General features: G+C 37.9%; 3 protein-coding genes across 11 annotated transcripts in view; all 3 read left to right on the top strand.

Moving 5' to 3' along the window:
- The window catches only part of LOC103697385 (Pyridoxal-5'-phosphate-dependent enzyme family protein), an 18,892-nt gene extending 731 nt beyond the window's left edge, over positions 1-18,161 (top strand). For 4 of the 5 annotated variants that reach the window (XM_088708466.2, XM_088708465.2, XM_088708469.2 and 1 more), the window contains exons 3-6: positions 1-306; positions 4,156-4,285; positions 8,984-9,160; positions 17,627-18,161. The exon at positions 1-306 is cut by the window's left edge and continues 60 nt beyond it. In XM_088708466.2, the coding sequence (XP_088564592.2) occupies positions 1-306; positions 4,156-4,285; positions 8,984-9,160; positions 17,627-17,879 (866 nt within the window). In that variant the 3' untranslated portion in view covers positions 17,880-18,161. The remainder of the gene's footprint in view (positions 307-4,155; positions 4,286-8,983; positions 9,161-17,626) is intronic. The other variant, XM_088708467.2, reaches the window with a different exon arrangement.
- Positions 18,162-26,790: 8,629 nt separating this feature from the next.
- Positions 26,791-85,099, top strand: LOC103697299 (uncharacterized). Of its 5 annotated transcripts, XM_089926706.1 has the most exons (8): positions 26,791-26,999; positions 27,463-27,825; positions 30,200-30,266; positions 70,628-70,674; positions 83,231-83,318; positions 84,073-84,206; positions 84,291-84,389; positions 84,704-85,099. In XM_089926706.1, exons 2-8 carry the CDS (start codon positions 27,604-27,606, stop codon positions 84,785-84,787), a joined length of 741 nt encoding a protein of 246 aa, XP_089782832.1. In that variant the 5' UTR covers positions 26,791-26,999; positions 27,463-27,603; the 3' UTR covers positions 84,788-85,099. The 5 variants fall into 5 exon arrangements, with proteins under 5 accessions (XP_089782832.1, XP_088564585.2, XP_089782833.1 ...); XM_088708459.2 differs by lacking the exon at positions 30,200-30,266; XM_088708460.2 differs by lacking the exon at positions 26,791-26,999 and having other exon boundaries at positions 27,430-27,825; positions 30,194-30,266.
- A 26,351-nt stretch (positions 85,100-111,450) lies between these two features.
- On the top strand, positions 111,451-116,783 carry LOC103697298 (putative beta-1,4-xylosyltransferase IRX10L). Its single transcript, XM_008779131.5, has 4 exons — positions 111,451-111,973; positions 114,827-115,215; positions 115,726-115,967; positions 116,064-116,783. Exons 1-4 carry the CDS (start codon positions 111,868-111,870, stop codon positions 116,575-116,577), a joined length of 1,251 nt encoding a protein of 416 aa, XP_008777353.1. The 5' UTR covers positions 111,451-111,867; the 3' UTR covers positions 116,578-116,783.
- The last annotated feature ends 27,396 nt before the right edge of the window (positions 116,784-144,179 follow it).

Raw genomic sequence — 144,179 nt, 5'->3', positions numbered from 1 at the left:
AGGTACCAACTGGCTACAACCTGATATCTTTGATGTATGGTCGCACGACCTACATAGCGCGGCCGGTCTATGCGCAGAGGAAAGAGATGCTTCTTCAGCATGCCGGTCAAGTAGCAGGAAGCAGGGGTTCTGTTGTGTGGGTTGATGAAATTCTTGGAAAGGACTGTTATAATTCAAACCTGGAGGGTGCACATGTTGGGCATTTGGATGATTTTAGGGGTAGTCTTGATCAGGCTGAGGTTGAAGAGGGTTCGAGAAGAGTGGTGATTGTCAATGAAGGTGCAGATAGTGTGGCAGCATTATTAGGTGAGACCATGTATCTAACCTGCTAAACTACCCAAATTTGTTTGTTATCTTATTTATCTATGGTCATGCTTGACTTAGTTTTTGATTGCCCTTGGTTGTTTTGTATATGCATGTGTATATGACCTTATCTTGGTAGCTATACTTTTCCACCTAGGGGTGCTACATTATGTCAACTTCTCTATACAAATCTTGCTTGAGCACCTGCTTCGCTTAGGCATGATATTTCTTTTAAAATATCTTCTTCTCTGCTCCCTATTTACTCGGCAATCATGCAATTAAACACTTCTTTATTTAACAAATAATGAACTCGATTTCATATACAATGCATTTTTTACTTGGGTTTGTAAACGCTAATTTCTTCTGTTGATTACTAGGAAAAGGTCAAAGATTCAACCTAATTTTCTCCAGGTATAGAAGTCTAAGACCCATCAAAATGTTTCTAAAAGACTAAGAATTAGGCTGACTTGGCCTCTCAAGGCAGCATTACCATCCCAAGGCAGCAATTTGCTGCATAAAACACCTAGGATGACAATTTCGTTTCCATTGATTTTTTTGGTTAGCAAACTTGGCATTTTGAATTTTGTGGATGATATTAGAGGCTCTGAAAGCAGAAAACAAAATGAGATGATTATTTTGAAAATCTAGAGTTGCAAGGTGGAACTTTAGGACTATCTCCAATTGTTGTCTAGGTAACTTGATAGTCTATCTGGTGGTTCTTGCAAGATGCAACAAGGGGCTGTTTAGTTGCTTGCAATTAGAAATACATTGCAGTAGAAGTTGCATGCAAGTGAAACTGTAGCTTAGCTGCATATGACAAAATTTTATTTGCTTGGACGTTTGCAATTGTAGTTTCTATATTGCAACTTTTTTTGTTGGGGAAGCTATAAATGGAATATATACATACATTCCACAAGATCATAATCCTCTTAGGTGTTTGTTCAAATAGTTTGGGTGTAGCGGCCATGTGGACTGCGAGATGGTCATGGGTTCCACAAGATCATAATCCTCTTAGGCTTTTATTCCGAGGATCACTACCTAGGATGGGTTGGCCCCTAGGGTCCTTTATTAAATGCTTCCTGTTTCCCTGCTCCCCACCATCAAGTCCTTGACAATCTTTGCATTGTTAGTTCCTCATGCTTTTGCATGTTGTGTGCATCGCAACTTATGGAGTGTATTTGGGTTTGTATGGGGTTCCCATGGCCCCATATTATTTTGGGTGCTCTTGGAGGGTATGTTGCATTTGTATGGAGTTCCTATGGCCGCATATGGGTTAAGCTATTGAGTTACTTCCTTGTATTCCTATTGTAGGCATTACTGTGGCTGTCCTTGTACAAATACTCTACTACTATCAATATAAACACCTTACTTAGCCAAAAAAAATATTGAAGGATTAGGGGAGGTTATGTATTAACATGGAATGATATCAAGATTTGAGTATCGGACTAACTGGGCATGCCATACTAAACTAGTAGGGAATCAGTAGTCAATGAGCCCCTGTACTGACACTAGATACCTTGCGATGAACTACTAACTTTCCTTAATAATTAGGTCCCAATTTTTATTGGAGATAGGATATTGTTGACTTTTAATGATTACATATGGAAGAGTTATGAGCTGTTCATGCAAGTTGGGGTGGATGAAAATGACAATCTGATGGCGGCAAGATATAATGATTGGCTTTGGTTGTGATATAATATGTCAGGTTTCAACTTTTATTCCATAAAGAAACCTACCAAATTATGCTAGAAATTAAGGAGAAGCATAAAATTGGAAGTTCATTTTGAGTCTTTTAGTTCCATTTTGAAAGCTATGAACTATATTAATTAATAAGCAATTCAATAGCAAAATAGAACAAATAAGACCAAAAAGCCTATATTTCAAATCACTTCTTTATCTTGGTGCATCCATTGACTTACGTTGTACATGCCCAAATTATCTAAGTCATTTTTCTCTCAACTTGTCCTTAATTGGTGCCTTTTTATGAATGATTTCATTTCTTTTTCTATTTTTCTTATAATACCACACATCCATCGCAACATTCTTATTTCAGCCACATTCATCTTATCCATATTTTCTAACTGCACAAGATTTTATACTATAAAGCAAGGTCCGCTGTACCGAAGCCGACACCTATGTCAGTAGGCCGATAATACACAATGGTATGGTACTGTATCGTGAAAACAACGAGAAAGAGGGAGAGGGAGAAGGAGAGAGAGGAAAAGAGAGAGAGAAAGGAAGGGAGAGGACAACAGACAGAGAGAGAGGCAGAGAAAGGGGAGAGAGGGCTTTCGAAGCCCCCTTTACTCCACATCGCCATAAGAAGGGTGCTTTGCCCTCATTTTTTTTTTGAAATTTTTTTAAGTGAAGTTGGCAGCCCCTATTTTGAAATATTTATGGCGAAACAAGGATGCGGAAGAGAGGGGGCTTTAAAAGCCCTCTCTTCTCCTTCCTCTGCCTCTCTCTGTGCCACCCTCTCCCTCTCTCTTCCTCCCTCTTCTTTTTCCTCCCCCCTCTCTCTCTTTTTCTCTCTTCTCCCTCTTTTCCTCCCTTGCCGGTTTCTCGAATTGAGGGACGCGACTGTGCCGGTTCGCCCCTGGTATAGCTCGGTGCATTTTGAATCGGGCAGTTTGGGATGCTACAGCCTTTCTTGCTATAAAGCCGGTCATATGGTTGTCCTATAAAATTTTTTCTTCAACTTGGCAGGTATGCTATGACTATATAATATCTCAGTTGTACTTCTCCATTTTATCAAAGTTACTTTAATCCTATGGATAACATCCTCTTTAGTCTTTCCTTTCTTATAAACAATAATCCTAAATATAAAAAATGATTAGTCTTAGAAACTTCATGATCCTCAATTTTCGTTCTACCTCATCTCTATTTCTAATTGTCCTTGAACTACATTCCATCCATGTATCCTATCTTCATCTTACTTAGTCTAAAATTCTTAGATTCTAGTGTACTCTTCCATAGTTCCAACTTACAATTAACCTTGATCTTAGTTTCTTCCACTAAGACTATATTATCTATAAATAACATACATCAAGAAATATCGTTTTGAATATGCCTAATAAGCTCATTTATAATGAGAAGAAAAACATAAGGACTTAAAACCAAGGTTCACTGTACCGGTCGGTATCGTACCATACTGGTCAGTATTCTATCGTACTAGTACTGAACCAATATGCAGTCTCGTACCGTATCGATACTCGGTTTGCCTCACCATCTCGTACTATACCGTGTATTGACACTGTAATAGAATAGTTGTTATGGGGTCTGGTACCGAGACGACAAGTCTTGCTTAAAACAAATCCTCCTTGGTGTAAATCTACTGCGATTGGAAACCTAGCTTTTGTAGTTCTAGTACTATGTTTCCAACTTCCTTTTGAGTTAACCTAGTACATATCAGCACTGATGATCATAACTGAAAGTTTTCGACACAGTTATATGTAACCTACACTTGAATATGTGCAACTTTTTAGGAGCTAGAATTCTATTGGATTCTGGGCTACGACATTAGAACCAACATAACCATCCTTAAAATAATGTTTGTTTCCTGTCTATTGGATGCAAGTTTCATAATGCTCAATTATTTAATTCTATATCTAGCTCAATTCCATTACGATGTATTATCTAAATAAATCTCCATCAGTTCATACTTGTCTACATGATTATTTATTTCTTCTCTGATTTGTCACAAGCCCCATTCTTAGATACGGATAACATTCGATTGAATGTTCCTCATACTCTCAAGGAATCACTTTTTATGTTATGTCTTGAGTGACAGTTTACTCATCTGTAAGTTATATTATTTAAATTACTGGCATCTGTTCTAATTTTTGTCTTCAGGTGTTATCCGGCTTGTGAGATACCTTTCTCAAACACATTTATTTGGAACAAAGCAGCAAATTAGAATTGTTGTAGATGCTGGCACTGGAACAACAGCTGTTGGTTTAGCCTTGGGAGTCATATTGTTAGGGTGTGTCTCAAAATCTAGTGAGCATTCTTTTTCGTGAGCAACTCCTTTGTTTGAAATCTTATAGTGCAAAGTACATGATAGACTATTTAAAATGAGAATCTCTGTTACCAGTTATGATGTAGAAAACTGAAAACAAATGGTATATGATTTTCAGATTTCATATCTATGCATCAAGTGGCCACAAAATTGATAATTTTCAATATCAAGAGTAATGACTTGATCTAATTTATGATTTGTATATATTGAACCTGCTGCATTTGGTCTGTACATGTTTTCAGATGGGATGGTCATAGTGATATAGATTCTTGATTCTCATGACTGGTATTACCCATTTTGTCTATTCGAAAGCATAAGAGGAGAACCTTCCAAAACATTTAATTTTTGGTTTTAAGGTATTTGAAATGCTTTAGATCATTATCTTCATTTCAAAACCATTATATTGGGGAAATTTTAGCTTAACTCTTTTGACCCCTCCCCCCCCCCAACCCAACCCAGACACACACACACACACACACACATTCACATAACCGTACGACGATGAAGTGTCAAAAATGCTGGAGCATTTTTGGAAAATGCTTTTGGCATCTATGAATATTTAGCTGCACATACTGCCTCATTTTATCAGTCAAAATCTACAGGTTATCAAAGCTTGCATGCAAGTTTCAGAGATTTCATAATTAGGATTGTACTGCTCTACAGGGTTGTGTCTGGTTGTGCAATTTTAATTGATGTTGTTTTGCCTTACTCTTTTTCCTTCACACAACAGGAAGTCTTAGGGAAGAACCGATCTACTGTAGTTTTGATACAACAACAGGTGATAACTTCGCCAATTTTGTGTGTTTAACCTTAAAGAAAGCTAAGATTAGAATTGTATTGTCGACTACAATGTTTCTTAGGTTCTCTATTGTCCCTATTACCCCCATTGTCCCTCATAGTGGCCTAGTGGCTCTAATGAATCTTGGTGCCAGTTCTATAATCTTGATAGAGTAAGCTGTGAAACCTAGCCTGTGCTTGAAAGAGTGAGAGAGTGAGAGAGAGAGAGAGAGAGAAGGTAAATGATGAGATGAGCTCTCTCACAAAACCCTTCCTAAGCACGTTGAACTAAAACCCTTCCTAAGAAATGAAAGCAGGGAAAGAGAGATTTCCATTGTATCCAACATGGATTCTAGGAGCTGAACATGAGTTTCCAGGTCACATGGAGGATTTCAACTGTCTAGAGCTAAGGCTTCAAGGAGGACGGGTTAAAATTGAACTTTGGCACAATCCAGACCTAATCAATACCTAAATTAAGTATCTTTAGAGAATTAATGGAGGCTCAATCTACTCACTCATGAGGCTAGGCCAAATTTTAAGTTTGATGGAGTGATGTGGACTTGGATGGTTCTTATCATAGTCTACTGTGTTGGTACCGGGCACCAGACCGGTTGCCGGACGGCACGGGTCGGTACAGGGCCGTGTTGTGCCATGTCAGGACTGTACCGATATAGTAGAGAAGGCATAAAAGAGGGTGAACGAGAGAGAGAAAAGGAGAGAGAGAGCCTCCTGTTGAAGACACTTGCATACTTGGTATCCATGATAAGTATCTAGGTAACTCTACTATTGATTGACCTATGACACATAAAAGATCATTCTAAAACTTAAACTGTGTGTCAAGGAATACAAGAGTCCAAGAAAATTCATTCAATATTGCCTGCAATATGTATCGACCAGGATAAGCTAAATTGTGCTGAACCGGCCAGTTTGGAGTATACCGAACTAGATCGGTTGGTTACCACTTACCAGTATGGTTCAGCCGGTTGGAGCAGATTATAAAAGGCCTCGTTAGACGCCCTTGATCTTGTTCGTAGCCTTCTATCCCTGTCGAAGCCCTTGGTCCCCGTCGAGCTGGTTCAAAGCCCTCAGTCTCCGTCGACGATAACAATATATGACAAAGACAACCTAGGTGAGCCTCTCTCTCTCTCCCCCTCTCTCTCAGCCCCCTCTTTCCTATCCATCTCTGTCGCCAGATTTGGAGCTTTTGAAGCTCTCAAATTCTTCGCTTCCCCTCTCTCCTCTCCCACCTCTTTCGGCCTCTATCCCCTTGCGAAGCCATCATCGGATGCTTTGGCCTTAGTCTCTCTCTCACGTAATGTACGCCGAACTAGTACCGGTGGCAATCTGGACCGGTTCGGTACTAGTTCGGGCCGTATCGAACCGGTTTGGCTGGTTCGGCTGGGTTTTGGCTACGACGCCATTTTTTTTTGGCTGCGGCAAACACGAGCGCGCACAGAAAAAGCCACAACATAGTTACAGTGGCATTAAATGCCACTATAATGATATTGTATCTGCATTGTAGATACAGTGACATTAATGCCACTGTAGCCGAGTTACAGTGGCATTAAATGCTACTGTAATGATACTGTAGCCGTACTGTAGTGATACTGCAGCTGTACTGTAGCAGCTACAGTGCATTAAATGCCACATTGGATCGAACTTGGTACTAGTTCGCACCGAGTCCTCGGTCTAGTTCGGCTTTGTATCGGTGCGAATCGGTCCGGTTCGCACCAGTACCCCTTCGTACCGTCCGAAACTATTTTCCACCACTGTACCGGATCGGTTAGGGACCGGTCTAGTCCAATACGGGCTGAACCGGCCAGTACGGACTGGTTCAACATACCATACTCTCATGTGAGACCTGACCGATCCGGTCCGATTTGGGTTGAATCGGCCAGTACGGGCCGATTCAGCATACCATACTGGGCCTCGACCTCTCTCTCCCCCTCCCTCCCCCTCTCTCTTCGTCCCTCTCCTTCTCCCTGACCCCCCACCCTCTCCCTATTTTGGTATGCTTTGGTATGGTGTCGATTCGTACCATAGCGAACCGGTTGCTAGCCGATACGAGCTTCAATACCGGTCTATAGATCTTGATCAACTCATTTCCTACTTCAAATGATTGAACCCCCAAATTTTTAAGTGATAATTTGCAAAAGGTCCTTTGTTTGGCTTGCCATTTGATGTCTAGTCCCTGTTGACTGAAAAAATTATTCCCAGTCCATTATTTTAGTGTTGTTTAATATTTAATGCCTGACCTTATATGCACTTAGGCAAAATATTATCCAAAATAGATATAAGTATGTACAGAAACAACTGCAAGCATGCACAGAGTAAGTCTAAGTGTGCGGAGACCACTATTACAAGTTTACATAGGGCTAGACATTAAATGCTAAGTGTGTGAGGACCAGTGTAAAATGCTACTAAACTTAAAGGCCAGGTGTTTGTAAATCTTAAACTGATGCATATCTTCACCTTTGAAACCTTTTGAGGGATTTTCTTGTAGATTCTTAGGTCAAAATCGCTTTTGACTGGTTGTTTTTTCTTGAAACCTTAAAAGCGCTATTTCCCTCTTTATCTCTTTTGAATGATGAATCACTCTTCTCTCTCTCTTTAATACCACAATAAATTACCAATCATATAGGGTCTTTCTCCACCAACAAATTTGTCCATGGATTCAAGCTTTAGGCCTTCTTAAAACTAACCCTTTAAGACCGCCAAACCAAGAATTCACAATTGTTCCAACTTCAAATGACCATATCTCACTCATTTCTAAGCTTTGGAAGTCTACTTTTAGATGGAATTGGTTTGATTCAAAAATCCATAGCAGTTTTTAGGATATTGCTTTTTTGAAGGATGAACCAGTCATTATTAACGCATGTTTTGCCAAGTTCTTAAACTCTAATAAGCACAACAAGAGGAACACACACACAGAAATATATAAACATGGTATAAATAAAAATGAAATTAAACTTAGGGATGTGCGTTTCTTGACAACCCTAGCAAACACAATATAAAGCACACATATAGGTAGCAATTTATACACAGCATAAATGAAAAGTGAAATTAAAGTTAGTGATGTCCCGAGTGTTGCATATCATCTTTAAGCCTCTTGTCTCCCTCCTTTGCCAATCCCTTTATTTGTCCCCTCTTTGCTGATTGCCTCTCTCCTCCATTCCCCTCTTCCGCCAACCTCCTTTGCCAATCCCCTTCTATGTGACCTTCACCTTCACCATGGCCTTCCTCCTTCCTCTTCTCTCTTATCACTGCTCTCCTGTATCTATGCCCCAGCTTTACCTCCCATCCTTGCTCCATTTTTTTCTGTACTGATATTCTGCATCTGTTTCATGGCTAGAGGGGGTGAGAGGAACAAGTTGTGGAGTGGGAGAAGGCAATAGGAGATGAGGGATGGAGTGGGAGGCAGGAAGGGAGGGCTAAGATGTATTCTTTTTCCTCCATTGACCTATTTCTTTGACTTAAACTAGAGGTCAGGACATAAGTTGAGAGGATTTCTCCTAAGAAGAGCACTGTAAATGTTTCGTTTTTGTAAAAAGATATAGAAGGATAACTAAATCATTGGCATCATTTTATATGCTAATGTGGGAATATGGTCAAAATTTTGCTAATTTGATTATCCAAAGTCATTATGGTTATCTAGATAAATTACTTGATACCCATGTGCATTTCTGCACTCGTACCCCATCTTGTGCAGTGCAGGAACCTTTACAATGAGAATCTATTTGTTGGCTAAAGCAGACTTGCATTTATACCAATCTTACTTTATCTACATGATTTCCATGGAAGGTAACATCTTGTGCAGTGTAGGAAGCTTTATAATGATTTGTTGCTGAAAGCAGACTTGAATTTATACCAATCTTTATCTAACAGACTTCCATGGAAAGTAACTGCAGTCATGCTTGCTGATCCCATTGAAAGGTATAAGGAAAGGGAAAAATGCCTAACATCCAATTTCAAGAGGTTTGGTCCTGTGAAATTTTCCGAGATATCAGTAGGTGGAATTGGTGATGGTACTCTGCAATGGGTCGAACGTTCTCATCCAAGAAAGTAAGCTGAATCTCTAAATCTTCACAATATTCTGTATATATCTTTTTTCATGTAGGTTCTTTTGGTTCCAAATAAGTCTGCAGCATATGTATATCTGTCATTGAAATTGTGATTTGCATCTCCTAATGGATTCTTGATGCATTTTATTGCTTATATAAAATTTAAATAATGAGTCTTGAAACTTACACTTAATGATGGATATCATACCCCACAGAGGCCTAGCTGTTGCGGTAGGCATGTGGGTAACGACTTTCTAATGGGGCAGGGATCCACAGCTTGATCTTTTTCCAATCAAAGAAGTTTTATCACAATGAGTGCTGAACCACAGGAACCACTCATCAGCTGAATTGGTGCATATAACCAAATCGTAGTGTTAGATGTCAGTGTATTTGATATTGTTGAAGTTATGTGGTCTGAGTTTTAACTCCCAATGACAAATCAGGATGGTTCAGGATAGGCATATACCCCTCAAAACACTGCAATGATACATGAACACAGTGCTCCTGGTTGTTTATTCTCACCACTCTGATTCCTTTACATTTTGCTATACTTCTATATGGCTAGGAATGTAGGTGGATGGAATACTACTTCTTTAAGACCAGGAGCTAGATGTAGTTGATGAAAGGAGAATATTTAGTGTACTAACCTGGAGAAGAAATCTGCAGATATGTTAGATAGCAGTAACAGCAACTACATAGAATCATGGTGGAAACTCATGAGTACTGCAGGCATGTGAGAGAATGGGAATTAGGACGATGGTGGGGCTCTGAAACCCATCTAGACGAGAAAAGAAGAAGAAAAAGGAAAGAAAGGAAGGAGAAAAAGAAAAGGAAAGAAAGAAATGAAGGAAAGAAAGAAATGAAGCATTAGGAAAAGGAAAGGAAGGAAGGGAGGAAAAATGAGAAAGGAAAGAAAGAAGAAAAAAGGAAAGAAAGAAAGGAAGGGGGAAGGAAAAAAGGAAGGAAAGAAAGAAAACGGGAAAGAAGAAGCAAAGGAAAGAAGAAAGGAGGGAAGAATAAAAAGAGAGGAAGGAAAGAAGGAAGAAAAGAAAGAAAGAAAGAAGAAAAAGAAACAAATAGAGAAAGAATGAAATAAAGGAAAGAAGAGGAGAGAGGCAAAGGGTACCTAACAAGATGCTTGATCAGTAAGATCGCCGGGATGGGACAAGATAGTGGTGCATCCCATTCTACGGAGATACTGGGACACCTCCATCCCACGGGATTTAAACCTTTGATGGAAAGGTTGGGCCTTGAGCTTCATGGCCAATCATATGGCTTTCCTTAATTGGAAGTCATTTTTTGAGTTTCCACGAAACCATCATCTAACATAATAACAAAATAATCCTTTATGATCAAGACACATGGCTGTGGGCGGGCATCTGCATCCCCAAAATTGATACATTAGTAGCTTCATAGCTTCTTCTATTTTTAACAAAAACACTCCATTCAATTGAGATCGTGCTCTAAAGGGAAGAAGAAATAGAAATGCACTAGCTAAAAATGGGGATGCATTTATCAAGGTACATATGTGGTAGAAAAAATCTTTAATCAGACAGGATTGATCACAGCCATCATGTTTCCTCTCATGTGCATTGCGTGTGCCTAGATCTAGTTTGATTAATGTCATCGCTTGACGATTCAAGCTATAGTCAAGTTTGTCTTTGTCACCAGCTATAGATGAGCCTATCCAAATGATAGATCATGAGGATTCAGTCATATATAGTAGCTGCGAGTCCAAGGATTCAGAACCTAGAGTCAGCCATAACAATGAACAAGATGAAAAAAAATGAAATTAGTAGAGAAGAAGCAAATCTAAGCTAAGAATAAATATATTCAAAAAGGTGTATTAAAGGGACTAAGCAATGAAAATGTAAAAGATGGTAATGTCATGATAGGTGGTTTCTCATGTGTCATAGAACTCGGATAGAGTATTCTTGGATAGAGCTTCAGTTTTACACATCAATATTCTATAAATAGTTGCTGCATATAATATCATATTTAGTTTTAATCAAGGTATACAATACTCTACTATACTGTCGAGTCAGTATTGTAACATACCCTTATGAACCTTGATGATTCATGGGCTTGGTATAGTATTTTGCCCGAATTGGTGTGAAGCCGTCCTTATTAGGCAAACCACCTGGAATCATTTATTTGCAAGGGGTTGACCTAGTGAGGGACCTATGTCGGTTCAGGGCCTTAATAGTTGAGTGAGAAGGAGCCCGAGACCCTTTTCTCCCTCAGTTTCATGGTAAGAGAGGAGAAGGGGAAAGAGAGGAGAAATAAATGGAGAGAGTGGAAGGGTAAGCAAGAGGTCTAATCTAGGTATTTCTCTTTTCCTTTTTCTTTTTCTATTACATCCCATAAATGGGCAGGAACTGAAAAATATGTTAATGCAAAGTTTTGTATGTTGGCAAGATTTGGAGATGTATCATAGATCTTACCTAGATCAACGCAATGGTGTAACTTTTTTATTTTATTAAAAATATTGTTAGATAAGAAATTAATAGATAAAATTAAAGTAAATGTCAGATTCCAAAATTAGTATCTTTCATGATCCAGACATGTATGGGGGGCATCAACACTCTAATTGGAATTGAATAGATACATGTTTGTTGCATTTCCAATTTTGTCAACATTATACTTAATTAGTTTAACATATTTAGTTAGTTTAACATGTATTATATAGGCACACCATTCTTTAGGCATGTATATAAAAAATTAAAATATATTATATTTATATATATATATATATATAAATAAATAAATAAATTTATAAATATTTAATAGATGAATTATATTATATTATACATTGTACACTATTTTCCACTCAAAACCATATAAATGAAGCTTAAAGACCTTGAAAGCAAAAACAGCATAAAAATATATTTTCTGGTGTACTGGTACAATTTGCTATGGTATGGTACAATATTGTTACCGTGCCATACTAAAATCTCCTACCGGTACATAGTCTAGCGTCGGGACTGTGAACCTTGGTTTTAATGTTTAGCCTAGCTAGACCTCCCTTAGAACCAAATACTTCATTTAAGACAATGTAGACTTTGTTTTTTCTCCCTCTAAAAGGCATTTTATGCTAATAAATTCTCAGATTTTTTATTTAATTTTAACCAATGTCGTAGAGTAGAATAATCCATGAATGAGAAAATATTTGTATTGATCCATTTGTTTTGTTAGGTGATTTCAATATTCTATGACTATTATTTGCATGTTCTTGTTGATGAATTATTATAGATGGGAAAATTAGTTTCTCTGATATAGTACTATATTACATTCTTGATTACCTATGAATTTATTACTAACATATCTAGCGTTATGTTGGTGAGAATTTTTTCAATTAATATTGAACATGAAATTATTTACTTATTAAGAACATAAGTTGTTTAACTTGGATATTTAATTATATTTACTTGATTACCTGTTTATGGTTTAGTCTTTCATTAATTTGATGTCTATTTTGATTTGTAAGGATTATAGTACCTACTTTAACATCATATAACGATATTCATAGGGTTTGATAGTCCTAAACATCAGATAAACCAATTCTTGTAGTTAGTTTCTTGTTAGTGATGCTTTGTGCCGTAGACTTCACTTATTGCATAAGTTTTGTATCCATCGGTGATCTTAGATTTGCACATAATTATGTAGATATGCAACATGACATTTAAGAGAGATGAGAATCTAGTAGGTTTTTGTCTCCACTACTACCTGGGAACAAGGGTGAAAGCAAGATAGATTATCGAGTTTGCACTGTCCTATCCTACTATTTTTCATGTCATATGAATTGCAGCAAGAAGTATATATGATTTTACAAATGTAGAGATGTTTATTGGAGTAGGGTGCTCCAATGTTTGCACTTTGCACTCTTGGTATTGGACCCTATATAGGTAACCGACTAGTATGCCTGATATTGAATGTCAGTATGACACATAACTTGACACCAACACTCTGTTCAAGGGGCATAGGGAGTCTCACTACCCTACTGGTACAGAATAATATGCCCCATAAGGGGCAATATAATCTGGTACTTCAAATGATGCTTTGGATCATATAGTTAGTACAATACCAAAGACAAGATAGCTTGCAAGCCGTTCAATGGAATGCAAATAATTGTAGGTGATGGAGAGAGGACTTTTAAGAGAGATGAGATGAAGATGTCATAATAGATCAATGACTTTTTGTACCATATGTGGACAAGATTAAGAGCATGGTGGATTATGTCTCCAACAGTTAATGCTCTGGTTTTCATATCATACTGTTAGCAACCAAAGTTCTTAAATGATTTAAGAATCATGTGTATGTTTGTGTGACACCATTGAAGTTCATTGGCTTGTTGACATCATCTGATATGTATGCATTAAAAAATTGTACTATGTATAGCTGAAACCTTATGCAGGTTTCATGTTAGGACCCTTGAAAGCTATAATTGTTATTAAATATGAAAAGAAAATAACTAAATTATATTGTATATTTAAGACTTCATCCATCTTTAAACTGTAACTAATTTTAAGCTGCATCAGTTCTATATGTAGTAGACATATGTAACTCCACCTTAACTATTTTCCACACTCTTGAGTTTCAAGGAGTTATTAAAGTTTGCAACATACAGTATGCTCTTTATTTTTCCATGGGTGTCACAGCTCCAGTCCTAAAATTGGAATGAAAGAACCTCTTTGATCTGTTCTGTCAAGAATGTGTGCCTATTAAGTGGATGAAAACACTGGCTGAGTTCCAACTATTTATTTAGCATTTACTAAGTAACTTGATACACCCGATTTTCAAAATATTGACAACTAAAGCCCACACAATATATGATATTTCTTATTCAATAGTTTTTGCATTTGTTGGTTCTTGTTTATTTTTATTTTGTTTTGTCATGTTTTAAGATCCAATAACAAATTGCTAATCAAGATGAAAATAATCCAAAAAATCAAATAAGTAGACTTTTGCTTATTTGTAATCTTATATGTTCCAAGATGCTCCTCCTTCATCAATTTTTTTGTAGGATCGGATCCCTGATCTTACAACAGCTCTGAATTCATTCTTGAGTAATATTGAGAGACTTGAACCCATGTATAGTGAAAATAAGCCTTCATTTAATTTTAGTTTATTTAATTTCTTATATAAAATACATGCATTAGTGGATTATATTAAAAAGGCCCCATGATACATGCAATTTTAGAGGACATGGCCTTAAATGTTAATGCTCATGAGTATAAGTACAACTTTACTGGAAATGTAGTGGTGCACAACATGCAATTAGCACTGTGGAACATGAGATTACTTTATTTTATATTAGCATTGAATGTAAAGTAAGTAAACCTTATTGAAGTTTGCTTGGACAAAGTTCAAGCTTTGATTTGTCTTCAAGGTTGGTGGTGTGTACTAGAAAATATGTGTAATTTTCATTTTTTAAGTTACATTTCCTTTTTATGTTCAATATGCAAACAATTTTATTCATTTGAATTTGCTGTAGGAAATCCTAGCACATTGAGAAGTATTGATGATTCACTTGTTCCACATGAAGATAATTCTTCTTGTACCAAGGATTATGGCGCATAATAGATAAATTTGATTCATTGAATCTAGTGTCCAGGAAAAGCTAAGGACCAAGATGAAAAGAGATGTATAGGACTGGGATATTTTAATTATTGGTGTATTTTGGGCATAAGTTTCACATGACATAAAATTAAGCTTTTATGCAGTGTTATGCACACACAAATATTTAAATTGAGAGGATTGAGACCTCAATTCTTTCATGCAGTTTTCTTGATGCATCATTTAAATATAGAAATTAAAATTCCTAAAGACAATCAAATGTGTTGAAGATCTCATACCTATAGGTTGTACAGTTTTAGAACGAACATAAGCTTCTGTGCCTGGTTAAGAAAGTGAACTTCTGGGGAATAGGTACTAAGAATCCACACTGTTGATCATGATCAACATTTTTAAGCACATGCAAACCAAATATACAATGTGAATGGTCGATTCTAAGCTATAAACTCTGTCCATATTTGCATTTTGATATGGAAACCATCAAGTTAGATGGCACATTATGTAGACAGCAGTGTAGGATTAAAGATTTTAATCACTGTACTATATCTTCACTCTCTCAAACACATGGGTAATACTTGGTGGGTTTGTAGATTTGCTCTAGTAAATATACTTGATCCTTAATTTTTTTCCTATGACATTTGATTTGGGAGATGGGCAAGGAAAATACTGCATCTAGGTGAGTTTATTAATTGTAGTGATAATTGTTTTTTTTTGTGCCTGCCAAGTCATTTTTTTGGGCTTTCACTGCATTAGTTGGGAGTAGGAACATGAGGCATGAGGATTTTGAGTGATTGATTTGGAGTCTGTAATATATGTTTTAAGATTTAATTTTCTTGAACTTTAGAGAAAAGCTAGGGATCAAGAGCAAAGGAGACATTTAGGAAAGGGTTCATTTTAGTTATATGTAAGGTCGGCGGAACCATCCTGAACTGAGCGGTTCGGATAGCACCGAGCCGTACTGATAGCGGACTAGGACGGTTCCAGCAACTGAAACGACAAGCATCCAACGGAGGGGGAGAAGGAGAAGGAAAGAGAGGAAGAGAGAGAGCGAGCGGGGTAGGGAGATGGAGAGGAAGAGCGGAGGCCCGCAAGTGCGCGGAGGGGGAGAAGAAGGAAAGAGGAAAAGAGAGAGTAAGCGGAGGAGGGAGGGAGAGGGAAGGGGAGAGGAAGGAAGAGCAGAGACTGGCGAGCGCGCCGAGGGGGAGAAGGAGAAGGAAAGAGAGGAAAAGAGAGAGCGAGCGGGAGAGGGAGAGGAAGGAAGAGCGAAGGTCGGCGAGCACATGGAGGCCCTCCTCTGCAGCCCTCCACGCACTTGCCGACTTCCGCCGGCCCTTCATTGGCCACCACCATCCTCTTTCTCTCTCCCTCTCTCTCCCCCTTCTCTCTTTCTCTCTTTTCCTCTCTCCCGTTCTCCCTCTTTCCCGCCTCCTTTATTGAACGACATGGAATGGTACATGGGCATACCGACCTGTGCCGTTGGGCAACCGGTCCGGGCTCTGGTTCCAGCACAATAAACCTTGGTCATATGGCATAAGATGCGAAAGTTTTTATATGACACTACGACTAAAATATTTAAGCATTTTTATAGTGTTCCATTCATATGGACACACATATTTTAAGTTAAATTCTACCAAGAGGATTGAAGCCTCAATCTTAATAGGGCAAGTTACATGATGTATCATTATAATTTAGAATATATTCCATTGGTTATATCTTGAACATCTAAAGTTCCTGAAATAATTCAAATAATTTGAGGTTTGTTATCTATAGGTCATACGGTTATGCAACAACAATAGCAGTTGTTCTAGGTTAAAAGAAGTGAAAGATAGGGCACATTAAGAAGCCACATCATTTATCATGGTCTTAATATCGAAGCTCACTTAGAAACCAAAATTCATTGTTGTTGAGTGCTTCCTAAGCCATAAATAAATTCCAAATGTTGTATCTTGGTATTTAAACAGTTTATTCATGACCACCTAAGGAAGCTAAAAATCTCCAAAAGATACATGTTTTCCATTTTTGGGCATTTTATTTGATAAAGATCATATTAGAGATTTGGATTTTATTTAAGACGACACAATATGTATAGAACGCTGATTGTGTTGAGGCTTTGACCTTCTTCTCTCTCTCTCTATCTTCCTCTCTCTCTCTCTCTCTCTCTCTCATTCTTCGACACACACAATACAAGCATGCATATGGAGACACATTCCTACATGCAAGGCTCGCCGTACTGTACTGAATCGGATGAGGCAAGCTATACCATATTGTACCGGTTCGGTATTGGTACATGGTACGAGGGGCGTAGTGTGTGTCGGTACGCCGAACCGGCCCTATATCGTACTGTACTAACATAGTGAAAGTGTGACGCCAGTAGGAGGCTCGATACTGAGACCGTATACCTTGCCTACATGGATACTATTTTGTAGACTTGCTCAAGATTCTGTTTATTTTTTCCAGAAAACTCATGAATATGTAATTAATCTATAATCAATCTTTAACATTTTTGTTAAGTTTTTCGCTTACAAGACTGGTGAGAAAAATGAAGCATATAGATAGTAGATTAATTGTGATAATAATTGGGTTAATATATAACCGACAAGTTGATTTGTTTAGGCTTTCACTACATTAAGATTAATGCTTCCTGGTCCCATGATTTTGAGTATGCTGATAAAGGGTCTAATATTTGATTCTTACTTTGATGGCACTTTCTTTATATAGGTTACTATTCAGCTAATTCAGTATCATTGGAACCTTCACAAACATTGTTTGATGAAATTCGTTATATATTCAGTCAAATAATCTGTTAGTCATATTTAGGAGGCAACAATGAGGATCATAATTCTGTCTCTTTCTAGTCTTCCCAATCTTGACTAAATGCTCTGCATGTCTCCAGATTTGGAAAGGTTTTGAAAGGGGAAATTGAGGTATGCCGACAAATTGCACAGCAAACTGGCATACTTGTGGATCCTGTCTATACCTTGGCTGCTTGGGAGCAGGCTATTCTTCATCCACTTGAAGAACTTGAGAAGGATGCCAAAGTGGTGATGCTCCATACTGGTGGCACCCTTGGCATGTTTGGATTGGCTCAAAGATACAAACCTTACTTCACTACTTTGAAACAACTTACTGTGCATTCCTTACCTTAAGCAATTAAAGATCCATTTTGCAAATGCGTAAAAGCATTATAGGATGACAGTACTTGCAGGTATATCATCTTGGTAAGATGTGGCAAAATTCTTGACACAAGCATGTCATGTGATTGTAAGCAATTTGTTAGGGGATGCAATGTATAAAGCATAAATAAAATACTGGCAGACCACAAGGAAAGAGGAAGTAGGCCACATTTAGCTTGTGTACCTTTTTATTCTGTTTAGTACAGCATAAGTTAAGAAGCTTCAATCAAGATGCAGGAGTTATTCTTTATTGAATTATGACATGGTTACTTTCTTTAGCACAGATTTATATGGTGAAGCTGAAAGTGTAGCACTTTAGAGTGCTGATGAACAACTATTTTTCATGTGCATCAAATATACTGATGGTCCAGGGAAATCAGGATATGGTTGCATAACCTGTTAAGCAACATTTAATGAATTCACAGTAGAGACAAATGAAGCTTTTGATGTATCAATGTTTTATTAGTAAAGCTGGGACCAGAAGTGATGACAGGTGCATGGAGTACCCTTTCAGAGCTCATCAGCTAATCCTCTCATTACTGATACAACCCAAATGTTCTGGAGTATATTTTCAGCACGCTTGTGTTGCTGATCTAATTTCTAGCATACAGATTTCCATAAGACAGTCCAAGAGAAAGTAGAATGTTCCAAGGTATAAAGTATGATAAAAGCCCTATATTATGCAGTTCTGAGGAAAAACATCCGCCAATTACCGGTACTGCAAGACCTTCCAAAAGCAACAGTAACAGGTCAAGATGAAGCACATTATCAGTGATAATTGCTGGCATAAAATGTAATAGGATTGGTGTACTGCATGGAGTATTTAATGGATCATACTTTCTTTTTTTACTGGAGCATTTTAGCCCAATTTCTTACTCGAAGAAAAATCCTATTTTAAAATCGCATGTCATGGCATCGCAGAAATTCCCTATGAATTTGCAGGGTCAAATCATTACTTCCCCTAGAGGAGAATCACTGCAGATTTGTGGTCTTAGATTGTGTCAATTTAATTCAGTTACATTCCAAAGCTAATGCTAGAAGGTGTTAATGCATGCAATAAGTTTGATTAGTTATGAAGCTCATGATTGTGTACACTAGTTCTGGGCATTTGTGATGACAAGGAGTTAAAGAAAAAGTGGTTGGGCAATTCAAAAATAAATTAAAAATGGTGTTGATGTTGGGGTTTGGAGCTGCATGTCTAAGCGTTCGGTTTGTAAATAGTAGAAATCTTTGCAGGATCTCGTTCGGTATAATATTTTATAGGGTTTAAAGATATATCCCATTTTATAACTTACAGCCCTTCTGACCCTCTGAAATGCTACTTAAGGGAGGAGAAGAAATGGAATATGTTTCACAGAACAGAAGTTTTGTCAGTTGTTATTATCATCCCAATCCAGGGCGGGTGGTAAGCTCATTTATTGGTGTATGTTCAAGAGGAGTGCTTGCAAAGCATTACCTTCTCTCCCAAAGCAATAAATTGAAGCTTTCCTACTCTCCCAAAGTAAACAACCTCATCTCTCTCTCGGAAAAAAAATATATGTTGGTAGAAGGAAACTGGCACGTTCTCTCTCCTCAACAAAAACTGTCACCAAACAACCTAATCTCTTGATAAGTCTATTCAACTATAAGCCTCCAGCTCCATGACTTGTTCTCCTCCCTGAAAAAATTCCTCTTTCAGTATAACATCATATACAAATTCAATGGTTTAATGTATAATATAATTCAAAATAAGTTTATTGAGTGCTTGTCCATTCTAATTTTTCCTCTTCTTTCTTTCATGGTACATGAAATCAGTGACCCCTTAAAATTTTGTCTAAATATATGCCTTTTTCATGTATGTCCATCAACTCCATATAAGATTTCTTGGTCAGTTCATCTTGTTCTTCAGTTAACCAGTCACTATAAAAGAGTTAAAAAGTTCTTTATCCTTTCTTATTCCCATCGTCTTGTGCTTGTCATGTCCAATATCCAATAGCTTGTGTCTGCGTTGTCGCAACTCATTCTAGGCATTTTAGGCAAAAAGCCTTTTACTGATGAAGGATCAATAAACCTCTCCATTTTTATCGACATTTTAATTTTACACTATATTTGGCATTTGTACAACTTGATATGTAAATTCATATATCTATCCTTTATTATTCTTATTGACATCTGCTCATAGGATTTTTATTAAGCCTTTTGTTTTTTCACTCAACAAGGTTTCTCTTATTTTCCATGGAATCCATCAAGAAGTACCTTCTAAATGACCAAAATCGGTAAGCACATATTTTCACGATTTATAAAATTGTTATGTTCTCAAAGAATGGAAAGGGTTTTGCCAAAGGGATGAATAGGAAATTGATGGATGTTTCCATAATGGTTTATGCTTTTAAGAAACTAAAATAGGAATCTAAATTAGTTGAAGTTAATGGACCAAAAAAATTTCAAGTTCAATTAGATTGCTTAATCCCCTATCAAATAATACTCTACAATTATCCAATTCAAGTATGGTTGATTATTTGACTGCATGACTATGTACACAATTGATGATTAATATTAAAAATTATTATGCAGATTAAAAGATTTTAGAAACCAATATGTATGTTATAAAAGTTTTTTGGAAAAATTACATGGACAACTACTCAACTTTAGGCCACTCTCACTCGCACTCCCACTGCTTTATAAAGTGCCAGACTAACCCTTCAAGTTTTTTAAAATATTCCAAAGTGGTCCTATGGCTTCTTGACCAGTGGATGGTGTTAGCTTGTCGTTTCAATTGACAAAAATGCCCCTCCATCATTTAGATGATTTGAAATGGATTTCGGTTACCCCTTTCCAATTCTGAGGGTTATTCCATTCGAATACCCTGCTCCCATCCTCCATCCTCTGGCGATTTTTCGGTGAGCACCAACAATCCCACCCTCCACTCAAGTCCGACTGTCCCTCCTTGCGCACCACTATAGCAAATATCTAAAGAGTATGAGAACTCTCTATCGAGCCGTGAAGGGAGCTTTACCTCTTTTTGGCCGATAATGCTTTTTTTTTTTCTCAATTTTTTTCTTGAAAAATATTGATTTAGTACACATTATGTGGTGTGATGTCTATTAGGCCGACGTCAATTTAGCCATCATGACCCTAGATTCAGAGGCAAAAGTTTAGTTTGTTTGTGCACAATATATATTCGTGCATGCAGTTGATTGTTCTATATGGTTTCGTGGTTTAATGTTGTTTACATAAATGCAATGTTCATTAGTATATGTTGTGTCATGGTCCCTCTTACCTGGATCCAATGATTGGTATTCAATAGTCTCTTGTTAAAGAATTTTTTTTGACTTTGTACCCATGTGTTGTGGTTCTTATGTGTTGTGTGTGCATTCCCTTTTTAGTATAACTATGCTATAGTGGAAGCATAAAACAAATCCTTTTTTATTGCAATACCCATTGTGGGAGCCAAACTATGTTTTTGACTGCAGTAGCCATTGTGGAAGGCTTAAGAACACATGGTTTTTGTTTGATGCGGTGGCTTTTTGAATGCATAGTGAAAGTATAAAAAAAGACTTAACTACTATTGTGATTTTTTGTGCTAAAGTCGTTGACAAAAGGCCAGTTGACTTGAGCACTCTGTTTTAATTTTTTGACCTCTGAAATAGGAGTCAAGGCATGCATGCAATAATTTTCAATTGAGTCCAAGGCACTTATAACTATCTCTTGTAATGGAACCATAGTTCCTTTTGTATTATGGTTGCACCTGTCACTAATTTCATGTAAGTTATAATGTGCCATTTTATGTAGTTGTCTATGTTCATATATAGTTGTTTACGTTCATGTAAGAAGATCATGGAGTTACCTATTTCTTGTTAAGCACAACTATTCTCATTTCATGTAAGTTTTCTATTTTCATGTAAGTTCATATTAAGTTTATGTATTTTGCTTGTCCATATTTAGGGATGGAAAGTGATTTATTCACTGTCCAGATCTACTACTGTAGATCCATTAAGTATCTTCCTCATTGTCATTATGGTGGTGGATCCATTAGTCACTTAAATAACTATGACCCAGATTGGTATAATATCATAGAGCTTGAAGATATGCTAGGCTAGTTAGGGTACCAAACTTGTATTTATTTCTACTACCTCATGCTCTGATGCAGCTTTTAGAATTGTTTGAGAGAACTTAAGTGTGACAAAGATATTTTAGAAATCTTAGTATACGATAGGGAGGGATGTTGTTAAAGTGTATGTAGAGCACTAGGTGGATGAAGTTATTGGTGCCATGACAGTAGCTAGTGGAAAGATGCCTCTTCAATGGGATAATAAAGCTGACGTAGTAGGTTATGTAGCCACTGTTAAGGAAGCAACTACATTCAAGCCCAAGACTAGGATTAAGAGCATAATAATCAAAAGGGTTGGTGGAAGGAGATCAGTTGCGGTTGGAAAGAAAAAAAGTTGTTGATGATAAGGGGAAGGGAGTTGCAGCCACATGTAGAAGAGATAGCTACTGCAAAGGGGATGAAAAGTATTCTCATTTCATGTAAGTTATCTATTTCATGTAAGTTCATATTAAGTTTATGTATTTTGCTTGTTCATTTTTCTAGGAATGAAAAGTGATTTATTCAGTGTCCAAATCTACTATGGTGGATCCATCAAGTATCTTCTCCACAATCATTATGGTGGCGGATCCATTAGCTACTTCAATAACTGACCTAGATTGGTTTAATATCACAGAGCTTGAAGATATGATGGGCTAGTTAGGGTACCAGGCTTGTACTTATTTCTACTACCTCATGCTAAGACACACCTTTTTGAATGGCTTGAGGGAACTTAGGTGTGACAAAGATATTTTAGAAATCTTGGAGTGTATAAGAGGGAGGGATGTTGTTAAATGTATATGAGGCACTAGGTGGATGAAGCTATTGGTGCCATGGTAGTAGCTAGTGGAAAGATGTCTCTTCACGGTGGTAATGAGGCTGAGGTAGTAGCTACTATCAAGGAAGCAATTGCATTCAAGCCCAAGATTAGGATTAAGAGCATAGCAATCAAAAGGGTTGGTGGAAGGAGATTAGTTGTGGTTGGAAAGGGGAAAGCTGTTGATGATAAGGGGAAGGGAGTTGCAGCCACACATTTGGAAGAGATAAGTACTAGGAAGGGGAAGAAGAGAGGAGGTGCTACCTACAGATGCTTGTGGCACCAGCAGTGACCTAAATGCATTCCTTAGTGAGCTAAGGGAGTTAGACGATGAGAATTATAATTTATTTGATGAGTATGTTAATAAAGATCTTATTGAAAAAAACATGAGATCCTGGATAGAGCATCTAGGCTCAATGGAGATGCATATTTTTTTTGGAGAGGAGCAATCTATAGGAAGAGAACCAGAGAGTGGTCACAACTCTTAGCTTCATAGCTTGGCTAGTGTCAGTAATTTAGATGATGGGGTTCAGAGTTCAGATTATCCCCAATTCAATGAAACTTCAGATATTAATTGGACAATCAAGCTTGCAGTTGGCATGAGGTTCAGCTCCGCCACTATGTTTAGAAAGGTGTTGCAGCTTAATTCAATTCAGAGAGAATTTGATTTTATGTACAAGAAGAATGAGAGAATCCAAGTTATGGCAATATGAAAGAAAGATTGTGGGTGGATGATATACGCTTTAGAGCCAAGACAAGAGCACTGGAGATCATTTAGGGGAGCCACAAAGAGCAGTATGCCCACTTATGAGAGTACGGAAAAGATCATCAGGAAAACTAATCCTAGGAGCATGAAGTTGTAGGATGTCAGGAGGCCAGATGAGGCTAGCCAGTCTATTTTTAAGAGGTTGTATTGCTATCTTGCAACATGTAAGTATGGGCTTATAAGAGGTTACAGACCTATCATTGGACTCGATAAGTGCCACCTAAAGGGATCCTTTGGGGGCAGCTGCTAGTTGTAGTGGGATAAGATGAAGGATAGCTAGAGCTAGTTTTTTACATGCCTGTTACGAGACATTAGGCATATGGAGGAATATGGATGGACCCTCATGTCTGATAGATAGAAAGTACGTATTAGTTGTTCAATATATCTAGTTTTCAGTACTAACTTATGCTTAATTTTTTCTAACTTGTTCGCTTGTTCAACACTTGTGCAGGGTCTTGTTGACACATTTTAAACCATTGTTCCTAATGCCGATCATAGATTTTGTGTGTGACACTTGCATATAAATTTACAAAGTGTTGGATTCAAGCGCAAAAATTTTAGAGATGTACTTTGGAAATGTGCTAGGACAATCACATTACATGACTTTCAAGCTACCATATAAGAGATTCAATAGTTTGACAAAAAGGCAGTGGCTTGCACAACAATCACCTGAATTGAGGTCATGGCGCGTCTTCAGCTCAAAAAGCAAGTTGAGCATACTGTTGAATAACATATGGGGGTCCTTCAACAAGTATATAATTGATGCTTGAGACAAGCCTATAATCATCTTGTTGGAGACTATAAAAAGATTGTTGATGCAGCGATTCTAAGCTAAGAGAGATGGCTTAGATAAAATTGCAGATCTTCTGTGTTCCAGGATATAGAACAAGTTGGAGAGAGAGCTAAGTTAAAGGCCATGGACTGCCATTGTCAATACCTGATGTAAGATAAGGCTCTGATTCCAAAGTGTTTACAAGTTTAAAGAAAAAATTGTTTACAAACTCAATCTTCCTTCCGGATTTAAAACTCCGATTTACTCCTTGATCTAAAGTCCACAATCCCAACAAATTCTAGTGGGGAGGAGGGCAGAAATTTGAAGTTGAGCATCATAATGAGTGATATGTCATAGATTTGGAGGAGAGTGCCTAGGGATGTAGGACATGGAATCTATTAGGCACCCATGTTGCCATGCTGTGGAAGCAATTATGTTCATCAGAAAGGAGACAGAGCACTTTGTCAGTGCCTGATACAACAAAGATACACTTGCCAGAGTTTACGAGTCTTGGCCAAGGATAGAGTACCCGACTATTTCTCCTCCTCTCCTAAGGGCTCCTCCAGAAAGACTCAAAAGGGCAAGAAGAAAAGAAAAGGATGAGCTAAAAGATTCTGCTAGAATAAGGAGAAAGAGCAGCTCTCTAAGATGTGGCAATTGCAAATAATAGGGCTACTCTAGGACATGCAAAGGCCCTAGGAAGGAGAAGGCCATAAAAAGGATCAAGGCACTAGATCCAATCAAACTAGTAGCTAAGGTCACAGCAAAAAGGAGAGAGGACGGGTATTATATATTTATGTTTTATTACTCAGCCACTATATCTCATATGTACTTATGTTTCATCTTCTATCTATTTTTTAGGTTCAGCATAATTGGAGACCATTGAAGAAAAAAGCTGCAAGCTCTCAGCTTGCATCCTCACGACCATTAGCCTCACAGCCTGCCTCCTCACAACTTGCCTTCTTAGCTATTAGCCTCCTTGCCCACCTCCTCACAGTCTGCAATCTTCTAGCCTGCCTCCTCACAGCCTGCATCCTCCTAGTCTGCCTCTCTACAGCCTGCATTCTCTTCATAGCATGCAAAAACACTCTTACAGCTATGATGTTCTTCATCCATTTTCAGCACACTTTTGGTTATGTATGCGTTAGTGAACATTAAGATTGTTATGTATGTGTTATTGAACATTAAGATTCTTTTGGTTCTTTACACTTTTGGTATGATACCTTTGGTTTATCACTTTTGGTGTGATACTTTTAGTTTTAACTATGACACTTATGGTGTTTATTGTGAAATACTATGATCCATTATGATATATTATGGTACACTCTATTGTTAGAAAGTATGTGCCAATATAAGCATTCTTCTCTTTTGATTATGTGTTATTTGTGTTTTGACTATGTGTTATTTATATTTTGATTTTGATTTGATTTTTTTGTATTGAATTGTTTGTGAAATAGTATGTATAAGTGGATGATGTGCCAAGTATTTTATCTAATGATTCTTCTCTTCTGATTCTTTTCTGTTTTGAATTATTAGGTATCAGTGGATGATGTGGCAAGCATCCAAATGTAATTATGCAGATATGTACATGCAGTCTGTATCGGCTAGAGCACCAATTTGTCAAATATAGATTTGATTTTTTTTCTTTGATTTATTTGTGAAATAACAGGTATCACTGGGTGATGTATCAAGTGTTTTAATTTATTTTGTTTTTTCTCTTATAATTTTGTTCTAAATTGTTAGACATCAATGGATGATGTAGTAGGTATCTAGGTTATAGGTCCTTAGAGTCTGGATTTGTTAGGATACCTCTATTCATCATTTTCAAATTACAGGGGTGTGCCTGCAACACATTAAATGTAGAGGGAGTGTAACAGGAACATAAGTAAAATAGAGGGGGTGTTAGAGGAACTGCTAGAAAGGTATGAGGGTGTAGCTGGAAAAATGTAAAAATTTAGGTGTATCTTTAGTGAATATTTGTTTACGCATTTCGGCTTCAAATGTGCAAGGCATTTATTTGTAAGATGCTTGGGATCAAAAACCTTTAGAATGCTGTTAGTGCAAAAATTGGTCTTAGTAGGTCAGATAAAGCCGTTTATTTAAGGCAAGAATATTATTCTAATTATATAAATAGCTTAGAGATTATAACACAAGTTGGAATAGCCCCCAAAGTAAAACATTCAACATAGGACAAACCCCAAAACATCCACCCTAGAACACTTCCCAAATCTCAAATATTCAATCTGGGATCCCTAACACATTTAAAATTGAGACACCATAAAATCCCAAGACATAACAACCTAGGATGCGAGCATACATAACCAGGTCCATTTGATCCTTCTTTTGTAGCTCAAAAGCTGGGCTCGAGCTTCCTATTCCATTACGAGAGCTTGTTAATAATGTCCTTGTTCCATCTGGACTCTGGAGGCGGATCATGCCAATGAAAATAACTACAACCTCCATTTACCTGGAACACCAAGTTGAGGCTGGTGAGTCAACCCAAAAATCGGAGAATAAATACGAAAACAAGAAAATAACAACATAGCTTATACATCCTGGCCGAGGTTTCCAACGGTCCATGAGATCTTCAAAGGCGACGACCTTATTCCACAATTACAAACGTCGATAGGCCGAGAGAACAAGGAAGCGAAAGAATTTGATTGAGATGCTTGGTCTCCCTCTCCCTTCCTACACCCTCTTTCTCCTTCTTGTTTGATTTAGGGTTTATTAGGCGTAGGAACAACAGTTATTGGAAAGGAATCACTTGGGGTTGTATGATACCTCGCATGTGTTGAGGCATTTTGGCACCAAAACTTACACCCTGCTAGTAACCGATGCAAAGGATAGTTTGATCATTAGATAATGTTATATTACTATGTGATGGTCACGTGATATAATTTTGTAATGCAGATTTATGATAGAATTATTTTGAAATATTTTGAAAATTTGAAGAATTGATTTGGTACTTTTGAAAGCTGAAGTGTAAGTGAAATTGGTCTAAAGTTGAAGATGTTGCTATAATTTTTTTTTTTTTTTTTCGGTTGTCTTCTTAGACTCCAAATTAATGCCTTCTCAAGCTCTGGGAGATGAGTATGACGTGCAGGTGAATCTTCATTTTTTTTTTTTTGGTGGCAGGTGTTTTAGTTTCCCTTATTTCAGAAGCGATCACGCTTTTGTGGCTGCTGAGTCGCGGTAAAGAGGTCCAAACAGCGGTACTCTTTCGTCGAACCTCCGCGCGGGACAGGGCCCGAGATTCACCTCGGGGAATTGGACGCAATGGCTGCTCCGCTCATGGAAGGCGCCGCGGTGACGGCCCTGCGCTCCGTCCTCCTCCGGGTGCAGCGCGCCGCCGAGAGGTCCGGCCGGCGTCCGGAACAGGTCCGGGTGGTGGCTGTCGGCAAGACCAAGCCCACCTCCCTCATCCGCCACGTCTACGACGCTGGCCACCGCTGCTTCGGCGAGAACTACGTCCAGGAATTCATCGAGAAGGCCCCTCAGGTACTCCTTATCCGTCACCCCTTTGGTTCCCTTAATTCAATGAAAATTTGAGAATTCTTGACGCGAGATCTACGTATTCTTACATAGATGGAATTCAAACTTTCTGGTTATCTAATGATTTTTTTTTGAGAGAAAATCTTTTACTTATGTGCATTTTGTGGAGAGGCATAAGCATGTAAAAGTAGAAGTTTCAAGACATTTCGTGTCCATGAAAATGGTTGTGGGAAATCTTTCTAAAAAAAACCAGTAGAAAATGATTATATCAAAAAATAAAAATAAAGGGTATAAAATGGTATAGGCAAGGTTACTTCAATTGTAATTCGGAAGGTTGCTTCAATTTCCAAGTCCTGTGAACTTCATTTAATTAGAAAAATGGATTGTTGAAATTTTAAGGATTTTGAAACTCCCGTTGTGAGTTATGGGACAAACTCGCACGGGTACTATTCTATTACAGTGTCGATATGCAATAAGGTATGAAATAGCGAGGTGCACTAGATGTCAGTACAGTACAAGGTTGCGTACTGGTTCAGTATCAGTATAGTATAGTTTATCCGGTACAGTATGGTATCGATCGATATGATAAATGTTGTGTGGGGTCGTTATATTTTATTCTCAGAGTTGCTGCCTGCAAGCAAGCTTAGGTGGTGTATTACTTGTTCCATGAGAAGAACAACATGGTTGGTCCTATGCAGCAATAGAATATAATTTTGAGTCCAAAATATTTATGTTAGAGAAGCTGCCAAGAAAGATTTGATCTTACAACCTCTGATAATTTCAGGATTTTAGTTCCTTGTTACACAGCTGTTCTTAATTTTTTGGAGATGGAAGGAAATCTTTGTGATTTTTAAGGCACTTTTGGAAGGCTAGGCTTCCATTTTATCTTAAATAAGCATGATGGATTTCTGGATTTCTGAATATCTGGAATATTTCCTTGATCGATTCACAGATAGTAGATGCATAAACTTTATAGTGTTAACTTGAAATAGTTGGCTCACAATTAATCTTATGTAAGCATACTGTCTTTCTGGATTTCTTTCCATTTCTAATAGATTGCATGAACTTTATTATGTTACCTTGAGTTTGTTGGCTCTCAATATGTTAAGCTAATTGACTAGTATAGCTGCTAGGAAACTTAGGCCCTATTTGGGAGAGCTGTTAGTAGTAGAGCTTTTGGAAGTAGAGCTGTTGGAAGTAGAGCTGTCTGAAGCAGAGCGTTTATAAAAAACTGTTTGCTGTTTGGTAACTATATTTCTAAAATGCTGTGGCATTTTAACATGTGTTTGGTAAACAAACTAAGAAAGTACTTTTGTGTGACAAAATGAGCATAAAGGATATTACCAGTATTATACAACAGAGCATAATAAAATATAATATCTATTAATACATAAATATATGATATAGTATAATATTAATGTAATGTAATATAATATTATTATAATATAGTACTATAACATTATGTATTATAGAATAATAATTTAATATAATATTAAATTATTTAACATAACATATCAATGTATTATGATATAATGTAATATAATATTATATTTATAGTATAATATAATAATAAATATATAAAATATTATAATTATTAGTGTAAATTAATTTTTCATCCTTCTAATGACTATTTATCTCTCTAACAAATTTTCTAGCTAGGTGATAAAATTGGTTAAATAATTACTAATATTTTTATTTATTTATTTATTTAGATCAGATTATTTGCCACTCACTCTTATTTTTCTTTTTATTTATTTATTTATTTTATTTATTTATTTATTATTTTATTTCATTGAAATATAGAGGGGTCGCCGGCCCTGGGTGGTGGTCGGCATGGTGGCTGTCACCGTGGGCAGCCACGAGCTCCCAAAACAAAAAAAAAAGAAAAAAAAAAAAGAAGAGGAAGAAGGAACAGAGGCGGTGGCGTTAAGAGGAAGAAGAAGATAGAGAGGGAGAGGGAGAGGATGGGTGAGAGAGGAAGAGGCGGGATGAAAATTTTGGGAAAAAAAAGTGTGATTTAAATGGGGGTATTTTAGTCCAAAAAACAGCTTCCCGACAAAGCTGAAAACAGCGTTTTCGGAAAGCTCCAAATTGGAGCTTCTTCCTAAAAGCTGTTTTCAGCATCCCGCAAAAGCTGAAACAGCTTTCCAAAAATTTTACCAAACACCATTTTTTATCTAAAAGTACTTTTGGAGGGTCAGAAAGTGCTTTTTGGCTCTCCAAAAACTCCCCCAAACAGGGCTTTAGTGAACCTTAAGCATTGAAATGCAATTGTATGCAAAGTTGCAAACGACATGTTAATAGGATTTTAATAAACTTCTATTCTTGCAATGTTTCATTTATGAGAAAGAATGCAAAATTAATTACTCTGCAGTTGCAGCTTCCAGCAGATATTGAATGGCATTTTATTGGTCATCTCCAGAGCAACAAAGTCAAATCCCTCCTAGGTATTTTACTACTTTCCACTTAAGGCAAAGTTGATTTGTCTTTTCTTCTATACTTAGGGATTGTAGTTGTTGGCATATGGGCATTCGCTTTTGAATAAAGTAAATTTTCATACTAGAAGGACTAAGTTAGCATAATTACATTTTGAATAAGCATTATATCAAGGTAAACATGCTAGGAAAATTAAAGTTCGAAAAAGTTGCATAGTATTTTCTTTTTTATCATGGTAAACTTGCTTTAAACGTAAGTTTTTAAGTTTCCAATTTCAATGTTTTGTAATATGGCATAGATATTAGGCCTATTGGCTGCAAATAGCTCAGGTAAACTTGTGACTTGACCTATTCCTTTTTCATTTAGACCTGGCTTGATGTCATCATTTAGACACATGGTGGTGGTCCAAGTTGAAAAAGACCTGTTTCAAAGACCAGGTCTGGTCTGTCATATTTTTCCTATCATCCCAGTCTGACCCAACCCATGTACTAACAAGGACTAAAATAGGTGAAACATTAGATCTAGCCCTACCTTATCTGACCTGATTGGACCCAGCCTAGTCTTATCCATCTCAACCTCAGTCTTACAACTTTGAAATTCCTAACCCCTCTATCACTCATTGTAGCTTGGAAACTAAGACTACTAATTGTAGGTTGAAGGCTTGATAATGGTTGAACTGTCTCCTTATCAATGACATTAGTGGTAGCATTCTGCAACAACACCCATTTTTAGTTTTCTGCTTTTTCAGTTTTCCTTCCAGATATAGAACGAAAGAGTACTTATCATTCTTGACTTAGCCTGGCCTGATGACCCAATGAATCTAAAAGTTTTCACGAAAAACTGACCTGATCAGCTAGTGGGTCAGGTCCACGATGCAGTTTAGGTCTAAATCAGGTTTAGTTAGTTTACTAGTTTTATTAAAGAGTAGGTTAAGTACTTTTTTAATTTCTTACAATTTTCATACTAATTTTTGAAGCTATTTTTCTTGTGGGTTTTGAGCCTTGTTATGAGTAGGATTTTCATCTAAAGATCCTATTAGGTTTGTGATTTGGAAATATTTTAATGGTTTTTTATGTAGGATCCTGTAAGATTACATTTTTTTTAAGATTAGACAGTCTTTAGTTATCTTTCTCTTTTGATATGGACTATGGAGTCGTACATTGATTAGGAGTTCTATTTGGAGTCAAATAATGCCAGTTAGAATCTCAGGTCAATTATAGGTAAGTTGAGAGTCCTATGATTAGGATACATCATCTTAGGGTTGTTTGAATGTCTATCAATATAGATCCATGATGAGTGATTAGTTATGCATGATTTATTGATTCTATTAAATGAAATGACTTTTTTGTGAAGGATTTACACTTGGTTGCTATCATGGCTCCAACCCAAAATCAAGAGGCAGGTTTATGGCAACCGATGCATACTCATAGAGCAATTTCTCCACAAACTTGCAAGGCTTCCATAATGATATCATAACAATCATGGCAGAATAAAATCAAGCAACTAAAATCAAATTTCCAAATTCCAATATTTAATAAATCCAAGCTATTAAGAAATGTCCAGAATTTTTTTTCACAATAGTCTTACATCAACTATTCTTGAGACACTAATCAAAATAAGGAACCGATAACATGTTTCCAATAATAAACTATGAAAATAATACTAATTTTAGGCTATATCAGTACAATCTGCTCTTGCTTCTAATCAGGTCCATAGCACTACCCCATCATCATCTAATTCTCGAAATATGTAATAAAAGAAAAGTTTAAATACTGAGTTCAACAACCCAGTAAGTAATAAATATTTTAATTAGATAATTCAAGTAATAAATTAGACAAGTTTTATTATTGATACTAAGCATATAAGCAAAGTCCATATGTTTAAATAAGGAAAATTTAGAATATCCATAATTCCTTAAATTTTTAGTTCATATTCATAAATACAATTTAGACTATCATGTCCATACTCATACAATTAAAAAATATCGTAATTCAACTTAACAACCTTTACAACTATGAGCACACTTGTACCCTGTGGCCAGGCTTAAATGGTAAGCTCAGAAAATAAAAAATAGTCAAAGTGCCAATGCAAATTCCTAATTGTTGCCCAAGGTGACAACCCAAGAGGGGGGGGGGGGGGTGAATTGGGTCTTTTAAAAACTTTTAAACTACTTCTAATCTTTTAGATTAATTATGCTAAGTTGTATGGATGCTTAGTGAAGCTTAACCTTAGCAAGAGTATGATTCTAATCTAATCAACTATTAAGCAGCGGGTTCAATAAAAGATTAGTCTAATTTTTCCCTAGTATGCTATTCAATTTAATGATTGAGTAAATTGATTATGCTTGCAACTAAAGGATGCACGAAGAAGAGTTAAGCAGGCTTAATATCTAAGTAAGTGAGTGAGAAGGTCAGTCAACAAAGAGCATCACAAACACAACAAAAATATAGTGGTTCGGTGCATCCCAGCACCTACATCCACTCCCCAAGACCTCTTGGGAATTTCACTATAATCCTACAGATTACAGCCGGTTGTTTTACAAGCTCACAACCCAACTTGTTGTTTTACGAGGTCACAACGAACTCGGTCGGTTTTCCCAGGCTCACCGACTAGAACCTCCCCGATTGTTTTCCCGGGATTACAATCAAACCCTTACACCGTTGGTTTTGACCTAGGCTCACCAACAAACCTCTCACCGTTGGTTTTCCCTTTGGCTCACCAACAAACCTTAACCTCTTGATTCAATCCCTTGATTGAATCAAGTTACAAGATATTAAAAACAAAGTTTAAAACAAATCAAAGCTTCTTAAACAAGCAAATATAGCAATATAAACAAATAGAGTAAAGAGAAGCCCTCAAACGAGTTTTGAAGATGGAGGAGCTCGACTTCTTCTTTACTTGACCCTCTTCTGATTTGGCACGAAGTAGAGGATCACCGCGGCAGCACACGGATGGAGAGGAAGCTTTGGGATACACTTGGAAGCTCTTCTTCTCTCTATTTCACTTTGAATGGCCCTTCTTGTGCTTATGGGAGATTTCCCTTAGAATCTCTTCCCTAAATGTTTTCTCCCACTTCCATAAGTTCTCTCCTAGCTCTCTTCTTGTTTTTATAGCTTTTGATAACGTGGAAACAAGAATATAGCCGTTAGAGACAAAAATAGAGCCGTTGGAACCAGTCTGCACCTCCTGACAATATGACCGTTGGTGGGTTGGAGTCGACTCGCGCGATCAGGAGTCGACTCGGCTGTAGCGGGAGTCGACTCATGCTTTTCCCGAGTCGACTCGGCAACTGTTCCAAATTTGAATTAAAGTTGCCGTCTTGACTGGGAGTCGACTCGTCTTGACCTGGAGTCGACTCGCCAACTTCTGGAGTTGACCTGGCAATTTTTGGAGTCGGCTCATCCACTGAAGTCCGTGGATCCAAATTTGAATTTTGTCCACTCGAGTCGACTCGACTGTCCTGGGAGTCGACTCGAATCTCAGAGCCCGAACTCTCGATTCTCTGTCTTTTGGCTCATCCAGTCTTGGAGTCGACTCGAACTTCCTTGGAGTCGACTCGAATCTCAGAGACAGTAACTTGGTTTTCTGTCTGTTGATGGTCGCGGAGTCTCGGAGTCGACTCGTGCAATGCGGGAGTCGACTCGAATCTTAGAGTCCCAAAAATGCTCTCTGACTTTTTTTCTTGTGTTCCGCTGAGAGTCGACTCTTGCTTTCTTTGGAGTCGACCTACCAACCATCGGAGTCGACTCGCGTTCCACTGGAGTCGACTCGAATCTCAGACCCGAAAACTGCTCTCTGACTTTTCTGCCTGTGACTCCTAGGAGTCGACTCAAACTTCTCCGGAGTCGACTCGGTAAACATTGGAGTCGACTCGAATTCCTCAGGAGTCGACTCGAAGACTATTCTTTCGAATTTTTCCTTTGATTTTACTCCTCCAATTTGAACCTTTTGAACTTTAAACTTGGGCCAATGAATTGTAGCTTTCTTCTAACTTTTCTTGAGAGCTTTTGGAGGCCTTCTTGTGTTCTTCCAACTTGCTATGTTCCTTGCAAGATAAATATCTTTCTCCTTGCAACATAAACATTAGTATCTATACTTCAAGGTTTTGTGATCATCAAAATCAATCTATGAATCAATCTTTGGGTCATCAATCTCCCCCTTTTTGATGATGACAAAACTTGGAGTATATGCAATATAAAAGATATTGATTTCTAGAAGTAATACATAGCTAAGTTGCATGAAGTAGAAAACATATATATTTAAAAAGCATACTTCATGATAATGCTTTAGATTTAATCAGCTTAACACAATCAACATATTTAAAACTTTAAGCTGATTTGTATTCAATTCAAAGTAATAAAGCATTATGAGCATATACTTAGATATTTGCATATACTTAGATATTTCTCCCCCTTTTTGACAACATCAAAAAGATAGGGAAACATTAAGCACAAAGATAAGAACACTCAAATATTTCTTTCCCTTATTGTACTCTGATTGGAATGTTAAATTATTGCAAGGATATGAATCATATAACTTAAGGCAATAATATTGAAATCAGATTAGTGAGCACAGATCAGAGCCAATTAAGATAGTTTTCAAGAAGTTTTTCTAAGTTGATACCACAGATAGTTTTCTAATCAAGTGTAGGTGGGATCTTCCTTAGGTTAATTCAAGAAGTGGAAATCTAACCTCTCTTCAATAATAAGTGTGAAAGCTTGTTCATTTAAGATCTTGTGCCCAATCTATTAAGTATTTTATCAACATGAGAGCAATTTAACTAATTTTCTGAGTATAAGAACAATATATTAAGTATGATTGCAAAGTTCTTTTATGGTGTAAAAATATTGTGGCATAAATACCAAAATATGAATTCATGCAATTTATAATATATCTTAGAGTATACATAAAGTTCAAGGCTTTGAAGGTTCTTTTAAAGCTCTTTTAAAGACTTTATTCTTCTATTCCAAAAAAAATTTGATACATAAAAATATGAATTGGCACAAAATAGAAGTTCTAAAGAGCAAGTCAATTAAAACTCATTAGTGAGGTTCAAAATAGATTTTCTAAAAGATACTCAAGAAAATTTAATACATTGTTCTCCTCCTGTTTTATTTAAATTAGAGGCTCTTAAGATTTGTAATTTGGTTCATGAGTGATGCATAAGATATACTAACCAAATAACACGCCTCAAGGTGTATCATAAAGATTTTCAGATTTAAATTTCAGATGATACATATTGGAGAGTATTAGGATCACTTTTCATTTAGTATTCTTTCCCTCTCCTATAGATTTATGTAATTAAGTTCCATGAGACCTCTCCTTCTGAAATTTTCTTTCTCCCCCTCAATTGATCATTCCATTTAAGAGGTTAGAATCCTAAGATAATGTTCAATAAGATTGTCAATCTCGAAAATATATTTCAGCTTATTTTCATAAGACTCAAGGTTTGAGAAAAGACAACCTTTATAGAACTCATCTCAAGGAAATTAAAGCATGTCTTGCAATATAAGGAGGTTCATCAAAATCAATCCATAAAATTCAAAGTATGCATCAAAATAAAGTGTCTTTGGGATAGGATATTGAATATCTAAAGCTCCCCCTCAAAAGATGCATTCTTCTTTAATCATTTTAATTGTTGAATTTCAGATTTTAGTGATAAACGTGAATAACACTGAAATTCTGTAATATCAAGAATGTAGAGTGATCTAGAATTATTCAGAATTTATAGTAATCACTCTTTCTAATCCTTTAAGAATAAGTTATGCTTTCTCCTAATCTTAGAGAGAATATATAGTAATTTTAATCAGAAAATGATTCATTTGAAGCTCAGTTTCTTTCAAAGGCATTTACATTTTCTTTCTTTTAGAATCATTTGAGTGAGATGAAATATTTCTAGCTTTAAGATCATTCACTCTATTGATGGAAGTCTTTAATAATATAGGAGAGAAAAACCTATAGATGATCATTGAGGTATATATATTTATAGAACTCAATTTCTTAATCTCAGTTTTTCAGCAATGTATACATGAAGCTCAATAAATTTTTAAATATTAAAATAAAGTCATATATTTTAAAAATATTCACTTGCAATCAAGATCATCGTAAGACACATCATTTGAATCAATATTAGTATACTTTGAAGATAAGAAATGATATGTTTCGGATGCGTATCGGAGCAATCACCAAAGGTATCAAAATTAATTCTGTTTTTCTTAAAGTAAGACTTTATTTTAAAAATCACATTTAGTTTAAGCTTTTATACAAAATCAGATTCTGAATTACATAGGATTTTCAATAAAGGCTTTCAAAATCATACTTTGAGATATGTATCTTCTACATTATAGCTCATCTTGAATGATTACGATTGAAAATACATATTTCAAAAACATTAAAGCACTTTCAGAATCTTTGTGTTTGATTTTGAGTTTCGATACAAAATAAAGGATATTTTAACAAGTATTAGGACATTATGTATCAAAGTTAGGCAAGTAGAAAGATAGATCAATATCAATTTATTTTTCCTAAATAGAGATATTCTTCTCCTCTCCTTTCTACAATTTTATTTAGCTTTCAGATTTTAACAATGATTGTGAATGACAAATCTGAAATTTCTTTTCAATAGGATCAAACAAAAGATGTTATGTAGCAATTCAAACATTCAATCAAATTGTCCAAGTATGAAGCATTACAAAATATTGAGAACCCATAAATCAAGACATCATACCATATGCAAAACATCTCATGTGTTAAATCATGCATTAAAATATTAAGAACAAGCATGTCAAGGATCCAAATCAATACTTTTCAAATAAACTCCCCCTATTTAAATATAATCTTGCAATGATTTCATCCTTAAAGTGTGTTTTCAAGTGATTAAGAAATTTGACTTAATTCTACTTTCATTTTCTTTGTTTTTTTTTTTCATTTATAACTTACTTATGCTCTATACTCTATTTGCTCCCTATCCGGTGGAGTTGGGAAGGGGCACGAGGTACTACCACTAGCCTCCCTCTTGTGCCGTCCCTAATATGCCCTACACCGAATAGTTGGGTCAAATAGTGCCGGGTACTACCACTAGCCTCCCCATTGGCACCATCCCTATGATGAGCAATATAGAAAGGTTAAAATGTTTACTTCAAAACTCTCTCTGTTTAAGTGTAATTAATTACGGATTTTATCCCTTCCAAATGTGCCGAATATATTATACTTGTTTTGCTTTTTCTTAAGATTGGAGTACTTGCCTTTGCTTAGATTTTTCATCTCTTGAATAATATCCAATTTCTTTTCTTTATCTCTCTCTCTTTTTGTTATTCTCAAGTAATTTACATGAAAGAGCAGAATAAAGAACTAATCTTATGTATCATTTAGATGTATATCATGCAAACAACCTTTTCATTGTGCTCAAGGATTCATAATTTTTTCACAAGTTATTTTAAATCAAAATTTTAAGCATAAACTTGTGTATTTCATGGTTATGATATCGGCTAAGAAATCATTTAGTTTGGTCAAACCATGAAATAATTTCTAAAAGTATAAGTCAGTCAATACACATATAGACATGATATCAAAAATTAATAATTAAAGAATTTAATCATGCCATAATAGGATTTAAGTTATTGACTTTGCTCAATTAATTTGTGAGAAAGGTATCTAAAATTACCTATTCATTATATGTTCTTCAAGCCAAACTAGATTTCTTATGTGTGAACTTTTGACTGAAGAAGATCCTCTCTCTTGTTTGCATGTGAATGTTTAGTGTATCTTACATGAAGATATCCTTCAAGTTGAAATTTCTCATTTTTCTTTCTTGAAGGAATGTCATTAGTTTCTTTAAGATACAAAGCATTCATCCAACACATATATATTTTTTAATTAGATGACTCAATATGAGATATGACAATAGTTGCATGTTGAGTCACTTTACTCAAGAGATTCCCTAAATATAAGCAAGCACATATCACTTGAACTAAAGAGATAGTTTCATTAAATTAGATGGTTCAAGGACAAGCATGTGAGGCAGTAGGAAGATTTATCAAGGTCAAATTAATTTCTTATTTCCAAGATCAATTTAGTTTAGATTCTACTTGCTTAAGATAATTATCAATAAGATATGTTGTCTAAGTTTTAATCAACTTATCTTAAGCGGTTGTTTCTATCAAAATTCAGATTATGATTTATTTGTTATCAATATGATTCATTAAAGTTGGATTGAAGTTTTGCATAAGGGCACATAATAAGCATACATTCTGGTCTACTAGCTGTATGATAAAATGATCATGCTTCAATACAGCTTTAAACAATAGATCTACTTTGCTCATCCCTTTTCAAATTCTACAAGATGGGGTCATAGATATACCTTCTTCATGCCAATTTTCTATAAGAGTTTTCTTGTGGTCTAACGTTGGTCAAAGAAGATCCCCTTTCCTGTTTGTCTTAATTTGGAGTTTGAGAGAAGATGTTAATTCATTCATCATACATATTTCAAACTCACCTTGTATGAGCTTTAGTAAAAATCTACATATAAATCTTCATTAGCAGAACCAAAAATGATGTCACAAATTCTTCCTTTTGATACATAGATTTATCATTATTACCTTCTATCAAAAAGGTTATTTAAGCTCTTATATCATGCTCTTGATGCTTGTATCAAACCATATATTGCTTTATCATATTTGTAATGAGTGTTTTCAAATATGGTGGTTATTTAACATAGATCTACTTTTTAATGAAATAACCACATAGGAGTGCATTCTACACATTCATTTGATAGAAAATAAAGCTCATGAAGTAAACAAATGATAATGGTGATTTTTACTTTTAATTATGCAAGAATCTTATCAAGATCTATTTCATCTTTTCTTGATTTAGTCTTTTAATAGTCATCACTTTTTCTTCATTAAGAGCATATCTGAAAAATCCAAGTTGGTTCTAATTATTAACAAGTTTTTCAGATTGTTATATGTAAAAGATTAACCATATACATACATAATTTAATTTTAGTATCTTGATAATAAATCATTAATCTCATACGGAAGAAAATAAATTGATATTTCTACAACTCGAATCTTTTCATTGAATGTTCTATATGCATTGCTTGATGAATTATATCCAAAGATAGAAGTATCTTTATCAGATTTGGCATTATTTTCAAAAGAACATATCAAGTATAACGTGTATGACTGAAAAATATGAAAGATATGCACTGGTTCATTTTTCATTTTTTCAGAAGATCAAAATTTTCATCAGAAATAGATCTAATAGAAATCATATGTATGACAAGCAGTGATGATAGTCTTTTTTTTTTAAAAAATTATTCAAGTAGATGACTATCATACATAATTGTCTTTTTCATTTCTTCAAGAATTCTATTAATCCTATTTTACTTATGATGTCCTTGGAGCTGAAATAATTGAATTTAATATTATTTTCTGTATAACCTTAATCAGGATATTGGTTTTCAACACTGTGCCATGATACTCTTTATCTTCACAGTTTGGAAACCTTTATCATTTGAAACACTTTTACAAGATTTAGCAAATACAGAAAATATTTCAATTTTAATTTGCCAAGAACACATCCAATGTAAGCTTTTGAAAACTTGGTGATGGAAACAACAGTTCAGATTTAGAAATTGATTTTCGTTTGTTTCCTTAGTTAGCATGCATAGTAAACTTTGACCTTACAGAAGATAATCTAAGTAAACCGATGACAAGGTCTTTTGAAATTAGGTCCATACTAGCATAAGGTAAGTTTACATGCCAAAAAGGATCCTTTGATCTTAGTATTTAAATACATGTATTCAAAGATATACTAAGTACACATTATCATATCTATGATCAATAAATAATAATGCCATGGATAAAAACTCTCAATCAAGCATATAGAGAATTCATAGAGTTATTCTTAATAAATTAATCATTTTGCAACTTATCCAATAGTGAGTACAGTATACTATAAAATGAAGTGATTTGATTATATTTCAAAAAGTATTTTTCACAAAATTGATCAATACATGCACTTCATATTTTAATCGAATACAAAAATAATGATGAGATGCAAAGATTACTGATTTCATTCATTTAAAATTACTTTTTATAAGTATATTTTAAGTTTCCTTTTGACGTGTGTCTAGATCACCCATTTGTATGAAAGTTCTATTTGTTCCATGGGTATCTTGGCACATCTATGTCTACCTCCTCATATTTTCATTTTGGGTACCCAAGCTTGCTTGGGTCCTTGAGAGTTAGGACATATGGTTCCTTTTGGAACCCAAATCTGTTTAATAGTAATAACTTTACCATTTGATTTAATTGTGTTAGAATGATAGGTAAAGTTGTTATGTCCATCTTTTCATGTTTGAAATAAGTTATCTTATTTAATGGTTTGCTTGGTGGATTGATAACCTTTTTCTCTAGAGATTTATGGCTAAGTGAAGGAGTCAAGCTAAGTTTTGATTTATCAAAATCAGCATGTTGGCTTTCAAACATTATCTTTAATCTTTCTGAACTTACGGTGAATTTGTTAATAAAAGATCTTAATTGGTTAATTTCTTCGCTTAAGTTTTGATTTTCTTTAATTAAATTCTGATTTTTCTTGATTAATTGTTCTGAATTTGACCTTAAGCTTTCATTTTCAGAGTTTAGTTTATCTTGTATTTTATCATTAGAATTTCTTTCTTTTGATATTTTTAGATTTAGTTTCTTAAGATTTTTATTCTTCACAGCTAATTTTCTACATTCACTATACAAATCATGAAAAGCATTTAATAGTTCATCATAAAAGAATTCTTCTTGAAAATCATTTGAGGTAAGAGTAGATTCAGATTTTAACTTGTCTTCTTGTGCCATAAAGCATAAGTCAGTTACCTCTTGTAGTTTCTTGGAGCTAATATCATCATTGTTCCTCCTAACCTTTATTTTCTGGCTTGACTCTTTCTTGGTCAAGGCTTTCTTCCTTTTTATCTCTTTCTTCCTTTCTTCTTGCTTCCTCTTTTTCCTTGTCTTTAGGAAGCTGATTTGCCTCGGAGTCGACTCGGACCTTATTGGAGTCGACTCGGCTAGCTTGGGAGTCGACTCGGAACTACTTGGAGTCGACTCGTTCACAGGGTCTTCAAGACTGTGTCTCTGCCTTTCAGACTGTTCTTCTCTAGGAGTCGACTCGGACAAACTGGAAGTCGACTCGGCTACTGTGGAGGATTCTGCAATCTCATTGTTAGTACGCAATTGAAGCACATGTGAGCTAATCTGAGATTTATCATAAATAGTTTCTAAAGTATCCCAGATCTCCTTAGCAGATAAGCATGCAGAAATTTCATTAAACTTCGTTTCACGAATAGCACAATATAATATGTTCATAGCATTAGCATTCAATTGTGCTAAGTCCTTTTCATTAATAGTTTGAGAGAGTGTATGAAGGTCATTTATTAGGATTTTCCATAAATAATAGTTTTGTGATTGAATAAAAATGCGCATGCGTGCTTTCCAATATGTGTAGTCTATGCCATCAAATAGTGGAGGTGTATCAATTGATTGTCCTTCTCCTAGAAAACTATCTATTTGAGTTGTCATGATCTTTGGCTCTTGATCGTGAGATCAATAATTAATCTTAGAGCACCTGCTCTGATACCACTTGTTGCCCAAGGTGACAACCCAAAAGGGGGGGTGAATTGGGTCTTTTAAAAACTTTTAAACTACTTCTAATCTTTTAGATTAATTATGCTAAGTTGTATGGATGCTTAGTGAAGCTTAACCTTAGCAAGAGTATGATTCTAATCTAATCAACTATTAAGCAGCGGGTTCAATAAAAGATTAGTCTAATTTTTCCCTAGTATGCTATTCAATTTAATGATTGAGTAAATTGATTATGCTTGCAACTAAAGGATGCACGAAGAAGAGTTAAGCAGGCTTAATATCTAAGTAAGTGAGTGAGAAGGTCAGTCAACAAAGAGCATCACAAACACAACAAAAATATAGTGGTTCGGTGCATCCCAGCACCTACATCCACTCCCCAAGACCTCTTGGGAATTTCACTATAATCCTACAGATTACAGCCGGTTGTTTTACAAGCTCACAACCCAACTTGTTGTTTTACGAGGTCACAACGAACTCGGTCGGTTTTTCCAGGCTCACCGACTAGAACCTCCCCGATTGTTTTCCCGGGATTACAATCAAACCCTTACACCGTTGGTTTTGACCTAGGCTCACCAACAAACCTCTCACCGTTGGTTTTCCCTTTGGCTCACCAACAAACCTTAACCTCTTGATTCAATCCCTTGATTGAATCAAGTTACAAGATATTAAAAACAAAGTTTAAAACAAATCAAAGCTTCTTAAACAAGCAAATATAGCAATATAAACAAATAGAGTAAAGAGAAGCCCTCAAACGAGTTTTGAAGATGGAGGAGCTCGACTTCTTCTTTACTTGACCCTCTTCTGATTTGGCACGAAGTAGAGGATCACCGCGGCAGCACACGGATGGAGAGGAAGCTTTGGGATACACTTGGAAGCTCTTCTTCTCTCTATTTCACTTTGAATGGCCCTTCTTGTGCTTATGGGAGATTTCCCTTAGAATCTCTTCCCTAAATGTTTTCTCCCACTTCCATAAGTTCTCTCCTAGCTCTCTTCTTGTTTTTATAGCTTTTGATAACGTGGAAACAAGAATATAGCCGTTGGAGACAAAAATAGAGCCGTTGGAACCAGTCTGCACCTCCTGACAATATGACCGTTGGTGGGTTGGAGTCGACTCACGCGATCAGGAGTCGACTCGGCTGTAGCGGGAGTCGACTCATGCTTTTCCCGAGTCGACTCGGCAACTATTCCAAATTTGAATTAAAGTTGCCGTCTTGACTGGGAGTCGACTCGTCTTGACCTGGAGTCGACTCGCCAACTTCTGGAGTTGACCTGGCAATTTTTGGAGTCGGCTCATCCACTGAAGTCCGTGGATCCAAATTTGAATTTTGTCCATTCGAGTCGACTCGACTGTCCTGGGAGTCGACTCGAATCTCAGAGCCCGAACTCTCGATTCTCTGTCTTTTGGCTCATCCAGTCTTGGAGTCGACTCGAACTTCCTTGGAGTCGACTCGAATCTCAGAGGCAGTAACTTGGTTTTCTGTCTGTTGATGGTCGCGGAGTCTCGGAGTCGACTCGTGCAATGCGGGAGTCGACTCGAATCTTAGAGTCCCAAAAATGCTCTCTGACTTTTTTTCTTGTGTTCCGCTGAGAGTCGACTCTTGCTTTCTTTGGAGTCGACCTACCAACCATCGGAGTCGACTCGCGTTCCACTGGAGTCGACTCGAATCTCAGACCCGAAAACTGCTCTCTGACTTTTCTGCCTGTGACTCCTAGGAGTCGACTCAAACTTCTCCGGAGTCGACTCGGTAAACATTGGAGTCGACTCGAATTCCTCAGGAGTCGACTCGAAGACTATTCTTTCGAATTTTTCCTTTGATTTTACTCCTCCAATTTGAACCTTTTGAACTTTAAACTTGGGCCAATGAATTGTAGCTTTCTTCTAACTTTTCTTGAGAGCTTTTGGAGGCCTTCTTGTGTTCTTCCAACTTGCTATGTTCCTTGCAAGATAAATATCTTTCTCCTTGCAACATAAACATTAGTATCTATACTTCAAGGTTTTGTGATCATCAAAATCAATCTATGAATCAATCTTTGGGTCATCACTAATAGTAGGGTATCAAAGTACCAACATATAACCCCCATTGATGAAGTATCAAAGCGCCAACATATAACCCTGATTAGAAGGATATCAAAGTACTAATGATAACCCTCATTGGCAGGGTATCAAAGTGCCAATATATAACTCTCACTGGCAGGGTCATTAACGTGCTAACATATAACCTCCAATTAGCAGGGAATCAAAGTGCAAACATATAATCACCACTATAAGGGTAGTGAAGTGCCAATGTATAACATCTATTAACAAGATATCAAATAGCCCGACTAAGAGTCCAAATCCGAAATATATCAAATCTCTTTCTATATAATCGTATAAATCATATTCCAATCAACATATGCACATTCTATATAAAATCTGAAAATGGCTTGCATAATATTTAAAAGATTACTTTAGATCACAAATTTCTTTTTCAAAGCACAATTTTGTGAAATTCAAAAATTGCATCTAAATTGATTTATAATTTATTTGAATAATATAATCATATTCCAATCAAAATATGTATATTCCATATTGTTGAGAAAGAGCAAATTAAAAGCGTCGGTTACCTTAGATCTGACCCCCTGTTGTATTTATATTAATAACAAAATAATACAATGACGCAAATGCCTGTATGCATATACTTAATTACCCTTAACACTCGCCTCCCAAGCTGGAGCACATATATCATATGCGCCCAACTTATTACAAATACAACTCACTTTGGAACCACCTTAAGATTTAGCAAATAAATCTGCTAACTGGTCCACTGATCTCATAGACTCTGTACGAATCACATTCTGTAAGAGTTTCTCTCGAACAAAGTGACAATCAATCTCAATATATTTGGTTCGCTCATGGAACACTGGATTTGATGCAATATAAATAGATGCTTGATTGTCACACATCAGACTCATAAGATGTGATTGTTTAAAACCTAGTTCTTCCAACATGTGCTTCAACCAAGTCAACTCACATGTATTGTAGGCCATGGCTTGATATTCAAACTTTGCACTAGATATCACAACATTTTGCTTCATACTCTTTCAAGATACCAAATTACTGCCAACAAAGATAGTACCCAGTAGTGGAGCTTCTATCAGAAGGAGATCCAACCCAATCTGCATCAGTATAACCTTCAATCTGAGTATGTCCGTTATTTTTATATAGTAAAACACGGCCTGGAGCACCCTTAAGATATCTCGAAATACGTATTACAACATCCTAGTGACTAATCCTTTAAGCATCCAGAAATTGAATCACTGCATTTATTGCAAAGGAAATATCCGTTTTGGTGTCAAATAATTCAGTTTCCTAACCAATCTCCTATATCATCTTGAATCAGTTAATAACTCACCCTGGTCTCCTACAAGTTTGGTGTTTGGATCCATTGGAGCATTTATCAGCTTGGAGCCTAACATCCCTGTTTTATAAAGCAGATCAAGAGTATATTTTCTTTGAGACAAATAAATTCTAAGGTTGGATCTAGCAACCTCAATACCCAGAAAATACCTCAATTGGCCAAGATTCTTTGTTTGAAATTTACTTTGTCGAAACAGTTTCAACTCTGAAATCCTTGTACTGTCATCCCACATAATCACAATATCGTCCACATGCACAATCAAGAGTATTCTGTCTTCTCCCATATAATGGTAAAATATAGAACAACCAACTCCACACTTTCGAAGTCCAAATTTAATAACCACATCACTGAATATACCTGTTGCCCAAGGTGACAAGCCAAGAGGGGGGGGGGGGGTGAATTGGTTTTTCTAAATTTTTGCTATCTTACTTTAGTTAATTGATGAGTGAGTGAAATTAGAACAATGCACAATACAAACACACAAGAAGTATAGTGGTTCGGTGCTCTCCTAAGCACCTACGTCCACTCCCCAAGCGACCCCTTGGGAATTCACTATAATCCCTCGGATTACAGTTGGATTGTTTTCCGGGCTCACAATCCAAAAACCTTTGCACTTTGGTTTTCCGGGATCACCAATAACCTTTGTTGGTTTTACGGGCTCACCAACGAACCTTCACAATTGGTTTTACGGGTTCACCAATAAACCTACACCGTTGGTTTTGCGGGCTCACCAACAAACCTTTACAAGATGATTAACAAAAGAAAGAAGAAAGTTGAAGCTCCTAGATGAGCAAATATAATAATTATAAGCTACAAAGAAGAGTTTAGAGAATAGTTATCGCTTGATGAGACTTCTCTCTTCTTTGTCAAGAATGCTTTACTCTTCAAGGGTGGATGGAGCTCTTGATATCTTTTGGAATCTGCTCAACCACTTCCTTTCAACTCTTGAATGAAGCACTTGGATGAAGAAGATTAGGGCACTTGTCTTTCTTGTGTAAGCTTTGATCTTTTTGCAAAAGGATGTCTTTCTCTGATGAATAGTGTCCCTTTAAATAGTTTTCCTCACCCATTGGACATCCCTCATTGGTCAGATTTCAAAAACTAGCCGTTACTTACTGTTTGGAGGTCAAAAAGTACTTCTGCAGAACTAGCCGTTATGCTTCTGCCCGTGCTTGGGTCGACTCAACTTTTACTGGGGTCGACCCAACTTTCACTTGGGTCGACTCATGCAACATTGGGGTCGACCCTCTCAGGAATCACAGAACCTTGTGTTTCAGTCTTCCTTCACTTGGGTCGACTCAACACTTTTTGGGTCGACTCAAGGTTGGGTTGGGTCGACTCAAATTTCACTTGGGTCGACCCTCTCAGAGATTCCAGAGAACTGATTTTTGAATGACATAGCCTTTGGGTCGACTCATGTTCTGTTGGGGTCGACTCAAGGTTGGGTCGACTCAAGTTCCATTTGGGTCGACCCTCTCAGGGATTCCAGAGACTTGTTTTCTTGAAGCTTGAAGATGGGGTCGACTCAACTTTCACTTGGGTCGATCCAAGTACTGTTCATCCGTGCCATTTTTGCAGAAGTGTGCCAGATGTTTCCTTGATGTGCCGGGGTCGACTCAATCAAGCTTGGGGTCGACTCAATTCATACTTTGCTGCAACTTAAGGTTAGATTTATCCATATAATCAATGAAATAAACTTTAAACAATTTTGAATATATGTCATGGTGGTGCTACATACTCTAAACAATGAAAATTACTATTGTCCACTTAAGAGTACGTTTCACTTGAAACTTTGCCGAATTGGAATTTAGAATTCACTATCCCTTTCCTATCGCAAATTTTATCTCATTATTAATCATTGTATTAATCATCAAAATACCACTATCATCCTCAATCTCCTCCTTTTTGATGATTACAAAATATTGAGTATGATCAAATTGTCTTGAAATTAATTTTAGAAGGGCTCAAGTTGCTGAATTTCAGCTTTTCAAATAAGAGTGAAGTCTCTCCCTATTTCATCCAAATGTTGCCAATTTGAACTTATGGTCTTCTCCCCCTTTCTTTTATACTTGGTTAAAGATGATACTTCAAAAATTTGAGATAATGAAAGAGTTTCAGATTATATATTGAGGTATGAAAGGTATGTGCCAAAATCTGAAATTCGATTTAAATTTTAGACTTTAACATTTTCATTGTACAAATTGCTCCCCCTTAAATGTATAGTCTTTCCTATTATAATTTTCAACCTTGTTTGTCAACTTATTTCTCTTTCCTTGCTTCTCCCCCTTTTTGTTATCATCAAATAGGTGCATGGTAATAGATAAATAGACACAATAATTAATAAACAGTTCAGTTTCATTGATCAAAATGGAACATTGTAGTACATTAATGCCAAAACAAAACAAATATAATATTCCTCAATCAAAGTACAAAGTACATGATCAATCACACAAAGTACATGATCAATCACAAAATACATATGAGAACTAGATAAATCCTAGGCACTAATACCAAAAGTGCTAACATCAGCCTAAGGGGTATCTAATGGCTGTGATCTAGTCCTCATCCTCCGAGCATATGTGGCGAGGGGAGGTCGGGCCTGATGGGACTGAGTCTGGCGTGGAGCTCGGTAAGCTGGATGACTCTGTGCCGAAATCTCTGACTCAGCTGCCTGGGGCACAGATGGTCCATGAACCTCTCTCTCTCTCCGTAGAGCTCCTACCTGCTCTCTAAGATCGCTAATCTCAGCAGTCATGATATCCAATCTGCTCGTCAATCCATCAGTGATAGTCCTCGCCTGAGCTGTCATAAGCTCAGTCATCCTACTCCAAAACTCATCTGTGTATCCCGCGGGAACAGATGACGAAGGTCCAGCCTCTGAAGGTGCTGTAGGATGATCCTCAGGCTCCTCATCTCAGGGATGGGATCTCCAATCTCTGGTGCATCACCCTCTGGTGCATCACCCTCTGATACAGCATGAATCCCAGCTCCTGCACGCACCCACTGCCCGTTCACCTTCTCATACCCCATGCGAATAAGGGATCGTGCAGTGTATGTGTCAGTAAATAGTAGATGCCTAGAGATCTCTCCCTCTACTGATATATCATGCTGTCGGAAGATCAGGGTGAGTATCATACCATAAGGCAGGGAGACTCTCGAGTTGCATATGACCTTTCTCATCTGCCTAAGCATCATAGCTGGGAGGTTCAGAGGAATGCCCTGAATAATGTGCTCCATGACGACCAGGTCTCGCTCAGAAATGAGATCAAATCTTCTGCTTTTCGGAAACAAAATCCGACCTATGAAGTTGTGCAACAACCTCATCTCAGCTGAAAGAGAGCTTGCTATTACATTTTTGGAATAGTCGAAATCATCATTCTCAAGAATCAACTGTAGAGCTCTCAACTTATTTTCAGGCTTTTCTAGAGTTGCTCCTTCGCAGGGGAGATGAAGCAACTCACTCAAACTTTTTTCGGAAACCCTAACCCTTACTCCTCGGACTTCAGATATAAGCCCTCCCATTCCAGATTTCAGGAAGGCATAGAACTCACGAACCAACCCTGGGTAGATCACCACATCTAGGGAGCAAAGATACTCCCATCCTTGCCTTTGGATCCAATCACCCAACCGGAACCCTTGATCCAAAAACTCGGAGTGGATCCTTCTTCCCGTGGTAACCGGTCTCCCCGCAAATTTTGCAAGTTGGACTGAAGGGGAGGGAGGAGGAGGAGGCTCTACACGTGTCTCACCTTGTGGAGGCACTGTAGAAGGCTCTGTAGCATTTCTATCAACACGGGTGGTCCGTGAAACCCTCCCGGATCGCTTGGCTATGGCTCTCTTGGGTCTCATTTCTTCAAGATTTTGATCTAACAGCTTTGGAAAGCTTCCTTCTACTGTTTGGAGATGATTGGAGGAGATTTGAGAGTGGAGAATAGGATTTTTGGAAGAGGACAAAGTGAAAACAGTGCCCTAGATTGCTCACGGGTCCCCCTTTTAACAGTGGGGTCCCGTCGTTGGGTCAACCCTAGATTTTTCTTGGGTCGACCCCATTCTGGGTTGGGTCGACCCCATTCTGGGTTGGGTCGACCCAAGTTCAGAAATTTTTCCTTCTCTTCCTTTCCCTTTCAAAAAAAAATTTTCCTTTCTTCCAATCCTTACAAATTCTTACTGGGACAATAATACATTAGTAAGGAATCTATAGACGACTAGTTTGACTAATGTTTCATAGGTTTTTAGAAATGGAAGGAGAGTATCATGAGACATCTTGCTCCTTTGTATATCTCCTTAATCAAAAGGATCACATATGCCTAATTCCCTCCTAAGCATGCAAAATCTATCTTCACTCAAAGGTTTTGTGAATATGTCAGCTAATTGTTTGTCAGTACATACATGCTCAATACATATGTTCCCATTTTGCACATGATCTCTAATAAAATGATATCTTATTTCAATGTGTTTGGCTTTAGAGTGCTGAACCGGATTTTTAGTAAGGTTGATGGCACTAGTATTATCACACTTTATAGGAATGTTATCTAGTTTAATTCCATAGTCCTCTAGTTGTTGCTTAAGCCATAATACTTGAGCACAGCAACTGCCGGCGGCTATATATTCGGCTTCAGCCGTTGACAGTGCTACTGAATTCTGCTTTTTGCTAAACCATGATACTAAATTATTTCCTAAAAATTGACATGTTCCACTAGTGCTCTTCCTATCTAATTTGCATCCAGCAAAATCTGCATCAGAGTAGGCAAGCAAATCTAGACAGGAGTCTCTTGAGTACCATAATCCTATGTTTGTAGTTCCTCTCAAATATCTAAGAATTCTTTAACAGCACTTAAATGTGACTCCTTAGGATCTGATTGGTATCTAGCACATATTCCTACACTGAACACTATGTCTGGTCTACTAGCAGTAAGGTAGAGCAAGGATCCAATTAATCCTCTATAAAGCTTCATATCTATACTTTTTCCTTTCTCATCTTTGTCTAGCTTACTAGTGGGATTCATTGGGGTGCCTACTTCCTTGTAATTTTCATTCCCAAACTTCTTTAATATTTTTTTTGTATACTTAGTTTGATGAATGAAGATACCTTTAGTTTGTTTGATTTGTAATCCGAGAAAGAAATTTAGTTCTCCCATCAAACTCATCTCGAATTCTCCTTGAATCAAATTAGCAAACTCTTTGCAAAGATTATCATCTGTGGCACCAAAAATTATGTCATCTACATATATTTGTACCACTAGCAGATTTTTGTCTTTTCTTTTGAGAAAAAGTGTTTTATCTACATTTCCTCTACTGAAATCATTATTCAGTAGAAATTTGCTTAGTCGATCATACCAAGCCCTAGGTGCTTGTTTTAATCCATATAATGCCTTATGTAGTCTAAACACATGATTTGGCAATTCATGATTTTCAAAATCAGGAGGTTGCTCTACATATACCTCTTTCTCTATAAAACCATTTAAGAAGGCACTTTTTACATCCATTTGATATAATTTGAAATCCATGAAACATGCAAAAGCTAGAAGTAATCTAATAGCCTTTAATCTAGCCACGGGAGCAAATGTTTCCTCAAAATCTATCCCTTCTTCTTGATTGTATCCCTTAGCTACAAGTTTAGCTTTATTTCTGATAACTACCCCATTTTCATCTAATTTATTTCTAAAGACCCATTTTGTTCCAATTACAGAGTTATGCTTTGGTCTCTCAGTTAATGTCCATACATTACTTCTTTTGAATTGATTTAATTCTTCTTGCATAGCATTTATCCAATTGGTGTCTTTTTCAGCTTCTTCATAAGTCTTAGGTTCTAACTGTGAAACAAAAGCAAGATAATCATTTAAATTTCTAAGAGAGGATCGAGTTCTTACCCCTTGAGATGGATCACCAATGATTAAGTCTTTAGGGTGTCCATATGCATACCTCCATTCCTTTGCTAAGTCTTGAGATTGTGGTGGCACGCAATCATTTTCCATCTCTTGATTTGGCACGTCATCAAGATTCAATTTTTCAAAGTCAATAATTCCTGCATCATCATCAAGAATACTTTCTCTCCTAGGAGACTCACTATCAGACTCATCAAAAATGATATTAACTGACTCTTCAACTATAGGAGTTCTTTTATTGAATACTCTGTATGCCCTGCTAGATGTAGAGTATCCTAAGAAGATACCTTCATCTGACTTGGCATCAAATTTACTTAGATCCTCCTTGTCATTGTTTAAAATGAAACATCTACATCCAAATACTCTAAGATACTTAGCAGTTGGTTTCTTATTCTTCCAAAGTTCATAGGGAGTTTTCTTGGTTATTGGTCGTATTAAAACCCGATTTAAAATATGGCAAGCGGTACTTATAGCTTCAGCCCAAAAATACTTTGGAAGATTTGACTCGCACAACATTGTGCGTGCCATTTCTGCCAAGGTCCTATTTTTTCTTTCAACAATCCCATTTTGTTGAGGCGTTCTAGGTGCTGAAAATTAATATGATATACCATTTTCATTACAAAATTCTTCAAAGTGTTGATTTTCAAATTCAGTTCCATGATCACTTCGAATTGCTATTAAGGTGAGCTTCTTTTCATTTATGATATTTTTATAATATTTAAAGAATGCTGAAAATGCTTCATTCTTATGTGCAAGAAATGAAACCCATGTATACCTTGAAAAATCATCTACTATAACTAGTCCATACTTCTTTCCACCTAGACTCGCGGTTCTAGTAGGTCCAAATAGATCCATATGTATGAGTTCAAAGGGCCTAGTGGTCGATACTATATTCTTTGATTTAAAGGATGATTTTGTTTGCTTTCCTAATGAACATGGTCCACAGATTTTGTCCTTTTCAAAAATCAAATTTGGCACATCTTTTATTAATTCTTTCTTGACTAGTTTTGATATTAAGTCCATACTAGCATGTCCTAGTCTACGATGCCAAAGCCAACTTGTTCATTTTTCTTTTCTTCATTAGTAATTAAACATAATCCATTTTTCTTGCCTAATTCATGAAGGTCTACCAAGTAAATATTTCTTTGCCTTTGACCTATAAGTACAATGCTATTATCTTTAGGATTTGTGATTATTCAAACTGAGGCTTCAAATGTGACTTTAAACCCTTTATCACAAAATTGACTTATGCTAAGTAAGTTATGTTTCAAACCATTAACTAATAAGACATTTTCTATAAAGATAGATGGAGTAATGAAAATTTTATCCTTTCCAATGATATATCCTTTTCCATTGTCTCCATAGGTCACTACTCCACCCTTTTTAGATTCCAAGGTGACAAATTGTTCTACGTCACTTGTCATGTGTCTTGAACAGTCGCTATCTAGATACCATCGTTTATCCACCTTATTAGCTGCAAGACACCCCTGCAATCAAGATCAAGAATAAACTTTAGGTACCCAAACTATGTTGGGTCCTTTAGGGTTAGTACTTGATGTTCCTTTTGGAACCCAAACTTTCTTAGATTTAAACTTATAATTATTACTCAATTTGTTGTAGCTGGAATTTCTATAGTTACATTCATATGCTTTATGTCCTAATTTATTGCAGCAATGATAAGTTATATTTTCATTTTTGGCTTTCACAAATATATTCTTTAAGTATTTTTGTTTCCTATTTGTTTTATATCCTAATCCAGCTTTATCATATACAGCTTTTTGACTATCAAGAATCATATTTAATTTGGTTGAGCTAAGTGTAAACTTGTCTACTAAGGATTTGTATTTTTCAGCGTCTTCTTTTAACTTGACATTTTCAGCAATTAGATTCTTGGTTTCATTTGCGAATCTCCTACTTAATGTTTCATAGTTATTAGATAGTTTCAGCTTATCTTTGATAAGAGATTGATTTTCATCTTTTAGAACTTTTTTTTTGTTGATTAGTTTTTTGTGTTCTTCCATGAGTTCTAAAAATGCATCATGTAATTCATCAACAGTAAAATCACATTCAAGTTCAGAATCTACCTCATCGTCATTAGCCATATGGCAGATTTGAGCCGTCTCTTGTTGATCTTCCTCTTCCGAACTTGACGCCTCACTTTCACTCCATTCAGCCATGAAGTTCTTCTTTTTAAGTTTTCGTGCCATCCACTTCAATTCCGGACAATCTATCTTGAAATGCCCGGGCTTGTTACACTCATAGCAAATTGGCGTTTCCTTTTCTTTTTCCTTGTCCTTACCCTTTTCTTTGCTTGAACTACCTTTGAAGAAGGGCTTCTTTTTATGAAGTTTCTTCTTTCCTCTCATAAATTTTCTGAATTTTCTTCCAAGCATAGCCATTCCTTCTTCATCAAATTCCTCATCATCAGATTCTTCCGATTCAGTTTTCTGTTTTGGAGTGGTAGTCTTTAATGCAATGGTCTTTCTTTTCTTGACTTCATCTTCTGAATTTTGCCTCATGGTCAACTCATGGGTCATGAGTGATCCTAGAAGTTCCTCCAATTGCAGTGTATTGAGGTCCTTTGCTTCCTGAATTGCTGTTACCTTGGCCTCCCAAACTCTTGGTAGAGACCTGAGATTTTTTCGCACCAATTCAGAGTTAGTATAAGACTTTCCTAAACTCTTTAGCCCATTTATGATTTTTGTGAAACGAGTAAACATTTCAGTTATGGACTCAGTGGATTCCATTTTAAACAACTCATACTTATGTACTAATATGTTTTATTTTTGACTTCTTAACTTGATTAGTTCCTTCATGTGTGACCTCAAGTTTATCCCAAATTTCTTTTGCGGAGATGCATGTAGATATTCTATTGAATTCACTTACATCTAGTGAACAGTAAAGTACATTAATCGCTTTAGCATTTAGTTGTGCTAGTCTTCTATCACTTTCATTCCAATCCATTTTTGGTTTGGGTATGATAGTGCCCTCTACACTAATTGTGGGTGTGTGAGGTCCTCTAGTTATAATATGCCACAATTCATAGTCGAGCTTGAATGAATATCCTCATCCTAGCTTTCCAGTATGTGTAATTAGTGTCATTAAATAGAGGAGGTCTATTTGTGGATTGCCCCTCACTCATAGAACATCCCATTTGGGTTGTCATGATCTTTGTCTCTTGATTGTGAGATCAACAAATACTATATGAGCACCTCGCTCTGATACCAATTGTCAGGATCAAGCGCTACCATTACACTAAAACCCGCAGGTGTTAGTGAAGGTGCAACTTTATTTCCTTAAACTAGCACAGGGGCCCATAGCGCCACGAGTCGACTCCGACCAAGCCTCGCCCAACTCCGAACTCCGACAGAGCCTCGCCAGTGGGTTCAGGGACCCCCTAGTGGTATAACCCACCCTACTCCTCCAGCGCATCCACGTTGGCAGGCGGCAGGACTGACTCGGCCCTCCAGGCCTCCGCCAACGTTGACTCGGCCCCTCAGGCCTCCGCCAACAATCCCCCCCCCCAACGTGATGCCTGGGTTTCGAACTCGAGACCTATGGCTCTGATACCACTTGTTGCCCAAGGTGACAAGCCAAGAGGGGGGTGAATTAGTTTTTCTAAATTTTTGCTATCTTACTTTAGTTAATTGATGAGTGAGTGAAATTAGAACAATGCACAATACAAACACACAAGAAGTATAGTGGTTCGGTGCTCTCCTAAGCACCTACGTCCACTCCCCAAGCGACCCCTTGGGAATTCACTATAATCTCTCGGATTACAGTTGGATTGTTTTCCGGGCTCACAATCCAAAAATCTTTACACTTTGGTTTTCCGAGATCACCAATAACCTTTGTTGGTTTTATGGGCTCACCAACGAACCTTCACAATTGGTTTTACGGGTTCACCAATAAACCTATACCGTTGGTTTTGCGGGCTCACCAACAAACCTTTACAAGGTGATTAACAAAAGTGATGACCCAAAGATTGATTCATAGATTGATTTTGATGATCACAAAACCTTGAAGTATAGATACTAATGTTTATGTTGCAAGGAGAAAGATATTTATGTTGCAAGGAACATAGCAAGTTGGAAGAACACAAGAAGGCCTCTAAAAGCACTCAAGAAAAGTTGGAAGAAAGCTACAAGTTATTGGCCCAAGTCTCAAGTTCAAAAGATTCAAATTGGAGGAGCAAATTCAAGGAAAATTTAAAAGAATAGTCTTCGAGTCGACTCCTGAGGAATTCGAGTCGACTCCAATGCTTGGCGAGTCAACTCGAGAGTAGAACGAGTCGACTCCAGGGTGTAAAAGGCAGAAAAGTCAGAGAGGGATTTTCGACCCTGAGATTCGAGTCGACTCCTGAGGAATGCGAGTCGACTCCAATGGTTGTCGGGTCGACTCCAAAGAAAGCGAGAGTCGACTCTCAGTGGTACACAAGGGAAAACTCAGAGAAGCAGTTTTTGGACACTGAGATTCGAGTCGACTCCCACAAAGTCCGAGTCGACTCCAAAGACAGCGCAACCCCAAGACAGAAGACGGTATTTTCGTCTCTGAGAGGCGAGTCGACTCCAAGACAAGTCGAGTCGACTCCAAGGCAGCGCGGCTCCAAAATACAGAGGATCAGTTTTCCGACTCTGAGATTCGAGTCGACTCCCAGACAGCTCGAGTCGACTCCAAGGCAGCACTACACTAAGATGGCAGAAGACCAACTTTCGAAAACTGAGAGCCGAGTCGACTCCAAGGAAGTTCGAGTCGACTCCAAGACTGGACGAGCCAAAAGACAGAGGATCGGGAGTTCGGACTCTGGGATTCGAGTCGACTCCCAGGATAGTCGAGTCGACTCGAGTGGACAAAATTCAAATTTGGAACAGTTGCCGAGTCGACTCCGGAAAAGCTTGAGTCGACTCCCGCTACAGCCGAGTCGACTCCTGATCGCGCGAGTCGACTCCGATCCCAACGGTAACATTGTCAGGAAATGCAGACTGTGTCCAACGGCTCTTTTTCTTGTCTCTAACGGCTATATTCTTGTTTCCACGCCATCTAAAGCTATAAAAACAAGAAGAGAGCTAGGGGAGAAGGCATGGAAGTGGGAGAGATCATCTAGGAAAGAGATCTCAAAGAGATTACAAAGGAAATCTCCCACAAGCACAAAAGGGCCATCCAAAACGAAATAGAGAGAAGAAGAGCATCCAAGTGAATCCGAAAGCTTCCTCTCCATCCGCGTGCTGCCTCGGGGATCCTCTACTTCATGCCAAATCAGAGGAGGATCAAGTAAAGAAGAAGCCGAGCTCCTCCATCTTCAAAACTCGTTTGAGGGCTTCTCTTTACTCTATTTGTTTATATTGTCATATCTGCTTGTTTAAGAAGCTTTGATTTGTTTTTACTCTTTGTTTTAATATCTTGTAACTTGATTCAATCAAGGGATTGAATCAAGGGGTTAAAGGTTTGTTGGTGAGCCAAAGGGAAAACCAACGGTGTAAGGTTTGTTGGTGAGCCAAAGGGAAAAACCAACGGAGATAGGTTTGTTGGTGAGCCGAGGGTAAAACCAACGTGTAAGGGTTTGATTGTGAGCCCGGGAAAACAATCGGGGTTGGTTCTAGTCGGTGAGCCTGGGAAAACCGACCGAGTTCGTTGTGATCTCGCAAAACAACAAGTTGGGTTGTGAGCTTGTAAAACAACCGACTGTAATCTGTAGGATTATAGTGAAATTCCCAAGAAGTCTTGGGGAGTGGATGTAGGTGCTGGGGTGCACCGAACCACTATATGTTTGCTGTGTTTGTAATGCTTTTTGTCATTATCTAACTCACACACTTACTCACTTAGATAAATTGCTTGCTTAACTATTATCCGCGAATTCTTTAGTTGCAAGCATACTCAATCAAGTCACATTCTATACATCAAACTGTCGCTAAGTTTAACTTTCACTGCGCATATATACAACTTAGCATAATTAATCAAAAAGTGCTAGAAGTAGCTTAAAAGTTTTAAAAGACCCAATTCACCCCCCCTCTTGGGTTGTATCTACTGGGCAACAAGTGGTATCAGAGCAGGTGCTCAAATATTATTTGTAGTCTTAACCGACTAGAGCCAAAGATCATGACAACCCCACATAACGTATTACTTGCTGAGGGACTTTCCACAAACAGACCTCCACTGTTTGATGGATCTAACTATATTCAATGGAAAGCTAGAATGAAAATCTTTACTCAATCACAAAACTATGAGTTATGGAATGTCATAACAAATGGCCTACACACACCCACGAAATTAATTGAAAGTATGTTCGATAAAAATTTGGCTGAACTAAATGCTAAGGCTATGAACCTTCTCTACTGTGCATTTAATAAAAATATTTTCAACCAAATTTATATATGTTCATCTGCCAAACAAATATGGGATACTCTTGAAGCAACTTATGATATTTTCGAAGAACCCCATGTTAGTTTACTTGAGGATAATTGCAAGACTAACATTGAGCATGCAGGAAACACTCTAAATCAGGAAGAAAGATTCAAAAGCTTCCTAAAGACAAAGAAGAAGAGGAAGCTAGAAGAAAGGAAGAAAGAGATAAAAAGGAAGAAAGCCTTGACCAAGAAAGAGTCAAGCAAGAAATTAAAAGTTAGGAGCAACAATGATGATATTAGCTCCAAGGAACTACAAGAGGTAACTAACTCGTGCTTTATGGCACAAGAAGACAAGGTAAAATCTGAATCTACTCTTACCTCAAATGATTTTCAAGAAGAATTATCTTATGATGAATTATTAAATACTTTTCATGATTTGTATGGTGAATGTAGAAAATTAGCTGTGAAGAATAAAAATCTTAAGAAACTAAATCTGAAAATTTCAAAAGAAAGAAATTCTAATAATGAAATACAAGATAAACTAAATTCTGAAAATAAAATTTTAAGGTTAAATTCAGAACAATTAATTCAGAAAAATCAAAATTTAATTAAAGAAAATCAAAACTTAAGTAAAGAAATTAACCAATTGAAGTCTTTTATTAACAAATTTACTGTAAGTTCAGCAAGATTAAAAATGATGTTTGAAAGCCAACATACAGATTTTGATAAATCAAAATTTGGCTTAACTCCTTCACTTAGCAATGAATCCCTAAAGAAAAAGGTTATCAATTCACCAAGCAATCCATTAAATAAGATAACTTATTTCAAACATGAAAAGAATGGGCATAACAACTTTACCTATCGTTCTAACATAATTAAATCAAGTAGTAAAGTTATTACAATTAAACAAATTTGGGTTCCAAAAGGAACTATATGTCCTAACTCTCAAGGATCCAAGCAAGCTTGGGTACCCAAAATGAAAATATGAGGATGTAGACATAGATGTGCCAAGATACCCATGAAACAAATAGATTCATACAAATGGGTATTCTAGACACATTGAAACTTAAAATATACTTATGAAAAGTAATTTTAAATAATAATAATAATGAAATCAGTAATCCTTGCATCTCATCATTATTTTTGCTTTAGTATGAATTGCTAGTATTGATCAATTTTGTGATATAGAAACTACTTTTGGAAATATAATCAAATCACTTCATTTTATAGGATACTTTACTCACCCTTGGATAAAGTTGCTAAATGATTAATCATTATTAAGATTAATTCTATGAATTCTCTATATGCTTGATTGAGAGTTTTTATCCATGGCATTATTGTTTATTGATCATAGATATGATAATGTGTACTTGGTATGCTTTTGAATATATGCACTATGAATACCAAGATTAAAGAAACCATCCTTGGCACATAGAATCAACTCATGCTAGTATGTACTTAATCTCAAAAGACCTTGCCATAGGCTTACTTAGATTATCTACTTAAAGGTCAAAGTTTTGCTATGCATGCTAACTAAGGAAACAAACAAAAATCATTTCTAAATCTAAAGATGTTGTTTCCATCACTAAGTTTTCAAAAGCTTACATTGGATTTGTTCTTGGAAAATAAAACTGAAGTATTTTTCTGTATTTACTGAATCTTGTAAAAGCGTTTCAAATGAAAAAGGTTTCCAAACTGTGAAGATCATGGCACAGTGTTGAAAACCAAAATCCTGATTAAGGTTATACAGAAAATAATATTAAATTCAATTATTTCAGCTCCAAGGACATCATAAGTAAAATAGGGTTAATAGAATTCTTGAAGAAATGAAAAAGACAATTATGTATGATAGTCATCTACTCAAATAATTTTTTAAAAGACTATCATCACTGCTTGTCATACATATGATTTCTATTAGATCTATTTTTGATGAAAATTTTGATCTTCTGAAAAATGGAAAATGAACCATTGCATATCTTTCATATTTTTCAGTCGTACATGTTATGCTTGATATGCTCTTATGAAAATAATGCCAAATCTGATAAAGATACTTCTATCCTTGGATATCATTCATCAAGCAATGCATATAGAACATTCATGAAAAATTCTAGTTGTAGAGGTATCAATTCATTTTATTCTTTATGAGACTAATGATTTATTATCAAAATACTAAAAACAAATTATATATGTATATGGTTAATCTTTTATATATAACAATCTGAAAAACTTGTTAATAATTAGAACCAAAATTGGATTTTTCAGATATGCACTTAATGAAGAAAAATTGATAACTACTAAAAGACTAAATCAAGAAAAGATAGATCTTGATAAGATTTTTGCATGATTAGAAGTAAAGATCACCATTATTATTTGTTTGCTTCATGAGCTTTATAATCTGTCAAATGAATGTGTAGAATTCACTCCTATGTGGTTATTTCATTAAAAAAAAAGGAGATCTATGTAAAATAACCACCATATTTAAAGATTACACATTACATATATGATAAAGCAATATGTGATTTGGAACAAGCATCAAAAGCATGATAGAATAATTATTTTATCATATACCTAATAGACCAGATTGTGTGATCATTATGTGCCCTTGTGCAAGACTTCAATCTAACTCTAATGAATCATAATTTATTGATAACAAATGAATCATAATCTGAATTTTGATAGAAACAATTGTTTAAGGCAATTTGATCAAAACTTAGCTAGCATGCCTTATTGACAATTATCTTAAGCAAATAGAATCTAAGCTAAATTGATGTTGAAAATAAGAAATTGATTTGATCTTGATAAATCATTCTATTGTCTCACATGCTTGTACTTGAACCATATTGGTTAATGAAACCATCTCTTTAGTTCAAGTGATATGTGCTTGCTTATACTTAGGGAATCTCTTGAGTAAAGTGACTCAACATTCAACTAGTATCATATCTTATATCGAGTCATCTAGTTAAAAATATGGTGGATGAATGTTTTGTATCTTGAAGAAACTAATAACTTTCTTTCAAGGAAGAAAAGGAGCTTGCAGGATCCTTGAGCAAGAAAATGAGAGATTTCAACTTGAAGGATATCTCCACGTAAGATACAATAAACATTCTCATGCAAACAAGAGAGAGGACCTTCTTCAGCCAAAAGTTCATACATAAGAAATCTAGTAGGTATTTGACTGAAGAATGCAGAATGGATTGGTAATTCTAGATACCTCTCTCATAAATTAATTGAGCAAAGTCAATAACTTAAATCTTAGTATGGCATGGTTAAAATCTTTAATTATTAATTCCTTGATATCATGTCTATATATATGTATTGATTGACTTATGCTTTTAGAAATTGTTTCATGGTTTGCCCAAACTAAAATATATCTTTGCCTATGTCATAACCATGAACTACACAAGTTTATGCTTAAAATTTTTGATTTAAAATGACTTGTGAGAAGCTATGAATTCTTGAGCATAATGAAAATGTTGTTTGCATGATATACCTCTATATGATACATTTGATTATTTCTTTATTCTGCTCTTTCAAGTAAATTACTTGAGAATAACAAAGAGAAAGAGAGATAAAGAAAAGATAATGGATATTATTCAAGAGAAGTAAAATCTAAGTAAAGGCAAATACTCCAATCTTAAGAAAAAGCAAAACAAGCATAATATATTCAGCACTTGTGTGAGCATTCTTGTGGAAGGATAAAATCCGTAATGAATTACACTTAAATAGAGGGAGAGTTTAAAGTAAATAGTTTAACCTTTCTATATTGCTTATCATAGGGATGGTGCCAATGGGGAGGCTAGTGGTAGTACCCGGCACTATTTGACCCAACTATTCGGTGTAGGGCATATTAGGGACGGCACAAGAGGGAGGCTAGTGGTAGTACCTCGTGCCCCTTCCCAACTCCACCGGATAGGGAGCAAATAGAGTATAGAGCATAAGAAAGTTATAAATGAAAAACAAAGTAAATGAAAGTAGAATTAAGTCAAATTTTTAATCACTTGAAAACACACTTTAAGGATGAAATCAGTGCAAAATTATATTTAAATAGGGGGAGTTTATTTGAAAAGAATTGATTTTGATCCTTAACATTCTTACTCTTAATATTCTAATGCATGACTTAACACATAATATATTTTGCATATGGCATGATGCTTTAAATTATGGATTCTCAATATTTTGTAATGCTTCATGCTTGGACAATTTGATTGATTGTTTGAAATACTACATAAAATTTTTGTTTGTTAAGAAAATTCAGATTTGTCATTCACAATCATCGTTAAAATGTGAAAGTTGAAATGAGAAGAGAAAGATATCTCTATTTAGGCAAAATGAATTGATCTTGATCTATCTTTCTACTTGCCTAACTTTGATACATAATATCCTAATACTTGTTAAAATATCCTCCATTTTGTATCGAAACTCAATACTAAATACAAAGATTCTGAAAGTGCTCTAATGTTATTGAAATATGTGTTTTCAATCTTAGTAATTTAAGATGAGCTACAAAGTAGAAGATACATATCTCAAATTTTGAGAGCCTTCTTGAAAATTCTTATGAAAATTCAGAATCTGATTTTGTATAAAAGCTTAAACTCAATATGATTTCTAAATAAAATCTTAATTTAAGAAAAACAGAATTAATTTTGATGTCTTGGCTGATTGCTCCGATACGCATCCGAAACATATCCTTTCTTATCATTAAAATCTACTAATATTGGTCTAAATGATCAATGATCTTGATTGCAAGCAAATATTTTTAAATATATGATTTTATTTTGATATTAAAAATATTTATTATGCTTCATGTATACATTGCTGAAAAACTATGATTAAGAAATTGAGTTCTATAAATATATATATTTCAATGATCATCTATATGTTTTTCTCTCCTACATTATTAAAGATAAAATAGAGTGAATGATCTTAAAGCTAGAAATATTTCAGCTCACTCAAATGATTCTAAAAGAAAGAAAATGTAAATGCTTTTGAAAGAAACTGAGCTTCAAATGAATCATTTTCTGATTAATAATTCTATACATTTTTTCTAAGATTAGGAGAAAGCATAACTTGTTCTTAAAGGATTAGGAAGAGTGACTACTATAAATTTTGAATAATTCTAGATCACTCTACACTCTCGATATCAAAAGAAAAGAATGATTAAAGAGGAATGCATCTTTTGAGGGGGAGCTTTAGATATTCTAAAGATACTTTAATTTGATGCATACCTTGAATTTTATGGATTGATTTTGATGAACCTCCTTATATTGCAAGACATGCTTTAATTACCTTGAGATGAGTTCTATAAAGGTTGTCTTATCTCAAACCTTGAACTTATAGAAAATATATTTTTGAGATTGACAATTTTATTGAACATTATCTTCAAATTCTAAACTCTTAAATGGAATGATCAATTGAGGGGGAGAAAGAAAATTTCAGAAGGAGAGGTCTTATGGAACTTAATCGCATTAATCTATAACTAAAGGAGAGAGGAAGAATACTAAATGAAAAGTGATCTTAATGCTCTCCAATATTTATCATCTGAAATTTAAATCTAAAAATTTTTATGATACACCTTGAGGCGTGTTATTTGGTTAGTATATCTTATGCATCACTCATGAACCAAATTACAAATCTTGAGAGCCTCTAACTTAATGAAAAAGGGGGAGAATAACGTGTAATTGACTTGAACTTTAGAACTTAAATTGTGTGCCAATTCATATTGTTATGTATCAAATTGTGCTTACTTTCTACAAGAGATAAAAGAAAGTCTCTAAAGAAATCATGTTGCATGATTTCATATTTTGGTGTTTGTGCCCCAATGATCTTATTATCATTAAAGAACTTTGAAGTTATTAAGACTTAATGATCCAACATGATGATGTGTCTTTTACATATATAGGTTTTGACCTGTTACTCTGAAAATTAATTAAATTGCTCTCCTGTTGATAAAACACTTAATAGATTGGGCAAAAGATCTTAAATGAACAAGCTTTCATACTTATTATTGAAGAGATGTTAGACTTCCATTCGTGCTTTTCATTGAATATCATTTGTGGTACTTCTTGAATTAACCTAAGAGAGATTCCACCCACACTTGATTAGAAAACTATCTGTGGTATCAAATTAGAAAACTTCTTGAAATCACATTCAATGTGTTCTGCTCTGAAATTATCTTAATTGGCTCTGATCTGTGCTCACTAATCTGATTCCAATATTATTGCCTTGAGTTATATGATTCATATTCTTGCAATAATTCAACATGCAAATCAGAGTACAATAAGGAAAAGAAATATTTGTGCTTAATGTTTCCCTATTTTTTTTGATGTTGTCAAAAAGGGGGAGAAATATTTAAGTATATGCTTATAATGCTTTTTGTATTGAGTACAAATCAGCTTAAATTGATTGTGTTAAGCTGATTGAATCTAAAGCAGTATCATGAAGTATGTTTCAAATATATATGTTTTCTACTTCATGCAACTTAGCTATGTATTACTTCTAGAAAACAATATCTTTTATATTGCATATACTCCAAGTTTTGTCATCATCAAAAAGGGGGAGATTGATGACCCAAAGATTGATTCATAGATTGATTTTGATGATCACAAAACCTTGAAGTATAGATACTAATGTTTATGTTGCAAGGAGAAAGATATTTATGTTGCAAGGAACATAGCAAGTTGGAAGAACACAAGAAGGCCTCTAAAAGCACTCAAGAAAAGTTGGAAGAAAGCTACAAGTTATTGGCCCAAGTCTCAAGTTCAAAAGATTCAAATTGGAGGAGCAAATTCAAGGAAAATTTAAAAGAATAGTCTTCGAGTCGACTCCTGAGGAATTCGAGTCGACTCCAATGCTTGGCGAGTCAACTCGAGAGTAGAACGAGTCGACTCCAGGGTGTAAAAGGCAGAAAAGTCAGAGAGGGATTTTCGACCCTGAGATTCGAGTCGACTCCTGAGGAATGCGAGTCGACTCCAATGGTTGTCGGGTCGACTCCAAAGAAAGCGAGAGTCGACTCTCAGTGGTACACAAGGGAAAACTCAGAGAAGCAGTTTTTGGACACTGAGATTCGAGTCGACTCCCACAAAGTCCGAGTCGACTCCAAAGACAGCGCAACCCCAAGACAGAAGACGGTATTTTCGTCTCTGAGAGGCGAGTCGACTCCAAGACAAGTCGAGTCGACTCCAAGGCAGCGCGGCTCCAAAATACAGAGGATCAGTTTTCCGACTCTGAGATTCGAGTCGACTCCCAGACAGCTCGAGTCGACTCCAAGGCAGCACTACACTAAGATGGCAGAAGACCAACTTTCGAAAACTGAGAGCCGAGTCGACTCCAAGGAAGTTCGAGTCGACTCCAAGACTGGACGAGCCAAAAGACAGAGGATCGGGAGTTCGGACTCTGGGATTCGAGTCGACTCCCAGGATAGTCGAGTCGACTCGAGTGGACAAAATTCAAATTTGGAACAGTTGCCGAGTCGACTCCGGAAAAGCTTGAGTCGACTCCCGCTACAGCCGAGTCGACTCCTGATCGCGCGAGTCGACTCCGATCCCAACGGTAACATTGTCAGGAAATGCAGACTGTGTCCAACGGCTCTTTTTCTTGTCTCTAACGGCTATATTCTTGTTTCCACGCCATCTAAAGCTATAAAAACAAGAAGAGAGCTAGGGGAGAAGGCATGGAAGTGGGAGAGATCATCTAGGAAAGAGATCTCAAAGAGATTACAAAGGAAATCTCCCACAAGCACAAAAGGGCCATCCAAAACGAAATAGAGAGAAGAAGAGCATCCAAGTGAATCCGAAAGCTTCCTCTCCATCCGCGTGCTGCCTCGGGGATCCTCTACTTCATGCCAAATCAGAGGAGGATCAAGTAAAGAAGAAGCCGAGCTCCTCCATCTTCAAAACTCGTTTGAGGGCTTCTCTTTACTCTATTTGTTTATATTGTCATATCTGCTTGTTTAAGAAGCTTTGATTTGTTTTTACTCTTTGTTTTAATATCTTGTAACTTGATTCAATCAAGGGATTGAATCAAGGGGTTAAAGGTTTGTTGGTGAGCCAAAGGGAAAACCAACGGTGTAAGGTTTGTTGGTGAGCCAAAGGGAAAAACCAACGGAGATAGGTTTGTTGGTGAGCCGAGGGTAAAACCAACGTGTAAGGGTTTGATTGTGAGCCCGGGAAAACAATCGGGGTTGGTTCTAGTCGGTGAGCCTGGGAAAACCGACCGAGTTCGTTGTGATCTCGCAAAACAACAAGTTGGGTTGTGAGCTTGTAAAACAACCGACTGTAATCTGTAGGATTATAGTGAAATTCCCAAGAAGTCTTGGGGAGTGGATGTAGGTGCTGGGGTGCACCGAACCACTATATGTTTGCTGTGTTTGTAATGCTTTTTGTCATTATCTAACTCACACACTTACTCACTTAGATAAATTGCTTGCTTAACTATTATCCGCGAATTCTTTAGTTGCAAGCATACTCAATCAAGTCACATTCTATACATCAAACTGTCGCTAAGTTTAACTTTCACTGCGCATATATACAACTTAGCATAATTAATCAAAAAGTGCTAGAAGTAGCTTAAAAGTTTTAAAAGACCCAATTCACCCCCCCTCTTGGGTTGTATCTACTGGGCAACAAAAAGAAAGAAGAAAGTTGAAACTCCTAGATGAGCAAATATAATAATTATAAGCTACAAAGAAGAGTTTAGAGAATAGTTATCGCTTGATGAGACTTCTCTCTTCTTTGTCAAGAATGCTTCACTCTTCAAGGGTGGATGGAGCTCTTGATATCTCTTGGAATCTGCTCAACCACTTCCTTTCAACTCTTGAATGAAGCGCTTGGATGAAGAAGATTAGGGCACTTGTCTTTCTTGTGTAAGCTTTGATTTTTTTGCAAAAGGATGTCTTTCTCTGATGAATAGTGTCCCTTTAAATAGTTTTCCTCACCCATTGGACATTCCTCATTGGTCAGATTTCAAAAACTAGCCGTTACTTACTGTTTGGAGGTCAAAAAGTACTTCTGCAGAACTAGCTGTTATGCTTCTGCCCGTGCTTGAGTCGACTCAACTTTTACTGGGGTCGACCCAGCTTTCACTTGGGTCGACTCATGCAACATTGGGGTCGACCCTCTCAGGAACCACAGAACCTTGTGTTTCAGCCTTCCTTCACTTGGGTCGACTCAACATTTTTTGGATCGTCTCAAGGTTGGGTTGGGTCGACTCAAATTTCACTTGGGTCGACCCTCTCAGAGATTCCAGAGAACTGATTTTTGAATGACATAGCCTTTGCATCGACTCATGTTCTGTTGGGGTCGACTCAAGGTTGGGTCGACTCAAGTTCCATTTGGGTCGACCCTCTCAGGGATTCCAGAGATTTGTTTTCTTGAAGCTTGAAGATGGGGTCGACTCAACTTTCACTTGGGTTGACCCAAGTACTGTTCATCCGTGCCATTTTTGCAGAAGTGTGCCAGATGTTTTCTTGATGTGCCTGGGTCGACTCAATCAAGCTTGGGGTCGACTCAATCCATACTTTGCTGCAACTTAAGGTTAGATTTATCCATATAATCAATGAAATAAACTTTAAACAATTTTGAATATATGTCATGGTGGTGCTACATACTCTAAACAATGAAAATTACTATTGTCCACTTAAGAGTACGTTTCACTTGAAACTTTGCCGAATTGGAATTTAGAATTCACTATCCTTTTCCTATCGCAAATTTTATCTCATTATTAATTATTGTATTAATCATCAAAATACCACTATCATCCTCAATACCAAACCGTGCTCCAAGAGACTATTTTAAGCCATATAAAGTTTTCTTGAAACAACATACTAATCTAGACTCCTAAGCAACAAACCCGGAAGGTTGCTCCATATAAACCTCCTTTTGGAGATCACCATGTAAGAAAGCATTCTTGACATCTAATTGATGGAAGGGCCAGTGAAAAATAGCAGCAAGAGAAATAAATAGACGAATAGAAGAAATTTTTGGTACAGGTGAGTAAGTTTCTGAATAATCAAGACCATAAATTTGGGTAAGCCTTTCACCACCAAACAAACTCGCAACCTATCAATGGTATCATCAGGATGAACTTTCATAGCAAACACCTTGTGATGACTAATAGTAGATTTACCAGGAGGAAGAGATATCAATTTCTATGTATCATTCTAATGTAAGGCATACATTTCCTCTTCCATTGCAGCTTTCCAACTAATACAATGCCTCTGAAACTGACCTAGGGAGAGAGATGATAAAGAAGAAACAAATGCACAGTATGAGGGAGACAAGTTATTATATGTGACAAAGTTAGACATAGGTATGCTGTATAGGTACGCTTACACTTTCAAACCGTAATAGAAAGATCGAGCTTTGAAGTGGTATTGGGAGGTTGAACTAGATCCGATGACAATGAGGTAAATGGAGAATAGGTGGCATCTGGGAGGTTGGTATCTACTGCCTTCTGTTGATGAGTATACACTTGCAAAGGACCAGGTGACTGCACATTCGAGGAACTAGAAGATATTGGAGACCCGAAGGAGATAGGAGGAACAGGAAGGGGAAAAGGTTCATCAATGTCATGTTGAAAGTAAAACATAGGGTAGTAAGGAGTTGACTCAAAGAGGGCTCGTTTGGTTCGCGGGAAAAGAAGGAGGGAAAGTGTGGTCACCGGGAAAGTAATGAGATGCTTCTTGTTTGGTTGGAGTTTTCAAAGGAGAGAGATGAGAAAGTTGTATTCCCATAGGAATATGATTCTCACATTTCATTGAAAAGTCTTTTCCATGATTCCCATGAGAAATATGGGAAAGTTACTTTTCCATGAGGCGGGAATCACTCCATCTTTATTTTTTTCAAAAAGATCCTTCAGCATTAAAGAGACATTAAAGACTTAATTTTTATTAAGGGTATAATAGGAATTACGCATAACTTTTCTAGGAAAGTGGATGGTCAACCAAACATAAGCACTCTGAAAATCTGTCACTTTTTCATGTTTAACCAAACATGCCAAAAGTACATTCTCAGGTATTCTCTTCCTAGAAATCTTTCCAGAAATCATATTTCTAGGAGAAAAAATGCTTCCCGCGAATCAAACGAGCCCAGAAAGTAACATCAGTTGAGACAAAGAAACAATTTAATGATAGAATATAGCACCGATATCCTTTTTGAGTATAAGAATAACCTAAAAACAAACATTTGATAGCACGAGGATTTAACTTATCAACATTGGATGCACACTGGTGAACCAAATTGGCAGACCCAAAAATACAAGGTGGTAAAGGAAATAGAGGTTCTTAAGAAAATAAAGTGGAATGTGGGAACTTACTACGGAGATAAGAAGAAGGCATAGATTAATTAGATAACAAGCAGTGAGAACTGCGTTAGCCTAGAAAACTTACGAACATTCATATGAAATAGAAGGGCTCTAATGACTTCTAGAGGATGCCTATTCTTTCTTTCAGCAATTCTATTTTGATGTGGAGTATGTGGATAAGATGACTGATGAAAAATATTCTCTGGTATCATAGTCGGCAGAACCAGTACCGAGCACCGTACTAATTCTCCGCTGACACGAGTCGGTACGTACCGTGCTGGGACTGTACTGACGGAAGAGACGACATGCAGAGAGGAAAAGAGAGAGAGAGAGAGAAGGGGGAGAGAGGGAGGGAGGCCGGAGGAGGGTTTCGGATGTTGGCGGAGGGGCGACGGAGGCCGACCGAAATAGGGGAAGCATCCACGACCTTACTTTCCGCAGCCTAGGCTGGCCTCCTGCCCTCTCCCTCTCCCTCTCCATCTCCCTCCCCTCCTCGCCCTCTCTTTCCTTCTTTTTCTTCGGCTCTAGCAACGGATTTCGTTTCTGTTATCGAAACCGTGCCGGTGAGCCATCGGTATAGCTCTGGACGGCCGGAACCGTCCAGTTTGGGACGGTTCCACCGACTCTGTCTGGTATTTTCACTACGAATTATGCAAATTGGTAAACCAAATTGAGTTTTAATTTCAGCACATTAGGACAAAAGATTGAACATAACTCAAAATGATCTTCTATTAAATAAAGCCAGGTAACTTTGGAATAATCATCTATAAATGTGGAGAAATACCGAAATTCTAATTTAGATGTAAAATAAATTGGACCTCAAACATCAGAGTGGACTAACATAAAAGTCGCTGTGGCTCGTCTATTGCCTCGGGAAGCAAATGAAACACAATGGTGCTTTCCTGCTTGACATAACTCACACTCTAGAGATTTAACATGACACAAACTTGGAACAAGTCTCTTCTAATTCATCAAGGATGGATGACCAAGGTGGCAGTGAATTTGAAGAGGAGAAACTAGAACAGAACACACAACAGGTGAAGGAGCACCGTTGAAGTAGTAGATACCCTCAGATTCACGTCTTCAGCAGCTTGTCATATGATGGTGTCCCCTGTGCTTTTGATGTTTGTCAGGCTTTTCTCCGCTTCATAATTTTGTACTAAGAATGCAATGCAAATGCTTTTAATTGTGAAGCTCCAAGTTAGTCTAAGCAGACTGAAATCATTTGTACTCATTCATTAACAAAATCTTATGAAGTCTATGTACTCTTCTTGTATCACTCACAAGTTCGTGGAAATCTTCCTTGCACATTATGTAGTTATGTCTATACCACTGTTATTTGTTATTTTTATTCACTGGCACTTGTTGTGAAGATAAACAATATGATTTGAATTTGCATTCGTATTCTGTGAAACGATACAGCAACAAAACTAGTAAATTTTCTCCAATGTAGAGAGAAGTAGTGTCCCTAAACCTGGAATAGAATGATTGTAGCAGACCGTAATTAGTTTGGGATTAAGGCTTATTTGAGTTGAGTTGAGTTGTAGGGAAAGGTACTATAAATGAATATTAGAGTATTTACTTCTTTTCTTTTGCATTTTTTTCCCTTTCACTTTGTATCCTTTTATGTGACCTCTGTGTAAAGACATGGCACATACATCGAAAGATGGAAGAAATCACTTTGTTCATTGACAAGTGAGGCTTACTTTGGCTCTCAAAAAATTGTTTCCTAAGACAAATGCTCTCAATGCATCTCTTTCGTTGAGTAGTTCTGGTATCATTAATAACTAGCCTTTTTTGGTTTAATTATGCAGCTGCTGTCCCCAATCTTGACATGGTCGAGAGTGTAGACAATAAGAAGGTAAATTATCAATCTAGTGGCTAGCAAAATTTCTATTCTCCAAATTCTTGAACATGCACATATGGCTTTGTCAATGTATATAAAAACTCATCAGAAAAGGAATCTACATTTAGAATCTGAATAGCCTTCTATTGGGAGACGGCTATTTAACCCTTAACAGCTAATGCTTCTCCCAGTTGGTTGTGAAAGAATTTAAGACTGCTTCTGACTTATCAGTCAAGAGTAAGTGGCATGCATGAGACTGTGGTGAAAGTTAGTCAAACCATACGCCCTCATGTGAGTTTAGTCAATCTCCAAATGTGAGGAGATAATGTTAACTTCATTCATTCATTTTTTTATTATTTAAAAGAATAATTTGTCTATTACTTTATACCAGTACAATTAAACCAACATACTTGAGGTGCTTATATGACTAGGTAAATTTTAAATGAACGCATATATATATATATATATATATATATATATATATATATATATATATATATATATATATATATATATATATATATATATATATATAATGTCAGGAAAAAAGGGGTTTGGAAACACCCATCTGCTTTGTATTTATGTCATATATAATGTACATGATGGTGAGTATTGTTAATTTCCCACTGTAAAGAGTTTTTTTCTCTTATCATTTAGACTATGTAAAATACTATGTAAAATTTACCTGGCTTACCTTGATTCAATAAAATCTAGGTGCAAGAATATGGTGTTCTAAATTTGCCAAGCTCTGGCTACTTCTCTCATAGCTCCATAAAGATCTCACAGATTTGTCAGTCCATCCAACAATATGTTAGCTTCTACATTGATGCAAAAATTTTATGATTTGTATTTCTACTGTTTTACTTCACTTCAAATAGCCTTTTAGTTGAAGAAAATCTTTGGAAAATTACTGCGATCTCCACTAATATGTGGCAATTTAGTCATCTTAATTGTTGTATGGGTAATGCTTCCAACCTACCTTCAGGAAAGACAGGTATGGGTTTGTTTACTTCTATACTCTCATGGTTCCAACCATTGTAAGACTTCTACTAAGACCTTTTCTGAGTTCAACCTGGTATTGGAGTGAAGAAAACCATCTTTCTACAATTTATCTTTTCTTTATAATTCCTCAACAGTCTGCATCACATCCAGAGAGGCTTAACCCACTCAAAGTTTGTGCCTTATTTCTTCTGTTCTCACACTAACTGTGACTGTTGAACAGATTAACATATTTGCAATGCCAACATGTCCTGTATTTAAAATTTAAATCCTTCCTATCCACTATTTTGGCTTGTTTCCCAATGGATGTTTTTCAACATAAAATGTTTCAACTTTATTTCGGTGATCTGCAATAACCTGTTTGTTTTCTGAGAATTTCTGGTGACTATGATAGGCAAATTTAGTGGCCTTATAATAGGCATATGCTTACATTGCAAAACCCACAGGTTTAATGTTCAACCTGTGCCTCTTCAGATGCGGCATGGTTGCTTCCATCAGGGTTATTTTGCATAATTCCACATTCATTTCTTTGCCTGACTTAAAGCATTGATACACTTCACATTTAGTTGTCCCGAGCAGTTTGGGTCGTCATGAGGGAAGGCAGCTCTTACTTGCCATCATCCAGAATCTCTCTTTCTAGGATGTTTTCTGAATCTTATTTGTGCAAATCAGCCTCGTAAATGCTAATAATCCTTCCCTACAATATTATTATCATCAAAATTAAAAAATAATCTACAATATCATCAAATGAAGACTCTCCATCTTATGCTCTCACCCCATGGAAAGAAAAAGGATGAACATCCACCACAATTGGTGTTTTGTTCACATGTAGAGTACAACTTTCTTGCCTTCTTGCATTTATTGCTGCTCAAATATTAGGTTATAGCCCCTTCAGCAAGCCAGGCATTTAAAGGCCAACACTGACTGGACATCATCTTCAAATAATTGTTCCAATTGCAGCCTCTCTAACAGTTATATTTTCCCTCATTCATGTTGAAGTTGAAATGGAAAAAAATAATTAATTGACCATGCAAAATTCAGAATAATACTACAATCCGAGTATCTTGGCCATTTCTAATTTAAAATTTTCACTCATGGATATGATAATGAGCTTGCTTGCCTATACATTCATCTCTCCATTCTTGTTGTGATAATATAGAGGACATGTCAAATATTTTTTTTTTTCTGCGATTTAGCACAGAATCATATATTTGATAAAGTATAGATTCAGACATCTTCATCAGTAATATTTTCTGTGCAATGCTCATTCCATTCTTATTTCGTTTTCCTCAAGTCTTGATTGGTAAAAAATATGTGGCCACAACATAGATGCAGGCATGCAGCTCTCCTTAAATGTGACAAACCATGACATGTTAATTTTAAAAAATCAGAGCCTTTATTCAATAGAATAAAGAGAAAAAAACTGCTGTGGGAGTAACAATGTTGAAGATCTCATCACACTATTTACCACACATAATAGTTGTGCCACATCATCGCTTCCCTTGGTTCAACTCCTGTCCACTTTGAAGATTCTGTTTCAAATACATAAAAGTGAGTCAGATATGTGACACACTGCTATCAGATTCTTTAGTTATAGATTTTAGAGAAGAGAGTTCTAGACAACATTAGGGCTTCTCAACTATACAATTCATCCAACCGAGGTTTGCCATCTCAGTACTAGATCCCATACTGGTACCATCTTATTACAGTATCAATACATGGTATGGTGTCATAAGATTCAACGTACCGAGTGTCAATACAGTGCTGTACCCCATACCAGTTTGGTACTACTACGGTATTGCCTGGTATGGTACGGTATCGATCGGTATGGAAAACTTTGCTTCCAACTAAGTACGTTATTTGTGTGGCAAACTATAAAGACTCGGACTTTGCTCTAAAGACCGATATTTCACAACTAAACCAGCATACTTGAGTGACATGCTGCAAAATCATGTTGCATGGCTCGCATGGCCATTCCATGACTTTGACATCCATGTACATAGGATTAGGCTTCCAAGTTAAGCTGTAATAGTAGAATTTTCCAACAATAGGTTTGATCCGCCATAATGATGTTTAAAATGAGCTTATCTTCCTTTTAGAGTATTAGTCAAGGAATAAATACTAAATAACTTATCCGAAATGTCATCTTTCTTATAACCTTTTAGATAATTTGGGATCTTAGTTGTTAGATGCATATATTGGAGAACATTAACAAGTAAGATCTTTAAATTTTTTCTTCCCTTCAATATTCTAAGTTTAAAATGCATAACTTGGTTGAAATAATTTATTTTTTCCTACTGTCACGCCCCGAGCCCGAGGCGCGGCAGACGCCGCACGCCCGCACGGCGGGCCGCACAGGCGTGCAAGGCATCGGATCATATCAAAGCAAATACAGATGTTCAAAACTGACATAATTATTTAAATTTATTCAAAAGCAGTCTTACAAAATTTCAAATAACATATGCTTACGTAAGTCAAATACTTTAATCAATCTAACTAAAGGACCAATAACTGAAGGAATCGTCGGAAAATCTAACGCACTCCTCAATCCCGTGAGATCAAGCCTCTGGATCTGAAAAATGGAGAAAATAGAATAATGAGCTACACTAGCCCAGTAAGCAACAAAATACCCCAGAGTGGGGTCAGAGCATATCAGATCAAAATACAGGATAATGTCTGGAATAAATCATAAATAACATCGTTTTGTTGTTTTCAAAACTTATTATCATTTTTCCAAAAACTCTTATACCAGAATCTCAACATAATAGGCTGCGGCCACGTAACCCAGTGGCATGGGTTGCACAAGGTGCCAAACACCACTATTATTAAGCACCGGTGGTACGGTGTCCAAATACCACTATTCTAATCACCGGTGGTACGGTGTCGAAACCGGTTCCTCACAGATTACAAGTCGACAGGGCCAACGTATAATCCCCATTGGCGGGGCCAGAACAGAACAGAACAGATCATAGCCATGCTGAGAATACATATATATAAAAACAGATTTCATAAATTTTCCAGTCATAGTTTACGGATTTCAAAGCATAATTTTCAGAAATTTAACATGCCAGACCCATTTTACTAAATACAAAACATATTTCAGAATTTAATCTATTTATCAAATAATTTAGAAATCACACTCGAAGTATTAAGTTACTTACCTCTTCTCGCTTGATTCCTACTTCAGATAGACGGATCAGGTTCACCTGTTAAAGTTTAATTAATTTCTTGTTAATTTCAGACTAAGCAAAATTCAAAAATAATACTATTGGACATGGCCCAACAGAGCCCAAAGTTGGCCCATAATGGGCACGGCCTGATAGGGCCCATATCGGACTCGGCCCAATGGGCCCGCATAGACTCGGCTAAATAGGGCCCCCAAGGTTGGCTTCTAATTTATTCATTTATACAATAAGATTTATTGCAGGGACTAATACTTAATTACAGGGTACTATTCTATAATAAAACTTGAGTGAGGGGACTAAATAAATATAGTTGGGGGCCTTTATGTAATAAATCTTTCCTATAGGGATCAAATACAAATTACAGGAGTCCCTATTTCTGAAATAGCATACTGCCAAGGGCTTAACTGCAAAAAATCTGTTTATTGGTCAAATGGGTTTGGGTTTCGGATCCCGGGTTTCGGGTTCGGGTTCCAGTTCAGGTTCAGGTTCAGGTTTGGGTTCGGGTTCGGGTTCGGGTTCGGATTCTCGGGTTTGATCTGGATCCAAGTTGGGCCCATGGGGGTATTGCCCAACTGGGCCCAACCGGACTGGACTGGGCCCAAGTTGGGCCTGCAATGGACTGGGCCCAACGGCCCAGTTTGGCCCGTGATGGGCCTCCTCCTTCCCCAAACTCCCCCCCACGAACAGGGGGAGAAGAAGAGACAGAGGAGAGAGGGAGGTGGCCGGCGGGGGTGGCCGGCTTGGGTGGCCGGGGGCCACCCCTCGATCGACTGCCAGCCAGCCGCCATGGCGGCCGGCGGCGTTGCAGGGACCGACGGGGAGGAGAAGCAACCGAGATGATGATCTCGGCTGCTTGGGCTGAAACAGAGGAGAGGAGGATCTCGACGGAGGAGGGCTTACCGGCGGTCGACGGAGGTGGCAAATCCCGGCCGAGGGAGGCTCGGTCCGGCGTCAAGCGACGGCGGCGATGTTTGAAGCCGAGGGGTTGGATCTCGGAGCAGGGGAAGCTCGCGGAGGGGATCCGGGCGGCGCTCGGTCGGGAAGACACCGATCGGAGAGGAGGAGGGAAGGAGGAAAGAGGAGGAAGAGGGCTCGGTTTGCCCTAGGGAGGAGGATTTGGGGGGTTTTTATCACCCCCCTCGTGATGGCTCTCCACCGCGAAGATCGCGGCGGCCGAGCGAGATCCGCGGCCGCGGTTCGGCCGCGGATGAGCTGGAGGGGGGGTGCCGCGGGACTAGCGACATCCCCGCCCCGATCATCCCCGGAAGAGCCGGAGAGGATCGCAAATCGCGATCCTCTGTTCCGGCCTTCCAAAAAGAGAACGGGACTGAAGTCGGCAGGGGCTGCCGACTTCAGCCCGTGTCTCACATTCTCTCCCCCTTAGAAAAATTTCGTCCTCGAAATTTAACATACCTTAGCTTGCAAAAAGGTCCGGATATTTTTCCTTCATCTTGTCCTCCAGCTCCCATGTGGCTTCACGTTCTGAGTGATTGCTCCACTGGATCTTAACATAAGGAATCGTGTGCCTCCTCAATGCTTGCTCTTTTCTATCAACCACACGTACAGGCTGCTCAGGATATGTCAAATCTTCTCTAAGCTGCAAAGGAGCCACTTCTACCACATGGCTCATATCTGGAATATACTTTCTTATCATAGAAACATGAAAAACGTTGTGGACTCCAGACAGTGAAGGTGGGAGTGTCAATTTGTATGCCACAGCTCCTACTCTTTCCAGAATCTCAAAAGGGGCCCACATAGCGTGGACTGAGTTTTCCACGTATTCCAAATCGCATCACCCCTTTAACTGATCAAATAAGTCATCAATTCTTGGTAGAGGATACTTGTTCTTTATTGTTACTTTATTTATCTCTCGATAATCAATACATAATCTCATACTACCATCCTTCTTCTTTACAAATAAGACTAGGGCTCCCCAAGGTGAAACACTAGGTCTGATGAAACCCTTATCAAGAAGATCCTGCAACTGCTCCTTTAATTCTTTCATTTCAACTGGAGCCATTCTATAGGGGGTCTTAGAGATTGGTGTGGTACCAGGAATCAAATCAATTGCAAAATCAATTTCTCTATCTGGTGGCAAGCTGGGGAGGTCTTCCGGAAAGACATCGGGGTATTCATTTACTACTGGGATATCTTCAAATCTTTGATCTGACTGTCTAGTGTCAACCACTGTGGCAATATATGCCATACTCCCCTTTCTAAGTAGTCGCTTAATTTGCATAGCAGAAATAATTCGAGGGGAGGTATATGCACCACTGCCGATGAAGCTGAATTCAGTATCTCGAGGGATCTAAAATTTTATCCGCTTTTCATGACAGTTAATGGTAGCAAAGTGTGATGCTAAGTAGCCCATACCGAGAATTATGCCAAAGTCATGCGTATCTATAACTATCAAATCAGCAGGCAAGTCTTTACCTACTATCTGAACCGGACAAGTCTTGCAGACCTGATTACCCATCATCCCACTTCCAGCAGGGGTGTTAACATGCAAATCATACTCTAACAGCATGCAAGGTAGATCATGTTTTCGCACAAATATCGATGACATAATGAATGTGCAGCACCAGTATGAAATAGTATATAAGCATAAACAGAAGCAACCGGTAGTGTGCTGATCCCTCAAAGGATAATGACTAACCTTAGAGTCAAATTATTATGTTGCTAAGAATATGATTCACAAAATGAACATGTACTGATAATCATTAGATAGCAACGATTTATCTCAAAAATGATTTGTATCAAATCGCAAAAGTAGGTCTAAGAAGGCAAAGTATTGATACCATGATTCAATATGCCACAAAGCCTTTAACTTAAACTTATAAATCATAAGATGAGAGCAAATAATGCATGGTTTATTCAGATATTTAACAAATTAGACCATATTTGGTCATCAATCAACTAACCCGAGTCATGATACGTTCAAATTATCATTATTATTATTATTTTCTTAGCATACCCAAAAATAGCAAAGTCTATCCAAGAAATAACATAATCATATCAGGATTGACCTGAGAATCAATAGTGTTCACCTTCCCTTATTAACAAAATCTTTCATTATTGAATAACATAGTCTTTCATCATAACATGTTACCAAAACACAGTCAATATTTTTGACCAGTTTAAATTTACTCAGTTAATCAAATTTCTGCTGCACAACTCAGATCAATATTTTCCAAACTTTCTTATTGATCCCACATCATCAGCAAATTTTTTTTTTTTTTAATATCCAAACAAAATTTTATCCTTGCTTCCCAAGTACACTAGATCATGATTAACCCTTGAGATAGTTATCGTATTTGTACCATCATATAATCAAGCAATCATATTCTAGATCCAAATTTGAACTAAGCCAATTCTAGTTTTCCTTAACAATTCCATTATACAAGTTGATATTTATTCGAAGCTTCGATAATTAAAAGATTCTCGATCGATTAACTTACTCAGGAGCTTATTTAATCATCCCGAATCTTTTCTTTTAGGCTAAACTTATTTTGGCCTCTCATGAAATCCCCCTTGCATTTCTCATACGGTGATACAAAATCCATAATCAACTCATAGCCTTGATTTATAAATATTTAACTAACAAGAATCTAATAATCTGGTTCAAAGATTTACAAGAAATTCCACAAAGATATAAACTCTATGATTTTACATTGAGATCAACTCCTCAAATAAGTAAAATATTTTTATTTGTAATACTGCAAACATTTCAGGATCTTGTAAATCTACTGGACTTTAGAGAATTTACTAATAACACAATGATATCCATATCGATCAAAATCAAAAATACTATACTTTTCAATGATTTTTATTTTTATTTTTATTTTTTATTTTCTTTCAAGCATCAAGAACTTTTCTAAATCAAGCAAGTCCTATTTTCGACCAACCCAAAAAAATATTTAAATCCACCAATATTCTCAAGATTACTAATTGACTTTCCATCAAAATATCAATCTTAATTGTTTTAAGTCTCAAGTAGAGCCAAATAAGAATTATTAAGTCTCATCCCAAAGTATATTTTCCTTCTATATACGAGCTCCATGCATGATCCACATACAGATTTCAATGAATATTTTCTAGTCCAAGCTTTAAACATCTTTTTATAAATGAATCTTAAATTGCTACCAAAATAATTAACTTCAACTAGAAGCAATATCCACAGTGCCTCATATCAAGTTAAACTTCCCAAATAATTACATTGCACGATAATAACTCATGATTAATATTCCTTCACTTAATTTAGTCAAAATCTAATTAATCATAACTTGAAATACAAATTGCTCTACCAAGAAAACTCTTAGAGTAGCTCATTCACACTTTGGTTACGACCATAATTAGGTTGCAGTCTAATTTTAGCATTTCAAAATTATGATAAAATAACTCAAATTTATCAATAACAAAAGCAAATAAATGCCTTCATCTAATAGCCTAATGTCTACCCATCTCTCAAACTTTCTGACGAATCCTAAAGATCCTAAAACTTAAGCTCCATCTGACTATTTCAAATACAATCCCTAGGAATCTGAAACCTAAGCTCTGATACCACCAAATCTGTCACGCCCCGAGCCCGAGGCGCGGCAGACGCCGCACGCCCGCACGGCGGGCCGCACAGGCGTGCAAGGCATCGGATCATATCAAAGCAAATACAGATGTTCAAAACTGACATAATTATTTAAATTTATTCAAAAGCAGTCTTACAAAATTTCAAATAACATATGCTTACGTAAGTTAAATACTTTAATCAATCTAACTAAAGGACCAATAACTGAAGGAATCGTCGGAAAATCTAACGCACTCCTCAATCCCGTGAGATCAAGCCTCTGGATCTGAAAAATGGAGAAAATAGAATAATGAGCTACACTAGCCCAGTAAGCAACAAAATACCCCAGAGTGGGGTCAGAGCATATCAGATCAAAATACAGGATAATGTCTGGAATAAATCATAAATAACATCGTTTTGTTGTTTTCAAAACTTATTATCATTTTTCCAAAAACTCTTATACCAGAATCTCAACATAATAGGCTGCGGCCACGTAACCCAGTGGCATGGGTTGCACAAGGTGCCAAACACCACTATTATTAAGCACCGGTGGTACGGTGTCCAAATACCACTATTCTAATCACCGGTGGTACGGTGTCGAAACCGGTTCCTCACAGATTACAAGTCGACAGGGCCAACGTATAATCCCCATTGGCGGGGCCAGAACAGAACAGAACAGATCATAGCCATGCTGAGAATACATATATATAAAAACAGATTTTCATAAATTTTCCAGTCATAGTTTACGGATTTCAAAGCATAATTTTCAGAAATTTAACATGCCAGACCCATTTTACTAAATACAAAACATATTTCAGAATTTAATCTATTTATCAAATAATTTAGAAATCACACTCGAAGTATTAAGTTACTTACCTCTTCTCGCTTGATTCCTACTTCAGGTAGACGGATCAGGTTCACCTGTTAAAGTTTAATTAATTTCTTGTTAATTTCAGACTAAGCAAAATTCAAAAATAATACTATTGGACATGGCCCAACAGAGCCCAAAGTTGGCCCATAATGGGCACGGCCTGATAGGGCCCATATCGGACTCGGCCCAATGGGCCCGCATAGACTCGGCTAAATAGGGCCCCCAAGGTTGGCTTCTAATTTATTCATTTATACAATAAGATTTATTGCAGGGACTAATACTTAATTACAGGGTACTATTCTATAATAAAACTTGAGTGAGGGGACTAAATAAATATAGTTGGGGGCCTTTATGTAATAAATCTTTCCTATAGGGATCAAATACAAATTACAGGAGTCCCTATTTCTGAAATAGCATACTGCCAAGGGCTTAACTGCAAAAAATCTGTTTATTGGTCAAATGGGTTTGGGTTTCGGATCCCGGGTTTCGGGTTCGGGTTTCAGTTCAGGTTCAGGTTCGGGTTCGGGTTCGGGTTCGGGTTCGGATTCTCGGGTTTGATCTGGATCCAAGTTGGGCCCATGGGGGTATTGCCCAACTGGGCCCAACCGGACTGGACTGGGCCCAAGTTGGGCCTGCAATGGACTGGGCCCAACGGCCCAGTTTGGCCCGTGATGGGCCTCCTCCTTCCCCAAACTCCCCCCCACGAACAGGGGGAGAAGAAGAGACGGAGGAGAGAGGGAGGTGGCCGGCGGGGGTGGCCGGGGGCCACCCCTCGATCGACTGCCAGCCAGCCGCCATGGCGGCCGGCGGCGTTGCAGGGACCGACGGGGAGGAGAAGCAACCGAGATGATGATCTCGGCTGCTTGGGCTGAAACAGAGGAAAGGAGGATCTCGACGGAGGAGGGCTTACCGGCGGTCGACGAAGGTGGCAAATCCCGGCCGAGGGAGGCTCGGTCCGGCGTCAAGCGACGGCGGCGATGTTTGAAGCCGAGGGGTTGGATCTCGGAGTAGGGGAAGCTCGCGGAGGGGATCCGGGCGGCGCTCGGTCGGGAAGACACACCGATCGGAGAGGAGGGAAGGAGGAAAGAGAAGGAGGAAGAGGGCTCGGTTTGCCCTAGGGAGGAGGATTTGGGGGGTTTTTATCACCCCCCTCGTGATGGCTCTCCGCCGCGAAGATCGCGGCGGCCGAGCGAGATCCGCGGCCGCGGTTCGGCCGCGGATGAGCTGGAGGGGGGGGTGCCGCGGGACTAGCGACATCCCCGCCCCGATCATCCCCGGAAGAGCCGGAGAGGATCGCAAATCGCGATCCTCTGTTCCGGCCTTCCAAAAAGAGAACGGGACTGAAGTCGGCAGGGGCTGCCGACTTCAGCCCGTGTCTCACACCTACATGTCCCCCTTCTCCATATTCTTGTTGACCAGGCACTTGGGTATATGTTTAAATCTGTTTCTAGGGTCCATTTCCTTGCAGCACTTTATCATCACTTCATTCTATAACCATGAACAATGTACAGCATGATACTTCAGCATGTTTGATGGCCTCAAGCAACATCATGTTCTATACCTAATTCAGCTCAAGATAATTACACTCATTTAGTAAACTAACATGCCATAAAAAGACAGGTTTTTTCTCCCATTGAAATTCATACATGGCAAGGTTCGCCGGACCGACCGTACCGGTGAACACCGGTACTGGTACGGTACCGGTTCGGTACCGGTTGGAACCGATACCGAACTGGAGACGAGCGCGTTCGCAGCCGCGCGTGCGCGGACGTCAAAAAAAAAACTAAAAAAAATAAGAAAACAATGCGTCCGCGCGCGTCCGCAAATGCGTTAAATGCCATATAGTGGCATTTAATGCCATACGCGGGCTGGCAGCCTGCGTGGGCGCACTGCCCTGTGCGGGGAACCACGCGCGAGCGTGATTCTCTATTGGGGAATCAGCCGCGGGCGCGGTTCCTGCACGGGGAATCGCGTGCGGGCACATGATTCTCCGCTCGCGCGTCTACGCGTGATTCCCAAAAAAAAAAAAACTATGTGTCCGCACGCGTCTGCGCTCTTCCCCGCATGTGGATGCACGGAAAAAACGCGTTTGGGCCCGTGCGAACCGGACCGGTTCGCACCGGTACAAGTACGGAACCAATCGGTTCCGATCCAGTCGGAACCGTTTTTATATACTGTACCGTACCGGTGCCTGTCGGCACCGGTACGGTACAGGCTGAACCGACCAGAACTGATCGGTTCAGCATACCTTGATACATGCTATATATGATTTTCAATACAATGAAGCATCAAATTGGACCTTTTTGATCTCATCCGGGTCTTACATGTGCCAATCTGGCTCCTAACTCATCCAGAGCTAATCTAACTTATCTAATCATTGAACATCATCTATGCATCACTAGGGTTCAACTAAATCCTTTTTTTTTTACTAACATATGATATTTTTAGAATTATCATAACAATCCAAGATTAGTCCTCTCTTTACCGGACTTCCCAAATCCATTCTCATTTGAGTCTCAGAGTCTCATTAGACTTAAGCATACGCCTGATGACCTCAACAAGCCTGGCTCGGCTGTTGGAACTAGTCAAAGCCTAGATGTGCCAACTATGATTAGCTAATTGGAACCATTATTCATCCCCAAAAATTTTCTTATACACTCAATTTGCCGGCTTGTGAAGATTTTGCATCAATCTGTGAATCTGTAAAACGAATTTTTTTGCTGTTATCCTTTTCATGGTCCTGTCCACTATATCTTGCGATAGATAAATTTGCATTTCAAGATTGCCTGAATTCAAAAAGTAGCCACTATTTCTTGTGATAGATAAATTTGTATCTCAAAGTTACCTAAATTTAAGAAATATCAGCCTGTTGAAGGTAAACCCAATCTGCCTTGTGAGCACAAGTCTAGCCAGTCAATACATGGTGCAATATTTTATTTTTCAATTCATGCTTTACAGATTGCTAATCTTCTTGATCGTATGGTTGCTAAGCTGGGAAGGAAGCCTCTGAAGGTTTTGGTCCAAGTAAATACTAGCGGGGAAGTGTGTGAGTACTACACGACATTTCTTTAGTGGTCATTATTGCAGTAGAATTTAACTTCTAAATATGATTTTTAACAAAAGTAAGTTTTTAGTTCTTGAAAAACTACAAATTATCTATTTCATCAGGCTAAAGTAAAACAATAAAGTTCTTAGGTCATGTATACCACCACTTTGAAACAAAATTACACCAGCAGAGCATAATATAATAGGTCTAAGCATTTCAAAGCAAGTAACTAATTATATACAAGGGAGGTAATTCCAGATAAACTGATTGTGGAGATTTTCCTTTCACTCAGTCAGGTAATCACTGCCTTGGAAGTGCCTATGTTGTGCTTTTTATCAGATATGTAACTCTGCACAGCATCACATGATCTCTTGATAATTCACTGGCATATGAAGAAGGAATAAAGTTGAAGTGGTTTGTTCTTTAAGTACTCACCATTGTTAGGATTTCCTTTAACATAAAACATGCCTTCATGACTCACTAGTCGTTATTCTTTTGCCATAAGAGCATCCAAAGGTGCCAATGCTAACCCCCTCATAAACAAAATGATCTCAGCCAGGAAGACCTCATTTGAAACCTTTATGTAAAGAGAATGTTATTACACTCTTGTTTTATGACTGATAGTAGAAACTATGAGCTTTTGTCTTAAAGACTGCTTTAGTCATGTTAAATAACTTTTGGAAGGTCAATAAGGTGGCTTCTGTTCTACCTGCATTACAGGAGAGCCATACTGATATGCTTCCTTCTTTTGCAGCAAAATCTGGTGTGGATCCCTTGGGTTGTGTTGAACTAGCCAAGCATGTCAAGCTGAGTTGCCCGAACCTTGTTTTCTCTGGCCTTATGACAATTGGAATGTCAGATTACTCCTCAACTCCAGAAAATTTTAAGGTGGTTCTTCCTGAACTATTAAGAGCCTGTTACATGTTTCTCCCATGATTAACTAACATGTGGTTTCATATGTTGGAAGAGCAGACACTGTCAAATTGTAGGACCGAAGTGTGCAATGCAGTTGGGATATCAGATGAGCACTGTGAGCTGTCTATGGGCATGTCTGGTGACTTTGAGCAAGCGGTAAGAAATACAGTATTATGAAATTTAAACAGGAAAAAGGCAGGGCTAGGGGATCTGTTTTTGTTTTGTTAGTAGGAATTTATCTGCATAAATGTGAATGCCACTTGAGGAATGGAGCAGGGTCTGTCATATGCATAACAACATTGTTTTTTCCTATTATTATTGTTACAACAAATTTTTTTCTGTTTCTCATGGTATTGCTTAAAAGCCTCACCTCTTCTTGCCAAGCTTGACCTAATAATCGAAAAAAGAAAAAGTTGCATTCATGTTAAATGTGGAATTTGTACTTCTAAATTTTGCATTGGACTGTGCAGATTGAAATGGGCAGTACCAATGTTAGAATTGGATCAACTATATTTGGACCAAGGGAGTATCCAAAGAAGAAACAGAACCAGTGATATATGCTTCGTGCAGGCTTCCTAGTTTCTAATTATACATAGTGAGGTCTGATACACGTGGCTCTTCTGGTTAACTATCGGGAGGTTACGTTCTCCAGAACTTGCCTTATATTGTATATTCTGCTCCTTAGTTGTATGCAGTATACTTTTAGAGTTTATGGCTTATAGAGCATTAAGCATGACTTCATAAGTGTAGAACAACTACTAGGTACAAAAGCAAGACCCTTTCTAAGTGGCAGGAAGTTAATTATCACAACTTAAGGACTACACCAATTTTTTTTAATGAAAGAGACATGGCAAGGTTGTGTTTGGTATCGTTGTCATTTTTCTTATTTAAAAGAATCTGGAAACAGAAATTCTATTTAAATTTTTTTTTCAATTTTTGACGATAGAAAATATATTTGGTTTGCTCTCTTTTCTTTTCACAAGGGCCAGCGATGTGGCTGTCAACGAGAGAGAGAGGGAGGGGGAAGGAGCTGGTGATGTGGTCAAAGATGAGGGAGAGCTCGATATTGAGCAGAGGGGTAATCAATAGAGCGGTAGAGGAAAAGGAAGTGGGGATGGAATCATCAATGCGGCCGAGGATAAGAGATAACTCAGCATCAGCAGGAGAGAACTTGTGAGATCCGGAGAGCTGGTGTGGTTAGGTGGGGATGATGGGGCTGAGGGCGAGATTGTGGAATAAGAGGGGTTGGGAGGAGAAAGGTGAAAACCCATTTTTAAAAAAAATGGAAGTGAAAGATTTTCACTTTCACTTTTTTTTAGAAATAATGGAATTTATTTTTAAAAAAAAACAGAAACAGAAACATAGTAATCAAATATATTTTTTGTATGGGATTTCTTGTTTCTGTTTTTCTAAAAAAAAGGTATCAGGAAAAAGCAATACTAAGCCGGCCCTTAGTTTCTTTTTTTTGTGTGTATGTGGTTGCGTGGCATGCACGGGCACATGGGAGTGCATGTTTCTAATTATAGTCACTACGAGAAAAACAAGCATCATTAGAAAACAAAACTAATTGATAACCCCACATAAGAAACAAGATTGTTTCAACTCTGTCTTGATTTTATTAATATCTTCTCAGGTCCCACTATGTATTGATAACCATCTGATAGCTTTAGTAGTGTAATATGAAAATTAATGAACTAAGCAGTTGTCTGATCATCCTGAATGATTTAAAGATGAGTACAATATTAGTATTTCATTTTGTTTGAGTTGGAAAATATCTACTAAAATGTGCTCTATAAATTCATTTTTGCAAGTACATTTTCCTCCTATTATGCCTGCCAGACTAAATTAAAAATAAGTGCTACATGGACTCCAGAGTTATTATTGGGACTGAAAAGTTAGGATCCTTTTGTATGGATGTTAAGCATGTTTTAAACCTCTGAAAGAGGAAGCTAGTTAGAGTTATTATTGGTACTGAAAAGATTGCTGCTTTTATAGTATTTGCATTAGGCTGAGTAGAAAGGTGCTATAAGTGAATTTTGTGGTTCCAGTTGTCTTATTCCTGAATTAGTTACTCGACATTGAGTTCTTGAGAGCTTGTTTAGTTTCTGACAAACTTTATCATGCGGTTGCTTGCATGTGTATTAAAGAGATGAGGCAGTCGAATGAGGTTGAAGTGATCATTAGAGCCCATTGAATTATGTAATCTTTACATTATTGAAGTCCAATAAGGATAGACTTTAGACTTCAACTCTAATCACCAGTTTTCTAAACTGAAGCTAGAGCAGATCAGCTTAGGCCTTCAACTTGCCTGCATAATGTACATCATTGAGGCCCCTAAAAGCCTGCATGACTGATGAACCACCTAGACGTCAAAAGCATCTGATGAGACGCCTAAGTCACATCTTTAATTAACCTTTGTGAGAAAATTTGTATTAAATTAACGTCGTAAAGAATTGATCAATTAGTATCTGCTGAAAGTGATTCCCACAAACCCACCTAGCACTTGCTCAAATCAATCACCCTTGCCTGAGTGAGCACAGTCGCTCGTTTCTATGGTAGTGCACCGAGATGAACGCTCGAAAAATAAAGCCAATGTGAGCAAGTAGTTGTGATTGGTGGCATGCACGGCCGCATGGTGCATGCATTGTATGGTATAATTTCTTTTACACTTGGCTCAACAGCCTCATCTTTTTCCAACCGGGTGGTACCCAGCAACCTCAATTACAACAACCACCATACCTACAATATAAATGACCACCAACTTACAAATTTCCTCTGACAGGCCCCACCTTCTACAAACCCATGCCTATATCAATGGTTCAAGAAATCGTGAGCAGTGTCACAATCTCTAGTTTGACCTGGCCACCGATTTCCACACCTACTAAGAAGGGGAGGGGTCGCTGGATTGTAGAAGGCAACAACGGGTGCCTTCATCCTTGGTTATCTGATGTTCCCAGCGGATGTCTTTTATTTTTTTTATAGAGGGGTTTGGTAGTGTGGATTAATAGACGTCTCAAACGGGCATCTTTCATTTGATTGTTGCATTTGCGGAAAAATCAAGAGTCCGCGGGCATATTTTCTCATACCGCTCATTATTTTTGCTCGTTGTTTTGGTGGTCATCAAAAGTTAATGGCAGTTGCACTTCTTTTAAACCCAAAATCTATAAAAGATTCCATTTTGTTTATATCTACTCCAAAAGGGCGTGTCCGCCCAAAGGGATATGTATGTTGGATAATATATTTTGGATTGTTATATAACCTCGTAAAATAGGAAATGTGAGAGGTATCCTATCTTTCTTATTTTGCTAAAATTTCCTTATTTTCTTTTGGCTATCAAAGGTTCATATTGGTCCATCTTTCTTTGACTGCGTAGACTTAAAGGAAGAAGATTAGAGTTGCGCATTGCATCTTGGAGGCAGGCTTTCCAAGTAGCTGCCTGCAAATTTGTGGATTATGATCCTAGCAGGGAAAACACTATCTTTAAGACAGTATCTTTGATACGCCTTGCCCATTTGTTATTTTTATTTCTTCACCAATCCCACAGCAAGATAAAGAAAGTGACTTTTCAATAGCAAGTCAAGTGGTGAAGATTCCAGCTGACATAGAGACTTCAATCGAGTGAAGGAGAATCTTTTCCAATGATTGATATTGAACATACACTATTATCTTACCATATCTAGATGGAAACTTAGTTAATGGTCGAGATAACATTTCAGTGGAGAATAATAATATGCAAGGTGCGGCTCCAATGATATATCGACTCTTTATTAGGATCATTTTCTCACAGAAATAATCTATGCAAAGCAGAGATCCAGTGATCGACTCTTCGTCAGGATTATCTTGTCAAGGAAATAATCAGGGCTACACCAAGGAGCAATTGAAATGGCTTGAAGATGACTATATATCGAGGGATGATTTTGAATAAGGCTGCTGATCCACTGTTTGATATATTTTGGCATTACAACATGGCATTGGAATTAAAGAATGCTATTCAAGCCGAGATAATGCTGGAAATCATTCCTTTTTTATTAGTAAATATATTGAGTACTGTATGGTAGATTCCAAATCTATTTTTGATCAAATTGATGAGATGCAATGAATTGCCCAATATATGTGGCAATTGGTTAGCCTATGAGTGAGAACTTTCTAAGTTTCAACTACAATTGGCAAATTGCCACCTTCTTGGAAAGAATATTGTACTATTTTAAAACATAAGAAAGAATCTTACTCTATGAAAGAATTGCTCCAACATATTCAAATTGAGGAACAAGCCCGCAAAAGGGATCTACTCGAACAAAAAAAAAATGATGAGAAAGTACATATTGTTATGGGCAAAAAACCTATATCAGAAAATAAGCCATAAAAAAAATCTAAAAAACCTATGTATCACCCGACATAAACCCCTATAGCTTGAGCAGACATCCTTTCAGCTCTGCATCCATCACAAGCTGACTAGAGCCCTCTCACGTCAGACAATGGCAAGAGATGCAAGTTAAATTTGCACCCACTCACCCAGATGGTTAGAACACATTCCACTATAGTTATTTTACAACCTTAGGCTATTACAACATGATCCGATGTGGTTACAGGTGGATCTCATGTGGTTATAGTGAATCTCAAGTGGTTACAATACAACTTTAGGCTATTAGAGCATAATCTTCAGGGATTCTATATCCCTCAACTATAATAAACCAAAGACCCTTCATCAAAGGTAATCACATAATCATAGTTAGAACGATACAATGTATCTCTGACTCCTTCATTTCCATATCAAAAACCCTCTTTTGACTTAAGCATCAGAGGGCCCGATCAAAGCAAGCCCTAATGGATTCTCTAACCTCCCCTCATTGTCTTACAAATAATGGAAGCAACTCACATCAATGATCTGAAGATTAGCAACAATGGATTGGCGTCACCTATGGAAAGCAAACGAAAAGTCATGCCATCTAGAAAGAGGAACCAATTTGATATATCTCCTGTTAAATCTCAGAGTTCCTCGATAGAGGACACCCTTAGGAGAATCCCATATCCCTCAGTTGTGATTATTGACTTTGCCGCCGCAACCATCTTCTAGAGTGCCTATGACTACAAAGTAGTTTAACTAGCTCCAACAATAGGTCCAGGCCCCGACTAATCTAGTTAGGGGTCTAGTCCCAAAGAGGAAAGCCCAATCGACAAAATGTCCTCGATACCAGCTAGATCAGCAACCAAGGCCTAGTTGAAAAAACGATCGGTCCCACCAATGCTGGTCTCCAGAGAAAAGTAGAGAAAGTTCCAATTTGAAGAATAAGTCGAGAGATCTGGAGAAAGCTCTATGATGAGCGAGACTTGCTTGCTCACGGAAGGTGGCGACAGTCCCAGAAGGAACCAAGGACCAATTTGACCCACTGGCTCAATAAGATGAACAAGTGTCTAGCTTGGGTCATGGAGAAAGTGAAGAAAAAGTGGGTCGACATTTCGAAAAAGGCCCTCCTCAACAACTTGTTAGCCTTCACCGAGCAAATTTTGGCGGAACTTCTTCCCTCAATATTCAAGATGCACCAGATAGAGCTGTACGATGACATGATAGAACTGTACGATGACACGAAAGAACCCGTCGACCACTTAGAGTCCTTCAAGGCACTCATGCTACTGTATGGAGCTTCTAATGCTATCATATGCAATGCCTTCATGGCCACACTAAATAAAGTTGCTCTAGTGTGGTATTCCAACCTTCGACCATGCTCGATTAGCTCATTTGACTAAGTGAGCCAAAGGTTCATAGAGCACTTTATAACCAACCATAGTCATCGAAAGACCTCTACTAGTTTAATGAATATCAATTAGATGAAGGTTAGATCCTGCTAGGATAGATCGTAATAAATATTGTCATTTCTATCATGAACATAGGTATGACATAGAGGAGTGTCGACAATTGAAGGACGATATTGAGAAGCTCGTTCAGCATGGTTGTCTCAACCATTTCGTTAAGAATGGCCAAAAAGAAGATAAAAGAAGAGATTGGCGCTCGCTTGCAAAGTGCCCCCCGACCCAACGTTCTCTTGACAGCCAACCTATGGCCAGGGTTATTGAAGTCATTGTAGACAGACCTGCCAACGAAGGAGAAAGGAGCTCCGCTTGAAGAGCTTATGTCTGCCAAATCAAAATGGAGGATCACCTACCCAACAGACAGAGAAAGTAGGAGAGGTCATTACCTTCTTCGACAAAGACCTACAAAGCATATGAGCCCCCCATGATGATGCTTTGGTCATTTCAATGACCATTATGAATTTTAAAGTGAAGAGGATCCTCACAAATAGCAGTATCTTAACTGATATCCTATCCTACAAGGCATTAGAGAAGAGCATACCGAAGGATCGGCTTAAGATGATCAAAGCTCCCATGGTCAACTTCATAGAGAATTTAGGGCAACCAAAAGGGGTCATCTCTCTACCGGTTATTGCTAGTCGAGCACAACAGTAGGTGATGGTGATGGTGGACTCATAATCATCTAGGTTCCCTCTTCCTATAATGCTATTATCGGACGATCGACACTTAATCCAATGAGAGCAATCACTTCTATGTATCACTTGGTGTTGGTGATGAAGTTTCTAACTGAGCACTAGATTGACAAAGTTTGAGGAGATCAAGTGGCAGCTTGGTAATATTAAATGACTTCTCTCAAGGTGAAGAGTAAAGACCTGGACTCTGAGATGAGATGAAGGAGCAGAGGGGGGCACCTATGGAGGATCTAGTTTTGGTTTCCTTAATGAGAAAGAGACACTCTTGAACAAGGTGAATTGGTTCCTTATTGTAGCACGAGATATGAGCTCCACTCATTCATTTTCTTAGAGCTAATTCGGATGTATTTGCATCGGAAACCATAAATATGGCCGACAACAATACCTCAATGATGGTCCACAAGCTAATTATGGACCTAACTTACAAGCTCATCCAGCAAAAGAAGTGTAGCTATGCATTGGAGAGGTGTCAAGCCATTAACGAGGAAGTCAACAAGCTTCTTCGGCTTGAATTTATCCTAGAGGCTCAATACTTGGATTGGCTAATCAATGTGGTGATGGTAAAGAAGACAAACAAAAAGTTGCGAATCTGCATCACATTCATCGACCTCAACAAGGCATGCCCAAAAGACAACTTTTCACTCTCAAAGATAGATTAGCTCATGGATGCCACCTTGGAATATGAAATTCTTAGCTTCATGGATATCTTCTCTAGGTACAACCATATCAAGATGCATCTAATAAATGAGGACAAGACGTTCTTTATCATAAAAAGAAGGATGTACTATTACAAAATCTTCAAGAATTAGTCGACCATAACATAGAGGTGTACATGGACGATATGTCGGTAAAGAGTATGAAGATTGAGCAAAACATTGCCAACTAGGAGGAAGCCTCTAAAATTCTACGTCATTACGGGATGAAGGTCAATTCTTAGAAGTGCATTTTCAGAGTATCCTCGAGAAAATTTATAGGGTTCACGGAGACACAATAGGGCATAAAAGCAAATCTTGAAAAAAAAATTGAGTCCTTCAAGAGATGACCTTGCCGAGGATAGTGAAGGAGATTTAGTGCCTTATGGGACGAGTTGCTGCTCTAAGTAGATTCGTCTCGAGATCAGTGGATAAATATTTCCTCTTCTTCAAGGCTTTAAGGACATCAAGAATTGTGAGTAGACCGAGGGATGTCAACAAGCCTTCGATGAGCTCAAGAAAGCCCTTGGGTCACCTCCAGTCCTTTCTCACCTAGAGCCCGAAGAAGAATTTTGTCTATAACTAGCCATCTCCCTAGTAGCTGCCAACTTAGTTCTAGTTCGAGAAGAAGAGAGAAAATGGAGGCTAGTCTATTATGTTAGCCGAATGTTCCAAGAAGCTAAGATGAGGTACTAGAGAGTGGCAAAGCTGGCCTATCATCTAGTTATTTTAGCTTGGAAGCTAAGGTCATACTTTCGGGTGCACACCATTGTCGTCCTGACCAACTATTCACTATGACAGATTTTAGAGAAGCTTGAGACATCGAGAAAGTTGGTCAAATGGTGTTTGGACCATAGAAAATCGACATCTAATATTGACCCCAACCTGCCATTAAGGCTCAAGTCGTTGCAGAATTTTTGGTCGAGTGCACCTTTCCAGAAGAGGAGAATATAGAGCAAGTGCTTGTCTCGGCCAATAACCTTCTGACTTAGATATTATATGTCGATAGATTCTCCAACATAGGTGGAAGTGAAGTTGGGCTGATACAGATGATCTTGGAGCGTGAATCATCATAGTATGTACGTTGGTCCAATTTTCAACCTCCAATAATGAAGTCGAGTATGAAGCCTCAGTGACCAGACTGAAGCTTGCTAAAGAGCTTGGATTAGACCAACTTAGAATATACAGCAACTCCCAACTCATAGTGAACCAAGTGTGAAGGGATTATGAAGCCATGGAGCAAATAATGGTCCATTATTTAACCAAAGTGTGGCAGCTCATCTCCAACCTTTAACTACCTCGAGATCCATCAAATACCAAGGTTTGAAAACAATAAGACAGACTAGCTATCCAAGTTAGCCAACTTAGAAGCCACCATCCTTAGACGAGCAATCTACATTGTAGCCCTATAGAGCAAAAACATTGAAGAAGAAAATAAACCTATGATGTAGGTGGACGATGAGCTAAGTTGGACGGATCCCTTGATCAACTATCTTTGGGATGGGAACCTTCCCGAGGATAGAAAAGAAGCCAGAAGGATCAAACTTCAAGCTACAAGGTACACATTTCTTAATGGGAACCTCTATAAAAGATTCTTTACTCAGCCATATTTGAGGTGCCTCAAGTTAGATGAAGCATACTACGTTCTCCAAGAGATATATGACGGAGTTTGCGGCAATCACCTTGGGGGTAGAGAACTAGTTTATAAGATGGTAAGGCAGGGCTACTATTGGCCCACCTTGAGGAAACTGCTTAATTCATCCAAAAATGAAAGCGATGTTAGAGATTTTTAAGTATCTCACATCGACCTGCTACAAAACTGATGCCTATCAGCAGTCCCTGGTTATTTGTTCAATAGGGCATGGACATCCTAGGTCCTTTATCTCTCACCACCAGATAGAGAAAATTTTTGATCATGGCGATCGACAACTTTACTAAGTAGGTTAAAGTAGAGCCCTTATCTCAGATCATAGAGAAGAATGCAAGAGACTTTGTCTAGAGGTCCATCATCTGCAGATTTGGCATTCCATGGGTGTTAGTGACTGATAATGAAAGCAATTCGACACTACTCAATTCAAAGATTTTACAAGGGGCTTGGCATGGAGAATAGGTTCATCTCAGTCGTCTACCCATAGACCAACAGTCGGCCAAGGTGACAAATAGAATAATTCTATAGATTTTGAAGACCCAGCGTGACAAAGCTATAAGCTCTAGGCCAACGAGCTCCCGAGCATCTTTTAGGAGTATTGCATGACTAGCCGAACTACAATTGGATAAATGCCCTTTAATCTTGCCTTCAGGATAGAAGTCGCGGTACTAGTGGAGATCAAGATGTCAACTCACATGGTGGAGCAATGCAATAAGCAGTAAAATCAGGACGACCTCAAAGCCAAACTGGACACATTGAAGAAGTCTGAGAATGAGATTGATCCACATGTGGCTGCGTACCAGTAGAGAGTGGCCAAATATTACAATTCTAACCGGAGACCTTGTGCTAAGAAGAACACAACCCATAGGGAAAGGATTGAGAATGCTCACCCTAAACTAGGAAGAAACCTACAAAGTTGCCAAGAATTTGCAAACTAAACATATCGGCTAGAGCATTTTGATGGAACACTGCTATCTCAGACATAAAACTCTAGAAATTAGAGAATATACTATCACTAAACTCTCATTACTTGCATAATTGTAAATTCTCTACTTCACTCCATTAATGAAAGAACAATTCTTTCCCATTGCTTGCAGTTCCAAAATTTTGCAAAGTGGAGGCTGTTGGGATTTTATAACAATCGATCGATAAGGAAGCATGATTGCCACAAAAAATAAAGCCCCAATTATGCCAATATTGCCACCTGAAGGTATGGGGTAGGAGGTGTTTCTCCCACAGCCATCAACTAGAGTAGTAGCCCAGTTACCTAAAACTAAAGACTATGGTCGAACTAAATTTGTCGCCTCAAGGGTTTGGGGTCCGAGAAGATTCATTTTTCTCATAGCCATTGACCATAGTGGCACTATGGTTGGGCCAACTTTTTCACCCTTAAGGTTTGGGGGTTGGAAAAAGGAAGAGATACATTCTTGGATTTGGGGATGGGCCGAAGCCCTTTTCATCTTCTTCCATACCTAGTCGTGTGTCACAAGATCATGTTGGGGAGTTGCAGAAACTTAAAGCTGAGATGGAGGAGATGAAGATGGAGCGTGAGGAGCTGCGGAGGCAATTGGAGCAGGAGAGGAGAGAGCGAGAGGAGGAAAAGAAAGAGCGAGAGGAAGAACAGAAGCAAATTGCACATCTTACAAGTTTGGTGACAGAGTTCTTAAAGGAAAGGACTCAAACGCACAAGTCATCTATCCATCATGATGGGGCCATGTATTCAACTGGTGGCACAAATACTCGTTGGTATGTATTCTCATATATATTACGTAGGTTATTTAGAGATTTGGACCAAATTAAGCGAAATGTCATTGTGAACTTATACTTGAATTTTAGTTTATTATTTTTAACATGTGGTTATTGATTGTGTATTCTTTTTTGCTTTCTCAGATACATGGTGGAGTTATGAGCATGTGAAATCTAGTTTCTGGTACATGGATAGCTTTTGTTCAGATGATCATGGTGGAGTTGTCTACAAGCAGAATCCAGTTTTTGGTTTATTCATATTTTTGTCCACATGATGGTTGTTTGGATGAATAGCAAGATCAGATATTTTGAAATTTTTAATTTACATTTTGATGTGTTTGGTGATGATTATCACCTTAACATATGGTATGGATGAAACATTTTGATGAATGGTTAATAGGTTTGCTTGACTTTAGACTTATAGATGATATTTATAATGAATGATTATGGATTCTCCAACATTGTGTATACTTGTATTTGGATGAGCAAATGTATTGTGCAATATGGATAATGGATAGGCTGTGTTGGTTGTACAGGATTTAGAACGAGCCCAAAAATAAATATTAAGCTTATAATTTGAATTATTAATTAAATACAGGTTAATACCTTCTGCCACCAAAAAATGTTTGTTGCCAATACATTCCAATACATTCTACGACCAAACTATTGGTGGGGAAAGATAGACATTCAGTGACCATTTTTTTGGTAGCGGAAGACAAACATTCCACGACCAACTATTTGGTCGGCGTTGGAATGAGCAACAACAAATTTGGTCGCTAAAAAGTTTCTTCGGCAACCAAACATTGGTCGTTGTTGGTGTACCTTAGGTGACCACACAATATTGGTCGCCAAAACCTTTTAGTGACTAGGGTTCGGCGACGAAGAGTATTCTAGTCGCGAAAAGGTTTCGGCGACCAAATATGGTTATTCGGCGACTAGAATCTTAGTCGCTGAATATGTATTTTTTTGTAGTGTATGAGCTATGTCTTCCAAGACAGAAAACTATGATTGTGCCAACTTTTTCACCCGAGGTTTGGGGTACGAGGAGATCGATCTCCTGTAGCTATCAAATAGAGCCGTAGCCCAACTACTTAACGATAAAAATTATGGTTGGGCCAACTTTTTCACCCTTGGTGGTTTGGAGTCTAAGGAGATCCATCTCTCTCATAGCCATCGACCATAATGGCCCTCTAGTTGGGCCAACTTTGTCATCCTCAAGATTTGGGATCTGAGGAGATCCATCTTCCATAGCCATCAACCATAGTGATAGCAAGATTGCACATTTCGGTGCTCCCTAGCCAGATCACCCAGCGAGTAGGACTAAAGGCAGCTGACCTCGGTGCCAACTCCTAGACCACTGTAGGCATAATGGGTTTCTTGGATGTTGGTCGGCAGTAGGTTCCTCGACAATGGGCTCCTCGGCCACAAGCTCCTCCATAGAAGGTTCCCCTACAATAACCTCTTCTGTAGTGGATGTTCGTTCCTTGGGGGATGCTCCTCATCTATAGGTCGCTATAGATCCCACCTTAGTATCTCAAGATAGCAGTAGGGATCCAGAGGGTTGAGGTCCTCCCTAGGGAAAAGAACTTTGACCTACTCTTGAAAGAACTCGAAGCCCACCAAAGAGGAGTCACCCTTGGCCCATGCCAACTCCTCATCAAACTCATCCGAGTGCTTGTACTCAAGGACTACCTGCCTAGCCTTGTCCACCATTTAGCCTCAAAGACTTGTATTTTCTCTACGATGGCCTTAATATAATTCCTCAAGTATATAATATCTCCCTTGAGGCATGTGATGTGGGACTCACAATTCTGCACTTCTTGCTCAGCCTCCTCGGCATGGGTGGTTCGCTACCACTCCTCCTAGCGCTTCACCTCCTCTACCTCTTTAGTGGCCTCCTTGGCCCTCTTCTTGTCCTCCTTGGCCTCTTTCTTCACCATATTTGTCCTAGTATACTCCTCATCTAACTATAGTCCCATTCTCTCTAGGTCGTCTTGAGAGGCATGATGTCGTAAGAGGTTTGTAGGAAGAACTATCAACTATTTCGATCTCGATTACTTAGCAACAACAAGATAAAGGGATCAACACCTACCATTAAGGTTGCATGAGTTGGAAAGATTCCAAGATCAAGGGTCTGCATCTCCTCCAAACTTAGCTTGATCCCAAAAGGCAAAGCTCAATCCAAGAAGGCAAAGCTCACCTAGCAGATGGTGTTGGCCATCTCGACCATATAGTAGACTTGCCGCCAACGAATTGGGCTGCTTAGACTTCAAGGATCTTGAACTCAACTCCGACACTTCAGAGCTCAGGACTCATTTGGGCTCCTAAGAACCAAACCCTTCTTGTGGTGAGCCTTGGGCACAAAAGTCTTGCCCTCTGAAACCCCTTGACAATGAGCTCAGAGCTCACTCCTAGGTTGGTGGACAAGGTCCATGTCAGGGGACTCCTACTTATTCACCTCTCAAGCCACCTAAGCTTGGACCTCCCGAGGCAAAGGAAGCCATGGTTTAGCTCACTGCTCCTCCCATGGTGCCCATGGTTGCAACCGCTGTCTCCTAGCAGAAGGCTTAGCCAAGATGCCCTCCACTACTCTCTTCCTGGCCTCCTATGTAATCTTCATTAAGTCTACTTTTGGGAGCCATTTCTAAATCTGCAAAAGGGTTCAACTCGAAAAGAAACCAAAAAGTGAGGCAAAAAAGTAAATAAAATAAAAAACTAAGCAACAATGGTTTACCTAAAGACCTAGTGCCACCAAATCCATCTCGAACCAAGTCCTCAACAAAGAAGAGTTGTTCGGGTCTCAGTGCCCTCAATCAGCCCATTGTCTACATAGTCTCCTCCTCCTAGTGCTCTAAAAAGCACATCTGTTGCCCAAGGTGACAACCCAAGAGGGGGGGTGAATTGGGTTTTCTAAAAATTATGTTCCCTAATTTTTACTTTGAATAGAATGCAGCGGAATAATAAGATGTTATTTACTTAAGCTCTAGGCAATTACAAGTAAAGCAGTGGAAGATTAAGCTAGAGCAATTATACTATGGCTTTAGGGTGCAATTGATCTAACATTAACTTATAGTTGTATGATCAATTTTAATCTATGTGTATGGTAAGAATGGAGTGGAAGCTAAGCAAATCACTTATAACTCTATAGAAACAAATCTAGAGATATTACACAATCAAGCATGAATGGAAGGCATGAAATACAAGAGATAAAGCATCACAAACACAAAGATGTATAGTGGTTCGGTGCACCCCAGCACCTACATCCACTCCCCAAGACCTCTTGGGAATTTCACTATAATCCCTTAGATTACAGTCGGTTGTTTTACAAGCTCACAACCCAACTTGTTGTTTTGCGAGATCACAACGAACTCGGTCGGTTTTCACAGGCTCACCGACTAGAACCAACCGATTGTTTTCACGGGCTCACAATCCAACCCAGTTGGTTTTCCCAAAGGCTCACCAACCACAACCTTACAATGATTGTTTTCCGGGTTCACAATCAACCCGGTTGGTTTTCCCCAAAGGCTCACCAACCACAACCTTACAACGTTGGTTTTTCCCTTTGGCTCACCAACAAACCTTAACCCCTTGATTCAATCCCTTGATTGAATCAAGTTACAAGATATTAGAACAAGAGTTTAAATCAAATACAAGCTTCTCAAATAAGCAAATATAGCAAATGTAAATAAGTAAAGAAAAGAGAAGAAGCCCTCAAACTAATTTGTAGATGGAGGAACTCGGCTTCTTCTTCACTTGCCCCCTCTTCTGATTTTGCACGAAGTAGAGGATCTCCGAGGCAGCACACGGATGGAGAGGAAGCTTTGGGATTCACTTGGATGCTCTTCTTCTCTCTATTTTACTTTGAATGGCCCTTTTGTGCTTATGGAAGATTTTCCTTGTAATCTCTTTCAAATCTCTTCCCTAAATGTTTTCTCCCACTTCCATACCTTCTCCCCTAGCTCTTCTCTTGATTTTATAGCTTTAGAGGGAGTCCCAACAAAAATCTAGCCGTTAGAGACAAAAATAGAGCCGTTGGAATCAAGAAAAAACTAGCCGTTATGCCTCCCAGCGTGCTCGAGTCGACTCGGCTGAAGTAGGAGTCGACTCGGCTGAAACAGGAGTTGATCTGTGAATAGTAGTCTGCTGGCACTGTAGCTGGGAGTCGACTCCTGAAGTTGGGAGTCGACTCCTGAAGTTAGGAGTCGACTCGAGATCACTGTAGCGCAGAAAATCAACTCTCTGTCTTTTTGTTTGTTCTCAGTCGGAGTCGACTCGTAGAGTCCCGGAGTCGACTCGAGCACTGTTCCTTGAAACTCTAGAGTGCCAGAGTCGACTCGAAACTTCCAGGAGTCGACTCGAGGACTATTCTTTTGAATTTTTCTTTGAATTTGCTCCTTCAACTTGAATTCTTTGAACTTGAAGCTTGGGCCAATGAATTGTAGCTTTCTTCCAACTTTTCTTGAGAACTTTGGAGGCCTTCTTGCATTCTTCCAACTTGCTATGTTCCTTGCAAAATAAATATCTTTCTCCTTGCAACACAAACATTAGTATTTATACTTCAAGGTTTTGTGATCATCAAAATCAATCTTTGAATCAATCTTTGGGTCATCAGTCTCCCCCTTTTTGATGATGACAAAACTTGGAGTATATGCAATATAAAAGATATTGTTTTCTAGAAGTAATACATAGCAAAGTTGCATGAAGTAGAAAACATATATATTTAGAAAAACATACTTCATGATAATGCTTTAGATTTAATCAACTTAAGATAATCAATATATGTCAATTCCAGCTGATTTGTATTCAATTCAAAACATAAAGCATTATGAGCATATACTTAGATATTTCTCCCCCTTTTTGACAACATCAAAAAGATAGGGAAACATTAAGCACAAAGATCAGAATACTCATATATTTCTTTTCCTTATTGTACTCTGATTTGAATGTTAAATTATTGCAAGGATATGAATCATATAACTCAAGGCAATAATATTGGAATCAGATTAATGAGCACAGATCAGAGCCAATTAAGATAATTTCAGAACAGAACACATTAAATGTGATTTCAAGAAGTTTTCTAATTTGATACCACAGATAGTTTTCTATTCAAGTGTAGGTGGAATCTTCCTTAGGTTAATCCAAGAAGTACTACAAATGATATTCAAAGAAAACACGAGTGGAAATCTAACCTCTCTTCAATAATAAGTATGAAAGCTTGTTCATTTAAGATCTTTTGCCCAATCTATTAAGTATTTTATCAAACATGAGAGCAATTTTAGTTAATTTTCAGAGTAAAAGATCAAAACTTATATATTTGAGAGACATATCATCATGTTGGATCATTAATTTTTAATGTCTTCAAAGTTCTTTTATTTCTTTAGAAAATAAGCACAATTTGATACATATATAAAAATATGAATTGGCACAGAATTGACGTTCTAAAGAGCAAGCTAATTAGGACTTATTAGTAAATTTCAAAATAAATTTTCTAAGAGATACTCAAGACCATTCAACACGTTATTCTCCCCCTTTGTCATTAAGTTAAAGGCTCTTAAGATCAACTTGCAATTTGGTTCATGATTTATGCATAAGATATACTAACCAAATAACACGCCTCAAGGTGTATCATAAAGGTTTTCAGATTTAAATTTCAGATGATACATATTGGAGAGTATTAGGATCACTTTTCATTTAGTATTCTTTCTCTCTCCTTTATAAATTTATGCAATTAAGTTCCATCAGACCTCTCCTTCTGAAATTTTCTTTCTCCCCCTCAATTGATCATTCCATCTAAGAGTTTTAAAATTTGAAGATAATGTTCAATAAAATCGTCAATCTCAAAAATATATTTTCTATAAGTTTCAGCTTATTTTCACAAGACTCAAGGTTTGAGATAAGACAACCTTTATAGAACTCATCTCAAGGTAATTAAAGCATGTCTTGCAATATAAGGAGGTTCATCAAAATCAATCCATAAAGTGCAAGGTATGCATCAAATTGAAGTGACTTTAGGATAAGATACTGAATATCTAAAGCTCCCCCTTAAAAGATGCATTCTTCTTTAATCTTTCTTTTCTTTTGTCGAATTTCAGATTTTAATGATAAACGTGAATAGAGCTGAAACTTTATGATATCAAGAACGTAGAGTGATCTAGAAATATTCACAATTTATAGTAATCACTCTTTTTAATCTTTTAAGAACAAGTATGCTTTCTCCTAATCTTAGAGAAAATGTATGGAAATATTAATCAAAAGTAATTCATTTGAAGCTTAGTTTCTTTCAAAAGCATTTACATTTTCTTTCTTTTAGATCATTCACTCTATTGATGAAAGTCTTTAATGATATAGGAGAGAAAAAACATATAGATGATCATGGAAGTATATGTATTTATAGAACTCAATTTCTTAATTACAATTTTTCAGCAATGTATACATGAAACTCAATAAATTTTTAAATATTAAAATAAAGTCATATATTTTAAAAATATTTACTTGCAATCAAGATCATTGAAAGACACATCATTTAGACCAATATTGGTACATTTTAATGATAAGAAAAGATATGTTTCGGATGCGTATCGGAGCAATCAAAATAAATTCTGTTTTTCTTACATTAACATTTTATTTAGTAATCATATGGAGTTTAAGCTTTTATACAAAATCAAATTCTGAATTTCATAAAGATTTTCAATAGAGGCCTTTTAAGTCATAATTTGAGATATATATCTTTCACATTGTGGCTCATCTTAAATTATTATGATTGAAAAATACATATTTCAATACCATTAAAGCACTTTCAGAATCTTTGTGTTTAATTTTGAGTTTCGATACAAAATAAAGGATATTTTAACAAGTATTAGGACATTATGTATCAAAGTTAGGCGAGTAGAAAGATAGATCAAAATCAATTTATTTTCCCTAAATAGAGATATTCTTCTCTTCTCCTTTCTACAATTTTATTTAGCTTTCAGATTTTAACAATGATTGTGAATGACAAATCTGAAATTTCTTTTCAATAAAACTAAACAAAAGATGTTATGTAGCAATTCATGCATTCAATCAAATTGTCCAAGTATGAAACATTACAAAATATTGAGAACCCATAAATCAAGACATCATACTATATGCAAAATATATTAAGTGTTAAGTCATGCATTAAAATAATAATAACAAGCATGTCAAGGATCAAAGTCAATTCTTTTCAAATACACTCCCCCTATTTAAATATCATCTTGCATTGACTTCATCCTTATGGTGTGTTTCCAAGTGACTAATAATTAGACTTGATTCTTCTTATATATTTTCATTTACTTTGTCTTTCATTTTCAACTTTCTTATGCTTTATATTCTATTTGCTCCCTATCCGGTGGAGTTGGGAAGGGGCACGAGGTACTACCACTAGCCTCCCTCTTGTGCCGTCCCTAATATGCCCTACACCGAATAGTTGGGTCAAATAGTGCCGGGTACTACCACTAGCCTCCTCATTGGCACCATCCCTATGATGAGCAATATAGAAGGATTAAAATGTTTGCTTCGAATTCTCCCTGTTTAAGTGTAATTAATTATGGATTTTATCCCTTCCAAATGTGCCAAATATATTATGCTTGTTTTACTTTTCCTTAAGATTGGAGTATTTGCCTTTGCTTAGATTCTACACCTCTTGAATAATATTCATTTTCTTTTCTTTATCTCTCTCTTTTTGTTATTCTCAAGTAATTTACATGAAAGAGCAGAATAAAGAATTAATCTTGTGTATCATATATATGTATATCATGCAAACAACATTTTTATTATGCTCATGGATTCATAACTTCTCACAAGTTATTTTACATCAAACTTTTAAGCATATACTTGTGTATTTCATGGTTATGATATAGGCAAAGAAATCATTTAGTTTAGGCAAACCATGAAACAATTTCTAAGAGCATAAGTCAATCAATATGTATAGAGCCATGATATCAAAAGTTAATAATTAAAAAACTTAATCATGCCATAATAAGACTTAAGTTGTTGACTTTGCTCAAGAAGTATCTAGAATTACCAATCCATTCTGCATTCTTCAGTCAAATACCTACTAGATTTCTTATGTATGAACCTTTGGCTGAAGAAGGTCCTCTCTCTTGTTTGCAAGTAAATGTTTATTGTATCTTACATGGAGATATCCTTCAAGTTGAGATCTCTCATTTTCTTGCTCAAGGATCCTGCATTATTAACAAACTCCTTTTCTTTCTTGAAAGAAAGTCATTGGTTTCTTCAAGATACAAAACATTCATCCAACATATTTTTTTTAACTAGATGACTCAATATAAGATATGACAATAGTTGAATATTGAGTCACTTTACGCCAGAGATTGCCTAAATATAAGCAAGCACATATCACTTGAACTAAAGAGATAGTTTCATTAACCAAGATGGTTCAAGGACAAGTATGTGAGGCAATAGGAAGTTTTATCAAGGTCAAATCAATTTCTCAAAAACGATTTAGTTTAGATTTTATTTGCTTAAGATAATTATTAATAAGACATGCTAGCTAAGTTTTAATCAACTTATCTTAAACAGTTGTTTCTATCAAAATTCAGATTATGATTTATTTGTTATCAATAAAATATGATTCATTAAACTTAGATTGAGGGCTTGCACAAGTGCACATAATGAGCATACAATCTGGTCTACTAGCTGTATGATAAAATAATTATTCTATCATGCTTCACTACAGCTTTAAAATAATAGATCTACTTTGCTCATCCTTTTCAAATTCTACAAGATGGGGTTATAGACATACCTTCTTCATGCCAATCTTCTATAAGAGTTTTCTTGTGGACTAACTTTGGTCAATGAAGATCCCCTTTCTTGTTTGTCTTAATTTGGAGTTTGAGAGAAGATGTTAATTCATTCATCATACGTATTTCAAACTCACCTTACATGAGCTCAGTAAAATCTTCATATAACTCTTCATTAGTAGAACCAAAAATGATGTCATCAATGCATATTTTGGGCAAATAAGATATCACAAATTCTTCTTTTTGATGTGTAGATTTATCACTATTACTTTCTATCAAAAAGGTTACTTAAGCTTTTATATTATGCTTTTGATGCTTGTTCCAAATTATATATTGCTTTATCATATTTATAATGAGTGTTTTCAAATATGGTGGTTATTTAACATATATCTTCTTTAATAAAGTAAGCATATAGGAGTCCATTCTACACACTCATTTGATAGAATATAAAGCTCATAAAGCAAGCAAATAATAATGGTGATCTTTACTTCTAATCATGCAAGAATCAAGATCTATTTCATCTTCTAAGCAAACAATTTTTCTTCATTAAATGTATTTCTGAAAAACTCAATTTGGTTATAATTATTAACAAGTTTTTAGATTGTTATATGTAAAAGATTAACCATATACATATATAATTTAATTTTAGTATTTTGATAATAAATCAGTAGTCTCATAAAGAATAAGATACCTTGATATTTTTGCACCTAAAAACTTTTCATTGAATACTCTATATGCATTGCTTGATGAATGATATCCAAGGGTAGACATATCTCTATCAGATTTGGCATTATTTTCATAAGAGCATATTAAGCATAACATGTACGACTGAAAAATGTGAAAGATATGCAATGGTTCATTTTCCATTTTTTCAGAAGATCAAAAGGAGTTTTCATCAAAAAATAGATCTAATAGAAATCATATGTATGACAAGCAGTGATGATAGCTTTTTTTTAAAAATTATTTAAGTAGATGACTATCATACACAATTGTCTTTTTCATTTCTTCAAGAATTCTATTAACCCTATTTTACTTAAGGTATCCTTGGTGCTGAAATAATTAATTTCTGTATAAACTTTATCAAGATTTTGGTTTTCAACATTGTGCCATGATACTCTTTATCTTCACAGTTTGGAAACCTTTATCATTTGAAACATTTTTACATGATTTAGCAAATACAGAAAATATTTTAATTTTATTTGCCAAGAACAAATCCAATGTAAGCTTTTGAAAACTTAGTGATGGAAACAACAATTTAGAAATTGATTTTTGTTTGTTTCCTTAGTTAGCATGCATAGCAAACTTTGACCTTTCAGAAGATAATCTAAGTAAGCCAATGGCAAGGTCTTTTGAGATTAAGTACATACTAGCATGAGTTGATTTTATATGCCAAAGATGGTTTCTTTAATCTTGGTATTCATAGTGCATATATTCAAAAGCACACCAAGTACACATTATCATATCTATGATCAATAAACAATAATGCCATGGATAAAAAACTCTCAATCAAGCATATAGAGAATTCATAGAGTTATTTTTAATAAATTGATTAATCATTTAGCAACTTATCCAATAGTGAGTAAAGTATACTATAAAATGAAGTGATTTGATTATATTTCCAAAAGTATTTTCTATATCATAAAATTGATCAATACTTGCAATTCATATTTTAATCAAATACTAAGGCAAAAATAATGATGAGATGCAAGGATTACTGATTTCATTATTATTATTATTATTATTTTTTATTTAAAAATTACTTTTCATAAGTATGTTTTAAGTTTCATTTTTTTTGACGTGTGTCTAGAACACCCATTTGTATGAAAGTTCTATTTGTTCCATGGGTATCTTGGCACACCTATGTCTACATCCTCATATTTTTATTTTGGGTACCCAAGCTTGCTTGGGTCCTTGAGAGTTAGGACATATGGTTCCTTTTGGAACCCAAATTTGTTTAATTGTAATAACTTTACTACTTGATTTAATTATGTTAGAACGATAGGTAAAGTTGTTATGTCCATTCTTTTCATGTTCGAAATATGTTATCTTATTTAATGGTTTGCTTGATAAATTCAAAACATTTTTCTTTAGGGATTCATTGCTAAGTGAAGGAATCAAGCCAAAATTTTGATTTATCAAAATCAGCATGTTGGCTTTCAAACATCATTTTTAATCTTTCTGAACTTACAGTGAACTTGTTAATAAGAGATTTCAGTTGGTTAACTTCTTTACTCAAGTTTTGGTTTGTTTTGATTAAGCTATGATTTTTTTGAATCAATTCTTCTGAATTTAACCTTAAGCTTTTATTTTCAGAATTTAGTTTGTCTTGTATTTCAGCAATAGAATTTCTTTCTTTTGAAATTTGCAAATTTAGCTTTTTAAGATTTTTATTTTTCATAGCTAATTTTCTACATTCACCATACAAATCATGGAAAGCATTTAAAAGTTCATCATAAGAAAATTCTTCATGAAATTCACTAGATTCAGATTTTACTTTATTTTCTAGTGCCATAAAACATAAGTTAGTTACCTCTTGTAGTTCATTGTTGCTTCTAGCTTTCTTGCTTTTTATCTCTTTCTTCCTTTCTTCTTGCTTCCTCTTCTTCTTTGACTTTAGGAAGCTTTTGAATTTTCTTGCTGTTATTTCTTCCTCGAGTCGACTCGAGTTTACATGGAGTCGACTCGACTGACTTGAGAGTCGACTCGAGATCTTCGGGAGACGTCTCGTTCTCAGAGGCCTAAAAGATAATTCTCTGTCTTTTGAATTGTTCTGCCTCGGAGTCGACTCGGGCCTTGTCGGAGTCGACTCGGCTAACTTGGGAGTCGACTCGGAACTACTTGGAGTCGACTCGTTCACAGGGTCTTCAAGAATGTGTCTCTGCCTTTCAGACTGTTCTTCTCTAGGAGTCGACTCGGACAAACTGGGAGTCGACTCGGCTACTGTGGAGGATTCTGCAATCTCATTGTTAGTATGCAATTGAAGCACATGTGAGCTAATCTGAGATTTATCATAAATATTTTCTAAAGTATCCCAGATCTCCTTAGCAGATAAGCATGCAGAAATTTCATTAAACTTCGTTTTATGAATAGCACAATATAATATGTTCATAGCATTAGCATTCAATTGTGCTAAGTCCTTTTCATTAATAGTTTGAGAGAGTGTGTGAAGGTCATTTATTATGATTTTCCATAAATAATAGTTTTGTGATTGAATAAAAATGCGCATGCGTGCTTTCCAATATGTGTAGTCTATGCCATTAAACAGTGGAGGCCTATCAATTAACTGTCCCTCTCCTAGAAAACTATCTATTTGAGTTGTCATGATCTTTGGCTCTTAATCGTGAGATCAACAATTAATCTTGAGCACCTGCTCTGATACCACTTGTTGCCCAAGGTGACAACCCAAGAGGGGGGGTGAATTGGGTTTTCTAAAAATTATGTTCCCTAATTTTTACTTTGAATAGAATGCAGCGGAATAATAAGATGTTATTTACTTAAGCTCTAGGCAATTACAAGTAAAGCAGTGGAAGATTAAGCTAGAGCAATTATACTATGGCTTTAGGGTGCAATTGATCTAACATTAACTTATAGTTGTATGATCAATTTTAATCTATGTGTATGGTAAGAATGGAGTGGAAGCTAAGCAAATCACTTATAACTCTATAGAAACAAATCTAGAGATATTACACAATCAAGCATGAATGGAAGGCATGAAATACAAGAGATAAAGCATCACAAACACAAAGATGTATAGTGGTTCGGTGCACCCCAGTACCTACATCCACTCCCCAAGACCTCTTGGGAATTTCACTATAATCCCTTAGATTACAGTCGGTTGTTTTACAAGCTCACAACCCAACTTGTTGTTTTGCGAGATCACAACGAACTCGGTCGGTTTTCACAGGCTCACCGACTAGAACCAACCGATTATTTTCACGGGCTCACAATCCAACCCAGTTGGTTTTCCCAAAGGCTCACCAACCACAACCTTACAATGATTGTTTTCCGGGTTCACAATCAACCCGGTTGGTTTTCCCCAAAGGCTCACCAACCACAACCTTACAACGTTGGTTTTTCCCTTTGGCTCACCAACAAACCTTAACCCCTTGATTCAATCCCTTGATTGAATCAAGTTACAAGATATTAGAACAAGAGTTTAAATCAAATACAAGCTTCTCAAATAAGCAAATATAGCAAATGTAAATAAGTAAAGAAAAGAGAAGAAGCCCTCAAACTAATTTGTAGATGGAGGAACTCGGCTTCTTCTTCACTTGCCCCCTCTTCTGATTTTGCACGAAGTAGAGGATCTCCGAGGCAGCACACGGATGGAGAGGAAGCTTTGGGATTCACTTGGATGCTCTTCTTCTCTCTATTTTACTTTGAATGGCCCTTTTGTGCTTATGGAAGATTTTCCTTGTAATCTCTTTCAAATCTCTTCCCTAAATGTTTTCTCCCACTTCCATACCTTCTTTCCTAGCTCTTCTCTTGATTTTATAGCTTTAGAGGGAGTCCCAACAAAAATCTAGCCGTTGGAGACAAAAATAGAGCCGTTGGAATCAAGAAAAAACTAGCCGTTATGCCTCCCAGCGTGCTCGAGTCGACTCGGCTGAAGTAGGAGTCGACTCGGCTGAAACAGGAGTTGATCTGTGAATAGTAGTCTGCCGGCACTGTAGCTGGGAGTCGACTCCTGAAGTTGGGAGTCGACTCCTGAAGTTGGGAGTCGACTCCTGAAGTTGGGAGTCGACTCGAGATCACTGTAGCGCAGAAAATCAACTCTCTGTCTTTTTGTTTGTTCTCAGTCGGAGTCGACTCGTAGAGTCCCGGAGTCGACTCGAGCACTGTTCCTTGAAACTCTAGAGTGCCAGAGTCGACTCGAAACTTTCAGGAGTCGACTCGAGGACTATTCTTTTGAATTTTTCTTTGAATTTGCTCCTTCAACTTGAATTCTTTGAACTTGAAGCTTGGGCCAATGAATTGTAGCTTTCTTCCAACTTTTCTTGAGAACTTTGGAGGCCTTCTTGCATTCTTCCAACTTGCTATGTTCCTTGCAAAATAAATATCTTTCTCCTTGCAACACAAACATTAGTATTTATACTTCAAGGTTTTGTGATCATCAAAATCAATCTTTGAATCAATCTTTGGGTCATCAACATCCTATTGGGCTTATCGGTGATGGGCTGCTAACTAGTCGAAATAGACCATGGGTTGGAGGGAGAAATGGCTACAAAATGGCATTCATCCCATTCGTGGATGGAAGAGGGATTATCAAGCAAAAACATGACCCCTCTCTTGGAGATCAGGTACCACCAGCCATGTTCAGTGGGGTATTTTTTCAAAACAAAAAAGGATTTAAAATTATTTACACTAAGCCTAAGACTATGAAAGAACAAGAAGCAGATGAAACCCATAATTGTTTTTCAGTAGTTGGAAGTGAGTTGTGTGGGGGCTAGACCATAAGAGTCTAGCAAGGACACAATGAATGGATGAATCGGGAGCCTAAACCCTACGTTGAGGGCATCGTCGTATAGAGGCAGATGGTTTGTTCTCTGCTCAAGGACCCTCTCATCAAGGTAGAGCAACCTAAGTCCTATGCAAGCAGGGATATCATAAGTCTTCCTAATCTTGTCGGGGTCTACGTCAAAGAGACTAACTTCCCTCATCTTGATCTTCCTAGTTCTACTTGTTGTAGGTTACCTAGGGGGCAACCTAACAAGAGAAGTAGATGGGAGAAGACATACCTAAAGAGGGAGAGTTGCTCTCTAAACTACTATCTAAGCTCAAGAACAAGGCACACCTCCGAACTCTAATCTCATATGCTTGTAGAAGAAGGCAGTGATGAAAAAGAGGAAAAAAACCGCTACCTCTCCTTTTATAATGCAATGAATGGTTCAAATGCTGCCAGGTGTATAAGTAGTATGATACTCGGCCCACCAAATGGCTAGCTCAAATTGTTGCCTTTGAGCTCCTCACACAGGGGGTGCCACATGAAACTTATGCGGTGCATGAAGCGACGATATTAAAATGCTGAATGACAAGCTATGGATTCAAAAGCTATTAGCCATGGTTGAAGTGGGGGATTCCATGCATCGCACATTTTGATGGAAGATTTGAAATTATAAGAAAAACACAAAACATCCAAAGCTGACATCGTAACATGACAGATTATTAGCCTACTGACTTGAAAGCACCCAAGAAGACTACTTCTACTTCCTCGAGCCACATTACTGATCTTAGCTTGGTCAAGAAAGTGGGGGGCAGATGATGTGGCATCAAATAAGCATGATGACATAGCACGATCAGATTGTCCAACTCAGAATTGATATGGTGTCCTATAAGGCCTAACTAAGCCTACCTCGATCGAGTTAAGAAGCATAATGAAAAGATCAGAAGAACTCCAAGGTTACATATCACCTGAAGTAAAGTCTTGCAGCTCGAGTAGACATCTTTTCAGCTTAACAGTCATCCAAAGCCGACTAGAATCCTGTCAACTCGAACAATGTCTAGAGATGGGAGAAAAAGCTAGCACCCATTCACTCGGACGGTTATAGCACGTTCCGCTATAGTAATTGCACGATCTTAGGTTGTTACAGCATGATCTCAAGCGGTTACACCAGTCGGATCTCATGCAACTACAACAGAATCTTAGGCAGTTATAGCATGACCCTAGGCTGTTAGAGTGTAATCTTCAGAGATTCTATATCCCTCAGCTATAAATAAACTAAACACCCCCATCAAAAGTAATCAGTAAATCGTACTTAGAACGATACTCTATCTTTTTTATTCCTCCTTCATTCTCACACCAAAAACATCATTCTCTGACTTAAGAATCGGAGGGCCTCGTCGAAGCAAGCTCCGACGAGTTCTCTGACCCCTCTTGTTGTCTTGTGGATTGATAGAAGTAGCTTACATCAATGATTTGGAGATCGACAGCAAAAAAATTCATCATGGCCTTCGGCCGCTTGGCATCACAATATTCTCCTTGATCACTGATTCTACACATTCATCAACTTCTTTCTTCCGCTTCTTGTCACCTTCTTGTCCTTCTTCTCTCTTCTTGAAGTTGGAGAGCTTGGGTGGTGAGTTGCCAAAACCCGAGACTCCAATTGGGCGGATTGGTTTTTCAAAAGGCTAACTTCTGCTTGTGTTGCCCGTAGCTGAGGTTGAGGGCTCTCATCTTCTTCTTAAGTCCAAGGTGCAAGATTTTAGAGGAGAGCCGAACCATGAGCTGGGTACCGTGGCAGTTCTTAATTGGATAGTGGCATTAGTAGCGGCTGGGACAGACAGTATACCACTATCATTATGTAGTTGATGGAGATCTCCAACCGGGTGGAGACCGGTATGCTCAAAGACTTCGCCTCAAATAATTAATTCTAATAGCATCTTCATCCCATAACTTTATATTATCATTACGTGTCACCACTTTGTTCATGAAAATGAACGAGAGAAAAGTCATTTTAGTAACTTAAAATATCTATTTATAAATTTTTAAAGAAAAGAGGAATATGGCAATTCTCAAAACTTGACAAATAATTTTAATAATAGAAACTATCTACTTGCATAATAAAAACTATCTTTGTGCCCATAATTTGTTTTTATGATATAAACTATGTCCAATAGTGTAAATCTTTAGTTTCAATACTTCTTTTTTTATGTTGGATTGGAGGAGAGTAGAAATCTCCTTCCATTGAGAGAAGCATACTTCATCCCTGTAATATTGTACTCAATAGACGATATTTGAACTTGGATGTGGCATGGACAGAGTGGGATTTGGTGGGTCGCGGATGGAAAGAGTGTTGCACGAAGAAACCCCTTGGTTTCTTATTACCACTTTCTCTGATTGTTGAGGTTCCCATCCAACTCGAACCCAACCCCAAGCCCCTGGGGAGCTCTCTATAAAACCACATTTTTTAAAAATCCCCCTCCCTACCTTCAGTCGCTGAGAAAGAATAAAAAATAAAAAAATATATAAAAACTTCCTAATCCAACCTCTTCGGGCCTTCTTCCTTGAGCCAAGTCCACAGAATCTACAGGGAGTAAACCAACCCCTTGTCCCCCAAGTTCTTTTTATTATTTAGTTTGTACCCTCGCCACCTCCCATTCGCTCTGTTGTCTCTCTTTCCAGCCGATGGAATCCCGAGAGAGCTCCCTCCCCTGCCCTAAATCGCTCACCGACGACTGATTCCCTTCCTGTTTGGTGGAAAGTGGCCGCCTTTCTCTTCTTTTTGGTGCTTGGAGCTGGGGATTGGGGTCTCGCGGGGGGAGGGGGATATGGGGAAAGGGTCATGGCTTCTGCCCCTTCTCCTTGTCTCTTCTCTTCTTGGAACAATTAGTGTCCAGGAGCTGGAACAGAGGCACCGCACTGAGAGAATTTCAGGTACATTTTGATCATTTCTTTTATCGTGTTCGTTCGTTTACTGCTTTAAATTAGATTTGGATTGAATTTGTGTCTGAACTTTGTTGATGGATTTATTTTGATGTGGATTTCTTCTTTTCATCATTGCTCACGCGGGAGTATGGGGTTGGATTTGATGAATTTAGATTTGGTGGCGGTACGCGGTTTTTGTACTCCATATGCAATGAGTTACAGGTTTTTATTTGGGTTCTGGATTGGGATCTGTGTTAATTGAGAATTTGATTGGATCAGTCTCATTCTTTGCGTGTGAGACTTAGTTGATCGTTAAGTAAATTGTGCTTGTTGTGGTTTTTGATTTGTGTTGAAAGAAGATGCAATGATGTGTCATGTTTAGCTTTTGTGGATGTTAGAAGTTAGGGAAGTTTGGATGTGGGTTTGACCGGGGTGTTACTTCCATGAAATCTGATATTGTTCTGCATCTTATTAGATTTATGTCATGGTGTCACATTTTCAACTTTCATATGCAACTTGTAGATACTACCACAGTGAGAAGATAGAACTTTCTGAATTGGAAAAATAAGGACACACATTTTGTTTTGTAATTTGTAGTAGCAGGTTTCCTTGTTCTGTATCATGTTGGCTTGTTGCTCGATATGGAGTTTCTATTGTTGGTAGTTATGTGACTCCCTCAGCTGATCTTGCTTATCATGTTATGCTGTTCTCCTAACTCCAAGGTGTGGTTTATATTTTCTCATGGAAATAGAGTTACCCAACTCTTTATTTCGAGAATTATATCTGAAGAGAAAACATAAACATTTGTTCTATGTTTTTGTAGTTACTACACCTTGTCATACCTCATCTTAACTGTCCAAGTCATGCATTTACATAAATCCCTATTGCCTGTTATCATTATTATACATAAGGCTTGTGCACGTTTTCTTTAGTTTTAGAGAGACAATCATTTCAAAGTTGGAGTTTGTGACTGAAATTAAGGCTTGTTGGCTCAGCCGTTTTCCTTAGAACAATTTATGTTGGCTTTCATATCATAAAATTGAGCAAATTAAAACTTTGTGTTTAACCAATACCTGCAACCATCTGATAAACCTATTTGCACCTACTTAGTGTCAGATATATGGTTTGGGATGATCCATTAAGTTTTTAGAATCTTTGATAACTTACTGCCTGATATCAAACCTTTATTAATTAATGTTGATTTCATCTAATCTAACTTGAATAAGATTGCAACATCATTGAAAACTTAATATTGGTGAGCAGGGAGACCCATGCCTAGGGACATCCTTTGAAATTCAGAATTAGTGAGCAGGGAGAATCTAGGAGAATGCCTAGGGACATTCTGTGTTGCTTATACTCATGCAACACAGAAGAAATGCTTCAAAGTAGCCTAGAAATGGACGAAATCTAAGCTTTGGTGGAAAGGTGGTAAAACTTTGATCTACAGATTATATTAATTGTTAAGGCATTACCCCGAATTAAGCCATCTTTTGATGATTAGCTGCATGTATCATTCTGATTTCATATTGCCATTTGGCTTATGCAAGTCAAGGGGAATTTGAGGGTTGCTCCTTGATGTCATGAGATTTAAATGTGACCAATAAGGTAGAACTCCATCCTTGTCAACCGACCATATGGGTTTCATTTAGGATCCTGTCATGCTTAAATTTCCTTGGCCAGGAAACTGGTATAAATTTCTAGAGGGTTATTGTCATGTTTACTGCTAGTTGTAAAATCTGTTCATATCTTCTATGGAGCCTTCTCAGGTTAGAGTTCTGCTTTATAGCTGTCCCATATTTGATGGTAAAAAGCTTGTAGAAGAATGATGGTGATGATTATAAGTTTTATTCAGTTTCATGGGGAGTGAATGTTTGAAGAAGCAGATTTTAGGCAATTATTGGAGTAGGAATATCAAAGAGGAGGTTCAGTATATTCTTCACTGTGAAAGGTCAAAGGTACAATTGAATGGAAAATGGTGAAGAAACTCATTGCCTCACTTTCATTTTGAATGGAACTAGACATATTGTTGGATTTGAGTCCACTATAATGAGGAAGTAATAAATATTTTGCATTTGTATGTATTCCCCCTAGATTAATTTTTCTACTGCCTCATCAAGAAGGCTCAATTCACTTGGTTGGAGGTGTAAAATGTAGTCATGATCACAAACTGAGGTATATAATTATAAGAAAACATGAGCCATTGTAACCTTGTGGCTTATCTTGGCTAAGTTTGAACCTAAAATTTTTATATTGTTTTGCTGGCACTTGGGACTCCATCTCATGGAATTTGATTTTTCTTTTTTTTGTCCCCTTATTACAATTCCCAGGTTATTATAATTCACCATCATTGCTTGTTTGGAATGTTCATGATTGGTCATATTGTGTATATTTTCTTCACATCAGTTTCAGGTGAAATTTGGCCTTTTTCCAGAACCTGTAATAATCAGTCATAATTTTTTATTTTGGTGTTGTATTTAGAACTTGTGATGATGGCAGGTTGGATTTCCATTTGATGGAAATTTCTGATCAAACCAGTATGTTAACATGTTTTCTGGAATATTACACTCATTCTTGGAATGTTATATTGGACTGTGTTTAATAGCTATGGATGGGAAGTGTTCAAGATGCATATTCATATTGTTTTAGATAATTCTTTGTGATTTAATGTGCAGCATTTCTTTTCAATGTGTATTTAGGAATTATCTTAGTTGTCATTCCTTGAAACTTTGAATTGCTATTTGGACCCTTACTGCTTTCTCAGAATATGTTAGTCTCTGGTCTCTTAGGCTGAAGCTGTCTGAAAGTATCAACTAAAGGCCCTATACCCTTGTTCTAATGGTGTTATTGATCATTAAAATGTAGGGAGTGCTGGTGATGTGCTAGAAGATGATCCTGTCGGAAGGCTGAAGGTGTTTGTTTATGAGCTGCCTAGCAAATACAACAAGAAGATTCTGCAGAAGGACTCTAGGTGCCTTACTCACATGTTTGCTGCAGAAATCTTCATGCATCGGTTCTTATTATCTAGTCCAGTCCGAACACTTAATCCTGAAGAAGCTGATTGGTTTTATACACCAGTTTATACAACTTGTGACCTGACGCCAAATGGTCTTCCTTTGCCCTTTAAATCACCAAGAATGATGCGAAGTGCTATCCAGCTAATTGCCTCGAACTGGCCTTACTGGAATAGATCGGAAGGGGCAGATCACTTTTTTGTTGTTCCACATGACTTTGGAGCATGCTTCCATTATCAGGTAAGAAATTGGCCTTCAGATACTGATTTCCTTGGGTTGCATCCTGCATATGAAATTACAAATTCCAGTTCTAGAAGTTCTTCCTTGGAACCATTGTCCCATAATTTCTCAAAGTTACGAAGGCTTTTCTAAGGAATCACGATTATTAGGATATTGATCTCTGAGTTATTTCCCAAAAAGTTGATTTATTCATTGCATTACAATAATTTCTTTCACAATCTTTTTACCAACATGTGAATAATTTACGGTATTTGTTCATTTTGTTGCTGCTATCTCTTGTTATTGCCATTTCTACATAGCTAGTCCGGGCCGCCACCGGTACGCCGACCGGTACCGGTACGGCGGACCTTGGTTGGATGCATTAATAATTTTATCTTTTCTTCTTTTTATTTAACTTTTCAAAACTTTTGGTGCGTCGTTTACACCTTTCCTGTTATCATTACAGCCAATTAGTTATTTCTGAAATTCCTACTCTCTTGCCTTTTCATGTAATAAACATCATGGTTCCAGGAAGAAAAAGCTATTGAACGTGGAATTCTACCCTTGCTGCAACGTGCTACGTTGGTTCAGACCTTCGGTCAACGGAACCATGTTTGCTTGAAGGAGAGCTCCATCATCATTCCTCCATATGCTCCTCCACAGAAAATGCAGGCTCACTTGATTCCTCCAGACACTCCTCGATCTATCTTTGTTTACTTCCGTGGTTTATTCTACGATGTGGGCAATGATCCAGAGGGTGGTTACTATGCAAGGTAGGAGTTTGAAAATAGAATCTTAGACACCTTAAGACTATAGGATGTGATTATTTTAATTGATCACATACATTAAGCTTTTACTTTGCTGAACAGAGGTGCTCGGGCTTCAGTGTGGGAAAACTTTAAGGACAACCCTCTATTTGACATCTCTACTGAACACCCAATTACTTATTATGAAGACATGCAACGGGCTGTTTTCTGCTTGTGCCCCTTGGGTTGGGCCCCATGGAGCCCCAGATTGGTGGAAGGAGTGATTTTTGGCTGCATCCCAGTAATCATAGCAGATGATATTGTGCTACCTTTCGCAGATGCAATCCCGTGGGAGGACATTGGTGTGTTTGTAGCTGAGAAGGATGTGCCCAAGTTGGACACAATCCTTACTTCAATACCACCAGAGGTTGTATTAAGGAAACAAAGATTACTTGCCAACCCTTCAATGAAGCAGGCTATGCTGTTCCCACAGCCTGCCCAACCAGGGGATGCCTTCCATCAGATATTGAACGGTCTGGCTCGTAAGCTTCCACATCCTAGGAATGCTTACCTGAAACCAGGGGAGAAAATCTTGAACTGGACCGCCGGTCCTGTGGGTGACTTGAAACCTTGGTAGTGGCAGCAACGATCCTTACCGACATTACAAACAAGCCCATTCCATCTGCTATCATTGTTACTATCAGGATATGGTGCTCGCCATGATGTGTTCATTTTTGTTATGTCGCATACTTTTAGCATTAGCTAGGTTCTGTAAGCATATGTATTCTGCCCAGTATGTGGTTATAGCTGACATAAAATGAAGTGTTTTAATCTTTCGTTTCATTATAGTTCAATGAATTGCTTGTTATTCTTTTATAATAGTTATACTGATTATGACCGTCTGAGACATGAGTTCATTGGAAATATTGATCACCTATATATCCTCGTAGGGCATTTTATGTTACAGGAAAGAGGTAAAATACACTGCAACTTTTTAAAAAGGGCTTGGTCACATTTACGGGTTGCAGAGTCATTTGTATTTGTTAGATTGGAGAGCTCCATAATTGGAGTTTAATGCGCTCCACGCAAGTTTGGCAAAGATTTTCCATTATATAGTGTTGCCTTTTGTTGTTTGTGTTACTAGAATGAGACATTTGTTGATATCATATCCTCGTATTTAGATAGATTGTGAACAGTTTAAGGGATCCTAGCAGATAGGAGTTTGTTATCTGACATCAGGAAAGCATGATGCTCTCTGAACCCTGTGAATCAAAGAAGATCAAATGGAGCCACCTACACCTGAATGAAAGGCCTTCTGACGGTTCCATATTACTAAAGAAATCATACTGCGGGGCAGCGTAGTAAGATGTTGCCAGTTCAGAAGGATTTGTTATGCTCGAATGACAGCTACTAGCTGCCTCTAGGTTTTGGCTATGATCTCTAAATATAAGGTCCTTCCCCTGGTGCTTTGATCATTGCTCCATCAAGATGTGCTTATTGCCAACCTTTCCAGATCCCACTTAAAGAAGAGCATGAAAGGCCCAAGTGCTGAAAAACTATGGATTATGCTAGGGTGATTGGCCTGTTCAAGCAATCTAACATAGCTCTTGCTCTAGTTCAACTGGGCTTGAGCAGGCTTATGTAATGTTGAGCTGAAACAATGGTTCATGAATAGCTTGAGCCAATAATGGTTCTGCTCTTTTCATAAGCATATCATATTCGTTGACCATCTTCATGCTTGTGCTGTACATCAAGTACTCAGAGTCTACTTGTGCAAAGTCTCAATGGAATGGTTTAGAGGGATCAATGAGTTCTTACGCTAGCACTTCCATCCGTTGTAACAATATGGTAATAGTCATTATATATTTTAAAATTTTCTTCTCATTTTTGTAACGAATTTATGGAATAAAGGATATTATGTTGATGTTAATTCCAGTCTTGAATGGTGGTCATTTGAGCGTTTTATATTATTTTTTAGTTATTTGCCCAATATAGAGCTTGAAACTAAGGTACTTTTCTATTTAGTAAGGAACAGCTTTAACTAAGTGATCTATATTGAGGCAGTACTCTCTATACCGGCCTTATCCTTGTGAATAGTTTCACTGGTATCTCATTGTTCTACAACTTTCCTTATGGACTTGGTGTTGTTTCCAGGTAAGCTCAAAACTCAAATACCTATTTGAATTTATTTCATCTTTTTATATGTCCTCATGTATAATTGATAAGATGTCTATTTTTTTATTTTCCTGTGAATAGTTCACGGGTGTCAAACAAATTAGAAGCAAGGAATCTGCAAAGAGCTTAGTTACCGGTATGTGTTGTGATCTCTCTTGCACTTACCGAGGCTATTCTTGTGAGTGGGACCCCTTTGGCTATGCCTTGCATCTTGGGTTATGCCTAGAGCAATGAAGAGGAGGTCATTGGTTATTTCAAATAAATGGTTCCTCTAGTTTGCGTCTCAGTAATAATGGATAGCTTACGAGGGTTCCTCTCAGGTAACTTGTTCCTTTCATCTTTGTAACTTTTGATTAAAGTGGCAATGACACCAATTATCAACCTAAGCTATTATCACAAGCATGAAAAATGTTGATATATTTTTCTGTAGTCTTCTATAGTTATTACTTATAAATTATCTTTTCAATCAATATTGATATATTCTTAATATCAAAATTTTAACACTTCTCTAATTAAACTAACAAAAAGTCAATAAAATAACTAAAATTCTAAACAATCTCTCTCGCAACTCTCTCTACTCTCCTCTCCATTCTCCAACCCCCCTCTCCTCCACCCCCTCTCATTCACGTCCTCCGACCCTTCCTCTCTTACATGCCCTCCTCCAGATCTCTCTTGCCTAACCAACTATACTCTTCTCTTTCTATCCCAGCTCCCTACCCTCTAGTATTCTCTCCTTATTCAGGGCCGGCCCAACCCTTAGATGACTGAGACGGTCGCCTAAGGCCCGGGCTCAAAGAAAGTCCCACCGCAGCCCGCAAATAAAGTAGAGCTACAGTAAAATTGCCGTAAAATAGTGAAGCCCTCGCCACACCCACTCTTCTCCATCATGGTGTTGTCGTCTTCCTTTTTTGACATAACTCTCTCTCTCTCTCTTCTTCTCCTTATCTAGTCTTCCGATCTGTGCTAGTCTCTTCCTAGCTCCCATTCTAAAGCTTCGAGCTCGATGAGCTCAATCACCAATTTGTATCGCTAAGTGGATCCCATCTTTCCTCCTCTAACACCACGAGCAAATGCTCGACTCCCTCCCCCCCAACTCCTCGGAGAGGAAGAAAAGAGGGAACGGATGAAGAGGTGGAGCTTGATAGAGTAATGCCTTGGTTTAGGCTTGTTGTCTCGAATTTTCTAGTCTCTTTTCTATAGGTTTGGTTGGGATCTGTTCTGAGATACCTGGCGTGGGGGATTCTAGGGTTGGGAATGCACCCCATTGCTCTTATGATCAAGGGGTCCTTTGTGGTGGTCTATGTCTACTGCTTCTCGTGGCTCGGAAAGGCGACCAAAGGCGGGTCGTATAATCCTCTGATTGTGCTATATTATATCATTTCTAAGAATTTTTCAAGGTTTCTTTTCACAGTCTGTGGGAGGATCCCCATCTAGGTGAGCATTCTCTATTCCTAAAATTATTGTGTTTATGGTTAGAAATGAGTGTTAGGTTTCGATTTTGTTGCTCGATGATGTGGGAATCTGGCTCATTTGCTTTTTTTAATTCGAATTTTGTTTTTCGCTTTTGTATTGATGTGAAAAGTTTGTTTAGTAATATTGATATTTTTTGGTTGTATATTATTCTTGCTGCTTCTTAGTTTTTTGTATGTTTTAGATTGAGCTGGATTTAGTAACTACATCTTAATATATGGATTATCTTGATTCTTCTTATTGATATTCGACTAGGTGTTCTTTGATTCTGATTTGTTAGATATACTTGCCTATGGATTTGAACTAATTTTGCATTAGGTAGTGTGTGATACATAGGTTGAACAACTATCCGAGAATAGCCACGTCCATGTTCCAATGCATATTGTAAACAGATGCACTTAAAATATCAAAATTACATTTAGATCATCATATAAAGATGACCTTGTTTTCAAAAGCGATTGGAATTTATATCTTATATGTCTGAACAATCTATTTGATTATTAATTGATTGGGGAGGGTTAAGGATGACTACTAAAGAAAGTCAATTAGTTATTTGTTAAGGTTTTTTTTTATTCTATGACCAAAGTTAGACGAGGAAATAAGGCTCGGACACATCAAATAAAATTTTCATTTATTTGTGTTAACCTTTAGGAAACTCATTTCATATTTGCTTGAATAAACCACTCAATGAACAAGAACTTTGTTTGAACAACCAATGTTGTAGCCCCTAGGACCCTTCTCTATTAAATCTAGAACCATGCAAGCACTACCCAGAATTATTTCTAAAATAAATTTTTAAAGTATTTTGTACTTATCAAATTTTTTCATTATTTTTCAAAAAAAGGCAAGTTTGCCTTAGACCCCAAATGTATTGGGCCGCCCCTGCCCTTACCCTTCCTTCCCTATAGGCCCCTCCGTTCTCCCACAACTTTCCTTGCACCCTAGTCTCTCCCTCTCCTATCCTCTAATCTCCATCTCTCTTTTTCAAATTCTGATATAGTTTGTTTTATTTTATTTTTACATATCTTTAATTTATAATATCTATTACTTTTTTGGGACCTCTTCTATTTCTTTGCAACTTATTTATAAATTTTAATTTATATACATTATTTCTAAATTTTATCCTTTAACTTTTATTTTATTTATCTATTTTTGATTTTTTTTTGTTGGGAACCCGTCCATGCCGCTGATATTTCAAAAAAATTCAGATGGCAGCGGAATCGGCATAAGCGGGATCGACGTTCATCGCATGAACGTTGTTTCATGAACCGTTCGTAGTTAGGCAAGAATTAAAAACTTTTAAAACATTTAGAAGATCATATCTTCACCTTGTGCGGGTAGATGATCACCGCAAACTGAAGTTCGTGGTCTAGGATGAAGGTTCGTTTGAAGCCGTTCAAGTGTCCGGCCTCTACGGGTATCCACACGAAGCAGTGATCCGATCAAAGCTCTCTTGTCTTCCCGGGGTGCTAGCTCCCTTGCAAAGACTTCTTTTGATGGCTGATTTCCTCTCTTTCAATCAACCTTTGATTGTGCTTGAGAGGAGGAAGAAGAAGGATGAAGAAGAGGAAGAAGAAGAATCCCCACGCAGCCTTCTTTCTTTTCCCTGCATTGGAAGGAAGAAGGGAGGAAGAGGATGCCCAACACCTTTGGCTTTTATCTTCCTTGCTTGCGGCTGAACCAAGAGGAGAGGAGAGGGAGGCGTACGGCAAGGAGGAAGAGGACTTCTTCTATGCCCTAGGTGCCGCCCACAAGTCCCTTTTTATAGACATGTGGAGCTCCTAACATTTAGGAGTTCTTGATGTCTTTCCTAAGAGGGGGCGCCGTCTCTTCTCCCTTCTCCACGTGGAAAGGGGAGGGGCTTATCCCCTTCCTCATGGTAAACCCTAATCCATATTAGGTAGGGATTGGAATGCCCTAATGTGGTCAAGCCTTAATCCAATTAGGCTTAGCCCAAGGGTGAACCAATTTGGATCCAATCTAGGTAAGTCCTAATCCAATTAGAACTTAAATCAATTTTGACTCAATTGAACTCTTCAATCCTAATCCAATTAGGAGTCTTATTGATTCATTAGATTAATAATTAATTGTGACTTAAGAAACCCTAATCCAAATTAGGACATATATAATTTTAGTCCTAATCCAATTAGGACTCTATTTGAATCCGAAGTCCTAATCCGATTAGGACTCTAGGAATCCTACTCCAAGTAGGAATCCAATTTTGATTCAAAACTCCTAATCTCATTAGGATTGCAGGAATCCTATTCCAAGTAGGAATCCCAGTCCTACTCCAACTAGGATTCCCAGTCCTAATCCAATTAGGACTCTAGGAATCCTACTCGAAGTAGGACTCTTGTTTTAAGTCCAATTAAATAATTCCCTTTGTTCCTTCTTCAACTGAATATCAATCGAATTGATTACTTGTGATTCATAATCACTTTTCAACCATCGGATCGGTCAATACTTCTAGTATGTGTGACCCTATAGGTTCTACTCTGACTGGTAGTGAGATATATTATGATCTCTATCATAATATCATTGAAAACTCCTTTCAATGGATTGGAACGATTCCAACTCTACTCATTAGGGTTTATCGATTATCGAGATAATTCCTGTGAGTCCCACCATCCACCAGTGACATCTAGCAGCATGTAGTGGCTACCCAGTAGAATAGAAAGATGAACTTCTAGGTGCAATTAACGTGTGATACAGTCCTACTATCGTGGATCCCTACAGGACGGAGGTCATGGACAACTCGTCAAACCCCATCGTCTGTCATATGTCAAAATTTATTCGACTCGAGTTCGATAGTGGAAAACTCTTTCTCCACTTTATATTACTGCCCTGGCCAAGGTCTTAGAACTCAGTCTAACAAATCACATAGGATCACTCCTCTTCTATCAAGGTCGATAGATTTCTTGTAGGTGCATACCCTACTCCTACAGTGAACCTACTGCAGCCAATCTACACTGCATTGACCCATATGGCTAGAGACCATGTATGTGTGCAGTCAAACTACAATAACCTCACTGTGAGTAGCCGAAGCACCGCAGGTCAAAGGACCAATCACACTACTGCAACATCAAGCAAGTCACTGACGAGTGGATAGACATCCAAGTGACTTCTTGTCTTGGTCACGCTCAGTACCCTTGTTCTCTAACAAGCACCTGCACTATCACTTCAGTGTCCCTACACTGTGGACTCAAGTCTCGTCCATCCAGAAGGAAAGTGATCTGTGCACTGATCGGATCGATCACCGTCCTCGTGATGATCCATTGATCAGGAGCATTTAGAAATTAATCACCAATGATACATGGCTCAAATTCTCAACTCTTGAGAATATGTATCATCATCTTATTAATTTCTTGGACGATTCATAGACACATAAATAATATGAATGAAAAGATGCCTTTTATTTATTCAATAATAAATAGTCAAGTACAAAATTATGTCTCTAGAATTAACAATGTGTCAGCCAGATTGGCTTCTAGGGCATACATCTAACAATCTCCCACTTGCACTAAAGCCAATCAGTCATATATCTAAGCCCCATCTTCTCAAGGTGGGATTCAGTCTTTTGCTGACTTAGCTGCTTAGTGAACGGGTCTGCCACGTTATCCGCGGAGTCTACTCTCTGCACCTCTACATATTTCTTCTCAACATAGTCGCGTATGAGATGGAAGCGCCGCTCTATGTGCTTGGACTTCTGATGAGACCTTGGCTCCTTAGCAAGGGCTATAGCGCCATTATTATCGCAGTAGAGTGTTATGGCATCCGATGTCATCACGTCCAACTTTGCAATGAATTTTTTGAACCAGAAGCCTTCCTTAGCAGCTTCAGAGGCGGCGATGTATTCAGCTTCCATAGTAGAATCAGCAATGATCGGTTGTTTAGAACTCTTCCAATTCACCGTACCACCATTGCACAAGAACACATATCCAGATGTTGACTTCCTATCATCGACATCAGTCATGAAGTCTGAATCTGTGTATCCTTCTACCTTTAACTCTGATGATCCTCCAAAAATCAAGAATAAATCTTTAGTTCTTCTCAAGTACTTAAGAATATTCTTCACAGCTGTCTAGTGTTCTTCACCTAGATTCAACTGATATCTGCTTGTGACACTCACAGCAAGAGCTATATCAGGTCGTGTACATAGCATGGCATACATGAGGCTTCCTATTGCCGATGCATAGGGAATCTTGCTCATGCGTTGAATCTCTTCAGATGTGTTGGGGCACATCTTCTTGGAGAGATGAATTCCATGCCTAAGGGGTAAGAGACCCCTCTTGGAGTTTTTCATGCTGAACCTCTTCAGCACCTCCTCTATGTACATCTTCTGTGAAAGGCCAAGCATCCTTTTAGATCTATCTCTATAGACCTTTATTCCCAAAATATAGGATGCTTCCCCAAGGTCTTTCATGGAGAATTCTTTTGACAACCAGACCTTGACCGAGGTTAGCATGGGAATATCATTCCCTATCAGTAGGATGTCGTCCACGTACAGTATAAGAAATACGACAGCACTCCCACTAACCTTTTTGTAAACACACGGTTCCTCTTCGTTTTTGATGAAATCAAACGTTTTGATTGCGTCATCGAAACGAGTGTTCCAACTCCGAGATGCTTGCTTTAGTCCATAGATGGACCTTTGCAGCTTGCAGACCTTGTGATCTCCATCACTGGAAGTAAAACCCAAAGGCTGTTCCATATAGATATCTTCATCAAGATATCCATTCAGGAAAGCAGTTTTCACATCCATCTACCAGATTTCATAATCATGAAATGCTGCAATGGCAAGCAATGTTCGGATGGATTTTAGCATGCTACAGGTGAAAAGGTCTCCTGATAGTCAATGCCTTCGCGCTGACTATACCCTTTCGCCACAAGCCTTGCCTTATAGGTCTCTACCTCTCCATCCGAACCTATCTTCCTTTGTAGATCCATTTGCATCCAATAGATACAATACCTTCTGGTGGGTCTACTAAGGTCCAGACTTGGTTGGAATGCATGGAGTCTAACTCTGACTTCATAGCTTCCAACCATTTCTCGGAATCGATATCAGATATCGCCTCGTTGTAGGTTTTGGGATCCTGTATGTGATCCCTATCTCCCACTAGGAACATTTCCTCGGTATCCTCTTCTAGTATACCTAAGTATCTATCGGGAGGATGGGAGACCCTACTAGATCTACGAGGTGGTCGAGGGACATCGTGTACTGGCTCTGTATGAATGGGTTCAATAGGATCCATGACTCGTTGCTTTTCAGAGACTTTCTCTTCAAGCTCAATTTTCCTCCCACTGCCTCTATCAAGGATAAACTGATTTTCTAAGAAGATGGCATGACGGCTCACAAACACATTATGATCCTCTGAGATGTAAAAATTGTATTCTAATGACTCTTTAGGATATCCTATAAAACGAGCACTTATGGTCCTAGCCTCTAACTTGTCTGCCTGTAGTCTCTTGACGTGGGCCGGACATCCCCAAATCTTGAGATGACCAAGACTTGGTTTCTTACCATGCCATATCTCATACGGTGTGGTAGGAACGGATTTAGAGGGAACTCTATTCAGTAGATATACTGTGGTAAGTAAGGCATCTCTCCAAAGAAACATAGGTAAATCAGTGAAGCTCATCATGGACCTGATCATATCCAATAGGGTCCGATTCCTCCTCTCTGACACCCCGTTGAGTTGAGGTGTACCCGGAGGTGTCCACTGTGAGACTATGCCGTTTTTCTTGAGATAGTCCCAGAATTCCCCACTAAGGTATTCTCCTCCTCGATCTGATCGAAGAGCCTTAAGAGGTTTTCCAGTTTGTTTTTCTACTTCATTCTTGAACTCTTTGAACTTTTCAAAAGATTCAGACTTGTGTCTCATAAGATACACATACCCATACCGTGAATAATCATCGGTAAAGGTAATGAAGTAAGAATAACGTCCCCTGACTAGCACATCGAATGGGCCACATACATCTGTATGTACTAGGGTAAGTATTTCAGTGGTCCTCTCTCCATGTCCTACAAAGGGCAGTCTAGCCATTTTTTCTTGAAGACAGGACTCGCAAACTGGATATGACTCGGAAGTCAATGAGCCGAGAAGCCCATCTTTATCCATTTTGTTCATCCTATCCTCTCCAATATGGCCAAGTCTGAGGTGCCACAAATATTTTTGGTTTATCTCATCTCTGGATCTTTTGGATCCTTTGGCACTCACTTCTTGCTTGGTAACATTCACAGATACATCCATATGTAAATGATAGAGACTGTCGATCATGAAACCACGTGCAACTATTTTATTTCTGAAATAAATAGAACAGCAGTCTTTGTCAAATATAAAAATATGACCTTCCTGTGCTAGACATGAAACAGAAATCAAATTTCTGCTAGCAGCAGGTACATAATAGGAGTCTCTAAGTAATAAACTAAATCCAGACGGTAATCGCAGATGGTAGGTGCCCACAGCTATAGCAGCAACTTTTGCCCCATTGCCAACCCGAAGGGTTACCGCACCTTCCGCCAGCCTTCTACTTTCCTTTAGACCCTACATGGTAGTGCACAAATGAGCACTAGAACCAGAATCTATAACCCAACTAGAAGTAGAAGAAACCGTTAGATTAGTTTCAATAATGAGCAAGTCTATATCTTCTGAAGGTATGTCACCTTTCTTGTTTTTCAGGCTCTCGAGGTATGAAGGACAGTTTCTCTTCCAGTGGCCGTCGACATTGCAGTGGAAACATTTTCCTTTGTCGTTAGCCCTTTTCTTTTGAACTTCCTTCTTTGGCTTCTTGTCCTTTTTCTGCTTCTTAGCAGGCTTCTTTTTCTTCCAAGTAGACTTTCTTTTGGAACCAGAAGTCAACTCAGCAGCAAGGACATTGCCCCTTGAACCTTTCAAGGCTCCCTCAGCAGTTACCAACATGTTTATTAGTTCAGTCTTAGTGCATTCAATCTTATTCATGTGGTAGTTTACTATAAACTGACCAAATGAATCAGAAAGTGACTGTAGGATCAAATCCACTTGTAATTCCTTGTGCATGTCCATACCGAGCTTCTCAAGCTCCTCCAGATCCTTGATCATAGTCAGACCGTGATCATGGACAGACTGCCCCTCGCGCATCTTTGTTTTGAAAAGCCTCTTGGACACTTCAAAACGAGCTGTGCAACTCTGCTCACCATACAACTCTTGCAGGTGTGCCAGTATGTCCCTAGCAGTCTTCATATTTTCATGCTGGCATTGGAGTTCATTTGACATGGATGCCATCATATAGCATTTTACTCTAATGTCATCATCCAACCACTTTTTATGCATCTCACGCTGAACATCAGTAGGACGTGTTGGTAATGTGGGGATATCTGAATCGAGTATGTAGCCTATTTTCTCACAGTCCAAAATAATTTTGAGGTTTCTAAGCCAGTCTTTGTAATTGGTTCCGGTCAGTCGGTTGGTCTCAAGAATACGGGTCAAAGGGTTTGAAGCTGACATTGTATCTGCAGAGAGTAAACATTCTAGTTAGACTTTTGTACTTAATCCTAATCTATTCTAAGGTCTTTTAGAACAAATGTAACTCCTACTATTTTTTCGAATCCCTCACACTCCCCTGGTAGGGAAACGGAAATCCCACACGACTAGGGTTTCTAGTAGGTACTGCGGTCTCACCAATCTACATGCCACCTCACCTAACAGTTATTGGTGACACATAGATGGATGAGTGTACAACTCTTGTACAATGCTTCTCAAGCATGTTGCAGTGTAACTTAGTCTCTAAGCCATAAAGACCTCACCTAACAGTTATTGGTTCCATTTCTTAGTTAAGTCAGACCCACCGTATAACCGTAAGAATAAAGTCGTCATTGGGTCCTCACCTAACAATTATTGGTGCCCAACCCCACCTTTACCCTACAACATCTCATGTCTATAGAGAGGTCCAGCCCCCCGATGCAACTTGACCACTGTGTCCAGCCGAGACAAATCAACATCAGAAAGGCCTTAGCAGCTCTACTACAGTGGAAGACCTATTGACTTAATATTGGTTAATCAGGTCTTAGTGTTTGCAACTTGAGCTCTTCATAAGAGGTAATCGAACAATTGGCCAGGTAAGCAGGTGGGAGGCTCCCCTTACTCAGAGAGTAAGGTCCTAATTAAGTAACCAGCTTTCATGCTTTCCTAGACACCAATTAGATCAATTAATCTAATATGACTTGCTCATGTCGGTTCACTCTCGATTTGATTGAGAAGGTTTTGATTTAGGTCTCAATTGGGTTTGCTACATCACATGTAAACCTATCTATCCGACTCACATTCACATCACATGCAAACGGCACATTGCAGGCAGTTATAATCGCAGCAATAATTAAAGCTAAATTTTAAATAGGTGATGATCATGGATTCTAGTTAGGTCGTATTACAAGCACATGCACGTCAATCGATCAACTGGTCTTCAACTCTTGAATTGGTTCCAAGCCTCCTTGATCTGATCCTTGATCAACTCTTGATCCAATCGCCATCAACCACTTAGATCATCTGTTCATCTCATGCCTAGTCTTCAACTTGATCGTTGACGTACATCACATCACACAAATACAACCAGATTGTAAAATAAAAATAAAAATAAATTACATCTCCTTTTAGGAGGCACGCAGGCCTCTCAAAACATCAAATAAGATGCATGCAAGCATCTGAAAAATTACATGACATTGCAGATCACATCGCAGGTCATTACATTTGATACCAAAAGGGTTTGAATCCTATGATCATCACCATATGCAACAATTATAATTTTCAGATCTGAAAACTAACTGATTATATCATGACATAGGTTGCTGATCATGCTAATCATGATTCTAAACTTTGTAATCTCAGTAACAACGCAATTAGAATCATCATTTTATCACATAAAAATCAGCATGCAAAAATCAGCACCCCTGAAAAATCTGCATGCAGAAATTTTCAGCATGCATGATCATTCAATTTTCAGATCTAATAAGCCTTTAGATAATTAATTCTTACCTTAATCTACGAAGCCTAGGCTCTGATACCACTGTTGGGAACCCGCCCATGCTGCTGATATTTTAAAAAAATTCAGATGGCAGCGGAATCGGCATAAGCGGGATCGACGTTCATCGCATGAACGTTGTTTCATGAACCGTTCGTAGTTAGGCAAGAATTAAAAACTTTTAAAACATTTAGAAGATCAGATCTTCACCTTGTGCGGGTAGATGATCACCGCAAACTGAAGTTCGTGGTCTAGGATGAAGGTTCACTTGAAGCCGTTCAAGTGTCCGGCCTCTACGAGTATCCACACGAAGCAGTGATCCGATCAAAGCTCTCTTGTCTTCCCGGGGTGCTAGCTCCCTTGCAAAGACTTCTTTTGATGGCTGATTTCCTCTTTCAATCAACCCTTGATTGTGCTTGAGAGGAGGAAGAAGAAGGATGAAGAAGAGGAAGAAGAAGAATCCCCACGCAGCCTTCTTTCTTTTCCCTGCGTTGGAAGGAAGAAGGGAGGAAGAGGATGCCGCCAACACCTTTGGCTTTATCTTCCTTGCTTGCGGCTGAACCAAGAGGAGAGGAGAGGGAGGCATACGGCAAGGAGGAAGAGGACTTCTTCTATGCCCTAGGTGCCGCCCACAAGTCCCTTTTTATAGACATGTGGAGCTCCTAACATTTAGGAGTTCTTGATGTCTTTCCTAAGAGGGGGCGCCGTCTCTTCTCCCTTCTCCACGTGGAAAGGGGAGGGGCTTATCCCCTTCCTCATGGTAAACCCTAATCCATATTAGGTAGGGATTGGAATGCCCTAATGTGGTCAAGCTCTAATCCAATTAGGCTTAGCCCAAGGGTGAACCAATTTGGATCCAATCTAGGTAAGTCCTAATCCAATTAGAACTTAAATCAATTTTGACTCAATTGAACTCTTCAATCCTAATCCAATTAGGAGTCTTATTGATTCATTAGATTAATAATTAATTGTGACTTAAGAAATTCTAATCCAAATTAGGACATATATAATTTTAGTCCTAATCCAATTAGGACTCTATTTGAATCCGAAGTCCTAATCCGATTAGGACTCTAGGAATCCTACTTCAAGTAGGAATCCAATTTTGATTCAAAACTCCTAATCTCATTAGGATTGCAGGAATCCTATTCCAAGTAGGAATCCCAGTCCTACTCCAACTAGGATTCCCAGTCCTAATCCAATTAGGACTCTAGGAATCCTACTCGAAGTAGGACTCTTGTTTCAAGTCCAATTAAATAATTCCCTTTGTTCCTTCTTCAACTGAATATCAATCGAATTGATTACTTGTGATTCATAATCACTTTTCAACCATCGGATCGGTCAATACTTCTAGTGTGTGTGACCCTATAGGTTCTACTCTGACTGGTAGTGAGATATATTATGATCTCTATCATAATATCATTGAAAACTCCTTTCAATGGATTGGAACGATTCCAACTCTACTCATTAGGGTTTATCGATCATCGAGATAATTCCTGTGAGTCCCACCATCCACCAGTGACACCTAGCAGCATGTAGTGGCTACCCAGTAGAATAGAAAGATGAACTTCTAGGTGCAGTTAACGTGTGATACAGTCCTACTATCGTGGATCCCTACAGGACGGAGGTCATGGACAACTCGTCAAACCCCATCGTCTGTCATATGTCAAAATTTATTCGACTCGAGTTCGATAGTAGAAAACTCTTTCTCCACTTTATATTACTGCCCTGGCCAAGGTCTTAGAACTCAGTCTAACAAATCACATAGGATCACTCCTCTTCTATCAAGGTCGATAGATTCTTTGTAGGTGCATACCCTACTCCTACAGTGAACCTACTGCAGCCAATCTACACTGCATTGACCCATATGGCTAGAGACCATGTATGTGTGCAGTCAAACTACAATAACCTCACTGTGAGTAGCCGAAGCACCGCAGGTCAAAGGACCAATCACACTACTGCAACATCAAGCAAGTCACTGACGAGTGGATAGACATCCAAGTGACTTCTTGTCTTGGTCACGCTCAGTATCCTTGTTCTCTAACAAGCACCTGCACTATCACTTCAGTGTCCCTACACTGTGGACTCAAGTCTCGTCCATCCAGAAGGAAAGTGATCTGTGCACTGATCGGATCGATCACCGTCCTCGTGATGATCCATTGATCAGGAGCATTTAGAAATTAATCACCAATGATACATGGCTCAAATTCTCAACTCTTGAGAATATGTATCATCATCTTATTAATTTCTTGGACGATTCATAGACACATAAATAATATGAATGAAAAGATGCCTTTTATTTATTCAATAATAAATAGTCAAGTACAAAATTATGTCTCTAGAATTAACAATGTGTCAGCCAGATTGGCTTCTAGGGCATACATCTAACATTTTTTTACATATATGTGTTTGATTTTTATATTTTATATTTTATATTTTATTTTCTTTTATATCATTTTTTGGATTCATTTTTTTCTTATATTTTATAATTTATAAAATTTTGCTATTTTACAAGCAATCCATCCCTTCTATTATATATATTTTTATTTTATTTAATTTTATATTACTATTTTTATTTTAATTTATCTTTTTCTTCTTCAAATATTTTTTCAATATTTTGATTATTAATTTTTCTAAAATGTGCATTGCACGTTCATATTTGCTAGTAAAAATAAAAGGATAAAATATATGGTAAGACCCTCCAACTTTTTCTAAAAAATATGAAGCATAGAAGGGCCTAAGGGGCCAAGGGGGGGAAAGAAGTCGAGAAGGGAAGAGACTGGAAGAGAACTCAGTGAAAACTAAAAAGGCTAGAATTGAGAGAAGGGGAACTGAGCTTCAACTCGGGAATGGGAGAGAGAAGCCGACTAACCGAGAAGGAGGGAGAGAAGGATTTTCTGATTTTTAGGCTTCAGGCTTCAGCAAAAAACAAAGGCAGAGAAGGGAGGAGAAGCCGGAGGCCCGAAGCCCGAAGGCCGGAGGTTGTCGTTATCAGCCTGTTGGGAAGGGGGCCGTAGCCTGAGCTTCGACTTTGCACTGGCACCGAGAAGGAGGGAGACTGGAGAGAAGTCGAGAAGCAGAGAACAGAAGAAGGGCCGAAGGGGGGAGACCAGAAGAGAAGCTAAGAAGGGGGAAAGGCAGAGAAGGATTTTCAGATTTCAACAAAAAAAAGGCAGAGAAGGGGAAAGAGAAGCTGGAGGTTGTCCGTTGTCGGAAAGGGGTCGTAGCCTATCGGGAAGAGCCTGTAGGTTGTAGCCACATCCTATTGACTGTCGTCTTGAAGTTTAAGTTATGGTTGGTTACCTCACTAGAGCCTGTAGCTATTAGGCACTAGCTTTCAGGCTTCAGCCTTTCACTATGAAGAGTGAAGACTGCGGTGGGCCTTCTTTAGGTCAAGGGCCATAAGCGACCACCTCACTCGCCTAAAGCTTGAGCCAGTCCTGCAGGACACCGCCACTAACACATTTCATCCAACTCTCCTAACAACTCCACGCCATCTATGACACCATCACCTACCTCCACTTCTTCTTTGTTGCCTAACTACACCCCTTCGCCTCCTACCCCTAGAACCTCCACTCCATCACTGAGCCTCTCCTCGTCCCTCATCAATGCTATCATCTTCTAGCTCCTTGCACCCCATGCCACTCCTGCCTCCTTGCCACATTTGGCTTCAAATCGAAGACCAAGGCCTCTCAGTTCCTTTTTGCCATGTTGGCCCTTGACCTTCCCCTCTCCTAGTTTCTCTCCCTTGCCTGTTCTACCAGTGTTTCCCTGACATGCCTTGCCCTTGCTAACCTGCGCATGAAGTAGTCAAGAATGTATTGCTTTGTATTATTTACATTATTTAATTTTGAACCTCTATATGCATTAGCTAAAAGTCTCCAAATCATACTATTTTTGGGGTGTCAAATGTTTAGAGGTAGTAGATTACATCTAGTAGTTTAAATAACCCATGTTGGACTCCCATCCTTCAGTCATAACTTGACCAAAATTGAGTGAAAATTTATCTTATTTTATCTCTCTCTCTCTCTCTCTCACACACACACACACATACATACATAAATACATACATATGTATATATACATACATACACATATGTATATACATACATACATACACATATGTACATACATACATACATACATATATATATATATGTGTGTGTGTGTGTGTGTGTGTGTGTGTGTGTATTAATATACATATATGGTTATTTGTTTGTTTGTATGTATGTATAGATGTATATGAAGAGTCCATATACCATATACATCATTCGGAGAACAAAAAGTGATTGAATTACAAATACAGTGATCATGAATTTTCCTATCATTTTAATTTAAATATAACCATTCATGGAGGTGACAAAATCCGCACAACTAAAACTTTTTCAATTGTTGTATCATCAGCGTTTTCCTTCATGTAGCTACTTGCTTTCCACCACAGGTACTTTGCAGCTCTCATCTCAAATGGGCCTACTTTAAGGTTCCCTGGATGGCTGCCGTAAGGAAATTACATTTTAGACGGCAAATCCCATATTTTGACTCCTTAATCTATCAAAACTTGTTCAAGCTCGGAAGGGCGCCTCCTCCCTTCACTGAAAGGTCGAGATAGAAATCCTTTCCGCGATCTCCGAGACGAAGAGCCATCTCACTCGGCCCCAACGTCATGTGAGACGTCCGTGAGGTCGTCTCATCTCATACAGCTGGGACCTTCGGAAGACAGACAGTCCGGAACTCTTCTTCTTCTTCTTCTTCTTCTTCTTCTTCTTTCTTTTTTCTTTTTCTTTTTTTTTTTTATTTTAACAACTACTCATTTATATAAGTCTAACATAAATATAATCAGTCAAATCATAGAAAAGTAATAACAGCAAAAAAAAAAAAATATCTAATGCAGACGTCTAGAAAAAATTTCGAGCGACAAAAGAGGCGACCAACCCCGAAACTCCATTTTTGGAGTCTGGAGACGCGTAACACCGCTTCCGTGCTCTCACCAACTTTTTCTTCTGTTGTTGGGCCCAAAAGACTGTTCTAGCCCTCAATGTTGGGTTTGTAAATATTAAGCAACCTAACCTTACAATCTGTGCCCTGCTACTAACGATTGTCCTCCCCAACTAGAGTTGGGCATCGGGCCGTGCCGGGCCGGCCCGGCCCAGGCCCACCGGGCCCAAGGTCTAAACGGGCCGTGCCGGCACGGCCCGTCTCGGGCGCAAAAGGAAGCCCGGCCCGGCCCCAGGCCCGTTTATTGGCGGCCCGTAACAGGCGCAAACGGGCCGTGCCAGGCACGGCCCGCAACGGTGGGGGGGAGGAAAATAGCCGTTTCCAACTGCTATTTTGGAAAAATGACATTTTTACCCCTCCCAACAGTCCAAAAACGGCTGAATTGAGGGGTATTTTGGGAAAAAAAATTTGGGCTTCTCTAAATAGCCCTTTCCTCCCTCATTCTCACCACACCAAACCAACTATTCTCTCCTTCTCTACTACTATTATTTCTCTCTTCTAAAGTGCTCTTCTAGCAATTTAATTTTTAGTTTGCATTTAGCAAGTGTTCAAGTGCTACATAAGAGGAGGTTCCTGTTGAGAAGAGAAAGTCACTCCTGTTGAGAGCACAAGAGGAAGCTCAGAATCTCGGCTCTGCCTCTGCCCTCCGACCCTCTACTCAATTCCTCCAATCCTCCTTGTGGTTAGTTTTTATTTTTTGAATTCATCAATTTAGATATGTCATCTTTTAAGGAAAGTCAGTTTGGCATTCCTCCTGTTTCTGAGGGAGAAGAAACTAATCCCCAACCCCATGTTCCTAGTTCCTCTAGAACTAGTGAACCGAGTGAAGATCAAACCTCTTCTCGTAAGAGGACTAGTGCTGTATGGAATGAATTTGATAGAGTTATGGTTGATGGAGTCTGGAAAGCTAAATGTAAAAAATGTGCCAAACTTTATAGTTGTAGTAGTAGTGGGGGAACAGGGCATTTAAAAAGACATCAAGAGAGTCATAGGATGCATGATTCTCATGCTCAAACTCAAAGTACCATTAATATACAAGGGGGATTACTTGTAGGTAATTTTGCATAAAATCATGAAAATCAAAGAAAAGCACTTGTAAAATGGATAGTTAAGGATGAATTACCTTTTAGTTTATGTGAATCTTTTAATTTTGAAGAATATGTTCAATTAAACCTACAACCTGCTTACAAAAGAACTAGTAGGCGTACATTTAGAAGAGTAGCTATGACTAACTTTTTAGCAATGAAACAAAGTTTAATTGAAAAAACTTTCTACTTTAAATGTAAAAATTTTATTAACTTCTGATATTTGGTCAGCATCTGTAGGTAGTAATTGTTTTATTGCCATTACTGCTCATTATATTGATAATGATTGGCAATTAAATAAACGTATTCTTGCTTTTCGTGCTTTTGATTTTCCACATTCTGGGCAACAAATTTCAAATATCATTTATCAAACTGCATGTTCATATAATATTAATAATAAAATTATGTCTATTACTTTTGATAATGCATCTAATAATAATTCTGCTGTTGCATTATTAAAAGACTCATTGCATCTCATGTTAGATGGAAATTTATTGCATATTAGATGTGCATGTCATATCTTAAATCTTTCTGTTCAAGCTGGCATGGGTATGATTCAAGATGTGATTGGTAAAATTAGAAATGCAGTTTCTTTTATTCATGCTTCAAGATCAAGACTTCAAGAATTTAAGGAACTATGTATAAACCATGGTAAACGTTTTAAAAAATTTAAACTTGATGTAATTACTCGTTGGAACTCAACATATAGCATGATACATGATGCATACCCATATAAAAACTTATTAAGTGCATATATTAATGATCGTGGATTAGGCTTTACATTGACTGAAACTGATTGGAATAAAAGAAAAATTTTGGAAGATTTTTTGCTTAGTTTTTATAATGCTACCAATGTTCTTTCTGGTATTTATTATCCAACTTCATGTTCATTTTTACAACAAGCATATATAATTAGTCAAAAATTTTCAGAACATAGATATGATAATGTTTTAATGCCTATTATTGACCTAATGGAATCTAAATGGAATGAGTATTGGGACAAGATATGTCCTATGCATAACTTAGCTGCTGTATTTGATCCTAGAGTTAAATTAAATGGCGTGCTAATTTTACTTGATGCATACTGTGAAAATATAATTAAAGATCTTGAACCTGCTAAAAATGAGGTAAAACAACTTCTTTATGATATTTATGCTATATATGATGAAAAAATTCGTGGATCTAGAACACAAATACAAACCTCTATTTCTTCTTCTAGTAGTTCTCGTTCGTCATCTATTTTTTCATTCATTGCACAGAGAAGACACACACATGCTTCAAGTTTATCTTCATCTTCTTCATCTTTAAGTAGTGAACTAGAATTTTATTTACGAAATGATCTTCAGTCTGCATATGATGAAAATCAAATAGAGAATCTAGATGTATTATCTTGGTGGAAGAGTGTTAGAAATCAATATCCTGTTATGTCTGCAATTGCACACGATATTTTAGCTGTGCCGATATCCACGGTAGCATCGGAATCCGCTTTTAGTGCAGGTCGGCGTGTTCTTGACGAAAAGAGAAGTAGGATAACGGGCGAAATGGTGGAGATGCTTCTCTGCTTCAAAGATTGGTTGGATGCTGAGGCAAGACTTCAAGATAAAGGTGGATATAATACAACATCCTCTGATGATGATGATACAAACACTACTGAAGACTGAAGAGTGAATACTGATTCACTGAATCACTGATGATTAGTAAGATTTCTTAATTTTTTATAATTGTACATTTTTATTGTATTCTGGAGGTCAGACCAAGGTCCAAACCTCGGCCCTTTCTTATTATATTCTGAAGGTCAGACCAAGGTCCAAACCTCCCTTCATGTACCATTTTGATTTAAATTAATAAACTGGTAGGGGTCTATACCAAACCCCCCACCATTCCGGTGGCTTTATATTCATAAATCCTTAGTTTTCAATATTTATTAATTCATTAAAAAAATTTATGAAGCATTAATTTTTATCGGGCCGGGCCGGGCCCAGACCCGGACCGTGCCAGGCCCGCGAGCCAGCCCGGCCCAGGCCCTTATGGGCCGTGCCGGGCTGGCCCGCGGGCCGTGCCGTGCTTGGCCCGCGGGCCTAGAGCGGGCCGTGCCGACCCAGGCCCGAAGCGGGCCGTGCCGGGCTCGGCCCGCGGGCCAGTAACCTGTTACCCAGCATGGCCCCCTTAAATGGGCCGTGCCAGGCACGGCCCGGCACTGTAGCTATCGGGCCGTGCCAACTGGGGACCCCAACTTTACCCCGCCCAAATTGCATACTGACTTGCCAGCGACAAGACTGTTCGCTAATTTGCTTAATCCATTAATTTTCATTGTTTAAATAAAAACTAAAAAATTCAGGAATATTAAATTAAATAATTAATCACCAAGCGTTAAAGTCCATCTTTTTTTTATGTACAACTTCGTCAGAATTATCACTCATCACAACTTAAAAATTACAAATATTATTAGTAGTGTAATAAATACTGTTTCAATTTATAAATTTACCTGTTTTATCAGTAATTTATTTTGGAAAAGAGAAGTATTACTGTACTTACGCAAACAAAGTTGCAAGAGCCACCGTATAGCTTATGTAGGACTTGCATCCCTAAGAGAGGTTATCTAATATATATATATATATATTATACTAATATAGGGATGTTGCTTGGGCAGAACTGTCCATTCAATCTGTAGTATCTATATTAACGATGTTATTAATAGAACTTCTTATTTTAAATAATATCTATAGCTTTTATTTAATACGACTTTTTTATCAAAATATAATAATACAATATCAGATTATTAGCTTATTAAATTGTAACAGATAAAGATTTGATTAGTTCTACAAAATTGATACAAAAGTTAATAATATTATCACTAACTATATTTCTTTAATATATATTTATTAAACAAATGATTCATTAGTTCAACTAAATTGTTATAGAAATTAGTGATGTTATGAATAACTATATTTGCTTAATATATACTAATATTGATAAAAGATATTTTTTATTAGTATTGTATCCTACAAATATCCTATGCAGGTTACTAGATTATGCTAATATTTTATTAATCTCTAGTGTAGTTTTATGATTATGATCTTACTTAAAAATAAAAGGCAACAACTAATGATCTTGCTATATTGTATTTAAATATCCATAGATCCAATACTTTTCTATTTATTATTATATGCAAGTTGGATTATGATCTTATTATTTTTACAGTAATATAGTATTTTACTATATCAATAAATACACATATGTTATTTGAATTTTGAATGATGATAGTATGTCATAATACTAATTTCAAAAATTTATTTTAGAAAATAATTAGACTTTATATTTATTATGCTTTACTTGATTGTCGTTACCTATCCTATAATATGTATCCTATATTGCATTTCAAGAACAATTAGACAAAAAGAAAAATTAGCATTCCATGCATCATGTGGGTTATGTGCAAGGTAGTATTGTATTTTGATGCTTTTGCCTATGTAATTTAATATTTTAAAATTTAATTAATAAATAAAATTATTCAATTAATTTAATAAATAATTATATTTTCATTTTGAATCATTCAATTATCAAATAAAATTATTCTTAATGATAAAAATAATTTCAATATAGATTTTATTAAACAACCTTTATTAACCCACTAAACCAAAGATATGCTACAATCAACCACCATCAAACTATTCTCAACAAAACCAAATATAACAATATACTTTCATGAATAATTGAGGATAAAGTTGTCATTTTAATTATCATAAATTAGGGCTGAATCGGATCGGATACAGATTGGATACTACTATATTCATATCCATATTTATTTTATTTGATAAATATAGGTATGGATATGGATATTAGTCGGATACAAAAATTTATAATCATATTTGATTTAAATGAATGCAGCTATAAATGAGGTACCAAAAGTATGGAAATAAATATGGATATTGTTGCCACTCAAAATTCAATCTAATGGGTTGACGAGCCGATGAGCGATGCTGCTATGCTCGATTGGGCCAGAGAAGTGTTGTGCCACATTGGGTTTGATCTACAACTAGAGAAATCGATCAAGGGGTCGTCGGAATGTGTCGGCCTGAGAATCTTCTGATGCTTAGTCAGGTAGAGCATTGAAAAAAAAGAGAAGATTTTTCATATCTAAGGAGACCTTGTGCCTACTTTTTATAGAGGAGAGGGTGCCGATCTATGCAGTTAAGATCACACGATTCGCAGATGAGCAGCTAAGCTCTTTCCTTATCGGCTGATCTAGACAATTATGGCATTCTTTTTTGGGCACGCCGAGATTGCATTGAGCTATAACCAAATGCGCTATTATCATGTTGATCATTTGGATATTTAATAGGTTGTTAATTTCATAGGATATGCATCATCATCTGGTCGGTGAGGTGAGCTAGTAGGTGAGATTTCAAGAAATGGCGAATCTTAGCACTTAGGTGATCAAGCTAGGCATGCTTTCTCCCATCCGAGACTAGTTTCAACTAGATCTTTAATCAATTCTTGGTCAGTAACAGGCCGGTGGCCTCTTGGGAGGCTTGCTCGACCTGTGGTGCTCGAGTGCGGCACCATCGATGGTCTTTGTGAGACTCGCCCGATATTTCGTCCATATTATATGATCCTTGGCATACTTGCCAAGCTTACGAGGATAACAAATTGGTGGCCTCTAGAAAGTGGAGGGAATCTGAGGTACCACTTTAGTTGATCGAATGCCGCTTGGCATTCCTTAATCCATTGAAATTTCTAGCATTCCCCAGGACTTTGAAGAAGGGGAGACATCTTTCTGCTGATCTTGACACAAATCAGTTTAGGGTAGTCACCTAATAGCAAGCCCTAGACCCTTTTTACTGTCCTTGGATCTACCTTGGATCTACCATTCCTAACACTGCTCAGATCTTCTCCAGGTTGAGCTCAATTCTCCACTAGATTACCATAAATTTAGGAACTTCCCAAGGTGACTCCAAACACATACATGCTTGGATTGAGCTTCATACAGTATTTTCTCAAGCTCTAGAAGACTTCATATGGATCGGCGACATGATGCTTGGCTCTCTAGCTCTTTATGAGCATATCATTTGGCTGATTGGTCCTTGAAGATGTGATTAACCAGCCATTGATTTGCAATCCCAGTGTTCCTCAATTCAAATAGCATCATCTAGTAACAATCTAACCCTTTGTCAGTGACAAATGTCATTTTCTCCTCTTCCTCTTAGTGCACATCTTAATTTAATTGTATTCTGAGAACATATCCATAAAACTAAGGAGCTGGTTGCCCGAGGTAGCATCCACAAGTTGATAAATTCTTGTTAGTGGAAAGTTGTCATTTGGGCAAGTCTTATGAATGTTGGTGAAGTCTAATAGACTCTCCAATGCCCATTAGCCTTCTTAATAATCACCATATTAGCAATCCATTATGTGTAGTCAACTTCATGAATGATCTCAACCTCAAGGAGTTTGCTAACCTTAGGAAGTAGGATGGAGGTAAGCTCCTCAATAGGTTCCCTATGCTGCTCCTTCTATTTATACGGGACATCCCAACCTTCAACGAGCAATGTTTCTGGAGGCTTAGTATTTCTTCTGAGGGTGGCTGCATAATAGTACCGAGCCACCACTTGGTTGTCTCTAACTTTACTAACCCCGTTGCTAGTGGAGAATCTCATTGTAAAGCGGTAAGTAGATACCACGGCTTGCATAATGTTTAATTTGGGCCCACCAAGAATGGCATTGTATGTAGAAGGGACCTTAATGACCATGAACTCTAGCATGATGGTCATCTGCCGAGGTTCTTAGTCTACTATGACCAAAAGGGTAATTACTCCTTCCATAGGTATAGGGTCTTCTAAAAAACTGATTAAAGGAGAGTTAATCCTCCTTAACCAATCTATTAATAAGTTCATTTTCTGGAATGCCCTGTAGAACAAAATATTTGTAGAGTTTCCATCATCTACTAAAACTCGTCTTACATCGTAGTTTGCAACAATAAGAGATATTACAACTGCATTATCATGGGAGGTCTGCATCCCCTCCAAATTGGCATCCAAGAAAGATGTGACCTCCTTGGCTCTTGGTCTCTTTAGAATTAAATCTCCCGCTCATGTAGCTCAGGCACAAAACTTTTGAACTGATGAGTTTGAGCATCTTGCTGTAGGCCCACTTGAATAGTATTTATAACCCCTACAATAAGTCGACGGTCTTCCAACTTCTTGGGAGAGCTCCTGTCCCATCGCACTCCTTCTTCTTATCGTCGATTCTCCATGTAGTGATAGAGGTGCCCCCGTCAAATAAGAGCCTCAAACTCGTCCCTCAATTGAATATATTCCTCGGTATCATGGTCGTGATTTTTGTAGAACCAACAGTATTTCTTGGGTTAGCAGCCATGAGCATGGGTACTCATCTTCTTCGGCCATTGCAAGTAGTCTTGGTGTTTTATCTCCATCAGAATCTAGGCTCCGGATATGTTGGAATGAGTATACCTCTTGAATCTAGGACAGGCTGCTCAAACGTTGGGAGCTCTCCGTCTCATATCTGGGCCTCTTTCTCAAACCTTCTCCATCTTCTTGGCCCTTACTTTTGCTATTTCTACCCTTATTTGCCTCCCTATGTGCTGCCATGGCCTCCTTGGCCTGGATATATTTTTGGCTTGGGACAATAGTTTAGCCAAATCTTTTGGAGTTCTATTTTCTAAGAGAAACAAGAAGATTTTAACCCATTCCTCGCCACCGACACTGCAACCTTCCTGTCCAGGTCACTAATTTCTAATATCTCCATGTTGAAATGATTAATGTATCTCCTGAGGGACTTATTTTCTCCCTGCTTCATAGCAAATAGGCTGGCATCCTTTCTCTACCTCTGGTTGCTCAAAAAATGAGCCATGAACTGACTGCTGAGTTGATCAAAAGAATAAATGGTCCTAGTTAGAGAGCAAAATACCAGAGACGAGCTACTTTCCTGGGGTGGCCAAGAAAACTTAGCATAGAACTGCATCAGTTGCTCCTTATAATATCATGAAAGACTTGAAGCTCTCAAGGTGGTCTATTAGAACCGAGGTTACATCATACACATCAAAGTAGACATTTTGAATCTTCTAGTAACGGTTCTGCCATAATCGCCTTAGAGAATGGTGAGTTGATTGACATCCCCAGATCTTCTCCCTGGTTGACTTGCCTTTCTCTTAAAGCCTTGATTTTGTTATTCATTTTCTCGATCCTCCGATCGAGATCGACTTCTCTTCTATAAAGCCTCTCTAGCTGGGGGGATTCCGAATCTCTCGAATAGGAGCCCATCTTGGAATAAGTACCGGGGCGATCATCTTCTTGATGTTGGCCGAAGTTCTTAAGATGAGAGGCACTATGCTGCGCTAGGCCGTGTTGACGATCTAGCGGTGCAACGTCCCATTGTTAGTTCGAGTGCTGCATATCTCGAACTACCATTGTCAGGGTTTGCACTTGCTACACAAGTAGATTGAACTGCTCAGCAGTTACCACCTCGGGAGCTGGCTATGGGACTTGAGATCTTTGAGGGCTAGGTCGGAAGTCATTAGACTCCTGTTGCCCAGATAGACAACCCAAGAGGGGGGGGGGTGAATTGGGTTTTAAAATAATTATTGCAATTAAATAGTTTGTGAAATACTAATTAATACTTTTTGCAAGTTGATTAATTAGATGCTATGTGCAGTGAATGAAATGAAAGTAAAAGATGACAAGGCAATCACAAACACAATGATTTTATAGTGGTTCGGAGCTAACCCTTGCTCCTACGTCCACTCCCCAAGCCTCATTTGGGAATTCACTATAACCCCTCGGATTACAGCCGGTTGTTTTACAAGCTCACAACCCAACTTGTTGTTTTACGAGATCACAACGAACTCGGTCGGTTTTTCCAGGCTCACCGACTAGAACCACCCGATTATTTTTCCGGGATCACAATCAAACCCTTACACGTTGGTTTCAACCTAGGCTCACCAACAAACCTTTACACCCTTGATTCAATCCCCTGATTGAATCAAGTAGGACCAAATGAATAGACAAACAAACAGAAAAATACAGCTTCTAAACAAGCAGATATTCAGCAATATGAATAGGAGAGAAGTTAAGAGCCCTCAAACAAGTTTATGATGATGTAGAGGAGGGCTTCTCGAACTCTGGGTTTCCTCTTGAATGTCTTGAAGACTTGAAGGCTGAAGGAGACTTCTTTAATGCTGGGAAGAGTTGGTTGAATGGAGTTAATGGCCCTCTTCCTTCTTTTCCGTTGAAATCTTTTGGCAGATGAAGATTTCGTGTTTTCTTTCAAAAAAATATGACTTCTCTCCCTTGCTACAGTTCTCTGTGGCTATTTAAGCCATTCCCCACGGAAACTAGCCGTTAGACACAATCTTCTAGCCGTTCTGCACATTCTGCACATCCTGACAATGTTTCCGTTGGGATCGGAGTCGACTCGCGCGATCTGGAGTCGACTCGGCTGCAGCAAGAGTCGACTCATGCTTTTCTGGAGTCGGCTCGGCAACTGTTTCGGATTTGAATTAAAGTGCTCTTCTCGACTGGGAGTCGACTCGACTTAACCTGGAGTCGACTCCCCAAAGTCTGAAGCTGACCTGGCACTTTTGGAGTCGACTCATTCCAAGGAATCCATAGATGTATTCTTCAACTTTGCTCACTCGAGTCGACTCGGAAATTCTGGGAGTCGACTCGGCGCTCAGAGTCCGAACTTTCGATCTTCTGTCTTTTGGCTCGTGCCGTCTTGGAGTCGACTCGGACTGTTTCGGAGTCGACTCGGCTCTCAGTATCCGAAAAACAGTCTTCTGTCTTTTTGGGGTAGCGCTGCCTTGGAGTCGACTCGAACTGTCTTGAAGTCGACTCGCCTCTCAGAGACGACAATACTGTCTTCTGTCTTTTTGGGGACGCGCCGTCTCGGAGTCGACTCGGGCTTTGCGGGAGTCGACTCGGCTCTCAGTGTCCGAAAGTTGCTCTCTGACTTTTGCCTTGTATTACACTGGAAGTCGACTCTCGCTTCCTTTGGAGTCGACCTGCCAACCATCGGAGTCGACTCGCATTCCTCAGGAGTCGACTCGGCTCTCAGAGTCCAAAATAACTTCTCTGTCGTTCTGTCTGTAACTCCCTGGAGTCGACTCGCGCTCTTCAGGAGTCGACTCGTTGACAGGTTTTGAGTTGGATCTTTCTGTCTGTCTGTCTGTTCTCAGTCGGAGTCGACTCGTAATGTACAGGAGTCGACTTGAGCCTGTGCCAGTGCTTCTGATACGCTTGGGATCACTCGTAATATCCCGGAGTCGACTTGAGTCTCAGACTTTTGGTTCACATTGTGTTCTTTATTTATCCAAATTGTATCGAACCAAATCTAGAGACACTTAACCATAAATTTACAAGAATTTTACTGAAACACTAGATTGATTTCATTAGTAAACATAAGATATACTCAAATGCTTTGAGCTCATCAAAATCAAATAGGGTTATAATCAATCACTCCACAACTCCTTTTGGGGTTGGTTAGTGGACTCGTAATTGTTTTTTCTAGA

This window comes from Phoenix dactylifera, chromosome 12 (genome assembly GCF_051530095.1).
Source record: "Phoenix dactylifera cultivar Ajwa chromosome 12, Ajwa_hap1_PhDact_Kaust_v1.1, whole genome shotgun sequence".
Lineage (NCBI taxonomy): Eukaryota > Viridiplantae > Streptophyta > Magnoliopsida > Arecales > Arecaceae > Phoenix > Phoenix dactylifera.
Note: the sequence above shows the minus strand (reverse complement) of the source record. Positions and strands in the feature narration are given on the sequence as shown.

Excerpts from the sequence above, each read along its gene's own strand:
- LOC103697299 (XM_088708459.2), top strand. Across the intron at positions 27,826-70,627 it reads TCATCGAGAAGGCCCCTCAG|CTGCTGTCCCCAATCTTGAC; the intron begins GTACTCCTTATC and ends TTAATTATGCAG. Across the intron at positions 70,675-83,230 it reads AGAGTGTAGACAATAAGAAG|ATTGCTAATCTTCTTGATCG; the intron begins GTAAATTATCAA and ends CATGCTTTACAG.
- LOC103697298 (XM_008779131.5), top strand. The coding sequence starts at position 111,868 with ATGGGGAAAGGGTCATGGCTTCTGCCCCTTCTCCTTGTCTCTTCTCTT. Across the intron at positions 111,974-114,826 it reads CCGCACTGAGAGAATTTCAG|GGAGTGCTGGTGATGTGCTA; the intron begins GTACATTTTGAT and ends ATTAAAATGTAG. Across the intron at positions 115,968-116,063 it reads GAGGGTGGTTACTATGCAAG|AGGTGCTCGGGCTTCAGTGT; the intron begins GTAGGAGTTTGA and ends TTTGCTGAACAG.